The 144,179-nt window shown below is 40.1% G+C and overlaps 5 long non-coding RNA genes across 12 annotated transcripts; 4 read left to right on the top strand and 1 right to left on the bottom strand.

Moving 5' to 3' along the window:
• The first annotated feature begins 4,887 nt into the window (after positions 1–4,887).
• LOC142835057 (uncharacterized) lies at positions 4,888–14,086 on the top strand. 3 transcript variants are annotated; one of them, XR_012907723.1, is made up of 4 exons: positions 4,888–4,923; positions 7,136–7,312; positions 9,388–9,502; positions 14,013–14,078. It is a non-coding gene; the product is annotated as an uncharacterized LOC142835057 (long non-coding RNA). The 3 variants fall into 3 exon arrangements; XR_012907721.1 differs by lacking the exon at positions 9,388–9,502 and having other exon boundaries at positions 14,013–14,086; XR_012907722.1 differs by lacking the exon at positions 14,013–14,078 and having other exon boundaries at positions 9,388–9,698.
• LOC142835054 (uncharacterized) lies at positions 14,085–23,267 on the top strand. Of its 3 annotated transcripts, XR_012907717.1 has the most exons (4): positions 14,085–14,120; positions 16,317–16,493; positions 18,569–18,683; positions 23,194–23,259. It is a non-coding gene; the product is annotated as an uncharacterized LOC142835054 (long non-coding RNA). The 3 variants fall into 3 exon arrangements; XR_012907715.1 differs by lacking the exon at positions 18,569–18,683 and having other exon boundaries at positions 23,194–23,267; XR_012907716.1 differs by lacking the exon at positions 23,194–23,259 and having other exon boundaries at positions 18,569–18,879.
• LOC142835055 (uncharacterized) lies at positions 23,266–32,467 on the top strand. 3 transcript variants are annotated; one of them, XR_012907720.1, is made up of 4 exons: positions 23,266–23,301; positions 25,517–25,693; positions 27,769–27,883; positions 32,394–32,459. It is a non-coding gene; the product is annotated as an uncharacterized LOC142835055 (long non-coding RNA). The 3 variants fall into 3 exon arrangements; XR_012907719.1 differs by lacking the exon at positions 27,769–27,883 and having other exon boundaries at positions 32,394–32,467; XR_012907718.1 differs by lacking the exon at positions 32,394–32,459 and having other exon boundaries at positions 27,769–28,079.
• On the top strand, positions 32,466–51,012 carry LOC142835053 (uncharacterized). The gene is made up of 3 exons (XR_012907714.1): positions 32,466–32,501; positions 34,709–34,885; positions 50,701–51,012. It is a non-coding gene; the product is annotated as an uncharacterized LOC142835053 (long non-coding RNA).
• Positions 51,013–100,841: 49,829 nt separating this feature from the next.
• Positions 100,842–141,226, bottom strand: LOC142834885 (uncharacterized). 2 transcript variants are annotated; one of them, XR_012907692.1, is made up of 4 exons: positions 141,137–141,226; positions 109,661–109,787; positions 109,410–109,470; positions 100,842–101,715 (listed from the first exon to the last, which is right to left on the bottom strand). It is a non-coding gene; the product is annotated as an uncharacterized LOC142834885 (long non-coding RNA). The 2 variants fall into 2 exon arrangements; XR_012907691.1 differs by lacking the exons at positions 100,842–101,715; positions 141,137–141,226 and adding exons at positions 108,181–108,310; positions 110,651–110,722.
• Between the last annotated feature and the right edge of the window lie 2,953 nt (positions 141,227–144,179).

The raw sequence follows: 144,179 nt of genomic DNA, 5'->3' as shown, positions 1-144,179 counted from the left end.
TGCTGTCTTTCAAATTGTTGGAGGTATTCTTACATAAATGCATGCACATTTGTACCAATCCTGTTAGGAGAGTCTTGCCTGCTTGGTATGGTCTTTGCTGCGGCTATCTCTGTGCTTGTGGTTTTTTCTTGGTCTGTCTTCTCTTAGTTTTCTTAGCTCTGGAGTCTCTTATATCTACTCCACCCTGGAGTAGACTGTGGTGATGGACATCAACACATTCCAGATGGATAGGAGTCCTTGGTGGCAAGCTAGGATGGGATAGAATATTTTTGCATTCATGTTCAATATTGAGATTAGTTTTTTTATTCTCTTCCTCGGTTGATTCTTTTTGTTTTTGCGACAATCTTACTGCATAGTCATAAAAAGAGTTCTGGCAATGTTCCTTCTGTTTATATTATGTGCAGCACTTAGAAGAGTATGGAAGTTGTAATGGAATTCTTCATTAATACCATTTGTCCTGGGATATTTTGTTTGCTTTTTACGGGAGCTTCTTTTTCAGTATGGAAGTTGTAATGGAATTCTTCATTAATACCATTTGTCCTGGGATATTTTGTTTGCTTTTTACGGGAGCTTCTTTTTCCTTTAAGAGTATATACATATTGAAATTGTTCACCTAGGCATTATTTAATTGATGTAAATGGTACCCACCCAGAAAAGTGTCCATTTCATTTATGTTTTAAAATTCTGTGCAGTACTGGTTTTTTTGGTATGATCTAAGGATTCTGTGGATTTCTGTAGTGTCTGATGTCATGTATCCCTTTTCATTTCTGATTGTGTTATTTTGGATGTTTTATTCTCGTCTTTAATAGGTTGCATAGGGGTTTGTCTATCTTTATTATATAAAATAACCTACTTTTTGTCTCATTGATCTGGTGTATTTTTTATTTGTTTCTACTTAAATTATTTCAAGTTGTGGCCAGCGAGGTCTTGATCTGTATCATATTCATTAAATCCCTTATGAAAAGTGATTTGCTCATATTTTGTTTCTCCAATTCTTATTTTTAACTTGATATGTTTTAGTGATTATAAATTATATGTCCTTAGTATTTTATATTCTACCCAGTATTGCTTTTTGTCCCCTTTTTCCAGAAAGTAAATCTTGATGTTAGGTGTGGTGCCTCACACCTGTAATCCCAGGATCAAGATGGTTTCATATAAGATTGAGGCCAGTATGGGATACAGGGTGAGATCATATTTCAATAGTAAAACTTTTTAACAATAGAAATTCATTTGCCATTTTCTAGTGTTCTTTATTATACAATACACTATAGTTAATTCATGTGCATATGTGTTAAACATTCCTAAAATATCATAATTTTCTTTTAAACATTCACATATATTTTACATTTTGTGCACATGTTTTTATGCATGTGTGTCACAATATACACGTGGAGGTAGCGGGCAAATTTTAGGAGTCAGTTCTCCCTTTTCAGTGTACCAGGGAGGCAAACTCAGGCCATCTTGGTCCCTGCAAACATCTGTAGGCGCTGGGCCATCCTGCCAGGCCCTGTGTGTATTTTAAAGGAAAAAAAGTGGAAATAGGGAACTTGGTATTAAGATGACATTCAAGCCTTCTGATGGTCTTTATTTGCACAAAAGGATGTTGTTGTTTCTGGTATTCTTTTCCTTCAGCCTGAAGAATTTCTGATTGTTTATATTTGTGTATTTCTGCTTTTTCTCGGGACTCTTACTTTTCTTTCTTTCCTAAAATATCTATGTCACCATTCTTCAGGCATGAAGAATGTTTTCAATGGATAAGAGACTGATTTAACTTTTTCTGTCATCACCCTTTAGAGGAAGTTGCTATCTTGATAGGGAAGCTCAGCCAATCACTTTTATCTAGGGTGTGGCTGCTTGGGGCCAGGGAAGAAAACCTGGGAATCTGGGTGAGTTTGCTCTCTTTGGCTCTCTTTGCATGGTGTTCTCCAGACCTGTTTTGGACATGGGAAACTTTACCCCAGTCGTGTGAGTTTCCCCGTTTTCAATTATTAAATTATATCTGTTGTTTTCAACTGGTTTGCTTAATTCTAGCATACTGGTCGAACAGAACACCACTTCCTTCTAGTCTCCAGGTCACTGATTAGAAAGTCACAGGTTTTTGAATAAAACATGTCATGCTTGATATGCGTACACCTCAAGTGTATAGAAGGGATTGCCATCTTTTCAGTATGTGGTCTTGGGATTGCCGGCTATCCATGTATACAAATGAGGCTTTCCTCCTCTCTCACTTGACACACATGAAAAATCAATTCCATGGTTCCTTTAAAGGAAGTCATGGTAGATCAATTCACTTCATACCTGCAGCAGTATTAGAGAAAGCCCAAGAGACGGGAGGACTTCGATGGCTCTGAGAGGAGAGAATGAACATCAGAGACAGGCATTGGCATAACATGACACAGCAGAATAATGTTGGTCAGCGACCTGTATTCCTAAGAGTGGATTTACACTTTCATTTCGTGGTTATCACCACGGTTTGGGTTTTAGTTTTTGATTCAGTGTTTCGTTATGTCGCCCAGACTAGTCTGGAATGTGCCTTCCTTTGCCTGTGTCTGCCAACAGAGTGGGCCACAGTAGCAGTTTCTGGCGTTGTTCTAAAACACTCCAACACAAAATCAGCTTAGATAAGAAAGGGTTTATTTGGCACAGGCTTCCAAGTCACAGTTCATCACTGGGGAAATCGGGGCAGGAACTCAAGGCAAGAACCTGGAGGAAGGAAGCCTGGAAGGAAGAGTGGACTCCAGCGTCCAAACACCGAGGAGGAGTCGCCGCCAGAGACCACCTCTCACACCATAGCTGAAGCAAAGGCATGAGGATTTTATTAATTCTGTCATGACAGGGTCCCTCAGCATTCAGGAAGCCGAGAGACCTCGAATAGTGTGCACAGGCTACTTTTAAAGGAGAAGGCCACAGAATCAAGGGGGGTTGTGAATGGCTCATTCAGAAGGGCTATTACCAATAATTGACTAGAGAGCTGTTGCCAGATCAGATGAGGTCAGAGGTCATTTTGACCCCGTTTCCCAGGGGACTGAATCAAAACGTACGTATATGGGTAATTGTTCAGGAACTGAGTACCTGTGTGTGTAGCTATAAGGTCCTTAGTTCCCAGGGGAGGAGGGGAAGCACTATGGCACGGAGGCTGAGAGGATTTAGAATAGTCAGAAATGGCTTCAGGATTGTCTTAAAGTCTTAAATTAGCTAGTCCCTTCTCTGGCTTGCCCATAGGCTCGTGCTTCGCTGGTACTTTTATCACACACATGTGTCCAAAGACCAACCTCTTCATCTGATGTAGGCAGTTTCTCATTAGAGGCTTCCCTCTCAGTTGACACTGTGGTAGGTCGACATTAACACAAGGACAGCCACCATGTCTGTGAGGCTTCCATTTCTGGAGGGAGCTTTTATAAAATGAACAATATACAACATGAAGAACTTGATGTTCTCTGCAACCTTGATGGAGGTGATGTACTTCAGAAAAGAACTTCTCATGGAAGCCTCATCATGCTCTTCCCAAAGGTGACTCCATTGAGATAAAGACAGTAGGGAAGGATGCAACACACTAACGTTTCATTTTACCCTAGAAGTATAAATGATTCCTCAACACAAATATATGTCTTACAAAAAGCCATGGGAACCACTGCTGTATGAATTAGTGTCTTCGTGGGATATTGTAATGGACAATGGTAAAGAGTAATGGTAAAAGAATCTGAATAAACCATGGATTTAGTAATTAGGAATGCCTTGATTGGCTCAACAATTGTGACACATCCACTCAAAATCGTAACAAAAGAATCAACCAGGTTCAGGGCATTTGGGAATATTCTGTCTTATTTTTGCAACTTTTTCGTAAAATAAATCTCTAAAATTAAAAAAAAATTCTTCAAAGCAAGTGGCCTTAATGGTGGTTTGGGGCTCTTAATGCAGGGTATGTGTCACGCTGAAGATTATGGATGGCCCATATATGAGATTTAAGGGTGTCTGGTTTATCCCCCACTTGGGAATATGCTGTATTAGTTTTAAATTGTAATCACTATGGTCAAAATCAAATTGAAAGGCTTTATTTAAGTTTCCAGTTTTAGTCCATCATGTAAGGAAATCAAGGAAGGAATCTCGAAGCAGAAATCAAAGCAGAGGTGTAGCAGAATCATAAAAACCCAGAGGCAGGTATTGGGGTCCAAGCTGAAGATCAGAAATACAAAGCAGCCAACCACTAGAGAGACCTTTGACCTCTACCAAGTCTTCAGACTCAAGGTGATGATCCTGTCTCCACAAATTATCAGACTCCACACTCCTGAGTTCCTGTCTCTCCCCCTTTATATTCCTCTCTCTGCTCTTCATATTGCTCCTGTCTCCCCTTCTCCAGTACTGGGATTAAACATGTGTGATTCCCAAACACTGATATCTGTTTCTGGATCAATCTTGTATAGCCCAGAATAGCCTTGAACTCAGAGACTTGCCTGCCTCTGCCTCCTGAGCACTGGGATGAAAGTTTTGCTCCCGCCCCCCCACCGCGGTCCTGTATAGCTGAGGAGTGTGGCTGCTTTGCCCGCTTATTTTCAGGCAAGCTTTATTCATTTTAACACAAATATACCAGTATACAGAGGCCATGGCAGGAATGCTGCTTACAGGCTTGCTTTCCACGACTTACTGAGCTTCCTTGTTACACACCCTACCACCACCGGCCTGCTGATGGTTCTTTATACAAGGGCATTTAACCTGGAGTGGGAGTTATTAGACTCTCACCTGAGATTCCAGCCTCTCCTCGAAGTATTTCCTTGTCATCTGTGTGTGATTCTGACCCAGTTACTTGTGTTTCTGTAGCCTCTGGAGACACTGGAGTACTGAGAGTGTGAACGGTCGACTGACGGGCAGGCACTTCCATCTATCTGGCTACAGTCAGACTTTCTGTGGTGTCGCTGCTTTGCTCCTGTAAGTAACTCCTCATCTGTTAGCTGTAAGTTTTAAACTCTTTGGCTCACCAACTTGGGTTTTGGTGGAATAATACCTTGGTCTTTCGGAGCCCTAGCTGATTTGGAAAACACTTAGAACTCAGGATCAAAGTCAATGTTTTCAGAATACACCCCCCCACACACCACCTTTTTTTAAAAAAAAATAAATCCACTTTTTAAAAACCACATTTCTAACTGATTATTTTGTATCCCAATTAAAACTTCATCCTAGGATTTGAGGGGAAAGCTCAATTAACAAGGTGCTTGATTTGCAATCCCCAGAATCTACATAAAACTCCAGTTGTGGAATCCCAGCACAAAACTGTGGATACGTAATGTTCCTGGGGTTTAGTGGTCAGACAGCTTACCCTATTTTGTGAGCTTCAGGCCAATGAAAGACCCTGTCTCAGAAAAAAAGTGGACAAGACACGAGAAAACACACTCAAACCTGTATATAGGCATCAACCTCAAATGTGCAGAGACACGCGTGACTGTGCACAGACACACGTACACACACACATTTGATCATCTGGTGTGGAGGTTCTCCTTCCTGGACACATCAGGAAATCATACTAGGAGCTTACATACCACACACACCACTACAACCTCACAATACCCCCCCACCCACACACACAAACACACAGAGCGAGGGAGAGAGAGTGAGTGAATTTTGGATCTTATGCTCAAATGCTAATTTGATTTGCCTGAAAGGAGGTTCAGGTATCAGTGCTAAGAAATCAGGTGATACTACCCTATCTAATTCAGGTATCAGTGCTAAGAAATCAGGTGATACTACCCTATTTAATTCCTGTCTCCTGACCCTACTTCCAGTTACCTCACTGGTTTTTCTTATGAAGTAGAGAGGATCTCTGTTTTTCTCTGGTCTTGACCTTAGCAGCACTCTTTCTTCCTTTCTTCTTTTTGTCTGTCTTTCCTTCATTCATTTCTTCATTTGATCCTTCTTCTTTTCAAAAGGGAAGAATTCCAATAGGATGCAGTAGTTAGTCAAGTACTCAAGAGTGTAAGCAGAGCAATCAAAGAGGCAAGTAATATAGCCAATTCGACATGCAGCAACCTAGATCCTGGTAGGCACAGGCCCTAAATTTCTCTTCTCACTGTCCATCTCTCCTTTGTGCTCTCCCTAGAATGGATACTTTTAGGAAAAGGCTGTGCTTCCTCAGAAGCCCAGGTTACCTATAATTCAATCTGTTATAAGTAAGTAGGTGTATAAGATGCAAGAATATGTAAAGAAGTTTAAGAAACAGCTAAAGTTTGTTAGGCATGGTGGTGCATTCCTTTAATCCCAGAACTCTGGAGGCAGAGGGAGATGAATCTCTGAGTTCTTGGCCAATCTGGTTTATAGAGAAAGTTCCAGATCAGCCAGGGATACACAGAAAAACTCAGATAAACAAGAATGAAGGAAGGAAGGGATGAAGGAAAGAAGGAAGGAAGGAAGGAAGAAAGAAAGGAAGGAAGGAAGGAAGGAAGGAAGAGAGAAAGAAAGATAGAAAGAAAGAAAGGAAGGAAGGAAGAAAGAAAGAAAGAAAGAAAGAAAGAAAGAAAGAAAGAAAGAAAGAAAGAAAGAAAAAAAGAAAAGACAAAGCTAACTTGAAAGTTTACTGGGGAAAGGGTTAGAGCTCTCTACATGCCACCTTGCAGAGGAAGTCTTGAGGCTGTTTTAATCTGATCCAGCTAATATGGACCACCGTCCCCCATTGTTGGTCACTTCCTGTTTGGAAGGTCCTGAGCTGGGCCATCCAGAGTCTCCCACTGCCATCTCCTTCTCTCTTGATCTCAGGGAGGCCAACACCATTATCTTTATGCCATCTCAGGACCTTACCCTGCCTACCCATTGTTCTATGGCCTGTCTTTTGTGGTCTGTTGTTCTCTGCTAGAGCTCACCTTATGCCTAACAGCTTCACTGGCAACTGCCATCATACTCCAAATCCTAGGTCTTTTAGTCTCTTTAGTTCAGCACAATTGTGACAGGTTGGTGTCCGGACATCTGGCTCAGATCTTCATTATTCCTCAGCTCATTTGGGGCAGTGCACCAGCTCTCAGAGAAGAAAGCAGCCAGTGACAACCAGCACAGGCTACCCAGAATCATGCTGAGTGGAAAGAGATGATGAAACAAGTACACCAGTCAGTGTGAGTCTAGCCATCTGGAAGTTTCTTTCTTGCTCATGTTTCAGGCCTGACCAACAATAATGCCCTTTAAGCAAGAATGGGCAATTCAGCCTACCTGGGACCGTGGAGACAGAGCGAGTTGATTTGGTCGTGACGTGAAGGGCACTGAAGCCGACTGCAGTAGTAGATGGATGGCTTCAGCCTGGGGAGGAGGCAGAATCCTCAGACCTTAAACCTGGAAGGTAAGAATGAGGGGTTATTCAGGCTGAGAAGGGCCCCAGGGATGCTGAACAGAGGGGAGAGCAGCAGGGTGTATTGCCAGTCCCTTCTGGCCAAGGAAAGGAGATGGTCCCTACAGAGCAGGTCCTGTCAGGTTCTCTGACTCCCAGGGGTGCCCATCTCTTGCCAGGAAGCCCTCCAGAATAGGAAGCAGGAAGCACAGGGCTAAGGCCCTTCCTGTGGTTCCTATCTCCTCAAGACTATGGCTAGATGGGTGGAGACTTGGTCTCAACCCGGAACACATGAATTCATGGATCCAGCACTGGTTTTCAGGAGCTTTGTGACATCAGTTTTATGCATCATAGCGCCCACTGTGGATAACGTGACAACAATTGCCAGGAAACGTATCTGAGCAGCTCCTCACAGTGACTGGGTGTCTTGTTCTCACATTCCTGGCTCTTCTCCTTTTCTGCTCATGGTCCTTACTGTCCTCACTCCTGGGCCCCACATGCACATTCCGTGTGTCATTCACATCCTCGAGCACCTGATGAAAATAGAGATCCTGGCGAGAAGCTTTTCTGTTCTTTTCAGGCTGGGTCAAGATTTCCAAGCACAGGTAGACTGTGTACTGGTCCACTGCAGGAAATTAGGGAGGCAGACAAACAATTTTCCGTGCACTTTCCCCTCACACACTCATATAATCTCTTTCATATACCCCTTCCAGTGAATAAAGTCCGAGAACCAGTACCTGGCACACCTGGGATCCCCTGCCTCGACTTTCTGATCCTTTTCCAAATCATAGAGCTGAGAGCAAGCAGTTGTCAGAGTCTAGGACATGAGCCGTGAATGTGCCATCTTGGGTGTTTCTCAGTTTCCTGTATCTACTGCCTCCTTCATATGGTTAAACACTGAGGGCCCAGGTTGCCTCCTGACCTCACAATGATCAGGATGACTAGGAGGCATGACTTAATCATGGGTAACATCTTAGTTGCTCTATGACTTGGGAGCTACTTATTCAGTCTCTCTGGGTGTTTCGTTTCTTGTGTACAATGTGGATGGTAACAATACCTATGATATGGAATCACTATAATGGTGAAGTAAATATATAAATGTACAGACTATGTGGAGAATGTGTGTGTGTGTGTTTGTGTTTGTGCGTATATATGTCTTACTATGTAACACGGGTTGAATAGCCCAGGGTGGCCTCAGAGTGACAGATGGCTGTTAGTAGGTTCTTCAAACTGAACTCAGGTCTCTAGCTAATGGCACTATCCAGATCAACAGATATATCTTATTATTATTTCAGATTTTGTTTTTTTTTTTTAAATTTTAAGTGTGCAGATATTTTCCCTGCGTGTGTGTCTGTGAATATGCCCACTGAGGACATAATATGCTGTCATATGCCATGGAACTGGAATAACAGGCAGTTGTGAGCCACCATTTGGGGTCTTGGGACTGAAGTAAGGTCCTCTGCAAGAGCCATCTCCTCAGCACCTCGTCATCATATATATTTTACTTTTAATTTTTCCTTATTTTTAAATTTTACATTTATTTCTATCATATTTTCCCCCTTCCCCAACTCCTCCCAACTTGACATCATGCTCTTTCTCTTGCTTAAAACAAACAAAACAATCTGTTTATAAGTCAAAAACAAAATCATGAAGTCCTATTTATACTAGAAACTACTGGGCATGGGGCCTGTCCTGGGCTGTGTTTGCCATACCCAGTGTAACTCCATTGAGAAAATTGTTTTCATTCTCCAAGCAGCTATCAATCACAAATAGCCACTTGGCTAGGTGTAGGGCTTTGTGACCAGTTCCCCTCCTCCATGCTGAGATTTTATCTGGCTTGAGCTCCTGCAGATCTCTTTAGTGATGTCACAGTCTCTGTGAGGTCCTATGTGCATCAGCTCTGTTGGGTCTGGAGAACAATGTTGCTTTGGAGTCATCCACCTCCTCCGGAGATTCAGATAGATGCAGATTCCATGAGTCTTCATCCATGAGAGAGTGGGCTTTTAGTGGTGCAAGTGCTTTAGAATCACCCCTGTTCATGTAAAATCCTCACCCACAATTTGGTCTGACATGGGTTCCCTGCCCAGGAAAAGTGTCACCAATGCCATCACGGTGCTGTTAATGGGGACCACGGCACATGGTGGAGACTCCTCATGTGGCAATGGACAGGATGCAAAGCTTACAGATCAGATTCAGCGAGTGGTAAGTGTAACAGCCTTCAAAGGCCCTGCCCTCGTGCTACAGGCCTGGGATGCTCCCCACACTCCTCCAACAGTGCGACCTGCTGGGAGCTAAGTGCTCAAGCAGCAGACTTGCAAACTCCACCAACAATCTAAGTAGACTAAACTGAACTGAGGGCAGCAGCTATTCCCAGCAACTAGCAGTAAATGATTCTAAAGGCAGTGATAGATTCACCACTGTCGCCAGCATCTTTTTCTTCAACTTTAAAGAGAATTACTTATTTTTATTTTACGTGTGTTTGTGTTTGACCTGCATGATATACGCCTGTGTGAGGGTGCCAGGTCCCCTGGAATTGTAGTGACATAAAGCTGTGAGGTGCCATGTGGGTGCTGGGAATTGAACCCGGGTCCTCTGGAAGAGCAGTCAGTGATGCTAACTGCTGTGCCATCCTCCCAGCCCTCAAACACACTTCTTAAACTCTCTATCTTACTGATAAGGTATTAATGTTCAGAAAATATTCCTCCTTCATTTGCAGTGTTTGATGCATTAACAGCTAATGTATCTGTTGTGACGTTCTAATCTTTATCATTTGCACTCTTATCCCCCTCATATTTTGTTTCTCCAATTCTTATTTTTAACTTGATATGTTTTAGTGATTATAAATTATATGTCCTTAGTATTTTATATTCTACCCAGTATTGCTTTTTGTCCCCTTTTTCCAGAAAGTAAATCTTGATGTTAGGTGTGGTGCCTCACACCTGTAATCCCAGGATCAAGATGGTTTCATATAAGATTGAGGCCAGTATGGGATACAGGGTGAGATCATATTTCAATAGTAAAACTTTTTAACAATAGAAATTCATTTGCCATTTTCTAGTGTTCTTTATTATACAATACACTATAGTTAATTCATGTGCATATGTGTTAAACATTCCTAAAATATCATAATTTTCTTTTAAACATTCACATATATTTTACATTTTGTGCACATGTTTTTATGCATGTGTGTCACAATATACACGTGGAGGTAGCGGGCAAATTTTAGGAGTCAGTTCTCCCTTTTCAGTGTACCAGGGAGGCAAACTCAGGCCATCTTGGTCCCTGCAAACATCTGTAGGCGCTGGGCCATCCTGCCAGGCCCTGTGTGTATTTTAAAGGAAAAAAAGTGGAAATAGGGAACTTGGTATTAAGATGACATTCAAGCCTTCTGATGGTCTTTATTTGCACAAAAGGATGTTGTTGTTTCTGGTATTCTTTTCCTTCAGCCTGAAGAATTTCTGATTGTTTATATTTGTGTATTTCTGCTTTTTCTCGGGACTCTTACTTTTCTTTCTTTCCTAAAATATCTATGTCACCATTCTTCAGGCATGAAGAATGTTTTCAATGGATAAGAGACTGATTTAACTTTTTCTGTCATCACCCTTTAGAGGAAGTTGCTATCTTGATAGGGAAGCTCAGCCAATCACTTTTATCTAGGGTGTGGCTGCTTGGGGCCAGGGAAGAAAACCTGGGAATCTGGGTGAGTTTGCTCTCTTTGGCTCTCTTTGCATGGTGTTCTCCAGACCTGTTTTGGACATGGGAAACTTTACCCCAGTCGTGTGAGTTTCCCCGTTTTCAATTATTAAATTATATCTGTTGTTTTCAACTGGTTTGCTTAATTCTAGCATACTGGTCGAACAGAACACCACTTCCTTCTAGTCTCCAGGTCACTGATTAGAAAGTCACAGGTTTTTGAATAAAACATGTCATGCTTGATATGCGTACACCTCAAGTGTATAGAAGGGATTGCCATCTTTTCAGTATGTGGTCTTGGGATTGCCGGCTATCCATGTATACAAATGAGGCTTTCCTCCTCTCTCACTCGACACACATGAAAAATCAATTCCATGGTTCCTTTAAAGGAAGTCATGGTAGATCAATTCACTTCATACCTGCAGCAGTATTAGAGAAAGCCCAAGAGACGGGAGGACTTCGATGGCTCTGAGAGGAGAGAATGAACATCAGAGACAGGCATTGGCATAATATGACACAGCAGAATAATGTTGGTCAGCGACCTGTATTCCTAAGAGTGGATTTACACTTTCATTTCGTGGTTATCACCACGGTTTGGGTTTTAGTTTTTGATTCAGTGTTTCGTTATGTCGCCCAGACTAGTCTGGAATGTGCCTTCCTTTGCCTGTGTCTGCCAACAGAGTGGGCCACAGTAGCAGTTTCTGGCGTTGTTCTAAAACACTCCAACACAAAATCAGCTTAGATAAGAAAGGGTTTATTTGGCACAGGCTTCCAAGTCACAGTTCATCACTGGGGAAATCGGGGCAGGAACTCAAGGCAAGAACCTGGAGGAAGGAAGCCTGGAAGGAAGAGTGGACTCCAGCGTCCAAACACCGAGGAGGAGTCGCCGCCAGAGACCACCTCTCACACCATAGCTGAAGCAAAGGCATGAGGATTTTATTAATTCTGTCATGACAGGGTCCCTCAGCATTCAGGAAGCCGAGAGACCTCGAATAGTGTGCACAGGCTACTTTTAAAGGAGAAGGCCACAGAATCAAGGGGGGTTGTGAATGGCTCATTCAGAAGGGCTATTACCAATAATTGACTAGAGAGCTGTTGCCAGATCAGATGAGGTCAGAGGTCATTTTGACCCCGTTTCCCAGGGGACTGAATCAAAACGTACGTATATGGGTAATTGTTCAGGAACTGAGTACCTGTGTGTGTAGCTATAAGGTCCTTAGTTCCCAGGGGAGGAGGGGAAGCACTATGGCACGGAGGCTGAGAGGATTTAGAATAGTCAGAAATGGCTTCAGGATTGTCTTAAAGTCTTAAATTAGCTAGTCCCTTCTCTGGCTTGCCCATAGGCTCGTGCTTCGCTGGTACTTTTATCTAACCTAGAGCCTCCTCCCTAGGAATGGTATTGCCTACAGCGGACCGGGACCTCTTTTGTGAATTAATAATCAGGGAAACCACACACACATGTGTCCAAAGACCAACCTCTTCATCTGATGTAGGCAGTTTCTCATTAGAGGCTTCCCTCTCAGTTGACACTGTGGTAGGTCGACATTAACACAAGGACAGCCACCATGTCTGTGAGGCTTCCATTTCTGGAGGGAGCTTTTATAAAATGAACAATATACAACATGAAGAACTTGATGTTCTCTGCAACCTTGATGGAGGTGATGTACTTCAGAAAAGAACTTCTCATGGAAGCCTCATCATGCTCTTCCCAAAGGTGACTCCATTGAGATAAAGACAGTAGGGAAGGATGCAACACACTAACGTTTCATTTTACCCTAGAAGTATAAATGATTCCTCAACACAAATATATGTCTTACAAAAAGCCATGGGAACCACTGCTGTATGAATTAGTGTCTTCGTGGGATATTGTAATGGACAATGGTAAAGAGTAATGGTAAAAGAATCTGAATAAACCATGGATTTAGTAATTAGGAATGCCTTGATTGGCTCAACAATTGTGACACATCCACTCAAAATCGTAACAAAAGAATCAACCAGGTTCAGGGCATTTGGGAATATTCTGTCTTATTTTTGCAACTTTTTCGTAAAATAAATCTCTAAAATTAAAAAAAAATTCTTCAAAGCAAGTGGCCTTAATGGTGGTTTGGGGCTCTTAATGCAGGGTATGTGTCACGCTGAAGATTATGGATGGCCCATATATGAGATTTAAGGGTGTCTGGTTTATCCCCCACTTGGGAATATGCTGTATTAGTTTTAAATTGTAATCACTATGGTCAAAATCAAATTGAAAGGCTTTATTTAAGTTTCCAGTTTTAGTCCATCATGTAAGGAAATCAAGGAAGGAATCTCGAAGCAGAAATCAAAGCAGAGGTGTAGCAGAATCATAAAAACCCAGAGGCAGGTATTGGGGTCCAAGCTGAAGATCAGAAATACAAAGCAGCCAACCACTAGAGAGACCTTTGACCTCTACCAAGTCTTCAGACTCAAGGTGATGATCCTGTCTCCACAAATTATCAGACTCCACACTCCTGAGTTCCTGTCTCTCCCCCTTTATATTCCTCTCTCTGCTCTTCATATTGCTCCTGTCTCCCCTTCTCCAGTACTGGGATTAAACATGTGTGATTCCCAAACACTGATATCTGTTTCTGGATCAATCTTGTATAGCCCAGAATAGCCTTGAACTCAGAGACTTGCCTGCCTCTGCCTCCTGAGCACTGGGATGAAAGTTTTGCTCCCGCCCCCCCACCGCGGTCCTGTATAGCTGAGGAGTGTGGCTGCTTTGCCCGCTTATTTTCAGGCAAGCTTTATTCATTTTAACACAAATATACCAGTATACAGAGGCCATGGCAGGAATGCTGCTTACAGGCTTGCTTTCCACGACTTACTGAGCTTCCTTGTTACACACCCTACCACCACCGGCCTGCTGATGGTTCTTTATACAAGGGCATTTAACCTGGAGTGGGAGTTATTAGACTCTCACCTGAGATTCCAGCCTCTCCTCGAAGTATTTCCTTGTCATCTGTGTGTGATTCTGACCCAGTTACTTGTGTTTCTGTAGCCTCTGGAGACACTGGAGTACTGAGAGTGTGAACGGTCGACTGACGGGCAGGCACTTCCATCTATCTGGCTACAGTCAGACTTTCTGTGGTGTCGCTGCTTTGCTCCTGTAAGTAACTCCTCATCTGTTAGCTGTAAGTTTTAAACTCTTTGGCTCACCAACTTGGGTTTTGGTGGAATAATACCTTGGTCTTTCGGAGCCCTAGCTGATTTGGAAAACACTTAGAACTCAGGATCAAAGTCAATGTTTTCAGAATACACCCCCCCACACACCACCTTTTTTTAAAAAAAAATAAATCCACTTTTTAAAAACCACATTTCTAACTGATTATTTTGTATCCCAATTAAAACTTCATCCTAGGATTTGAGGGGAAAGCTCAATTAACAAGGTGCTTGATTTGCAATCCCCAGAATCTACATAAAACTCCAGTTGTGGAATCCCAGCACAAAACTGTGGATACGTAATGTTCCTGGGGTTTAGTGGTCAGACAGCTTACCCTATTTTGTGAGCTTCAGGCCAATGAAAGACCCTGTCTCAGAAAAAAAGTGGACAAGACACGAGAAAACACACTCAAACCTGTATATAGGCATCAACCTCAAATGTGCAGAGACACGCGTGACTGTGCACAGACACACGTACACACACACATTTGATCATCTGGTGTGGAGGTTCTCCTTCCTGGACACATCAGGAAATCATACTAGGAGCTTACATACCACACACACCACTACAACCTCACAATACCCCCCCACCCACACACACAAACACACAGAGCGAGGGAGAGAGAGTGAGTGAATTTTGGATCTTATGCTCAAATGCTAATTTGATTTGCCTGAAAGGAGGTTCAGGTATCAGTGCTAAGAAATCAGGTGATACTACCCTATCTAATTCAGGTATCAGTGCTAAGAAATCAGGTGATACTACCCTATTTAATTCCTGTCTCCTGACCCTACTTCCAGTTACCTCACTGGTTTTTCTTATGAAGTAGAGAGGATCTCTGTTTTTCTCTGGTCTTGACCTTAGCAGCACTCTTTCTTCCTTTCTTCTTTTTGTCTGTCTTTCCTTCATTCATTTCTTCATTTGATCCTTCTTCTTTTCAAAAGGGAAGAATTCCAATAGGATGCAGTAGTTAGTCAAGTACTCAAGAGTGTAAGCAGAGCAATCAAAGAGGCAAGTAATATAGCCAATTCGACATGCAGCAACCTAGATCCTGGTAGGCACAGGCCCTAAATTTCTCTTCTCACTGTCCATCTCTCCTTTGTGCTCTCCCTAGAATGGATACTTTTAGGAAAAGGCTGTGCTTCCTCAGAAGCCCAGGTTACCTATAATTCAATCTGTTATAAGTAAGTAGGTGTATAAGATGCAAGAATATGTAAAGAAGTTTAAGAAACAGCTAAAGTTTGTTAGGCATGGTGGTGCATTCCTTTAATCCCAGAACTCTGGAGGCAGAGGGAGATGAATCTCTGAGTTCTTGGCCAATCTGGTTTATAGAGAAAGTTCCAGATCAGCCAGGGATACACAGAAAAACTCAGATAAACAAGAATGAAGGAAGGAAGGGATGAAGGAAAGAAGGAAGGAAGGAAGGAAGAAAGAAAGGAAGGAAGGAAGGAAGGAAGAGAGAAAGAAAGATAGAAAGAAAGAAAGGAAGGAAGGAAGAAAGAAAGAAAGAAAGAAAGAAAGAAAGAAAGAAAGAAAGAAAGAAAGAAAAGACAAAGCTAACTTGAAAGTTTACTGGGGAAAGGGTTAGAGCTCTCTACATGCCACCTTGCAGAGGAAGTCTTGAGGCTGTTTTAATCTGATCCAGCTAATATGGACCACCGTCCCCCATTGTTGGTCACTTCCTGTTTGGAAGGTCCTGAGCTGGGCCATCCAGAGTCTCCCACTGCCATCTCCTTCTCTCTTGATCTCAGGGAGGCCAACACCATTATCTTTATGCCATCTCAGGACCTTACCCTGCCTACCCATTGTTCTATGGCCTGTCTTTTGTGGTCTGTTGTTCTCTGCTAGAGCTCACCTTATGCCTAACAGCTTCACTGGCAACTGCCATCATACTCCAAATCCTAGGTCTTTTAGTCTCTTTAGTTCAGCACAATTGTGACAGGTTGGTGTCCGGACATCTGGCTCAGATCTTCATTATTCCTCAGCTCATTTGGGGCAGTGCACCAGCTCTCAGAGAAGAAAGCAGCCAGTGACAACCAGCACAGGCTACCCAGAATCATGCTGAGTGGAAAGAGATGATGAAACAAGTACACCAGTCAGTGTGAGTCTAGCCATCTGGAAGTTTCTTTCTTGCTCATGTTTCAGGCCTGACCAACAATAATGCCCTTTAAGCAAGAATGGGCAATTCAGCCTACCTGGGACCGTGGAGACAGAGCGAGTTGATTTGGTCGTGACGTGAAGGGCACTGAAGCCGACTGCAGTAGTAGATGGATGGCTTCAGCCTGGGGAGGAGGCAGAATCCTCAGACCTTAAACCTGGAAGGTAAGAATGAGGGGTTATTCAGGCTGAGAAGGGCCCCAGGGATGCTGAACAGAGGGGAGAGCAGCAGGGTGTATTGCCAGTCCCTTCTGGCCAAGGAAAGGAGATGGTCCCTACAGAGCAGGTCCTGTCAGGTTCTCTGACTCCCAGGGGTGCCCATCTCTTGCCAGGAAGCCCTCCAGAATAGGAAGCAGGAAGCACAGGGCTAAGGCCCTTCCTGTGGTTCCTATCTCCTCAAGACTATGGCTAGATGGGTGGAGACTTGGTCTCAACCCGGAACACATGAATTCATGGATCCAGCACTGGTTTTCAGGAGCTTTGTGACATCAGTTTTATGCATCATAGCGCCCACTGTGGATAACGTGACAACAATTGCCAGGAAACGTATCTGAGCAGCTCCTCACAGTGACTGGGTGTCTTGTTCTCACATTCCTGGCTCTTCTCCTTTTCTGCTCATGGTCCTTACTGTCCTCACTCCTGGGCCCCACATGCACATTCCGTGTGTCATTCACATCCTCGAGCACCTGATGAAAATAGAGATCCTGGCGAGAAGCTTTTCTGTTCTTTTCAGGCTGGGTCAAGATTTCCAAGCACAGGTAGACTGTGTACTGGTCCACTGCAGGAAATTAGGGAGGCAGACAAACAATTTTCCGTGCACTTTCCCCTCACACACTCATATAATCTCTTTCATATACCCCTTCCAGTGAATAAAGTCCGAGAACCAGTACCTGGCACACCTGGGATCCCCTGCCTCGACTTTCTGATCCTTTTCCAAATCATAGAGCTGAGAGCAAGCAGTTGTCAGAGTCTAGGACATGAGCCGTGAATGTGCCATCTTGGGTGTTTCTCAGTTTCCTGTATCTACTGCCTCCTTCATATGGTTAAACACTGAGGGCCCAGGTTGCCTCCTGACCTCACAATGATCAGGATGACTAGGAGGCATGACTTAATCATGGGTAACATCTTAGTTGCTCTATGACTTGGGAGCTACTTATTCAGTCTCTCTGGGTGTTTCGTTTCTTGTGTACAATGTGGATGGTAACAATACCTATGATATGGAATCACTATAATGGTGAAGTAAATATATAAATGTACAGACTATGTGGAGAATGTGTGTGTGTGTGTTTGTGTTTGTGCGTATATATGTCTTACTATGTAACACGGGTTGAATAGCCCAGGGTGGCCTCAGAGTGACAGATGGCTGTTAGTAGGTTCTTCAAACTGAACTCAGGTCTCTAGCTAATGGCACTATCCAGATCAACAGATATATCTTATTATTATTTCAGATTTTGTTTTTTTTTTTTAAATTTTAAGTGTGCAGATATTTTCCCTGCGTGTGTGTCTGTGAATATGCCCACTGAGGACATAATATGCTGTCATATGCCATGGAACTGGAATAACAGGCAGTTGTGAGCCACCATTTGGGGTCTTGGGACTGAAGTAAGGTCCTCTGCAAGAGCCATCTCCTCAGCACCTCGTCATCATATATATTTTACTTTTAATTTTTCCTTATTTTTAAATTTTACATTTATTTCTATCATATTTTCCCCCTTCCCCAACTCCTCCCAACTTGACATCATGCTCTTTCTCTTGCTTAAAACAAACAAAACAATCTGTTTATAAGTCAAAAACAAAATCATGAAGTCCTATTTATACTAGAAACTACTGGGCATGGGGCCTGTCCTGGGCTGTGTTTGCCATACCCAGTGTAACTCCATTGAGAAAATTGTTTTCATTCTCCAAGCAGCTATCAATCACAAATAGCCACTTGGCTAGGTGTAGGGCTTTGTGACCAGTTCCCCTCCTCCATGCTGAGATTTTATCTGGCTTGAGCTCCTGCAGATCTCTTTAGTGATGTCACAGTCTCTGTGAGGTCCTATGTGCATCAGCTCTGTTGGGTCTGGAGAACAATGTTGCTTTGGAGTCATCCACCTCCTCCGGAGATTCAGATAGATGCAGATTCCATGAGTCTTCATCCATGAGAGAGTGGGCTTTTAGTGGTGCAAGTGCTTTAGAATCACCCCTGTTCATGTAAAATCCTCACCCACAATTTGGTCTGACATGGGTTCCCTGCCCAGGAAAAGTGTCACCAATGCCATCACGGTGCTGTTAATGGGGACCACGGCACATGGTGGAGACTCCTCATGTGGCAATGGACAGGATGCAAAGCTTACAGATCAGATTCAGCGAGTGGTAAGTGTAACAGCCTTCAAAGGCCCTGCCCTCGTGCTACAGGCCTGGGATGCTCCCCACACTCCTCCAACAGTGCGACCTGCTGGGAGCTAAGTGCTCAAGCAGCAGACTTGCAAACTCCACCAACAATCTAAGTAGACTAAACTGAACTGAGGGCAGCAGCTATTCCCAGCAACTAGCAGTAAATGATTCTAAAGGCAGTGATAGATTCACCACTGTCGCCAGCATCTTTTTCTTCAACTTTAAAGAGAATTACTTATTTTTATTTTACGTGTGTTTGTGTTTGACCTGCATGATATACGCCTGTGTGAGGGTGCCAGGTCCCCTGGAATTGTAGTGACATAAAGCTGTGAGGTGCCATGTGGGTGCTGGGAATTGAACCCGGGTCCTCTGGAAGAGCAGTCAGTGATGCTAACTGCTGTGCCATCCTCCCAGCCCTCAAACACACTTCTTAAACTCTCTATCTTACTGATAAGGTATTAATGTTCAGAAAATATTCCTCCTTCATTTGCAGTGTTTGATGCATTGACAGCTAATGTATCTGTTGTGACGTTCTAATCTTTATCATTTGCACTCTTATCCCCCTCATATTTTGTTTCTCCAATTCTTATTTTTAACTTGATATGTTTTAGTGATTATAAATTATATGTCCTTAGTATTTTATATTCTACCCAGTATTGCTTTTTGTCCCCTTTTTCCAGAAAGTAAATCTTGATGTTAGGTGTGGTGCCTCACACCTGTAATCCCAGGATCAAGATGGTTTCATATAAGATTGAGGCCAGTATGGGATACAGGGTGAGATCATATTTCAATAGTAAAACTTTTTAACAATAGAAATTCATTTGCCATTTTCTAGTGTTCTTTATTATACAATACACTATAGTTAATTCATGTGCATATGTGTTAAACATTCCTAAAATATCATAATTTTCTTTTAAACATTCACATATATTTTACATTTTGTGCACATGTTTTTATGCATGTGTGTCACAATATACACGTGGAGGTAGCGGGCAAATTTTAGGAGTCAGTTCTCCCTTTTCAGTGTACCAGGGAGGCAAACTCAGGCCATCTTGGTCCCTGCAAACATCTGTAGGCGCTGGGCCATCCTGCCAGGCCCTGTGTGTATTTTAAAGGAAAAAAAGTGGAAATAGGGAACTTGGTATTAAGATGACATTCAAGCCTTCTGATGGTCTTTATTTGCACAAAAGGATGTTGTTGTTTCTGGTATTCTTTTCCTTCAGCCTGAAGAATTTCTGATTGTTTATATTTGTGTATTTCTGCTTTTTCTCGGGACTCTTACTTTTCTTTCTTTCCTAAAATATCTATGTCACCATTCTTCAGGCATGAAGAATGTTTTCAATGGATAAGAGACTGATTTAACTTTTTCTGTCATCACCCTTTAGAGGAAGTTGCTATCTTGATAGGGAAGCTCAGCCAATCACTTTTATCTAGGGTGTGGCTGCTTGGGGCCAGGGAAGAAAACCTGGGAATCTGGGTGAGTTTGCTCTCTTTGGCTCTCTTTGCATGGTGTTCTCCAGACCTGTTTTGGACATGGGAAACTTTACCCCAGTCGTGTGAGTTTCCCCGTTTTCAATTATTAAATTATATCTGTTGTTTTCAACTGGTTTGCTTAATTCTAGCATACTGGTCGAACAGAACACCACTTCCTTCTAGTCTCCAGGTCACTGATTAGAAAGTCACAGGTTTTTGAATAAAACATGTCATGCTTGATATGCGTACACCTCAAGTGTATAGAAGGGATTGCCATCTTTTCAGTATGTGGTCTTGGGATTGCCGGCTATCCATGTATACAAATGAGGCTTTCCTCCTCTCTCACTCGACACACATGAAAAATCAATTCCATGGTTCCTTTAAAGGAAGTCATGGTAGATCAATTCACTTCATACCTGCAGCAGTATTAGAGAAAGCCCAAGAGACGGGAGGACTTCGATGGCTCTGAGAGGAGAGAATGAACATCAGAGACAGGCATTGGCATAACATGACACAGCAGAATAATGTTGGTCAGCGACCTGTATTCCTAAGAGTGGATTTACACTTTCATTTCGTGGTTATCACCACGGTTTGGGTTTTAGTTTTTGATTCAGTGTTTCGTTATGTCGCCCAGACTAGTCTGGAATGTGCCTTCCTTTGCCTGTGTCTGCCAACAGAGTGGGCCACAGTAGCAGTTTCTGGCATTGTTCTAAAACACTCCAACACAAAATCAGCTTAGATAAGAAAGGGTTTATTTGGCACAGGCTTCCAAGTCACAGTTCATCACTGGGGAAATCGGGGCAGGAACTCAAGGCAAGAACCTGGAGGAAGGAAGCCTGGAAGGAAGAGTGGACTCCAGCGTCCAAACACCGAGGAGGAGTCGCCGCCAGAGACCACCTCTCACACCATAGCTGAAGCAAAGGCATGAGGATTTTATTAATTCTGTCATGACAGGGTCCCTCAGCATTCAGGAAGCCGAGAGACCTCGAATAGTGTGCACAGGCTACTTTTAAAGGAGAAGGCCACAGAATCAAGGGGGGTTGTGAATGGCTCATTCAGAAGGGCTATTACCAATAATTGACTAGAGAGCTGTTGCCAGATCAGATGAGGTCAGAGGTCATTTTGACCCCGTTTCCCAGGGGACTGAATCAAAACGTACGTATATGGGTAATTGTTCAGGAACTGAGTACCTGTGTGTGTAGCTATAAGGTCCTTAGTTCCCAGGGGAGGAGGGGAAGCACTATGGCACGGAGGCTGAGAGGATTTAGAATAGTCAGAAATGGCTTCAGGATTGTCTTAAAGTCTTAAATTAGCTAGTCCCTTCTCTGGCTTGCCCATAGGCTCGTGCTTCGCTGGTACTTTTATCTAACCTAGAGCCTCCTCCCTAGGAATGGTATTGCCTACAGCGGACCGGGACCTCTTTTGTGAATTAATAATCAGGGAAACCACACACACATGTGTCCAAAGACCAACCTCTTCATCTGATGTAGGCAGTTTCTCATTAGAGGCTTCCCTCTCAGTTGACACTGTGGTAGGTCGACATTAACACAAGGACAGCCACCATGTCTGTGAGGCTTCCATTTCTGGAGGGAGCTTTTATAAAATGAACAATATACAACATGAAGAACTTGATGTTCTCTGCAACCTTGATGGAGGTGATGTACTTCAGAAAAGAACTTCTCATGGAAGCCTCATCATGCTCTTCCCAAAGGTGACTCCATTGAGATAAAGACAGTAGGGAAGGATGCAACACACTAACGTTTCATTTTACCCTAGAAGTATAAATGATTCCTCAACACAAATATATGTCTTACAAAAAGCCATGGGAACCACTGCTGTATGAATTAGTGTCTTCGTGGGATATTGTAATGGACAATGGTAAAGAGTAATGGTAAAAGAATCTGAATAAACCATGGATTTAGTAATTAGGAATGCCTTGATTGGCTCAACAATTGTGACACATCCACTCAAAATCGTAACAAAAGAATCAACCAGGTTCAGGGCATTTGGGAATATTCTGTCTTATTTTTGCAACTTTTTCGTAAAATAAATCTCTAAAATTAAAAAAAAATTCTTCAAAGCAAGTGGCCTTAATGGTGGTTTGGGGCTCTTAATGCAGGGTATGTGTCACGCTGAAGATTATGGATGGCCCATATATGAGATTTAAGGGTGTCTGGTTTATCCCCCACTTGGGAATATGCTGTATTAGTTTTAAATTGTAATCACTATGGTCAAAATCAAATTGAAAGGCTTTATTTAAGTTTCCAGTTTTAGTCCATCATGTAAGGAAATCAAGGAAGGAATCTCGAAGCAGAAATCAAAGCAGAGGTGTAGCAGAATCATAAAAACCCAGAGGCAGGTATTGGGGTCCAAGCTGAAGATCAGAAATACAAAGCAGCCAACCACTAGAGAGACCTTTGACCTCTACCAAGTCTTCAGACTCAAGGTGATGATCCTGTCTCCACAAATTATCAGACTCCACACTCCTGAGTTCCTGTCTCTCCCCCTTTATATTCCTCTCTCTGCTCTTCATATTGCTCCTGTCTCCCCTTCTCCAGTACTGGGATTAAACATGTGTGATTCCCAAACACTGATATCTGTTTCTGGATCAATCTTGTATAGCCCAGAATAGCCTTGAACTCAGAGACTTGCCTGCCTCTGCCTCCTGAGCACTGGGATGAAAGTTTTGCTCCCGCCCCCCCACCGCGGTCCTGTATAGCTGAGGAGTGTGGCTGCTTTGCCCGCTTATTTTCAGGCAAGCTTTATTCATTTTAACACAAATATACCAGTATACAGAGGCCATGGCAGGAATGCTGCTTACAGGCTTGCTTTCCACGACTTACTGAGCTTCCTTGTTACACACCCTACCACCACCGGCCTGCTGATGGTTCTTTATACAAGGGCATTTAACCTGGAGTGGGAGTTATTAGACTCTCACCTGAGATTCCAGCCTCTCCTCGAAGTATTTCCTTGTCATCTGTGTGTGATTCTGACCCAGTTACTTGTGTTTCTGTAGCCTCTGGAGACACTGGAGTACTGAGAGTGTGAACGGTCGACTGACGGGCAGGCACTTCCATCTATCTGGCTACAGTCAGACTTTCTGTGGTGTCGCTGCTTTGCTCCTGTAAGTAACTCCTCATCTGTTAGCTGTAAGTTTTAAACTCTTTGGCTCACCAACTTGGGTTTTGGTGGAATAATACCTTGGTCTTTCGGAGCCCTAGCTGATTTGGAAAACACTTAGAACTCAGGATCAAAGTCAATGTTTTCAGAATACACCCCCCCACACACCACCTTTTTTTAAAAAAAAATAAATCCACTTTTTAAAAACCACATTTCTAACTGATTATTTTGTATCCCAATTAAAACTTCATCCTAGGATTTGAGGGGAAAGCTCAATTAACAAGGTGCTTGATTTGCAATCCCCAGAATCTACATAAAACTCCAGTTGTGGAATCCCAGCACAAAACTGTGGATACGTAATGTTCCTGGGGTTTAGTGGTCAGACAGCTTACCCTATTTTGTGAGCTTCAGGCCAATGAAAGACCCTGTCTCAGAAAAAAAGTGGACAAGACACGAGAAAACACACTCAAACCTGTATATAGGCATCAACCTCAAATGTGCAGAGACACGCGTGACTGTGCACAGACACACGTACACACACACATTTGATCATCTGGTGTGGAGGTTCTCCTTCCTGGACACATCAGGAAATCATACTAGGAGCTTACATACCACACACACCACTACAACCTCACAATACCCCCCCACCCACACACACAAACACACAGAGCGAGGGAGAGAGAGTGAGTGAATTTTGGATCTTATGCTCAAATGCTAATTTGATTTGCCTGAAAGGAGGTTCAGGTATCAGTGCTAAGAAATCAGGTGATACTACCCTATCTAATTCAGGTATCAGTGCTAAGAAATCAGGTGATACTACCCTATTTAATTCCTGTCTCCTGACCCTACTTCCAGTTACCTCACTGGTTTTTCTTATGAAGTAGAGAGGATCTCTGTTTTTCTCTGGTCTTGACCTTAGCAGCACTCTTTCTTCCTTTCTTCTTTTTGTCTGTCTTTCCTTCATTCATTTCTTCATTTGATCCTTCTTCTTTTCAAAAGGGAAGAATTCCAATAGGATGCAGTAGTTAGTCAAGTACTCAAGAGTGTAAGCAGAGCAATCAAAGAGGCAAGTAATATAGCCAATTCGACATGCAGCAACCTAGATCCTGGTAGGCACAGGCCCTAAATTTCTCTTCTCACTGTCCATCTCTCCTTTGTGCTCTCCCTAGAATGGATACTTTTAGGAAAAGGCTGTGCTTCCTCAGAAGCCCAGGTTACCTATAATTCAATCTGTTATAAGTAAGTAGGTGTATAAGATGCAAGAATATGTAAAGAAGTTTAAGAAACAGCTAAAGTTTGTTAGGCATGGTGGTGCATTCCTTTAATCCCAGAACTCTGGAGGCAGAGGGAGATGAATCTCTGAGTTCTTGGCCAATCTGGTTTATAGAGAAAGTTCCAGATCAGCCAGGGATACACAGAAAAACTCAGATAAACAAGAATGAAGGAAGGAAGGGATGAAGGAAAGAAGGAAGGAAGGAAGGAAGAAAGAAAGGAAGGAAGGAAGGAAGGAAGGAAGAGAGAAAGAAAGATAGAAAGAAAGAAAGGAAGGAAGGAAGAAAGAAAGAAAGAAAGAAAGAAAGAAAGAAAGAAAGAAAGAAAAAAGGAAGAAAGAAAAAAAGAAAAGACAAAGCTAACTTGAAAGTTTACTGGGGAAAGGGTTAGAGCTCTCTACATGCCACCTTGCAGAGGAAGTCTTGAGGCTGTTTTAATCTGATCCAGCTAATATGGACCACCGTCCCCCATTGTTGGTCACTTCCTGTTTGGAAGGTCCTGAGCTGGGCCATCCAGAGTCTCCCACTGCCATCTCCTTCTCTCTTGATCTCAGGGAGGCCAACACCATTATCTTTATGCCATCTCAGGACCTTACCCTGCCTACCCATTGTTCTATGGCCTGTCTTTTGTGGTCTGTTGTTCTCTGCTAGAGCTCACCTTATGCCTAACAGCTTCACTGGCAACTGCCATCATACTCCAAATCCTAGGTCTTTTAGTCTCTTTAGTTCAGCACAATTGTGACAGGTTGGTGTCCGGACATCTGGCTCAGATCTTCATTATTCCTCAGCTCATTTGGGGCAGTGCACCAGCTCTCAGAGAAGAAAGCAGCCAGTGACAACCAGCACAGGCTACCCAGAATCATGCTGAGTGGAAAGAGATGATGAAACAAGTACACCAGTCAGTGTGAGTCTAGCCATCTGGAAGTTTCTTTCTTGCTCATGTTTCAGGCCTGACCAACAATAATGCCCTTTAAGCAAGAATGGGCAATTCAGCCTACCTGGGACCGTGGAGACAGAGCGAGTTGATTTGGTCGTGACGTGAAGGGCACTGAAGCCGACTGCAGTAGTAGATGGATGGCTTCAGCCTGGGGAGGAGGCAGAATCCTCAGACCTTAAACCTGGAAGGTAAGAATGAGGGGTTATTCAGGCTGAGAAGGGCCCCAGGGATGCTGAACAGAGGGGAGAGCAGCAGGGTGTATTGCCAGTCCCTTCTGGCCAAGGAAAGGAGATGGTCCCTACAGAGCAGGTCCTGTCAGGTTCTCTGACTCCCAGGGGTGCCCATCTCTTGCCAGGAAGCCCTCCAGAATAGGAAGCAGGAAGCACAGGGCTAAGGCCCTTCCTGTGGTTCCTATCTCCTCAAGACTATGGCTAGATGGGTGGAGACTTGGTCTCAACCCGGAACACATGAATTCATGGATCCAGCACTGGTTTTCAGGAGCTTTGTGACATCAGTTTTATGCATCATAGCGCCCACTGTGGATAACGTGACAACAATTGCCAGGAAACGTATCTGAGCAGCTCCTCACAGTGACTGGGTGTCTTGTTCTCACATTCCTGGCTCTTCTCCTTTTCTGCTCATGGTCCTTACTGTCCTCACTCCTGGGCCCCACATGCACATTCCGTGTGTCATTCACATCCTCGAGCACCTGATGAAAATAGAGATCCTGGCGAGAAGCTTTTCTGTTCTTTTCAGGCTGGGTCAAGATTTCCAAGCACAGGTAGACTGTGTACTGGTCCACTGCAGGAAATTAGGGAGGCAGACAAACAATTTTCCGTGCACTTTCCCCTCACACACTCATATAATCTCTTTCATATACCCCTTCCAGTGAATAAAGTCCGAGAACCAGTACCTGGCACACCTGGGATCCCCTGCCTCGACTTTCTGATCCTTTTCCAAATCATAGAGCTGAGAGCAAGCAGTTGTCAGAGTCTAGGACATGAGCCGTGAATGTGCCATCTTGGGTGTTTCTCAGTTTCCTGTATCTACTGCCTCCTTCATATGGTTAAACACTGAGGGCCCAGGTTGCCTCCTGACCTCACAATGATCAGGATGACTAGGAGGCATGACTTAATCATGGGTAACATCTTAGTTGCTCTATGACTTGGGAGCTACTTATTCAGTCTCTCTGGGTGTTTCGTTTCTTGTGTACAATGTGGATGGTAACAATACCTATGATATGGAATCACTATAATGGTGAAGTAAATATATAAATGTACAGACTATGTGGAGAATGTGTGTGTGTGTGTTTGTGTTTGTGCGTATATATGTCTTACTATGTAACACGGGTTGAATAGCCCAGGGTGGCCTCAGAGTGACAGATGGCTGTTAGTAGGTTCTTCAAACTGAACTCAGGTCTCTAGCTAATGGCACTATCCAGATCAACAGATATATCTTATTATTATTTCAGATTTTGTTTTTTTTTTTTAAATTTTAAGTGTGCAGATATTTTCCCTGCGTGTGTGTCTGTGAATATGCCCACTGAGGACATAATATGCTGTCATATGCCATGGAACTGGAATAACAGGCAGTTGTGAGCCACCATTTGGGGTCTTGGGACTGAAGTAAGGTCCTCTGCAAGAGCCATCTCCTCAGCACCTCGTCATCATATATATTTTACTTTTAATTTTTCCTTATTTTTAAATTTTACATTTATTTCTATCATATTTTCCCCCTTCCCCAACTCCTCCCAACTTGACATCATGCTCTTTCTCTTGCTTAAAACAAACAAAACAATCTGTTTATAAGTCAAAAACAAAATCATGAAGTCCTATTTATACTAGAAACTACTGGGCATGGGGCCTGTCCTGGGCTGTGTTTGCCATACCCAGTGTAACTCCATTGAGAAAATTGTTTTCATTCTCCAAGCAGCTATCAATCACAAATAGCCACTTGGCTAGGTGTAGGGCTTTGTGACCAGTTCCCCTCCTCCATGCTGAGATTTTATCTGGCTTGAGCTCCTGCAGATCTCTTTAGTGATGTCACAGTCTCTGTGAGGTCCTATGTGCATCAGCTCTGTTGGGTCTGGAGAACAATGTTGCTTTGGAGTCATCCACCTCCTCCGGAGATTCAGATAGATGCAGATTCCATGAGTCTTCATCCATGAGAGAGTGGGCTTTTAGTGGTGCAAGTGCTTTAGAATCACCCCTGTTCATGTAAAATCCTCACCCACAATTTGGTCTGACATGGGTTCCCTGCCCAGGAAAAGTGTCACCAATGCCATCACGGTGCTGTTAATGGGGACCACGGCACATGGTGGAGACTCCTCATGTGGCAATGGACAGGATGCAAAGCTTACAGATCAGATTCAGCGAGTGGTAAGTGTAACAGCCTTCAAAGGCCCTGCCCTCGTGCTACAGGCCTGGGATGCTCCCCACACTCCTCCAACAGTGCGACCTGCTGGGAGCTAAGTGCTCAAGCAGCAGACTTGCAAACTCCACCAACAATCTAAGTAGACTAAACTGAACTGAGGGCAGCAGCTATTCCCAGCAACTAGCAGTAAATGATTCTAAAGGCAGTGATAGATTCACCACTGTCGCCAGCATCTTTTTCTTCAACTTTAAAGAGAATTACTTATTTTTATTTTACGTGTGTTTGTGTTTGACCTGCATGATATACGCCTGTGTGAGGGTGCCAGGTCCCCTGGAATTGTAGTGACATAAAGCTGTGAGGTGCCATGTGGGTGCTGGGAATTGAACCCGGGTCCTCTGGAAGAGCAGTCAGTGATGCTAACTGCTGTGCCATCCTCCCAGCCCTCAAACACACTTCTTAAACTCTCTATCTTACTGATAAGGTATTAATGTTCAGAAAATATTCCTCCTTCATTTGCAGTGTTTGATGCATTAACAGCTAATGTATCTGTTGTGACGTTCTAATCTTTATCATTTGCACTCTTATCCCCCTCATATTTTGTTTCTCCAATTCTTATTTTTAACTTGATATGTTTTAGTGATTATAAATTATATGTCCTTAGTATTTTATATTCTACCCAGTATTGCTTTTTGTCCCCTTTTTCCAGAAAGTAAATCTTGATGTTAGGTGTGGTGCCTCACACCTGTAATCCCAGGATCAAGATGGTTTCATATAAGATTGAGGCCAGTATGGGATACAGGGTGAGATCATATTTCAATAGTAAAACTTTTTAACAATAGAAATTCATTTGCCATTTTCTAGTGTTCTTTATTATACAATACACTATAGTTAATTCATGTGCATATGTGTTAAACATTCCTAAAATATCATAATTTTCTTTTAAACATTCACATATATTTTACATTTTGTGCACATGTTTTTATGCATGTGTGTCACAATATACACGTGGAGGTAGCGGGCAAATTTTAGGAGTCAGTTCTCCCTTTTCAGTGTACCAGGGAGGCAAACTCAGGCCATCTTGGTCCCTGCAAACATCTGTAGGCGCTGGGCCATCCTGCCAGGCCCTGTGTGTATTTTAAAGGAAAAAAAGTGGAAATAGGGAACTTGGTATTAAGATGACATTCAAGCCTTCTGATGGTCTTTATTTGCACAAAAGGATGTTGTTGTTTCTGGTATTCTTTTCCTTCAGCCTGAAGAATTTCTGATTGTTTATATTTGTGTATTTCTGCTTTTTCTCGGGACTCTTACTTTTCTTTCTTTCCTAAAATATCTATGTCACCATTCTTCAGGCATGAAGAATGTTTTCAATGGATAAGAGACTGATTTAACTTTTTCTGTCATCACCCTTTAGAGGAAGTTGCTATCTTGATAGGGAAGCTCAGCCAATCACTTTTATCTAGGGTGTGGCTGCTTGGGGCCAGGGAAGAAAACCTGGGAATCTGGGTGAGTTTGCTCTCTTTGGCTCTCTTTGCATGGTGTTCTCCAGACCTGTTTTGGACATGGGAAACTTTACCCCAGTCGTGTGAGTTTCCCCGTTTTCAATTATTAAATTATATCTGTTGTTTTCAACTGGTTTGCTTAATTCTAGCATACTGGTCGAACAGAACACCACTTCCTTCTAGTCTCCAGGTCACTGATTAGAAAGTCACAGGTTTTTGAATAAAACATGTCATGCTTGATATGCGTACACCTCAAGTGTATAGAAGGGATTGCCATCTTTTCAGTATGTGGTCTTGGGATTGCCGGCTATCCATGTATACAAATGAGGCTTTCCTCCTCTCTCACTCGACACACATGAAAAATCAATTCCATGGTTCCTTTAAAGGAAGTCATGGTAGATCAATTCACTTCATACCTGCAGCAGTATTAGAGAAAGCCCAAGAGACGGGAGGACTTCGATGGCTCTGAGAGGAGAGAATGAACATCAGAGACAGGCATTGGCATAACATGACACAGCAGAATAATGTTGGTCAGCGACCTGTATTCCTAAGAGTGGATTTACACTTTCATTTCGTGGTTATCACCACGGTTTGGGTTTTAGTTTTTGATTCAGTGTTTCGTTATGTCGCCCAGACTAGTCTGGAATGTGCCTTCCTTTGCCTGTGTCTGCCAACAGAGTGGGCCACAGTAGCAGTTTCTGGCGTTGTTCTAAAACACTCCAACACAAAATCAGCTTAGATAAGAAAGGGTTTATTTGGCACAGGCTTCCAAGTCACAGTTCATCACTGGGGAAATCGGGGCAGGAACTCAAGGCAAGAACCTGGAGGAAGGAAGCCTGGAAGGAAGAGTGGACTCCAGCGTCCAAACACCGAGGAGGAGTCGCCGCCAGAGACCACCTCTCACACCATAGCTGAAGCAAAGGCATGAGGATTTTATTAATTCTGTCATGACAGGGTCCCTCAGCATTCAGGAAGCCGAGAGACCTCGAATAGTGTGCACAGGCTACTTTTAAAGGAGAAGGCCACAGAATCAAGGGGGGTTGTGAATGGCTCATTCAGAAGGGCTATTACCAATAATTGACTAGAGAGCTGTTGCCAGATCAGATGAGGTCAGAGGTCATTTTGACCCCGTTTCCCAGGGGACTGAATCAAAACGTACGTATATGGGTAATTGTTCAGGAACTGAGTACCTGTGTGTGTAGCTATAAGGTCCTTAGTTCCCAGGGGAGGAGGGGAAGCACTATGGCACGGAGGCTGAGAGGATTTAGAATAGTCAGAAATGGCTTCAGGATTGTCTTAAAGTCTTAAATTAGCTAGTCCCTTCTCTGGCTTGCCCATAGGCTCGTGCTTCGCTGGTACTTTTATCTAACCTAGAGCCTCCTCCCTAGGAATGGTATTGCCTACAGCGGACCGGGACCTCTTTTGTGAATTAATAATCAGGGAAACCACACACACATGTGTCCAAAGACCAACCTCTTCATCTGATGTAGGCAGTTTCTCATTAGAGGCTTCCCTCTCAGTTGACACTGTGGTAGGTCGACATTAACACAAGGACAGCCACCATGTCTGTGAGGCTTCCATTTCTGGAGGGAGCTTTTATAAAATGAACAATATACAACATGAAGAACTTGATGTTCTCTGCAACCTTGATGGAGGTGATGTACTTCAGAAAAGAACTTCTCATGGAAGCCTCATCATGCTCTTCCCAAAGGTGACTCCATTGAGATAAAGACAGTAGGGAAGGATGCAACACACTAACGTTTCATTTTACCCTAGAAGTATAAATGATTCCTCAACACAAATATATGTCTTACAAAAAGCCATGGGAACCACTGCTGTATGAATTAGTGTCTTCGTGGGATATTGTAATGGACAATGGTAAAGAGTAATGGTAAAAGAATCTGAATAAACCATGGATTTAGTAATTAGGAATGCCTTGATTGGCTCAACAATTGTGACACATCCACTCAAAATCGTAACAAAAGAATCAACCAGGTTCAGGGCATTTGGGAATATTCTGTCTTATTTTTGCAACTTTTTCGTAAAATAAATCTCTAAAATTAAAAAAAAATTCTTCAAAGCAAGTGGCCTTAATGGTGGTTTGGGGCTCTTAATGCAGGGTATGTGTCACGCTGAAGATTATGGATGGCCCATATATGAGATTTAAGGGTGTCTGGTTTATCCCCCACTTGGGAATATGCTGTATTAGTTTTAAATTGTAATCACTATGGTCAAAATCAAATTGAAAGGCTTTATTTAAGTTTCCAGTTTTAGTCCATCATGTAAGGAAATCAAGGAAGGAATCTCGAAGCAGAAATCAAAGCAGAGGTGTAGCAGAATCATAAAAACCCAGAGGCAGGTATTGGGGTCCAAGCTGAAGATCAGAAATACAAAGCAGCCAACCACTAGAGAGACCTTTGACCTCTACCAAGTCTTCAGACTCAAGGTGATGATCCTGTCTCCACAAATTATCAGACTCCACACTCCTGAGTTCCTGTCTCTCCCCCTTTATATTCCTCTCTCTGCTCTTCATATTGCTCCTGTCTCCCCTTCTCCAGTACTGGGATTAAACATGTGTGATTCCCAAACACTGATATCTGTTTCTGGATCAATCTTGTATAGCCCAGAATAGCCTTGAACTCAGAGACTTGCCTGCCTCTGCCTCCTGAGCACTGGGATGAAAGTTTTGCTCCCGCCCCCCCACCGCGGTCCTGTATAGCTGAGGAGTGTGGCTGCTTTGCCCGCTTATTTTCAGGCAAGCTTTATTCATTTTAACACAAATATACCAGTATACAGAGGCCATGGCAGGAATGCTGCTTACAGGCTTGCTTTCCACGACTTACTGAGCTTCCTTGTTACACACCCTACCACCACCGGCCTGCTGATGGTTCTTTATACAAGGGCATTTAACCTGGAGTGGGAGTTATTAGACTCTCACCTGAGATTCCAGCCTCTCCTCGAAGTATTTCCTTGTCATCTGTGTGTGATTCTGACCCAGTTACTTGTGTTTCTGTAGCCTCTGGAGACACTGGAGTACTGAGAGTGTGAACGGTCGACTGACGGGCAGGCACTTCCATCTATCTGGCTACAGTCAGACTTTCTGTGGTGTCGCTGCTTTGCTCCTGTAAGTAACTCCTCATCTGTTAGCTGTAAGTTTTAAACTCTTTGGCTCACCAACTTGGGTTTTGGTGGAATAATACCTTGGTCTTTCGGAGCCCTAGCTGATTTGGAAATCACTTAGAACTCAGGATCAAAGTCAATGTTTTCAGAATACACCCCCCCACACACCACCTTTTTTTAAAAAAAAATAAATCCACTTTTTAAAAACCACATTTCTAACTGATTATTTTGTATCCCAATTAAAACTTCATCCTAGGATTTGAGGGGAAAGCTCAATTAACAAGGTGCTTGATTTGCAATCCCCAGAATCTACATAAAACTCCAGTTGTGGAATCCCAGCACAAAACTGTGGATACGTAATGTTCCTGGGGTTTAGTGGTCAGACAGCTTACCCTATTTTGTGAGCTTCAGGCCAATGAAAGACCCTGTCTCAGAAAAAAAGTGGACAAGACACGAGAAAACACACTCAAACCTGTATATAGGCATCAACCTCAAATGTGCAGAGACACGCGTGACTGTGCACAGACACACGTACACACACACATTTGATCATCTGGTGTGGAGGTTCTCCTTCCTGGACACATCAGGAAATCATACTAGGAGCTTACATACCACACACACCACTACAACCTCACAATACCCCCCCACCCACACACACAAACACACAGAGCGAGGGAGAGAGAGTGAGTGAATTTTGGATCTTATGCTCAAATGCTAATTTGATTTGCCTGAAAGGAGGTTCAGGTATCAGTGCTAAGAAATCAGGTGATACTACCCTATCTAATTCAGGTATCAGTGCTAAGAAATCAGGTGATACTACCCTATTTAATTCCTGTCTCCTGACCCTACTTCCAGTTACCTCACTGGTTTTTCTTATGAAGTAGAGAGGATCTCTGTTTTTCTCTGGTCTTGACCTTAGCAGCACTCTTTCTTCCTTTCTTCTTTTTGTCTGTCTTTCCTTCATTCATTTCTTCATTTGATCCTTCTTCTTTTCAAAAGGGAAGAATTCCAATAGGATGCAGTAGTTAGTCAAGTACTCAAGAGTGTAAGCAGAGCAATCAAAGAGGCAAGTAATATAGCCAATTCGACATGCAGCAACCTAGATCCTGGTAGGCACAGGCCCTAAATTTCTCTTCTCACTGTCCATCTCTCCTTTGTGCTCTCCCTAGAATGGATACTTTTAGGAAAAGGCTGTGCTTCCTCAGAAGCCCAGGTTACCTATAATTCAATCTGTTATAAGTAAGTAGGTGTATAAGATGCAAGAATATGTAAAGAAGTTTAAGAAACAGCTAAAGTTTGTTAGGCATGGTGGTGCATTCCTTTAATCCCAGAACTCTGGAGGCAGAGGGAGATGAATCTCTGAGTTCTTGGCCAATCTGGTTTATAGAGAAAGTTCCAGATCAGCCAGGGATACACAGAAAAACTCAGATAAACAAGAATGAAGGAAGGAAGGGATGAAGGAAAGAAGGAAGGAAGGAAGGAAGAAAGAAAGGAAGGAAGGAAGGAAGGAAGAGAGAAAGAAAGATAGAAAGAAAGAAAGGAAGGAAGAAAGAAAGAAAGAAAGAAAGAAAGAAAGAAAGAAAGAAAGAAAAAAGGAAGAAAGAAAAAAAGAAAAGACAAAGCTAACTTGAAAGTTTACTGGGGAAAGGGTTAGAGCTCTCTACATGCCACCTTGCAGAGGAAGTCTTGAGGCTGTTTTAATCTGATCCAGCTAATATGGACCACCGTCCCCCATTGTTGGTCACTTCCTGTTTGGAAGGTCCTGAGCTGGGCCATCCAGAGTCTCCCACTGCCATCTCCTTCTCTCTTGATCTCAGGGAGGCCAACACCATTATCTTTATGCCATCTCAGGACCTTACCCTGCCTACCCATTGTTCTATGGCCTGTCTTTTGTGGTCTGTTGTTCTCTGCTAGAGCTCACCTTATGCCTAACAGCTTCACTGGCAACTGCCATCATACTCCAAATCCTAGGTCTTTTAGTCTCTTTAGTTCAGCACAATTGTGACAGGTTGGTGTCCGGACATCTGGCTCAGATCTTCATTATTCCTCAGCTCATTTGGGGCAGTGCACCAGCTCTCAGAGAAGAAAGCAGCCAGTGACAACCAGCACAGGCTACCCAGAATCATGCTGAGTGGAAAGAGATGATGAAACAAGTACACCAGTCAGTGTGAGTCTAGCCATCTGGAAGTTTCTTTCTTGCTCATGTTTCAGGCCTGACCAACAATAATGCCCTTTAAGCAAGAATGGGCAATTCAGCCTACCTGGGACCGTGGAGACAGAGCGAGTTGATTTGGTCGTGACGTGAAGGGCACTGAAGCCGACTGCAGTAGTAGATGGATGGCTTCAGCCTGGGGAGGAGGCAGAATCCTCAGACCTTAAACCTGGAAGGTAAGAATGAGGGGTTATTCAGGCTGAGAAGGGCCCCAGGGATGCTGAACAGAGGGGAGAGCAGCAGGGTGTATTGCCAGTCCCTTCTGGCCAAGGAAAGGAGATGGTCCCTACAGAGCAGGTCCTGTCAGGTTCTCTGACTCCCAGGGGTGCCCATCTCTTGCCAGGAAGCCCTCCAGAATAGGAAGCAGGAAGCACAGGGCTAAGGCCCTTCCTGTGGTTCCTATCTCCTCAAGACTATGGCTAGATGGGTGGAGACTTGGTCTCAACCCGGAACACATGAATTCATGGATCCAGCACTGGTTTTCAGGAGCTTTGTGACATCAGTTTTATGCATCATAGCGCCCACTGTGGATAACGTGACAACAATTGCCAGGAAACGTATCTGAGCAGCTCCTCACAGTGACTGGGTGTCTTGTTCTCACATTCCTGGCTCTTCTCCTTTTCTGCTCATGGTCCTTACTGTCCTCACTCCTGGGCCCCACATGCACATTCCGTGTGTCATTCACATCCTCGAGCACCTGATGAAAATAGAGATCCTGGCGAGAAGCTTTTCTGTTCTTTTCAGGCTGGGTCAAGATTTCCAAGCACAGGTAGACTGTGTACTGGTCCACTGCAGGAAATTAGGGAGGCAGACAAACAATTTTCCGTGCACTTTCCCCTCACACACTCATATAATCTCTTTCATATACCCCTTCCAGTGAATAAAGTCCGAGAACCAGTACCTGGCACACCTGGGATCCCCTGCCTCGACTTTCTGATCCTTTTCCAAATCATAGAGCTGAGAGCAAGCAGTTGTCAGAGTCTAGGACATGAGCCGTGAATGTGCCATCTTGGGTGTTTCTCAGTTTCCTGTATCTACTGCCTCCTTCATATGGTTAAACACTGAGGGCCCAGGTTGCCTCCTGACCTCACAATGATCAGGATGACTAGGAGGCATGACTTAATCATGGGTAACATCTTAGTTGCTCTATGACTTGGGAGCTACTTATTCAGTCTCTCTGGGTGTTTCGTTTCTTGTGTACAATGTGGATGGTAACAATACCTATGATATGGAATCACTATAATGGTGAAGTAAATATATAAATGTACAGACTATGTGGAGAATGTGTGTGTGTGTGTTTGTGTTTGTGCGTATATATGTCTTACTATGTAACACGGGTTGAATAGCCCAGGGTGGCCTCAGAGTGACAGATGGCTGTTAGTAGGTTCTTCAAACTGAACTCAGGTCTCTAGCTAATGGCACTATCCAGATCAACAGATATATCTTATTATTATTTCAGATTTTGTTTTTTTTTTAAATTTTAAGTGTGCAGATATTTTCCCTGCGTGTGTGTCTGTGAATATGCCCACTGAGGACATAATATGCTGTCATATGCCATGGAACTGGAATAACAGGCAGTTGTGAGCCACCATTTGGGGTCTTGGGACTGAAGTAAGGTCCTCTGCAAGAGCCATCTCCTCAGCACCTCGTCATCATATATATTTTACTTTTAATTTTTCCTTATTTTTAAATTTTACATTTATTTCTATCATATTTTCCCCCTTCCCCAACTCCTCCCAACTTGACATCATGCTCTTTCTCTTGCTTAAAACAAACAAAACAATCTGTTTATAAGTCAAAAACAAAATCATGAAGTCCTATTTATACTAGAAACTACTGGGCATGGGGCCTGTCCTGGGCTGTGTTTGCCATACCCAGTGTAACTCCATTGAGAAAATTGTTTTCATTCTCCAAGCAGCTATCAATCACAAATAGCCACTTGGCTAGGTGTAGGGCTTTGTGACCAGTTCCCCTCCTCCATGCTGAGATTTTATCTGGCTTGAGCTCCTGCAGATCTCTTTAGTGATGTCACAGTCTCTGTGAGGTCCTATGTGCATCAGCTCTGTTGGGTCTGGAGAACAATGTTGCTTTGGAGTCATCCACCTCCTCCGGAGATTCAGATAGATGCAGATTCCATGAGTCTTCATCCATGAGAGAGTGGGCTTTTAGTGGTGCAAGTGCTTTAGAATCACCCCTGTTCATGTAAAATCCTCACCCACAATTTGGTCTGACATGGGTTCCCTGCCCAGGAAAAGTGTCACCAATGCCATCACGGTGCTGTTAATGGGGACCACGGCACATGGTGGAGACTCCTCATGTGGCAATGGACAGGATGCAAAGCTTACAGATCAGATTCAGCGAGTGGTAAGTGTAACAGCCTTCAAAGGCCCTGCCCTCGTGCTACAGGCCTGGGATGCTCCCCACACTCCTCCAACAGTGCGACCTGCTGGGAGCTAAGTGCTCAAGCAGCAGACTTGCAAACTCCACCAACAATCTAAGTAGACTAAACTGAACTGAGGGCAGCAGCTATTCCCAGCAACTAGCAGTAAATGATTCTAAAGGCAGTGATAGATTCACCACTGTCGCCAGCATCTTTTTCTTCAACTTTAAAGAGAATTACTTATTTTTATTTTACGTGTGTTTGTGTTTGACCTGCATGATATACGCCTGTGTGAGGGTGCCAGGTCCCCTGGAATTGTAGTGACATAAAGCTGTGAGGTGCCATGTGGGTGCTGGGAATTGAACCCGGGTCCTCTGGAAGAGCAGTCAGTGATGCTAACTGCTGTGCCATCCTCCCAGCCCTCAAACACACTTCTTAAACTCTCTATCTTACTGATAAGGTATTAATGTTCAGAAAATATTCCTCCTTCATTTGCAGTGTTTGATGCATTAACAGCTAATGTATCTGTTGTGACGTTCTAATCTTTATCATTTGCACTCTTATCCCCCTCATATTTTGTTTCTCCAATTCTTATTTTTAACTTGATATGTTTTAGTGATTATAAATTATATGTCCTTAGTATTTTATATTCTACCCAGTATTGCTTTTTGTCCCCTTTTTCCAGAAAGTAAATCTTGATGTTAGGTGTGGTGCCTCACACCTGTAATCCCAGGATCAAGATGGTTTCATATAAGATTGAGGCCAGTATGGGATACAGGGTGAGATCATATTTCAATAGTAAAACTTTTTAACAATAGAAATTCATTTGCCATTTTCTAGTGTTCTTTATTATACAATACACTATAGTTAATTCATGTGCATATGTGTTAAACATTCCTAAAATATCATAATTTTCTTTTAAACATTCACATATATTTTACATTTTGTGCACATGTTTTTATGCATGTGTGTCACAATATACACGTGGAGGTAGCGGGCAAATTTTAGGAGTCAGTTCTCCCTTTTCAGTGTACCAGGGAGGCAAACTCAGGCCATCTTGGTCCCTGCAAACATCTGTAGGCGCTGGGCCATCCTGCCAGGCCCTGTGTGTATTTTAAAGGAAAAAAAGTGGAAATAGGGAACTTGGTATTAAGATGACATTCAAGCCTTCTGATGGTCTTTATTTGCACAAAAGGATGTTGTTGTTTCTGGTATTCTTTTCCTTCAGCCTGAAGAATTTCTGATTGTTTATATTTGTGTATTTCTGCTTTTTCTCGGGACTCTTACTTTTCTTTCTTTCCTAAAATATCTATGTCACCATTCTTCAGGCATGAAGAATGTTTTCAATGGATAAGAGACTGATTTAACTTTTTCTGTCATCACCCTTTAGAGGAAGTTGCTATCTTGATAGGGAAGCTCAGCCAATCACTTTTATCTAGGGTGTGGCTGCTTGGGGCCAGGGAAGAAAACCTGGGAATCTGGGTGAGTTTGCTCTCTTTGGCTCTCTTTGCATGGTGTTCTCCAGACCTGTTTTGGACATGGGAAACTTTACCCCAGTCGTGTGAGTTTCCCCGTTTTCAATTATTAAATTATATCTGTTGTTTTCAACTGGTTTGCTTAATTCTAGCATACTGGTAGAACAGAACACCACTTCCTTCTAGTCTCCAGGTCACTGATTAGAAAGTCACAGGTTTTTGAATAAAACATGTCATGCTTGATATGCGAACACCTCAAGTGTATGGAAGGGATTGCCATCTTTTCAGTATGTGGTCTTGGGATTGCCGGCTATCTATGTATACAAATGAGGCTTTCCTCCTCTCTCACTCGACACACCCTAAGACAGCAGGCCTCCCTCCCTCCCTCCCTCCCTCCCTCCCTCAGTTCCTCCCTCTCACCAAGCCATAATTGTGGCAGCCCCTTGGCCCACATAGTCCTTTCACTGATCAGTCAGACACACTCTTTTTTTATTTTCGAATTGTGGGTGAAGTCAATTAATTGAGCTCTTAGATTATTATTATTATTAGTTTATTTGTATGTGTGTGTGTGTGTGTTTTACATAGAGGTTCCCTGTGTCCCTGGAACTCACTTTGTAGACAAGGCTGGCCTCAGACTCACAGAGATCTAGCTGCCCCTGCCTCTACCTCTGCTTCCTAGTGCCGGAATTAAAGGCCTGTACTAAACACACTTTCTCCCCCTAAGACAGGGTTTCTCTGTGTCTGTCGCTTTGCCTGTCCTAAAACTCACACTGCAGAACAAGGTGGCCTCAAACTCACAGCGATTTGCCTGTTTCTGCCTCTCCTGATTTCTGAGGGCTGAGAACTGAGAATAAAGAAATGTGCTGCCCAAAATATACTGCTGCTGCTGCTGCAGCAATTAAAAAAATAAATTAAAATAAAATAACCTGAGATAAACAAAGAAAAAAAGGAAAACACCTGTTTTTTCCTTCCTTCCTTTCTTTTTCCTAACTTGTGTTTTTTCTGTTTTCTTCTTTTATTATTATTATTATTATTATTATTATTATTATTATTATTATTATTATTATTTTTGGTGCAGGGTTTCTCTGTATAATACCATTAACTCACTATATAAACCAGGCTGTCATCTTGGTAACATTATGGTTTTGTATTATGGTTTTGTTTTTTCTTATTTCTTGTCTGTAAATCAACAAATCAACATTTCTTCATTTCTTTTCTCTCTCTCTCTCTCTCTCTCTCTCTCTCTCTCTCTCTCTCACTCATTTAATTTATGTTTTATTTTATTTTTGGTTTGTGTTCTTGCTTTGATTTTCAAGGAAGGGTTTCTCTGTTGCTTTGGAGCCTGTCTTTGGAACTAGCTCTTGTCAACCACGCTGGCTGGCCTCAAACTCCCAGAGATCCACCTGCCTCTCTGCCAGATATGGAACCAGTCATCTTGGTTAGTTCAAAAGCCACCCAATAAACACACACACAACACACACACACACACACACAGAGGCACATCAAGAGAAACATAATTTTTTTTTTGGTTTTTCGAGACAGGGTTTCTCTGTGGCTTTGGAGCCTGTCCTGGAACTAGCTCTGTAGACCAGGCTGGTCTCGAACTCACAGAGATCCACCTGCCTCTGCTTCCCGAGTGCTGGGATTAAAGGCTTGCGCCACCACCACCCTGCGATGCCCCTACTATAAAAATGGGTTTCAGAAACCGGCCTTTTGCCACAGTGTCAGAAGCCCAAACTCTGCCTGTGGTCTCAGCTAGCTGATAAGCTTCTGTGACTCGCGGTGTGTTTTTATTTTTAAGTTTGTTTTTGGTTTATTAGACTTGGTGGTGTTCTCATCTTTGCATGACCCCCCCCCCCCGACCCAACATTTAAGTGTCTTTCAACCATTTTAGATCCCTCTGTTGAGAGTTCTCTGTTTAGGTCTGTACTCCATTTTTTAAAATTGGATTATTTGTTCTTTGGATGACCAATTTCTCGACTTCTTTGTGTATTTTGGAGATTAGTGAAGATCTTTTCCCATTCTGTAAGGCCGTCGTTTTGTCTTGTTGGCCATGTCCTTTGCTTTACAGAAGAAGCTTTTCAGTTTCAGGAGGTCCCATTGATTAATTTTGTTTCTCTCAGAGTCTGTGATACTGGAGTTAGATTTAGGAAGTGGTCTCCTGTGCCGATGCGTTCAAATGCTTTTTTTTTTAAAATAAATATTTATTTATTATGTATACAATATTCTTTCTGTGTGTATGTCTGAAGGCCAGAAGAGAGCACCAGACCCTATTACAGATGGTTGTGAGCCACCATGTGGTTGCTGGGAATTGAACTCAGTACCTTTGGAAGAGCAGGCAATGCTCTTAACCGCTGAGCCATCTCTCCAGCCCCCATTCAAATGCTTTTGATATTTTTATTTTTATATTTTTTTTATTGTGGATGAGGTCAATTATTTGAACTCTCAAATATTTTTATTGTTATTATCTGTTTGTTTATTTGTGGTTTTGCAACACGGGGTTTCCTTGTGTATCCTTGTATGCCCTGGGACTCACTTTGTAAACAAGACTGGCCTTAGACTCACAGAGATCCGCCTGCCTCTGCCTTCTAGTGATGGCATTAAAGGCGTACACTAAACACATTTTTTTTGAAAACAGGGTTTTTCTGTGTCACTTTGCCTGTCCTGAATCTCAATCTGCAGCACAAAGTAGCCTTAAACTCACAGTGATCTGCCTGCTTTGGTCTCGCTGATATGGAGGTGTTTTATCATCTATCTATCTATCTATCTATCTATCTATCTATCTATCTATCTATCTATCCATTCATTTATTAGTTTATTTATTTATTTATTTTGTTTTCTGAGACAGGGTTTCTCTCTAGCTTTCCTTCTTGCTTGCTTGCTTGATTTTTTTGCTTTCTTGCTCTCTTGCTTTTTTCCCCCTTCTTTTATTAGTTAGTTCTTGAGGCACGGTTTCTCTGTGTAACAGCCCTAGCTCTCTCTCTCTCTCTCTCTCTCTCTCTCTCTCTCTCTCTCTCTCTCTCTCTCTCTCTCTCAAATATGTTTGGTTTTGTGTTTTGCTTTATGAGACAGGGTTTCTCTGCTGCTTTGGAGACTGTTGTTAAAACTAGCTCCTTTCTTGTAGACCAGGCTGTCCTAAAACTCCCAATGATCCTGTTTCTGCTAAATATGGAGCCGGTGCTCTTGAATGCCTTTGTCTGGTGAGGTCAAAAGCCACCCCCCCACAACCCCCCCCCACAACACACACACAAACCAAACACAGGCACAGGCACACCCAGAGACACATAAATAAACTTTTAAATTAAGAAGAGCCTGGAGAGCTAGTTTCGCGGCTCTTCCAGAGAAATTGGGTTCAATTCCCAGCACCTGCATGGCAGCTCATAGTGATTGTAAATTCAGTTTCTGGGTGATCTGACATCTTCAGACCATTGCGCATAAAATAAAGTTAAGAAAATCATAAAAAAAATTCCTTAAGAAATTGAAATTTAACTAAGTCCTACACAATTGGAAACACTCTCAAATAAAAGTAAAATAAATGGAAAAGAATGCAGTGCTAAGTGCAGTTATGAAAATGTTTTGAAATGTGATACCTTCCCTGTCTCCCCCACATACACAAGCCACACTGAGAGATTTAAATAAAATCTGGGTAATCATTTATGTATCTGGCCTATGTCAGAGGGGCAGGGGAAGCTGAAGCCTTGTCCTTTGGGCTCCAGGTTCTCAGTACTGCATCAAAAACTCGAGTGTATAGTGAGCCCATGTCTGTCCTGCCGGCAGCACTCAGGAACTGGGAATACAAGGATCAGGAGATCATCTTCAACAACCCAGCAAGTGCAAACCATCCTGGTGGGAAAGAGACCCTAAAAAAGAAATCAATAAATTGACATTTTTATTTTTTTCTGTCGGAAGTGAAAATGTTCCAAATAATTCACTGCATCAGTATTCCTGGAAATGATATCAAAGTCAGAATTTTTCTTTTTTTTAACATTTTATTTTATTCTTATTATTTTCATTTTTATTTTTTTGGTTTTTCGAGACAGGGTTTCTCTGTGGTTTTGGAGCCTGTCCTGGAACTAGCTCTTGTAGACCAGGCTGGTCTTGAAATCACAGAGATCCGCCTGCCTCTGCCTCCCAAGTGCTGGGATTAAAGGCGTGCGCCACCACTGCCTGGCGTAAATCAGAATTTTTCATATTATTCCATGGCTGTTGTAATTTTCTCTGTGGCAGAAAGAGGCAAGCAGATCTCTGTGAGTTTGAGGCCAGGCTGGTCATCTACAGTTCCAGGACAGGTGCCAAAGCTAAGAGAATCCTTGTCTCAGAAAATTTTTTTCTCTGCGTCTCACGTGTCGTGTGTCTTTCTCTAAGCAGGCCCAGGAATCCTAAGTGCCTGTAGGTGATCTAGGAAATCTCCTGTAGCAGGGGCCCTGGCCTCCACTCCTGGCCCCTGAGGGCACCTGGTAAAAGTGAGAAGGCAGATTTCAGAGACTAGTAAAGTTCAAGGTCACCAGCCCTTCCCAACAGCTAGAACCTTTAAAGGGTGAGGCTACAACTTAATTGGCCTGCTTAGATATGGATATTTTTGTTGTGGTTCTTGTTTTACAGGGCAGGAACAGACATCCAAGTGGGAATTTTTCCACGGCTGTTTTAATTTTCTCAGACTTGGTATTTAGTATGAGAAGTGGGGTGTGGGGTTGTACAAACACAACTACTGAAAAAGAGCCCTAAGAAAGCAGGCCTCCCTTCCTCCCTCCTTCCCTCCCTTCCTCCCTCTCTCAGTTCCTCCCTCTCACCAAGCCATAATTGTGGCAGCCCCTTGGCCCACATAGTCCTTTCACTGATCATTCAGACACACTCTTTTTTTATTTTTGAATTGTGGGTGAAGTCAATTAATTGAGCTCTTAGATTATTATTATTATTAGTTTATTTGTGTGTTTTGTTTTGTTTTTTTACATAGAGGTTCCCTGTGTCCCTGGAACTCACTTTGTAGACAAGGCTGGCCTCAGACTCACAGAGATCTAGCTGCCCCTGCCTCTACCTCTGCTTCCTAGTGCCGGAATTAAAGGCCTGTACTAAACACACTTTCTCCCCCTAAGACAGGGTTTCTCTGTGTCTGTCGCTTTGCCTGTCCTAAAACTCACACTGCAGAACAAGGTGGCCTCAAACTCACAGCGATTTGCCTGTTTCTGCCTCTCCTGATTTCTGAGGGCTGAGAACTGAGAATAAAGAAATGTGCTGCCCAAAATATACTGCTGCTGCTGCTGCAGCAATTAAAAAAATAAATTAAAATAACCTGAGATAAACAAAGAAAAAAAAGAAAACACCTGTTTTTTCCTTCCTTCCTTTCTTTTTCCTTACTTGTTTTTTTTCTGTTTTCTTCTTTTATTATTATTATTATTATTATTATTATTATTATTATTGGTGCAGGGTTTCTCTGTATAATACCTTTAACTCACTATATAAACCAGGCTGTCATCTTGGTAACATTATGGTTTTGTATTATGGTTTTGTTTTTTCTTATTTCTTGTCTGTAAATCAACAAATCAACATTTCTTCATTTCTTTCTCTCTCTCTCTCTCTCTCTCTCTCTCTCTCTCTCTCTCTCTCTCTCTCACTCATTTAATTTATGTTTTATTTTATTTTTGGTTTGTGTTCTTGTTTTGATTTTCAAGGAAGGGTTTCTCTGTTGCTTTGGAGCCTGTCTTTGGAACTAGCTCTTGTCAACCACGCTGGCTGGCCTCAAACTCCCAGAGATCCACCTGCCTCTCTGCCAGATATGGAACCAGTCATCTTGCTTAGTTCAAAAGCCACCCCATAAACACACACACACACACACACACACAACACACACACACACACAGAGGCACACCCCGAGAAACATAATTTTTTTTTTGGTTTTTCGAGACAGGGTTTCTCTGTGGCTTTGGAGCCTGTCCTGGAACTAGCTCTTGTAGACCAGGCTGGTCTCGAACTCACAGAGATCTGCCTGCCTCTGCCTCCCGAGTGCTAGGATTAAAGGCGTGCGCCACCACCGCCGGGCTAGTAATGTTTCTTTTACATATGTGAGTGCTCTTTTATTAGGGGCATAAATGTTAAGGATTGAGACTTCAGTTTGATAGATTTATCTTGTTATGAGTATAAACTGTCTTTCTTCATCTCTTCTTATTTATTTCATTTTGAAATCTAATGTTAGATATTAGGCTAGCTACACCTTTTTTTTAGGTGCAATTAATCGGAAAACCTTTTCCTAAATCTTTACTCTGAGGAAATGTCTGTCTTTGAGGTTGAGGTGTGTTTCTTGTATACAGCAGAAAGCTTGCTCTTGTTTTCCTATCCATTTTCTTAGCCTGGGTCATTTTATAGGTGAGTTGGGACCATTGATATTAAGTGCTATTAATGTCTAGCGGTTGTTAATACCTGTTCTGTTTCATTGAGAGTGGTTGTGTGTTTCCCTTCCTTTGGTTTTGCTGATGTGAGGTTATCTGTTGCTTGATTATTTTGTGTGTGAAGTGAGCTTCCTTGGGTTGGGGTTTTCCTTCTAGTACTTTCTGTAATGCTGGGTTTGTGATATATATTGTGCAAGTCTGGTTTTGTCATGGATTATCTTGTTTCCTCCATCGATGGTGATGGAAAAGTTTGCTGGGTATAGATATCTGTGCTTGCATCTGTGGTCTCTTAGTGTCTGCAGCATATCTGACCAGGGCCTTCTTGCTTTCTTGGTTTCCATTGAGAAGTCAGGTGTCATTCTGATAGGTCTACCTTTATATGTTACTTTACCTTTTCCCTTTGCTGCTCATAATATTCTGTCTTTAGTCTATATGTTTTGTGTTTTAATTATTATATGGTAAGTGGACTTTATTTTTATCCAGTCTATCTTGTGTTCTGTAAGCTTCTTCGATCTTTGTAGGGCTATCTTTCCTTAAGTTTGTATCATTTTGCTTAATGTGTTTTCTTTGAGCTGGAGTTCTCCTTCTATCCCTATCATTCTTAGGTTTTAAGTTTTGATGTTTTCCCAGATTTCCTGGATGTTTTGTGTTAAGAATTTGTTAGATTTAATGTTTTCTTTGGCTGATGAATTTATTTCATATAGCTATGTTCAACCCCTGAGATTCTCTCTTCCATCTTTTCTATTCTGTTGATGCAATTCTTACAGTGGCTGTCTGAGTCTCTGGGAACTGTTCTTGGTCTGCTCTGTGTCTCATGCTCTCTTGCTCTGTTCTCCTGGGTTGCTCTCACAGCTTGTGCTTTAGAGTTCTGCTCTTCCAGAGGTCCTGAGTTCAATTCCCAGCAAACACATGGTGGCTCACAACCATCTGAAAAGAGATCTGGCGCCCTCCTCTGGCATGTTAGTATAAATGGAGGCAGAAAGTTGTATACATAATAAATTAATCTTTAAAAAAAATAAAGAGGGAAACTGACAATAAAATACTTTAAAAGAAGGTTGACCATTTAACTTCTGAACAGGTTGTTAGTGGTAGTTAAGATGACTATAGTGATTAAGAATGTTAATAGGTATTTGATAAACCGATCTAGGTTTGGGTCTGAGTGTATATATCATATAGAAAATTCTATAATTGATCATGTGACGAATAGGGCTACAGGTAAGAAAACAATTGAGAAAAGGTCAAATTTTAGGCTTAGTGAGAGTTTAACAGCTCTTGCATGCTTTCTGGGTAAATAAGGATATTTATATCCTATCTTCAGATTCACAGTCTGGTATTTTTTTAAACTATATTAATATAGTGTGGAGCCCATAATTAGCTTAGGGTTAATAGTAAGTAGGACGAGAGGTAAAATATGGATAGCTATGAGTGTCGATTCTCGTGTGTGTGAAGGTTGTAAGTTATTTATATGGTTGATTAGTTTACCCCGTTGTGTGGTGACAATTATGTAGACCGAGTAAAGGGAGGTAACAAGGATGTTTGTTCCTAGTAGAATAATGGATGGATTTGATCAAGAGAATAAGGAGATTGTAATTATTAGTTCTCCAATTCAATTGATTGTTGGTGGTAGGGCAAGATTAGCTAAGCTTGCTATGATTCATCATGTGGCCATTAGAGGGAATCCTATTTGTAGACCTCGGGCTATGATTATTGTTGGACTATGGATGCGTTCATAGTTTGTGTTTGCTAGACAGAACAATAGGGAGGATGTTAAACCGTGGGCAATTAATTATTAATGCTGTAGCTCCCATAAAACTTCATGGGGTTTGGATTATGATGGCGGCCATGACTAGGGCCATATGGCTGACTGAAGAATAAGGGATGAGCGATTTTAGGTCCATTTGTCGGAGGCAGATGGAGCTGGTTATAATTATTCCTCATAGTGACAATAGGATAAAAGGACAGGCTATATATCTAGTTACTGGGTCTAGAATTGTAGAGATTCGTATGCCATATCCCCCTAGCTTTAGTAGAATTGCTGCGAGGATCATAGATCCTGCAATGGGGGCCTCGACATGGGCTTTAGGGAGTCCTAGGTGGACTCCATATAGGGGTAGTTTAACTATAATTATATAATTATATAATAATACAAGCTAGTCATAGGATGATATTAGACCATGTTTGGTTGATTGGTGAGGAGTTTTTTAGTGTTATTAGGGTAAGGTTTAATGTTCCTGTTGAGTTTTGAATGCAGATTAAGGCAATTACTAGGGTGATGGATCCTACTAAGGTGTAAAATAAGAAGTAAATCCCTGCGTTAAGCCGTTCTGTTTGGTTCCCTCATCGTGTCATAATAATAAGGGTTGGAATGAGGGTGGCTTCAAATAGGACATAGAATATGATGAGTTCATTGGCAGAGAATGTCATGATAAGTAGAGTTTGGAGGTACACTAGTAGGGAAATGTTTAGTTTTTTGATATGATTTTAGCTGGCCAGGAGTATTCGTGGAAGTTGTTAGGACTAGAAGTGGGACAGATAAGGGGTCTGCGGAGAATATGGTAGAGAAGCTCAGGCTGTTTTCGTTGTTTTGTCATAAAAGGTTAATAGAGACAAGGTTAAGTAGAAGGCTATAGGTTTTCACCATTGATCCATACTTTTTTGTCACTTGAAAGTCAGGTTAGGGGTAATAGTATGAATGATAGGAAAATAATTTTTAGCATTGTAGAAGGTTTAGGTTATGTACGAAATCAGAGCCATAGGTGTTTGAAATTTTTGCTAATAGGGCTAGCCCTACAGCTGCCTCACAGGCAGCAAATACTAAGATAAGATAACAATGGGGATTGGGAATATAATTATGGAGTGTGTGTTTAAGGGTGTGATAAATAAGGATAATATTATACCTTCTAGGCAGGGGAGGGTAGATAGTAGGTGCAATTGGAATATAAGGGTTCCTAGGAAAGAAAAAGTAAAGGACAGGGTAATGTTAAGTACGGCAGGTGTCATTTTTGGTAATCATGATATCATCATAATCTAATGAGTCGATATCATTAATGTCAATGAAACTAATTACCAGTTATTCTGTTCATTCTAAGCCTTTTTGTGTCCACTCATAAGCTAGGCCGAGGGCTAGGATTGTGATGAGGATAAATGCGATGATTGTTGGTATGTTTCTGTTGGGGAATTGTATCGCTCAGGGTAATGGAAGGAGTTAATGCGATTTCAAGATCGAAGAGTAGGAAGGTGATCGCTACTAGAAAGAATTTCATTGAGAAGGGTAGTCGAGCTGAGCTTATAGGGTCAAATCCGCATTCCTATGGGTTGGCTTTTTCAGTATAGATGTTAAAGTGAGTAAGTCAGAAGGCTATGGGAATTAGGGTTATGGCTAGGGTGATGTTTACTAGTAAGGTAAGTATTATGTTAATTACTTTCTTTTAGGTTGCACTAGAACTAACTGATTGAAGTCAGATGTACTGATTATACTAAGAAAGTATGATCCTCATCAATAATCAGATACATATAGGAATAATCATGCTACATCTACGAAGTGTCAATATCGTGCTGCTACTTCGAAGCCAGAGTGGTGTTTAGATGTGAAGTGGTATTTTAATTGTCGTGGGAGACAAATAATTAGGAAGGTGGAACCAAAGATGATGTGGAGGCCATGGAATCCGGTTGCCGTGAAGAATGTGGATCCGTAAATTCCATCTGACATAGAGAATGGTGTTTCGAAATATTCTGAGGCTTGTAGAATGGTGACATAGACTCCCAGTATGATTGTGATAAAATAGGGCTTGGTGTGTGTTATTTCGTTTGCCTTCTATTAGGCTGTGGTGGGCTCATGTGATAGATACTCCTGATGCTCATAAGACTGATGTGTTTAGGAGTGGAACTTCTAGAGGGTTAAGGGGTGTAATTCCTGTTGGTGGCCAGCAGCCCCCGAGGTCATGGGTTGGGGCTAGGCTTGAGTGATGGAATGCTCAGAAGAAACCTGCAAAGAGAAACACTTCCGGAGATGATAAATAGGATTGTTCCGTAGCGTAGGCCTTTTTGTACAATAGGTGTGTGATGTCCTTGATAAGTGCCTCCTCGGATTACATCACGTCATCACTGATATATAGTGAGTGAATTACCTAGGAGTCCTAGTGATAGAAGGATAGCTGAACTGTAGTGGAATCATATAACTAAATCTGAGGTTAGCAGTAGGGCAGAGAAGGGCTTGGGTTTACTATATGGAAAGGACGAGTTTGGTGGGTCATTAGGTGTTATCATGTAGGTAGAGGCTTACTAGTAAGGCAAATACGTAAGCTTGAATTAGGGCTACGGCAAACTCTAGGATAGTAAGAAGGGCTAAAATGATGAATGTGATTGTAGCTGTTGGTGGGCTAATGCTGTGAGAACTACTGTAGCACCATTGATTAAGTGAATTAATAAGTGACCTGTGGTGATGTTAGCTAGGGCTATGGGTTAGATGAATAAGCTGGTGGTTTCAATAATGATTAATATAGGAATGAGGGAGATAGTGGTACCCTGGGGTAGGAAGTGGACTAACGAGGCTTTCGGTTTATGGCGGAAGCTGAGGATTACGGCTCCATCTCATATTGGGATTGCTATTCCTAAATTTGTTGATAATTGTGTTGTTGGGGTGAATGTGTGTGGTAAGAGTCCTAGAAGGTTAGTTGAGCCAATAAATATAATTAAGGATACTAGTAGGAGTGATCGTGTGCATCCTTTGGGTGAGTGGATTAGCATTATTTAATAATGAGTTTGAGTAATTGTTGAAATGAGTGGAAGCGGTTTGAGACCAGTCGTTTGGAAGAAGTTATAAAGTATTGATGGGAGTATAATAATAAGTACGACAATTATTGTAGGGGTAATGAAGAAGGCAAATAAATTTTCATTCATTTTGATTCTCAGGGGTTGTTTTTTTTTAACATTTATTTATTTATTTATTATGCACACAATATTCTGCCTGTGTGTATGTATGCCTGCAGGCCAGAAGAGGGCACCAGACCCCATTACTGATGGTTGTGAGCCACCGTGTGGGTGCCGGAACTCGAACTCAGGACCTTTGGAAGAGCAGGCAATGCTCTTAACCTCTGAGCCATCTCTCCAGCCCTTTTTTTTTATTTATTTATTTATTTATTTATTTATTTATTTATTTATTTATTTTTTGCTTGCTTTTATAAGTCTAATTGACTTGACTTGATGGAGTTTGTGGGACATTGTGAAGTGAGATTTTTAGCTGTATATGAATGAACAGTGTGATTGTCGTTGACAGGACCGTAATAAATCATGTGGATGTATCCAGTTGTGGCATTCACTATGGAGACTAACTATCTCTAACTTTAACTTAAAAGGTGAACGCTCTAAGCTTCGTAATGTAATTAGATTATTGATAAAGATCAATCTTCAATATCATTTGTGGCCCATTGTTTTTACTGTGAGGACTAGGTTGTTAATTTCGTCTATTATGTACAAGATTTGTAAGGAAGGCAGGGCAATTAGAATCAGGATTATGGCGGGTAAGAGGGTTCAGATCGTCTCTACTTCTTGGGTGTCATACTGGTAGTATGAGTTAGTTCTGTTGTCTTTATGAGATTACTGATATCTAGTACTAAAAACACCATTCTAAGTGTCTGGTCATGAAAATTTATTAATTCTTCTACAATAGGTGAAGAAGCATCTTTTTAAAATTATTTATTTATTTTATTTATTATGTATAAAGTATTCTGTCTGTGTGTATGTCTGCACCCCAGAAGCGGGCACCAGACCTCATTACAGATGGTTTGTGAGCCACCATGGGGTTGCCGGGAATTGAACTCAGGACCTTTGGAAGAGCAGGCAATGCTCTTAACCTCTGAGCCATCTCTTCAGCCCCAATGAGGAGGAAGCATCTTGTAAGCCTAGTTGGAATGGGTAAGCCATATAAGATAGATAGAGTTTAGTCTATAATTTAACTTTGACAAAGTTATGTAATTTATTTACTAATATCTCATTGAGAAAGACATAGAGGCTATGGTGCTGGCTTGAAACCAGTTTTAGGGGGTTCGAATCCTTCCTTTCTTATTTTACCTTAAGGAAGGTTGGCTCTTATTGTGGCCAATGTAAAGTAAGCTCGTGTGTCTACGTCAGGTCCTACTGTGAACAATAAATCCTAGGAATCCCATAGATATTATAGCTCAGACTATTCCTATGTATCCGAATGGTTCTTTTTTGCCTGAGTAGTAGGTTACGATATGGGAGATGATGCCAAAGCCAGGGAGAATAAGAATATGTACCTCTGGGTGCCCAAAGAATCAGAACAGGGGTTGATAGAGGATGGGGTCGCCCCCTCCATCTGGGTTGCAGAGAGTGGTATTTAGATTACGGTCTGTAAGAAGTATTGTAATTCCTGCGGCTAGAATAGGGAGGGAAAGGAGTAGAAGGACAGCAGTGATTAGGACGGATCAGATGAATAAGGATCAAACTGGTTCAAACTGGATAAAACCAGTGTAGACGGGTTAAAAACGGGATCAAACTGGATCAGACCTGTTCAAACTGTTTCAAACTGGATCAAACCAGTGTAGACCGCTTATTGTGTCATAGCTGGTGGTTTCATATTGATGATTGTATAGTAATGAAGTTAATTGCCCCAAGAATTGAGGGCATGTCAGGAGCCAATTTCCTCCTAAAATCATTACAGGAACCATCACCCTGGGGAGTCTGCAGAGAACCCCACACCCCTAATTGTGTTAGGAATCAAAGCCTACCCCACACCCAAATTGGCTGTTAATGAGCACTATCTGTTAGCGGAACCCATCCCACATTCCAAACTATCTCGAGAACTAGGTGTGTCATCTCCTAGTTGCGACTTCTTGGCCTACAGTGACCTGACCGAAGGTAACCTGGCTACGTGATCAACGAGAACCACGTGACCAACGTGAACCACGTGGCAAGAGCCCAGACCCCTGTGCCCATCCCCCAACTCTTTATATCAGTTGTCCCCCATCTCTAATAAACGGAGGCTCTGACAAACTTTGCATGGCCTTCTTCCTGTCTCCTAGCCCATATCTTCCAGGTAGTGCCTCTCCGTGACCCTGGAATAACTGAACTGCCAGGCGGGCTACTAACCCTAGACTAAGTAGCCCGCCAAGGCAATCAACAAGGGCACACCTGCTATTTGTAGTGAAAAAAATGGTTAGGTCAACTGATGCCCCAGCATGTGCTAATGGAATGTAAAAACAGTTCAGCCTGTTCCTGCCCTGGCTTCTACTATTGCTGATGCCAGTAAGAGGAGAAACGATGGGGGTAAAAGTCAGAAACTTATATCGTTTATTTGTGGGCATGCTATATCTGGGGCTCCGATTGTACGTGGGACAAGTCAGTTGCCGAAGCCACCGATTGTCATTGGCATAACTATGAAGGAAATTATTACGAATGCGTGGTCTGTGACAATTACGTTATAGATTTGGTCATCGCCTAATAGGGCGACTGGTAGAGAATAATCAGCGGTTCATGAACATAGGTAAAATGGCTGAGTAAAGCATTAGACTGTAAATCTAAGCACAGAGGAGAAAGCCTCTTTTGACCAGGCCTTAAGGTGATAATCACATCGAATTGCAAATTTCGAAGGTGTAGAGCAATGACTCTACTGAGGCTTCTCTGGCCCCCTTTCTGATAGGCGGGAGAAGTAGATTGAAGCCATATTAGGGTGTTAATTAGCTGTTAATAAAAAGTTTGTAGGTTTGAGTCCTTTCTATCTAGTAGAGGATTTAGCTTAATTAAAGCAATTGATTTGCACTCATTAGATGTAAGATGTAGTCTTGCAGTCCTTATCAGAAGTTAAACTTTGTGGGTTTGCTTAGGGCTTTGAAGGCTCTTGGACTAACTATCCTAAACTTCTGCTATAGAAGTAAGGGAGATAGGGGAAGTATTAGTGTGCTAATGACGATTATTGGTGATAACATGTTGTTGCTTTTTGTATGGTTTTGGTGAATGTATATTTTGGAGTTGTTATTGCTTGGGAAGGTGGTTAGTGAGGTTGAATAAATTAGTCGTGTATAAAAGAATAGATTGATTAGGGCGGCCATTGCTATTAATGTATCTAAAGATAGGTTGTTTTTTATGAGTTCAGTGATAATAGCTCATTTAGGTAGAAACCATGTGAGTGGTGGCAGTCCTCCTGTTGATAATAAAATTAATGAAATTATAGGTAGGGCTATTGGTGTTTTATTTCACATAAGTGAAATGGATGTGATTGACATAAATGAGTGGGCGTGGAAGATAAAAAACATGGGGATAGGTATAATGATGTAGATTAGGAGGTTTAGGGTTGTTAGTGATGGGTTGTAGGGTAAAATAGAGACTATTCAGCCTATGGGCAATGGATGAGTAGGCTAGGATTTTTCATGTTTGTGTTTGGTTAAGTCTGTTTCATGCTCCAATTAATACTGAAATAATGGCTGATAAAATCATTAGATTAGGGGCTGGAGAGATGGCTCAGAGGTTAAGAGCATTGCCTGCTCTTCCAAAGGTCCTGAGTTCGAGTCCCGGCAACCCCATGGTGGCTCACAGCCATCTGTAATGGGGTCTGGTGCCCTCTTCTGCCCTGCAGCATACACACAATGGTCAGGCTGGGATTTGGAGTCACAATGGTTCTTGTGTATAGATAAGAGATTGGATTGAGGTAGACTCATTTATTTTTTTTTATTTTTTATTTTTATTTTTATTTATTTATTTATTTTTGGTTTCTCGAGACAGGGTTTCCTTGTGGCTTTGGAGCCTGTCCTGGAACTAGCTCTGTAGACCAGGCTGGTCTTGAACTCACAGAGATCCGCCTGCCTCTGCCTCCCGAGTGCTGGGATTAGACCCATTTATTAAACGGACGGATAAGAGAATGATTGCTATTGTCACTTCATATGAAATTGTTTATGCCACTGCTCGCAGGGCCCCGAACATTGAGTATTTGGAGTTGGATGCTCAGCCTCATCCTAGGATGGAGTATACTGAAAGGCTTGATGTGGCTAAAATAAATAGGATCCCCAGTTTTAGGTTCACTAGGGGATGTGGTACGGGGAGTGGAATTCATAGGCTTAGGGCTAGTGATAGAGATAATGTTGTGGCAATAATAAGTAGGGTTGTAGAGGTAGCTATGGGGTGTAGGGGTTCTGTAATGAATAATTTTATAGTGTCTGCAAATGGTTGAAGAATTTCGTAAGGGTCCTACAATGTTTGGGCCTTTTCGTAGTTGTATGTAACCTAGGATTTTTCTTTCAATAAGGTAAGAAATGCTATATCAACTAGTACTGGTACTAAGAGTATTAGGATATTGATGAAATATTAAGGAGAGGATTTGAACCCCTGGGGACACGGTTTTATTTATTTTATTTTATTTTTTTAAATTTATTATTTTATTTTTACGCAATTTCCTGGCTCTGCCACCCTAATAAAACCCTTGTCTAGGGTGTTGTTAAACAAACTTACTAAATTAAGATAATTTCATATATTAGTTTTAAGGCGCTTAGGTTAAGGAGGCCTCATTTCTCTTTTCCATTCATACAGGGAGAAACAGTTAATAGATAGAAACCGACCTGGATTACTCCGGTCTGAACTCAGATCACGTAGGACTTTAATCGTTGAACAAACGAACCATGAATAGCTGCTGCACCATTGTGATGTCCTGATCCAACATTGAGGTCGTAAACCCTAATTGTCGATACGGGCTCTTGAATAGGATTGCACTGTTATCCCTAGGGTAACTTGGTCCGTTGATCAAATAAAATAGGCAATGAATCAATCAATTTTAGATGATCGCTAAATGTTCTTTCTCACCATTTCTTGCATCCACCAATTAATGAATCAAGAATCAGGATAAAGAACCAAATTACAATAGTTGAACTACTGTGACAAAAATAGAACTGGATAAAATGGTGTTCCCCTGCCTAAAAGAACTGTTATTTTACATATTTAAGATGCACAGTCTTAGATAAAATGTGTTACTAATCCTTGGTGTGCTCTAATATATAAATCACTAAACTTTGGAGCACATCACACCATAAACCTGTTTCACCTTTTATATTAATTTTTGTGGATTATAATTACATCATTTACATCATCACTTTCTTCTAAGACTTTCCAGAAATGAGAAAAATCATGAATTTTGCTTTATCAAGAGTTGCTGTTTGAATGTAACTTAGGTTTGGCTTCAGAACATCTGAGCTATGAGGGAAAGGGTTGATTACAGTGGTCAGTGACTCTGTAATGGAACACACATGCCATGGACACCATATTTTGGAAAGGGAACAGGAAGTGCTCTGAGAGCCTGGAAGAGTTTCTACTAAAATACCAATTTTCCAGACTGGAGCCCTGTGTTCCCCTAGGGTGGAATGGCAGAGCTGGGAAGGGCTGTGCTGGCTTTGTCATTTGATTTCTGCTCATCTAGTAGGGCAACTGCGACTGTCTTGAGGCTCAGCTGGGCAATTCTAGCTCTTGTGTCCAGATTGCAGGTATGAAAAGAATGCATTACCACATATAGCTTGAAAATAATTTTTATGGTCTACATCTCCTGCTCTTATCATGGCCAAGGAGGCCAGAAGATGGTGTCAGAAGCTCTGGTACTAGAGTTACAGATAGTAGTGAACTTCTATATGTACCAGGAATAGAATCTGGATGCTCTGACAGAATCTTCAGTGCTCTTAACTGGTAAGATATTTTCTAGACTAAGTTTTCTATTCTTGATTTTACTGTCCAAGGCAGCCCAGTCAGGCTCAAACAACCGATATTGGTTAAAAAGTAAAAAATGTCCTCTATTTGAGAAAATAAATCTCAGGAAGGGATGAGCTCCCTAACTGTTTATCCAATACAACATGATCAGCCAATTATCCATCTATACACAATCAACAAAAATGGATGCATCCGTTTGTCTTCATGTGTTTGAGCATATGGATTCACCCAAACTTAACAAGGAAGAAATTGGAAGGGATTTGGGAATGGAGGGAATGAAGAGATAAAAAGGGAAAATGATGCAATATTTTTTAATTATCATTTTATAGTGGTTTCTGGCTGTCTGGCTTGCTTAGACCCAAAATAATCACAAAAAACTGTATTGATTAAATAACTGCTTGGCCCATTAGCTCTAGCTTCTTATTGGCTAGTTCTTACATATTAATTTAACCCATTTCTATTAATCTGTGTATTGCCACATGACTGGCTTACCAGCTAGATTCCAACCATGCTATAGACCACGCCAGTTTTCTTCATCCATTAACCAATAAAATTAACACATAGACAGAAGGACCTTCCTCACCAGTATGGAAATAAGTTTTAAATAAAAAGAGGGACTAAAGAGACGGTTCAACAATTAAGAACACTGGGTGAGGGCTGGAGAGATGGCTCACAGGTTAAGAGCACTGCCTGCTCTTCCAAAGGTCCTGAGTTCAATTCCCAGCAACCACATGGTGGCTCACAGCCATCTGGAATGAGGTCTGGTGCCCTTTTCTGGCATACACACAGACAGAATATTGTATACATAATTAATAAATAAATATTTTTTTTAAAAAAAAAAGAACACTGGGTGTTGTTACAGATCCCAAGGTTCCATTCCCAGAATCTACATGGTAGCTAACCATTTGCTGTAACTTCAGTCCCAGGCATCTTCTGCCTTCTTCTGGCCTCTGTAGGTACTGTGCACAGACAGATGCTGGGAAAACACCCTTACAACTATTTAGGTGAATAGAGTTCATCATAGCCATCCATCCGAGAACAGAGTATACAGTGCCGTTAAGTGACCTTTCCTTGATTTTTTTTTAATTTATGTTCTCTATCTTTTGTATCTGTGGCATTGTGGCATTGGTACAGTTATCTTTTAGATCAAACATCAAGATGGACAGGCCACATAGGCTCCCTCTGATGTGTGTTTTACCTAATATCCACCTATAAGTGAGTAAATATCGTATTTTTCTATGTGATTCTGGGTTTCTTCACCTAGGATATTGGTGAATTCTAAATATTTATTTATTTATTATGTATACAATATTCTGTCTGTGTGCATGTCTGCAGGCCAGAAGAGGGCACCAGACCCCATTACAGATGGCTGTGAGCCACCATGTGGTTGCTGGGAATTGAACTTAGGACCTTTGGAAGAGCAGGCAGTGCTCTAACCACTGAGCCATCTCTCCAGCCGCATGGATATTTTTTTTAGCTGGGTAGAACACAGGAAACACCAACTGTCAGGTAAGGAGCCTAGTCGCCAGAACATGAACCAATTGCCTTAACCAAGATAGGGTGCCCAGGCTTTCAGCTCTTTTTTAATAGTTTTTACACCACTCCCCTTGGGCTGGAAGTGGCTATGGGACTACATTTCCCATGGTGCCCTGTGTCAGCGGCAGGAAGTGGCCAACCAAGACTCCATTTCCCAGCACTCCTGGCGCCCGTGACAGGAAGTGGTGACAGAGAGGACACTGGGGCCCTCGTGGGTGAGGGGCGGGGACACAGAGGTGATTGACAGGAGGGAGGGTGGGGACACAGATTTTACAAAACTGTCAATTCTGTGTATCCATTTCCGGATCCTGTGTGTTTTGTCAGTGACTGAGGTATGGGCAGTTTGTTTCCCATAGGCTGGTTTTGTCAATAAGAAGACAAGATCAAACTGGATCAGACCTGATCAAAGTGGATCAAACTGGATCAGACCAGTATAGACTGCTTCAAAACCGGATCAAACTGGATCAGATTGGATCAAACAGGTTCAATCTGGGTCAAACCAGTGTAGACTAGTTCAAAAGTGGATCAAAATGGATCAGACCGGATCAAACTGGATCGAACCAGTGTAGACTGGTTCAAAACCGGATCAAACTAGATCAGACCGAATCAAAAAGGTTCAAACTGGTTCGAATGATTGTGTCTTACTACCACAGAACTCTAGAAATAAATTGAATGGCATTTTCTACAGCTCTTCAAAGAGCTTGAAGACTATTTATACAAAATATAAACTATGTATCTAAAGAACCTCATTCGTCTAACTATAAATATGACCGACATGGATGACTGTTGATCTATAACTCTTAATCCCTATCTAAGAATGAATAAATAAATAAATAGTAAATATATATATTACAGTATTATATTAAAGAATATACAACTGTGCCATCAATGCGAACAATTACCTCCAAATGTAACCAATGGATATCAATACATAAACAATATATAAGTATCTTAGTCATAGGTAGAAATGTACACTGTAATATGATATCCATATATCAACACAATATATATCAGTGCACAAAGATGTTTTAAACATAGGTATTAGCATGCATGCATACAATATTCAACATAATTTAACTTTGTATCCATATTCAAAAATCTATACCAATGTAATTATCTATAAACAATAACTCACCAATACCGTTATTACCTATCCAAATTTCCATCTTTTTTTTTCAAAAAGATCCCTGAGCTTATAAAATTCCTCTCGCAACCCTCAACTGTATATTAATTATAAGCAACCCCTAAGGATCCCGTGATAGTAAAAAAATCATGGTTAAATTTCAGCATCAATGTCCTTTAAAATTGCAAATGGTCTCTGAGTATTGTGTTGAGGTCTGCCAAAATATAGGCTTCTTATTTCCTAATTCAATTTCTGACTTATCCTCCCAATTTTACACCTGAATGCTGAGGTTTCCGATTTCTGCCATTCACAGATGAAGTGTTATTTCTAGAAATACCTTGGCTTTGATTCCTTTTTAGGTGTCCAAATTTACCACGATTAAAACATTTGGTAGGTTTATGTCCCCTCATCGCTTTAGAAATTGCTAATCCTATCCAAGATTCATCATCGTAATTCGAGGTCCTAAAAATTAAAAATAATTTCCTCAATCATTTCAAAGTTTTGTATCATTGCCTTTCTTAAATCCTGAATCTCCTTACCTGCAATGTGTCTCTAGGGATTCCAGTAAGGTATCAATTTTTTGTTCCCCATTCTGCACCTGTGAGTCCAAGGTCTCCATGTTTCCTTTGAAAGAGAATATATCGGGGCTGGAGAGATGGCTCAGAAGTTAAGAGCATTGCCTGCTCTTCCAAAGGTCCTGAGTTTGAGTCCCGGCCACCCCATTCACAACCATCTGTAGTGAGGTCTGGTGCCCTCTTCTGGCCTGCAGGCATACACACAGAATATTGTATACATAATAAATAAATATAAAAATTAGAATATTGCATACATAATAAATGAATATAAAAATTAGAATAGTGTATACATAATAAATAAATAAACATAAAAAGTAGAATATTGTATACTTAATAAATAAATAAATATTAACAAAATAAAGATAATACAGCCTCCTTGAATTGCCCCTGGATACCATGTAAGTTACCATCCTGGAAGTCTATCCTGTCCGTTTCCTTGTCAAAACTCGGCAATAACTTCTCAAAGTCATATTCAACAGCGTGCGACCTTTCAGGTAAATTCCTAGTACCATTATCTTAAAAAGTCAATTTGGGCTATCATGGAATCTGTGCTATCTATTGATGCCACATACTTCCACAATGAAAAAGAAACCTGCCGTTTCCCTGTCAGCCAGCAGAGGGCGCTGTTTCTGAGTTGCCACTGGAACCCTGACAAATCCTGTTTTAAAATAAATATGCTCTGTTATTTGATGGAATACTGGTTAAAAAACGAGTCAATTGAGAGGTCACAGAGAGAAAATCCATAGGCCGGGCACTGAGCACAGGAAGTCAGAGAGTTTCTAGTGGCCAATAGACAAGGCAGCCTGGCCTCCCTCCCTCCCTCCCTCAGTCGTGGCCTGTGCCTTGTGCGAGGAGCCAGCAGTTTGTTTGAAATTATCATGCCGCAGCTTTTCTTGCCAGGAATTTCTAGGAATAATATCTCCTCTGGGAATCACAAAGATAGGAGACTTCGGCCTTCAAGGGTCAGAGGTAGGTCTGTGATTTCAAGGTTTGGCAGCGCACGCCTTTAATCCCCATGCCTGGGACGCATAGCCTGGCAGATCTCTGAGTTCTAGGGATGGTGGCACACAATTTTATTTATTTATTTATTTATTTAAAATATTTATTTTATTTTATTTCTTTATTTTAACTATTTATTGAGTTATTTATTTCCAGTATTTATTTTAAATATTTATTTATTATGTATACACTATTCTGTCTGTGTGTACGCCTGCAGGCCAGCAGAGGGTGCCAGACCCCATGACAGATGGCTGTGAGCCACCATGGGGTGGCCGGGACTCGAACTCAGGACCCCAGGAAGAGCAGGCAACGCTCTAACCACTAAGCCATCTCTCCAGCACCAAGAAAAATTTTTAAAATGATTTACAGTGTGTAAAAAATAGGGGCAGGCTAAAATGGGCAGTTCTTAAAGTGAAAAATCAAAAAAAAGAGGAAGGGAGTTGCTGGGTGTGGTAGTACACACCTTTAATCCCAGTGCCTAGAGGGCAGAGACAGAAGGATCTCCGTGAGTTAATTAAAATTAAATTAAAATCAAGATACACAGAGAATCTGGATACTCTATGCTATCATGCTATGTTTTCATTGTTTGAGTAGTGATAAGTAGCAACCGCGGCAAAAGGATATTTGTGCTAAATTAATTCAAGATAAATATTTTTAAAAGACCTTGAATGAAATTCAAAAGGAATGTTGCTCTGGAGAAGAGATTTTGCTTCTGAAAACGAGAGGCTGTGGGTTCATCCTGAGTTTCAAAGAAATAACTCTGAATTTTCTTTGGGTCCTTAAAAGATTCTCAGTGCCCCCAACCAGTGGGATTAATCCAGGAATACTACGCACATATTCCCAAAAAAATGCAGTATGGGTATTTTCCCTTGTTTATCAAAAAAAAAAGAAAGAAAAGATTTTTTTTGGTTTTTTTATATAAAGTTAAATATTGTTTTCTCAAGGTCTGTAAAAAAAATTCTCTTTCGTTTTAATGGGTGATGTATCGAATTTATAGATTGATGTTTCTATCGCTCCCATATTTACTTTGTGGATCCAATTCATCCAAGAGCATGGGAGATCTTTCAATATTTTTGGGTCCTTTTCAGTTTTTCTTCAAAGCCTTAAAGTATTGGCACATGGACCTTTCATTATTGGTTATTCTAAAATCAAGATACTTTATGCTATTTGTCACTGTTGTGAAATATGAGGTTTCTCTTATTTCCCCCTCTGCTTCTCTATGCTTTGTGTATAGAAGAGGTATTTATTTTTTATTTTTATTTATTTTTTTAAAAAAATTAATTTATTATGTATACAATATTCTAATTTTTATATTTATTTATTCATCATGTATACAACATTCTAATTCTTATATTTATCTATTTATTCATTATGTATACAATATTTTGCTTCTCTTTCTATTTTTATATTTATTTATTATGTATACAATATTCTAATTTTTATATTTATTTATTATGTATACAATATTCTGCCTGTGTGTATGCCTGCAGGCCAGCAGAGGACACCAGACCTCATGACAGACGGTTGTGAGCCACCATGGGGTTGCCGGGACTCGAACTCAGGACCTTTGGAAGAGCAGGCCGTGCTCTAACCACTGAGCAACCTCTCCAGCCTCTCCCCCCTTTTTATTTATTTTTTCATTTTTCGAGACAGGGTTTCTCTGTAGCTTTGGGTTCCTGTCCTGAAGCTCGCTCTTGTAGACCAGGCTGGCCTCGAACTCACAGAGATCCACCTGCCTCTGCAAAATTTTTTTTGTGGCATATTAAATGCACTTTGTTGCCAGGTATGTGGTCAATTTTGGAGAATTTTCTCGAGATGCTGAGCGGGTATATTCTTTACTATTTGGGTTGAATGTTCTACAGATGTCTGTTAAGTCCATTTATTTCATTATCTCCATTATTCCTCTTATTTCTCTGTTTGGTTTGAGGCATACATTGATTTCTAGTGATGTGGGTGCTTTTATATTACTGAAATTTATATTTGGAATTCATACTTCATCCTGATGAAATATTCCTGCCATGAGTACAAAGTTTCCATCTTATTCTCTTTTGATTGCTTTAAACAAATTAAGTTTGAAGTCATTTTTGTTATATATTACTAATTAGTATTAAACCTTTTTTCTTAGCTGCTCTTATTATTTTTTCTTAATACTGTATCTTTTTTGTTTTGATTATTATGTGGTGAGGCTTTTTTTCAGTCTATTTGGTGTTCTGTATTTTTCTTTTACCTTAATAGTAATATTATTTTTTCTGTTGGGAAACATTTATTCTATAATTTTGTTTAATCCATTTCCTCCATTTCATTTTTCAAGTCTTCAACTCTTTCCATTACTGGTTTGATTGCTATTTCTTGGCTTACTTTCCCAGGGTATCTTTGATGGATTTCTCATCTCTTCAGAGTTGTTGTTATTCTTCTCATGCATTTATTTAAAGTTGTTTTTCACATTGTGTCTTTTGGTCCCTGTCTCCTTTATAATTTTACGTTTAAAGTCTATTTCTTCTACTTCCTCCGGATTAGGGTGTTCAAATTCTCCTGTTGTATATTCCCTGGGTTCTCATGCTATCACGCTGTCTTTCACATTTTTGGAGGTGTTTGTGGATTTTTTTCTTTTTCTGCCTTCTTTTATTTCTCTTAGCTCTGGAGTCTCCTTTATCCACTCCACCCTGGAGTAGGCTGTGGTGGTGGTAAAATTTTAAAATTAAAAAAAAAAAACGAATTTTACCTCAACATCCGCAGAGGGATAGGAGCCCTCAGTGTGTTGTCATAGGAGCGGCGGGGCTGCCTCCTGCCCACCCGGCTAGCTTTCCACCCGAAATAATTACACAGAAACTGCATTCTTTTAAAAAACACTGCCTGGCCCGTTAGTTTCAGCCTCTTAACCCATTTCTTCCTTTTTTTTAAAAAAAATATTTATTTATTATGTATATAATATTCTAATTCTTTTTATATTTATTATGTGTGCAATATTCTAATTTTTATATTTATTTATTATGTATACAATATTCTAATTTTTACATTTATTTATTATGTATACAATATTCTGCCTGTGTGTATGCCTGCAGGCCAGCAGAGGGCACCAGACCTCATTGCAGATGGTTGTGAGCCACCATGAGGTGGCCGGGACTCGAACTCAGGACCTCTTAGAAGAGCAGGCCGTGCTCTAACCACTGAGCCATCTCTCCAGCCCCCTCCCCTTTCATTTTGTATTAATGGAGTTTTTATTTCCTCACTTTGAGGCAGACTTGTTGGCAATCCCAAATCATAAGAATGAGAATATAAAAATGTAAGTTCCAGAAATGGAAACGTAGAATTAAAGAAAAATATGATTTTAACCATAGGAGAATGAGAGCGGACTGTTAGACAGATGCTGGAACTTTACAAGGGAAGACAATATTCAGATTAATGGAGATGCGTTAATATATGATTTAGCCATAAATACGCTTAAGCTGTTGTCCAATGAGTATTCCAGGTAATGTGGTTTCTGATTTATTATTTAATTATTTAGATCTGAGCATCCGGGAATATTCCAAGTAATGTGGTTTCTGTTTTATTATTTAATTATTTAGGTCTGAGCATCTGGGAATATTCCAAGTAATGTGGTTTCTGATTTATTATTTAATTATTTAGGTCTGAGAATCCGGGAATATTTCAAGTAATGTGGTTTCTGTTTTATATTTATTTATTTAATATGTATACAGTATTCTAATTTTGATATTGATTTAGAATGTACACAAGATTCTAATTTTCATATTTATTTATTATGCATAAAATATTCTACTTTTTATATTTATTATGCACACAATATTCTAATTTATATATTTGTTATGCACACAATATTCTAATTTTTATATTTAATATGTATACAATATTCTAATTTTATGTTTATTAATTATGTATAAAATATTCTAATTTTTACATTTATTTATTATGTATACGATATTCTAATTTTTACATTTATTTATTATGTATACAATATTCTATTTTATATTTACTTATTATGTATACAGTATTCTGTCTGCGTGTATGCCCTCACGCCAGCAGAGGGCGCCAGACCCCATCACAGATGGTTGTGAGCCACCATGGGGTGGCAGGGACTCGAACCCAGGACCTCTGGGAGAGCAGGCCGTGCTCTTAACCTCTGAGCCATCTCTTCAGCACCTAGAAAAATTTTTAAATGATTTACAATGTGTTAAAAATATGGGCAGGCTAAAAGTTGGAGTTCTTAAAGTAAAAATCGAAAAATAAGGAATAAAGAGAGTTGCTGGGTGTGGTAGCACACGCCTTTAATCCCAGTGCCTGGAGGGCAGAGACAGACAGATCTCCGTGAGTCAATTAAAATTAAATTAAAATCAAGTACAAAAATACAGATACACGGAGAATCGTGACACTCTATGCTATCATGTTATCTTTTCATGGTTTGAGTCGTGAGGAGTGGCAACGGCGGCGAGAAAGGATATTTGTTTATTAATGAATTACTTAATTCAAGATAAATATTTTTGAAATACCTCGAATGAAATTCAAAAGCAATGTTACTCTGGAGAAGAGAATTTGCTTCTGAAAACGAGAGGCTGAGGGTTCATCCTGTTTTTCAAAGGAAATAATCCTAAATTTTCTTCGGGTCCCTATAAGATGATCCGTGCCCCAAACCAGTAGGAATTATCCAGGAATACCAGGCACACATTTCCCCCCAAAAAATTCACTGTGCGTATTTTCCCCTGTTTTTCAAAAAAAAAAAGACATTTTTTGGTTTTTTTTTTATAAAGTTGAATATTGTTGTTTCCTCAAGGTCTGTAAAAATTTATTTTACGTTTTCACGGGTAATGTATCAAATTTATAGATCGCCATTGCTGTAGCTCCCATATTTGTTGATCCTACTCCTACAAGACCTTGGGAGATTTTTCAATATTTTTGGGTCCTTTTCAGGTTTTCTTCAAAGCCTTAAAGTCTTATCAAATGGATTTTTCATTATCAGTTATGGTGACCCCAAGTTACTTTATGCTGTTTGTCGCTGTTGTGAAATACAAAGTTTCTCTTGTTTCTCCCTCTGCTTCTCTATCCTTTGTGTATAGAAGAGGTGTTTATTTTTTATTTTTATTTATTTTTAAAAAATATTTATTTATTTATGATGTACACAATATCCTAATTTTTATATTTATTTATTTATTAAGTGTACAATATTCTAATTTTCCTGGTGGGAAGCAGATGCGGCACCGCGGGGACACAGAGCTCAGCCCTCTCCCCCTCCTCCCCCCCGCCTGCACTGATTGAATACAAACGATCTATTTATTATTCAACATAATTAATCGTCCATGATATTAACTAGTATTAAATATGAATCTAATTAACATCGATGAAATAGGCGGATGATTGAATATAGATGCAGAGCAGTTGGGGGGGCTGTAAGGGGGGGAAATTGGCAGGCACAGGGAATCATGGGAGATGTAGTCCCGCGGAGCACCGGGCAGGCAGGAAGGAAGGAGCCCGGCCTTTGAGGCCAGAGACATCCTGCTGGACCGAGTCCATCCCTGACTACAGTCAAAATAGACGCCCCAGGGAATCATGGGAAATAGCAGCGGGCAGGCAGGAAGGAAGGAGCCCAGCCTTTGAGGCCAGGGACATCCTGTTGGACCGAGTCCATCGCTGACTACAGGCAACATGGTCGTCACGGGGAATCATGCGAGACGTAGTCCCGCACAGCAGCGGGCAGGCAGGACCCCGGCCTTTGAGGCCAGGGACATCCTGCTGGACCGAGTCCATCGCTGACTACAGGCAACATGGTCGTCACGGGGAATCATGGGAGATGTAGTCCTGCGGAGTAGTAGAGTTGCTCCCCACACCCCGCCCCACCCCTAGCCACGCCCTAACCTTAGGACTAACCCAAACCCTAACCAAGCCCCAATCACAGCACCGCCCACCCCTTAGCAATGCCGCACCCCTGGCCCCGCTTCAGCCCTAGCCATGCCACACACCCGGCTCCGCCCCAACGCCTAGCCACGCCCACTTTTAGCACCGCCCACCCCATAGCTCTACCGCACCCCTGGCCCTGCCCCAAACCCTGGCCATGTCCACCCCTAGCAATGCTGCACCCCTGGCCTGCCCCAAACCCAAGCCAGGCCAACTCCTAGCACTGCGCACCCCTGGCCAGCTCCCAACCCCAGCCACGCCCACTCCTAGCCCCGACCACCCCTAGCCCCGCCCACTCCTAGCAGTCTTTTATTTCATCGATATTGAAATAGAAATATAATAATCCCTGCTGGGCCTCTACCTGCCCAGCAGGAACATCCTGCCTGACCGAGTTCATCCCTGACTACAGTCAAAATAGACGCCCTGGGGAATCATGGGAGACAGCAGCGGGCAGGCAGGAAGGAAGGAGCCCAGCCTTTGAGGCCAGGGACATCCTGCTGGACCGAGTCCATCGCTGACTACAGGCAACATGGTCGTCACGGGGAATCATGGGAGACGTAGTCCCGCACAGCAGCGGGCAGGCAGGAAGGGAGGAGCCCAGCCTTTGAGGCCAGGGACATCCTGCTGGACCAAGTCCATCGCTGACTACAGGCAACATGGTCGTCACGGGGAATCATGGGAGATGTAGTCCCGAGGAGCAGTGGAGTTGCTCCCCACACCCCGCCCCACCCCTAGCCACGCCCTAACCTTAGGCCTAACCCAAACCCTAACCAAGCCCCAATCACAGCACCGCCCACCCCTTAGCAATGCCGCACCCATGGCCCTGCCCCCAACCCTAGCCACGCCCACTCCTAGCACCGCCCACACCTAGCAATGCCTCACACATGGCCCGCCCCAAAACCAAGCCAGGCCAACTCCTAGCACTGCGCACCCCTGGCCAGCTCCCAACCCCAGTCACGCCCACTCCTAGCACCGCCCACCCCTGGCCATACCACCACCCCTAGCCCCGCCAACTCCTAGCAGTCTTTTATTTCATCGATATTGAAATAGAAATATAATAATCCCTGCTGGGCCTATACCTGCTCGTTGACAACGTCTCCGTTTACCTTTCATAATTAATCCAGAGATCTTTTCTCCATGAGTTTTCATTTCTTTGATCCAGTTTGAACCAGTTTGATCAGGTCTGATCAGGCTTGATCCGGTTTTGAACCTGTCTACACTGGTTTGATCCAGTTTGATCCAGGTGGATCCGGTCTGATCCAGTTTTTTTTTACTTGGTTTTTGTCTTAAGAAGAGTCATTCTAAAATAGCATCTTCCCTCTGGATTAAATTAAATTTAAAATTAAAAATGAAAATTATTAAAATTAAAATTCCTGTAGGAGAAATTCAGGAAAGCAATACGAATAGAAGACCACGAAGATTTGGATCCACCCTATTTACATGTTTTTCCTGTAATTTTTTCCTAAACCGTCTTCATTTCCCTTTCCGCTTCTGCTGTTAACTCTCTGGGACTCTGCAAATCTTTGTCCCTATTTGAATTTTTGATTAAATGAATATTTTTGGAAATCGTTAAGCGTCCCTACCCTGTCTCTCTTAATTTTTTCCCTTCTGTGCCCCTAATTTCTTTAAACCCATTCTGTCACCCGGGTAGTGAATGGATTAATTAATTTCATTAATTAATTTTAGGAGCCTTTTGGGATCCCCATCTAGGCAAAAAATATCTTTGCTGACTCAAACAATCTTTCTAAAGTAAAATCTACAAACTCTAGCACTCGGGTTCACGTGGCAATAAAGTTTTGTGAGAAATAAAGAAAACCTGTTTGGCGTATTTTTTTTCCGTCATCATTATTATTTTTTTTATTATGAAATAAATATTAAAACTTTTTTTTGAGTCAAATAGCAAAATGCAATCCGTAGAATGGTATTTTATAGATTTATGGAATCGCTTGCGTGTGATTTCCAAGGCTTCATTTACAACGTATCGACTCATGCTCGTGCGGTTGAGCGTTCCCAGTGGGAGTGCAGTCGACTTTTATCTCCCAGTTTGCTGAGCGTTAATATATGTAGGCAATGGGAAGGCAAATTTTTCTCCATCCTTTTCTTTTTTTAAATATTTATCTATTTGTACACAATATTCTAATTTTGTATTTATTTATTATGGGGACAATATTCTAATTTTATATTTATTTATTATGCACACAATATTCTAATTGTATATTTATTTATTATCTATACAATATTGTAATTTTTACATTTATTTATTATGCATACAATATTCTACTATTTATATGTATCTATTATGTATACAATATTCTAATTTTCATATTTATTTATTATGCATACAATATTCTACTTTTTATATTTATTATGCACACAATATTCTAATTTATATATTTGTTATGCACACAATATTCTAATTTTTATATTTATTATGTATACAATATTGTAATCTTTATATTTATTTAAAATGTATACAATATTCTAATTTTATGTTTATTAATTATGTATAAAATATTCTAATTTTTACATTTATTTATTATGTATACAATATTCTAATTTTTACATTTATTTATTATGTATACAATATTCTAATTTTATATTTACTTATTATGTATATAGTATTCTGTCTGCGTGTATGCCCTCACGCCAGCAGAGTGCGCCAGACCCCATCACAGATGGTTGTGAGCCACCATGGGGTGGCAGGGACTCGAACCCAGGACCTCTGGGAGAGCAGGCCGTGCTCTTAACCTCTGAGCCAATTCTTCAGCACCAAGAAAAGTTTTAAAATGATTTACAATGTGTTAAAAATATGGGCAGGCTAAAAGTTGGAGTTCTTAAAGTAAAAATCGAAAAATAAGGAATAAAGAGAGTTGCTGGGTGTGGTAGCACACGCCTTTAATCCCAGTGCCTGGAGGGCAGAGACAGACAGATCTCCGTGAGTCAATTAAAATTAAATTAAAATCAAGTACAAAAATACAGATACACAGAGAATCGTGACACTCTATGCTATCATGTTATCTTTTCATGGTTTGAGTCGTGAGGAGTGGCAACCGTGGCGAGAAAGGATATTTGTTTATTAATGAATTACTTAATTCAAGATAAATATTTTTGAAATACCTCGAATGAAATTCAAAAGCAATGTTACTCTGGAGAAGAGAATTTGCTTCTGAAAACGAGAGGCTGAGGGTTCATCCTGTTTTTCAAAGGAAATAATCCTAAATTTTCTTCGGGTCCCTATAAGATGATCCGTGCCCCAAACCAGTAGGAATTATCCAGGAATACCAGGCACACATTTCCCCCCAAAAAATTCACTGTGCGTATTTTCCCCTGTTTTTCAAAAAAAAAAAGACATTTTTTGGTTTTTTTTTTTATAAAGTTGAATATTGTTGTTTCCTCAAGGTCTGTAAAAATTTATTTTACGTTTTCACGGGTAATGTATCAAATTTATAGATCGCCATTGCTGTAGCTCCCATATTTGTTGATCCTACTCCTACAAGACCTTGGGAGATTTTTCAATATTTTTGGGTCCTTTTCAGGTTTTCTTCAAAGCCTTAAAGTCTTATCAAATGGATTTTTCATTATCAGTTATGGTGACCCCAAGTTACTTTATGCTGTTTGTCGCTGTTGTGAAATACAAAGTTTCTCTTGTTTCTCCCTCTGCTTCTCTATCCTTTGTGTATAGAAGAGGTGTTTATTTTTTATTTTTATTTATTTTTAAAAAATATTTATTTATTTATGATGTACACAATATCCTAATTTTTATATTTATTTATTTATTATGTGTACAATATTCTAATTTTCCTGGTGGGAAGCAGATGCGGCACCGCGGGGACACAGAGCTCAGCCCTCTCCCCCTCCTCCCCCCCCGCCTGCACTGATTGAATACAAACGATCTATTTATTATTCAACATAATTAATCGTCCATGATATTAACTAGTATTAAATATGAATCTAATTAACATCGATGAAATAGGCGGATGATTGAATATAGATGCAGAGCAGTTGGGGGGGCTGTAAGGGGGGGAAATTGGCAGGCACAGGGAATCATGGGAGATGTAGTCCCGCGGAGCACCGGGCAGGCAGGCAGGAAGGAGCCCGGCCTTTGAGGCCAGGGACATCCTGCTGGACCGAGTCCATCGCTGACTACAGGCAACATGGTCGTTACGGGGAATCATGGGAGACGTAGTCCCGCACAGCAGCAGGCAGGCAGGAAGGAAGGAGCCCGGCCTTTGAGGCCAGGGACATCCTGTTGGACCAAGTCCTGCGCTGACTACAGGCAACATGGTCGTCACGGGGAATCATGGGAGATGTAGTCCCGAGGAGCAGTGGAGTTGCTCCCCACACCCCGCCCCACCCCTAGCCACGCCCTAACCCTAGGACTAACCCAAACCCTAACCAAGCCCCAATCACAGCACCGCCAACCCCATAGAAATGCCGCACCCCTGGCCCCGCTCCCAACCCTAGCCACGCCCACTCCTAGTACCGCCCACCCCTAGCAATGCCTCCCCTCTGGCCCCGCTTCAGCCCTAGCCACGCCCCACTCCTAGTATCGCCCACCCCATGGCCATGCCACACCCCAGCTCCGCCCCAACTCCTAGCCACGCCCACTCCTAGCACCGCCCATCCCTGGCCCACTCCCAACCCTAGCCACGCCCGTTCCTAGGACCGCCCACCCCTGGCCCCACCCGAACCAAGCCACGCCCTCTTGTGGTCCGGACCACAAACCCCAGCCACGCCCACTCCTAGCCCCGTCCACCCTAGCCCCGCCCACTCCTAGCAGTCTTTTATTTCATCAATATTGAAATAGAAATATAATAATCCCTGCTGGGCCTCTATTTGCTCGTTGACAAAGTCTCTGTTTACCTTTCATAATTAATCCAGAGATCTTTTCTCCATGAGTTTTCATTCTTTGATCCAGTTTGAACCAGTTTGATCAGGTCTGATCAGGCTTGATCCGGTTTTGAACCTGTCTACACTGGTTTGATCCAGTTTGATCCGGTCTGATCCAGTTTTTTTTTTACTTGATTTGTGTCTTAAGAAGAGTCATTCTAGCCGGACAGTGGTGGTGCACGCCTTTAATCCCAGCACTTGGGAGGCAGAGACAGGCGGATCTCTGTGAGTTCGAGACCAGCCTGGTCTACAAGAGCTAGTTCCAGGACAGGCTCCAAAACCACAGAGAAACCCTGTCTCGAAAAACCAAAAAAAAAAAAAAAGAAGAGTCATTCTAAAATAGCATCTTCCCTCTGGATTAAATTAAATTTAAAATTAAAAATGAAAACTATTAATATTAAAATTCCTGTAGGAGAAATTCAGGAAAGCAATATGAATAGAAGACCACGAAGATTTGGATCCACCCTATTTACATGTTTTTCCTGTAATTTTTTCCTAAACCGTCTTCATTTCCCTTTCCGCTTCTGCTGTTAACTCTCTGGGACTCTGCAAATCTTTGTCACTATTTCAATTTTTGTTTAAATGAATATTTTTGGAAATGGTTAAGCGTCCCTACCTTGTCTCTCTTAATTTTTTCCCTTCTGTGCCCCTAATTTCTTTAAACCCATTCTGTCACCCGGGTAGTGAATGGATTAATTAATTTCATTAATTAATTTCAGGAGCCGTTTGGGATCCCCATCTAGGCAAAAAATATCTTTGCTGACTCAAACAATCTTTCTAAAGTAAAATCTACAAACTCTAGCACTTGGGTTCACGTGGCAATAAAGTTTTGTGAGAAATAAAGAAAACCTGTTTGGCGTATATTTTTCCGTCATCATTATTATTTTTTTATTATGAAATAAATATTAAAACATTTTTTTTGAGTCAAATAGCAAAATGCAATCCGTGGAATGGTATTTTATAGATTTATGGAATCGCTTGCGTGTGATTTCCAAGGGTTCATTTACAACGTATCGACCCATGCTCGTGCGGTTGAGCATTCCCAGTGGGAGTGCAGTCGACTTTTATCTCCCAGTTTGCTGAGCGTTAATATATGTAGGCAATGGGAAGGCAAATTTTTCTCCATCCTTTTCTTTTTTTTAAATATTTATTTATTTTTATTTATTTATTTTTTTTAAATTTTATTTATTTATTATGTATACAATACTCTGTGTGTGTGTGTGTGTGTGTGTATGTGTGCAGGCCAGAAGAGGGCACCAAACCTCATTACAGATGGTTGTGAGCCACCATGTGGTTGCTGGGAATTGAACTCATGACCTTTGGAAGAGCAGGCAATGCTCTTAACCACTGAGCCATCTCTCCAGCCCTCTAATTTTTATATTTATTTATTTAATATGTATACAATATTCTAATTTTGATATTGATTTAGAATGTACACAAGATTCTAATTTTTATATTTTTTTATTATGCATACAATATTCTACTTTTTATATTTATTATGCATACAATATTCTAATTTATATATTTGTTATGCACACAATATTCTAATTTTTATATTTATTATCTATACTATATTCTAATCTTTATATTTATTTATTTAATACATATACAATATTCCAAATTTTATATTTATTTATTTAATATGTATACAATATTCTAATTTTATGTTTATTTATTATGTATAAAATATTCTAATTTTTACATTTATTTATTATGTATACAATATTCTAATTTTATATTTACTTATTATGTATACAGTATTCTGTCTGCATGTATGCCCTCACGCCAGCAGAGGGCACCAGACCCCATCACAGATGGTTGTGAGCCACCATGGGGTGGCCGGGACTCGAACCCGGGACCTCGGGGAGAGCAGGCCGTGCTCTTAACCTCTGAGCCATCTCTCCAGCACCAAGAAAAATTTTAAAATGATTTACAGTGTGTTAAAAATATGGGCAGGCTAAAAGGTGAAGTTATTATAACCCCTTTTTATTCTCTTTCAAACCCGTTTAGACCTTATCAAACCAGATTAAACCAGATTAGACCGGTTAAAACCGGTGCAAGTAGATCATACCAGATCAAACCAGTTTAGACCAGTGCAAAATCGGATCAAACTGGTTCAATCTAGACAATACTGGTTTAGACCGTCTCAAAGAGGATCAAACCTGGTTCAAAGCGGTTTATAACGGTTCCGGACAAGATCATCCTGGTTTGAACCAAAACAAACAGATTTAGACCGACTCAAACTGGATCAAACCAGATTAGTTCAGTTAAAACAAAACCAAACTGGATGAGACTGGATCAAACTAGATCACACCCATGTCGACTGGTTCAAAACTGTATCAATTTGGATCACACCAGACCAAACTGGATCAAACCAGTGCAGACTGGTTCAGAACTGGTTCAAACTAGTTCAAAGCAGATTGAGCCTGCATAATCTGGATTAGATTGTTACAGGTCCGCCAAACCGAATCAACCCAGTTTAGACCAGTTTAAACCGGTTTTGGTCAGCTCAAAACACATCAAACCAGCTTAGCCAGAATCAAACCGCATGAAATTCGATAAGACCAGATCAAATTGGATCAAACTGGATCAGACCGGATCAAACAGCTTCATACCTAATTAAACCGGTTTAGACCATTGTAAAATAGGATGAAACTGGTTCAATCCGGATAAAACATTTTCAGTCCATTTCAAACCCGTTTAGACCATCTCAAACCAGATTAAACCAGTTTAGACCGGTTCATACCAGATCAAGTAGATCATACTGGACCAAACTGATTCATACCGGATCAAACCGGTTTAGACCATTCCAAAATCGGATCAAACTGGTTCAATCTAGACAATACTCGTTTAGACCATCTCAAACCGGATCAAACCTGGTTCAAACTGGATCAAACCAGTTCAGTATAGTTAAAACAGGATCAAACTGGATCAGACCGGATCAAATTGGATCACACCAGCGTCAACTGGTTCAAAACTGTATCAATTTGGATCACAGCAGATCAAACTGGATCAAACCAGTGTAGACTGGTTCAGAACTGGATCAAATTGGTTCAAAGCGGATTGAACCTGCATAATCTGGTTTAGATTTTTGCAGGTCTGCCAAACCGAATCAAGCCAGTTTAAATGGGTTTTAACCGGTTTTGGACAGCGCAAAAGGGATCAAACCCGCTTAGCCAGGATCAAACAGCATCAAACTGGATAAAACCAGATCAAACTGGTTCAAACTTGATCATACCAGTGTAGACTGGTTCTAACTGGATCCAACTGGATCAGATCGGATCATAGGGGTTCATAACGGATTAAACCGGTTTAGACCAGTCCAAAATAGGATGAAACTGGTTCAATCCACATAAAACCGGTTTAGACCGGTTCCAACCGGATCAAGGAGATCATACCGGATCAAACTGATTCATACCGCATCAAACCAGGTAAGACCAGTCCAAACCCAGATCAAAGTGGTTTAATCTAGACAATACTGGTTTAGACCGTCTCAAACTAGATCAAACATGGTTCAAAGCAGTTTACAACCGTTCCAAGCAAGATCAACCTGGTTTGAACCAAATCAAACTGATTTAGGCTGGCTCAAACTGGATCATCCAACTTAGTTCAGTTAAAACAGGATCAAGCTATATCAGATCAGATCAATTTGGATCACACCAGACCAAACTGGATCAAACCAGTGAGACTGGTTCAGAACTGGATCAAACTGGTTCAAAGCGGATTGAACCTGTATAATCTGGATTAGATTGTTACAGGTCCGCCATACCGAATCAAACCAGTTTAGACCAGTTTAATCCGGTTTTGGGGAGCTCAAAACACATCAAACCAGCTTAGCCAGGATCAAACCGGATCAAACTGGATAAGACCAGATCAAACTGGTTCAAACTGGATCATATCAGTGTAGACTGGTTCAAAACTGGATCCAACTGGATCAGACCGGATCAAACAGGTTCATACCATATTAAACTGTTTTAGACCAGTGTAAGCTAGGATGAAACTGGTTCAATTCAGATAAAACCGGTTTTGACCGGTTCAAACCGATGTAGACAGACTCAAACCAGATCAAACAAGTTTAGAGCAGTTAAAACCGTATCAAATAGATCATACCGGATCAAACTGTTTCATATCCGATCAAAGAGGTTCACATCAGTCCAAAATCGGATCAAACTGGTTCATTCTAGACAATACTGGTTTAGACCATCTCAAACCGGATCAAACCTGGTTCAAAGCGGTTTACAACGATTCCAGACAAGATGAAGCTGGTTTGAACCAAATCAAACCGATTTAGGCCGGCTCAAACTGGATCAAACCAGCTCAGTTCAGTTAAAACAGGAACAAACTGAATCAGACCAGATCAAAATGGATCACACCAGTGTCGACCGGTTCAAAACTGTTTCAATTTGGATCACAGCAGATCAAACTGGATGAAACCAGTGTAGACTGGTTCAGAACTGGATCAAACTGGTTCAAAGCAGATTGAGCCTGCATAATCTGGATTAGATTGTTACAGGTCCGCCAAACCAGATCAAACCAGTTTAGACCCGTTTAAACCGGTTTTGGCCAGCTCAAAACGCATCAAATCAGCTTAGCCAGGATCAAACCGAATCAAATTTGATAAGACCAGATCAAACTGGTTCAAACTGGATCATACCAGTGTAGACTGTTTTAAAACTGGATCAAACTGGTTCAGAACGGATCAAACTGGTCCATACCGGATTAAACCGGTTTAGACCAGTGCAAAATAGGATGAACCTGGTTCAATCCAGATAAAACTGGTTTATACCGGTTCAAACTGGTTGAGACTGTCTCAAACCAGATCAAACCAGTTTAGACAGGCTTAAATTGGATCAAGTAGATCATACCAGATCAAACTGATTCATACTGGATCAAACTGGTTAAGACCAGTCTAAAATCGGATCAAACTGGTTCAATCTAGACAATACTGTTTTAGACCATCTCAAACCAGATCAAACCTGGTTCAAAGCGGTTTACAACGGTTCCAAACTAGATCAACCTGGTTTGAACCAAATCAAACCGATTTAGGCCGGCTCAAACTGGATCAAACCAGCTCAGTTCAGTTAAAACAGGATCAAACTGTATCAGACCGGATCAAACTGGATCACACCATTGTCAACTGGTTCAAAACTGTATGAAATTGGATCACACCAGATCAAACTGGATCAAACCAGTGTAGACTGGTTCAGAACTGGATCAAACTGGTTCAATGTGGATTGAACCTGCATAATCTGGATTAGATTGTTACTGGTCCGCCAATCCTAATCAAACCAGTTTAGACCGGTTTAAACCGGTTTTGGCCAGCTCAAAACACATCAAACCAGCTTAGCCAGGATCAAACTGGATCAAATTCGATGAGACCAGATCAAACTGGTTCAAACTGGATCATACCAGTGTAGCAGTGGATTTGCTCCCCACAACCTCTCCCACCCCTAGCCACGCCCTAACCCTAGGCCTAACCCAAACCCTAGCCACGCCCCAATCATAGCACCGCCCACCCCATAGCCATGCCAACCCTAGCCACGCCCACTCCTAGCAATGCTGCACCCGTGGCCCCACCCTAACTCAAGCCTCGCCTACGGCTAACATTGCCCACCCCCTAGAAACGCCGCTCCCTGGTCCCTCCCCAAACCCCATCCACGCCCACCCTTAGTACCGCCCACACCTGGCTTGCTCTCAAACCTAGCCACGCCCATTCCTAGGACCGCCCACCCCTGCCCTCGCCCTAATCCAGCCACGCCCTCTTGTGGCCCCGCCCACAAACTCTAGCCAAGCACACTCCTAGCACCGCCATTCCCTGGCCCCGCCCCCAACCCTAGCCCCGCCCACTCCTAGCAGTCTTTTATTTCATCGATATTGAAATATAAATATAATAATCCCTCCTGGGTCCCTACCTGCTCGTTGACGACGTCTCCGTTTACCTTTCATAATTAATCCAGAGATCTTTTCAACATGAGTTTTCATTCCTTTGATCCAGTTTGATCCGGTCTGATCAGGTTTGATCCAGTTTTGAACCTATCTACATTTGTTTGATCCAGTTTGACCCAGTTTTATCCGGTCTGATCTTTTTTGAAGCCGGTTTTGAACCTGTCTACATTTGTTTGATCCGGTTTGATCCAGATGCATCTGGTCTGATCCAGTTTTTTTTACTTGGTTTGTGTGTTAAGAAGATTCATTCTAAAATAGCATCTTCCCTCTGGATTAAATTAAATTTAAATTTAAAATTAAAAAAAATAAAATCCCCCTCTGTATCAAATTAAATTTAAATTTAAAAATTAAAATTATTAAAATTAAAATTCCCGTAGGAGAATTTCAGGAAAGCAAAATGAATAGAAGACCACGAAGATTTGGATCCACCCTATTTACATGTTTTTCCTGTAATTTTTTCCTGAACCATCGTCATTTCCCTTTCTGCTTCTGCTGTTAACTCTCTGGGACTCTGCAAATCTTTGTCGCTATTTAAATTTTTGTTTAAATGAATTTTTTTGGAAATCGTTAAGTGTCCCTACCCTGTCTCTCCTAATTTTTTCCCTTCTGTGCCCCTAATTTTCTTTAAATCCATTCTGTCACCCGGGTAATGAATGGATTAATTAATTTCAGGAGCCGTTTGGGATCCCCATCTAGGCAAAAAATATCTTTGCTGACTCAAACAATTTTTCTAAAGTAAAATCTACAAACTCTAGCTCTCGGGTTCACGCGGTAATAAAGTTTTGTGAGAAATAAAGAAAACCTGTTTGGCATATTTTTTCCGTCATCATTATTATTTTTTTATTATGAAATAAATATTAAAACATTAGATTTATGGAATCGCTTGCGTGTGATTTCCAAGGCTTCATTTACAATGTATCGACCCTTGCTAGTGCGGCTGAGCATTCCCAGTGGGAGTGCAGTCAACTTTTATCTCCCAGTTTGCTGAGCATGAATATGTGTAGGCACTGGGAAGGCAAATTTTTCTCCATCCTTTTCTCTTTTTTAAAATATTTATTTATTTATTCATTTGTTTGTTTGTTTATTTATTTATTATGTACACAATATTATAATTGTTTATTTATTTATTATGTACACAATATTCTAATTTTATATTTATTATGCATACAATATTCTAATCTTATATTTATTTATTATGTATACAATATTCTAATTTTATTTTTATTTAATATGTATACAATATTCTAATTTTGCATTTACTTTTATGTATACAATAGGATAGGGAACCTGAAATGACCGTATCCTATAGCAATACTGACGAATATGAATATCTTGCATATCATCATAGAACCTTCATCTGGTGATGGTTGGAGATAGAGACAGAGACCCACACTGGAGCACTGGACTGAGCTCCCAAAGTCCCAATGATCAGCAGAAGGAGGGAGAAGATGAGCAAGGAAGTCAGGCCCACGAGGGGTGCACCCACCCACTGAGACAGTGGAGCTGATCTACTGGGAGCTCACCAAGGCCAGCTGGACTGGGACTGAAAAAGCATGGGATAAGACCAGACTCTCTGAGCATGGCGAACAATGAGGGCTGATGAGAAACCAAGGACAATGGCACGGGGTTTTGAACCTACGTAATGTGCTGGCTTTGTGGGAGCCTAGCCAGTTTGGATGTTCACCTTCCTAGGAATGGATGGAGAGGGGAGGACCTACGACTTACCACAGGGCAGGGAACCCTGACTGCTCTTTGGACTGGAGAGGGAGGGGGAGAGGAGTGGGGGGAGGAGGAGAAGGGTGGGAGGAGGGGGAGGTAAATGGGAGGCTGGGAGGAGGTGGAAACTTGTGTTTTTTCTCCTTTTCTCAATAAAAAAATGGAAAAAAAATATTCTAATTTTATATTTATTTATTATGTATACAATATTCTAATTTTTACATTTGTTTATTATGTATACAATATTATAATTTTATATTTACTTATTATGTATACAATATTCTGTTTGCGTGTATGCCCTCATGCCAGCAGAGGGCACCAGACCCCATCACAGATGGTTGTGAGCCACCATGGGGTGGCCGGGACTCGAACCCGGGACCTCGGGGAGAGCAGGCCGTGCTCTTAACCTCTGAGCCATCTCTCCAGCACCAAGAAAAATTTTAAAATGATTTACAGTGTATTAAAAATATGGGCAGGCTAAAAGTTGACGTTCTTAAAGTAAAAATCGAAAAATAAGGAATAAAGAGAGTTGCTGGGTGTGGTAGCACATGCCTTTAATCCCAGTGCCTGGAGGGCAGAGACAGACAGATCTCCATGAGTCAATTAAAATTAAATTAAAATCAAGTACAAAAATCCAGATACACGGAGAATCGTGACACTCTATGCTATCATGTTATCTTTTCATGGTTTGAGTCGTGAGGAGTGGCAACGGCGGCGAGAAAGGATATTTGTTTATTAATGAATGATTTAATTCAAGATAAATATTTTTGAAATACCTCGAATGAAATTCAAAAGCAATGTTACTCTGGAGAAGAGAATTTGCTTCTGAAAACGAGAGGCTGAGGGTTCATCCTGAGTTTCAAAGGAAATAATCCTAAATTTTCTTCGGGTCCCTATAAGATGATCCGTGCCCCAAACCAGTAGGAATTATCCAGGAATACCACGCACACATTCCCCCCCAAAAAAATTCACTGTGCGTATTTTCCCCTGTTTATCAAAAAAAAAAAAGAAATTTTTTGGGTGTTTTTTTATAAAGTTGAATATTGTTTTCTCAAGGTCTGTAAAAAATTATTTTACGTTTTCATGGGTAATGTATCAAATTTACAGCTCCCATATTTGTTGATCCTATTCCTCCAAGATCTTGGGAGATTTTTCAATATTTTTGGGTCCTTTTCAGGTTTTCTTCAAAGCCTTCAAGTCTTATCTAATGGATTTTTCATTATTGGTTATGGTGAACCCAAGATACTTTATGCTGTTTGTTGCTGTTGTGAAATACGAAGTTTCTCAAATAAGAGAAACGTCTCTATCCTTTGTGTATAGAAGAAGTGTTTATTTTTTATTTTTATTTATTTTATAAACATTTATTTATTTATGATGTATACAATATTCTGATTTTTATTTATTTATTTATATATTTATTTATTTTGTATACAGCAGTCTATTTTTTATATTTATTTATGATGCATACAATATTCTAATTTTATATTTCTTTATTATGCATACAATATTCTAATTTTATATTTATTATGTATGCAATATTCTAATTTTATATTTATTATGTATGCAATATTCTAATTTTATATTTATTTATTATGTATACAATATTCTAATTATTACATTTTATTTATTTATTATGCATACAATATTATAATTTTTTATTTATGAATTATACAATATTTTAATTTTTAAACTTATTCAATTATTGTGTATACAATATTCTAATTTTATTTTTATTTATGATGTCCACAATATTCTGATTTTATATTTATTTATTATGTATGTAATATTCTAATTTTGTTTTTATTTATTTGTTTATTAGGTATACAATTTTCTAATTTTCCTGACGGGAAGCAGACGCGGCGCCTTGGGGACACAGAGCTCCGCCTTCTCCCCCCTGCCCTGCACTGGTTTAATGGAAACGATACATTCATTATTCAACATAATTAATCGTCCATGATATTAACTAGTAATAAATATGAATCTAATTAACATCGATGATTGAATATGGATGCAGAGCAGTGGGGGGGTAAGGGGAGCAAATTGGCAACCACGGGGAATCATGGGAGCCGTAGTCCTGCACAGCAGCAGGTAGGCAGGAAAGAAGGAGCCTGGTCTTTGATGCAAGGGACATCCTGCTGGACCGAGTCCATCGCTGACTACAGGCAACATGGTCATCACGGGGAATCATGGGAGCCGTAGTCCCGCACAGCAGCGGGCAGGCAGGGAGGGAGGAGCCTGGCCTTTGATGCCAGGGACATCCTGCTGGACCGAGTCCATCGCTGACTACAGGCAAAATGGTCGTCATGGGGAATCATGGGAGATGTAGTCCCGAGGAGCAGTGGAGTTGCTCCCCACACTCCGCCCCACCCCTAGCCACGCCCTAACCCTAGGCCTAACCCAAACCCTAGCAATGCCCCAATCATAGCACCACCCAGCCCATAGCAATGCCGCACCACTGGCCCCGCCCAAAACCCAGCCACGCCCACTGCTAGCACCACCCACCCCTGGCCCGCTCCCAACCATAGGCACGCCCATTCCTAGCACCGCCCACCTCTGGTCTCGCCATATCCCAGCCACGCCCTCTTGTGACCCCGCCCACCCCAGCCCCGCCCACAAACCCTAGCCAAGCACACTGCTAGCACCGCCAACCCCTGGCCTCGCCCCCAACCCTAACCTCGCCCACTCCTAGCAGTCTTTTATTTCATCGATATTGAAATATAAATATAATAATTCCTGCTGGGTCTCTACCTGCTCGTTGACAACGTCTCCGTTTACCTTTCATAATTAATCCAGAGATCTTTTTTCCATAAGTTTTCATTTCTTTGATCCAGTTTGAACCAGTTTGATCCGGTCTAATCAGCTTTGATCCGGTTTTGAACCTGTCTACACTAGTTTGATCTGGTTTGATCCAGTTGGATCCGGTCTGATCCAGTTTTTTTTACTTGGTTTGTGTTAAGAACATTCATTCTAAAATAGCATCTTCCCTCTGGATTAAATTAAATTTAAATTTAAAATTAAAAAAAATAAAATTAAAATCCCCCTCTGTATTAAATTAAATATAAATTTAAAAATTAAAATTATTAAAATTAAAATTCCTGTAGGAGAAATTCAGGAAAGCAATACGAATAGAAGACCAGGAAGATTTGAATCCACCCTATTTATATGTTTTTCCTGTAATTTTTTCCTAAACCGTCTTCCTTTCCTTTTCCGCTTTGGCTGTTAACTCTCTGGGACTCTGCAAATCTTTGTCGCTATTTCAATTTTTGTTTAAATGAATATTTTTGGAAATCGTTAAGCGTCCCTACCCTGTCTCTCTTAATTTTTTCCCTTCTGTGCCCCTAATTTTCTTTAAACCCATTCTGTCACCCGGGTAATGAATGGATTAATTAATTCAATTAATTAATTTCAGGAGCTGTTTAGGATCCCCATCTAGGCAAAAAATATCTTTGCTGACTCAAACAATCTTTCACAAGTAAACTCTACAAACTCTAGCACTCAGGTTCATGCAGCAATAAAGTTTCATGAGAAATAAAGAAAACCTGTTTGGCAATTTTTTTCCGTCATCATTATTATTTTTTTATTATGAAATAAATATTAAAACGTTTTTTTTTTAGTCAGATAGCAAAATGCCATCCGTGGAATAGTATTTTATAGATTTATGGAATCGCTTGCATGTGATTTCCAAGGGTTCATTTACAACGTTTCGACCCGTGCTCGTGCGGTTGAGCGTGGGAGTGCAGTCGACTTTTATCTCCCAGTTTGCTGAGCGTTAATATGTGTAGGCCATGGGAAGGCAATTTTTTCTCCATCTTTTTCTTTTTTTTAATTTATTTATTTATTTATTTATTATGTACACAATATTTTAATTTTATATTTATTTATTATGTATGTAATATTCTAATTTTATATTTATTTATTATGCATACAATATTATAATTTTATATTTATTTATTATGCATACAATATTCTACTTTTTATATTTATCTATTATGTATTCAATATTCTAATTTTATATTTATTTAGAATGCACACAATATTCTAATTTTCATATTTATTTAATATGTATACAATATTCTAATTTTTATATTTATTTATTAAGTATACAATATTCTAATTTTTGTATTTATTTAATACATGTACAACATTCTATTTTTTACATTTATTTATTATGTATACAATATTCTAATTTTATATTTATTTATTATGTATACAATATTCTGTCTGCGTGTATGCCCTCACGCCAGCAGAGGGCATCAGACCCCATCATAGATGGTTGTGACCCACCATGGGGTGCCTGGGACTCGAACCCGGGCCCTCGGGGAGAGCAGGCCGTGCTCTTAAGATCTGAGCCATCTCTCCAGCACCAAGAAAAATTTTAAAATGATTTACCGTGTGTTAAAGTTGAAGTTCTTTAAGTAAAAATCGGGTCGCGGGGGAGAGGCGGGTGGAGTGTCCACGCCACTCCCCGGGCCTCCCTGGGGCTCCTGGAGCAGGTTTCCAGTTCTGGACTACGTCTCCCATGATTCCCTGCGGCCGCCATTTTGCCTGTAGTCCGTGAATGGGCCTAATGCACAGGGAACTCGGTTTCCCATGATCCCCGGTCCCCTGCCTTCCCTGCAATTTTGAACTTACTTAAAAGAGGTGGCTGAAGCAGGCCGGTTATCTCACTTCTCACAATGGCTCTGGCACCAGGCCTCCGTGGAAAGAGAGATCCTCCTAGCCTGCCTCCCAAAAAGCAGCAATATTGAATGCCTTGCCTAAACATTTAATGCTCTGTCTCCCTAGCACAGAGCTTTGTCTCCCTAAAACAGACATTTAACGCCTTGCATCCTGAATGCAAATCCTCATTCCCTGAGAGTGGACATTGAAGGTCTGTCTCCCGAGAACAGACTAGATACTCTGCCTTTCAGAAGGCTTTGCCATCCCGAAAGCAAAGCCTCGTCTTCTGAGCAGACAGAACGCTTTGCTATCCCGAGAGCAAAGCCTCGTCTTCGAGAGTAGAGAACTAAAAGCTTTGTCTCCCGAGACTCGGTCACCTGAAAGCTGAGTCCAAGGCCCATCAGGACCTTATCTCCCGAGCGCAGACTATGGGGTCAAGAGTCGATCTTTGCTACCCAGCCCCCAGTGCGGACAAGAGCCCAGCCTGAAGAAATTCAAAAAGCCCTTTTTAAGCCAGGGAATATCAGGTCGTATGATGCTATTTCATGTATGTATTAGAGGTTAAGAGAAGAGCATAGATGTGTTAATACATATGTTTAGGGTGTGACATGTTAAGAGACCTCAACATGCCATTTACAGGAACCCGAAAAACCTGCAGAAATAACAACAGAAGGGCACGCAAATAACGCGTGGATCTCACAAGGTAAAGGTGACCTAAAATTGGTAAGGTCAGAAAATCTTGCATGAGGAATGGGATGCAAATGGCCCTCGTGGCAAACACAGGGCAGGACACTTTACATGTGCCTGGCACTGTGCTTAATCAGCATATACCTGGTGATGCCAATAATCGATGTAACTCTAAAGGGAACATGTTTGAATATATACAGTCATTCAATAGAAATAAAGGGAGCAAGACAGTACCATGCAAAAGATTTAATTGTAAACATTACCTTTTGTTGGTGGCATTTTGTTGGCAAATAATTATAGCCAGCACCAACACTATAACCAAAACAAGATTACAAGAAGTAAGAAGGATAGCAAATAGGCCAAAATATAATGAATCCACAACATTTCCAGAATATTGGACATCCTTTAGAGATTGGGTCAGAATGACCAATACTTTTCACAGCTTTGGGCAAAAATATGCATACTGTGTACAATATGCATGGCAACCGGGCTCTGAACAACATAGAAAGGTGGTAGGATCAAATGCACACACACTAGCCTACACGAAGGACACGGACAGAAAATGCTTCCAATTGGATACGGAAATGAATCCACACAAATGCCATTGGATTGAAATCTGGGTTAATAAAACAGACACAATGCCACATTATGCGGTGCACTGGCGAGAAATACAGCCAGATGCATTCGTTGTTAGAGTCAATAATAAGTATCAAACAATTATAGTTAGAGCAACAAGATATACTGACACAGATGCACAATCCACATTTACTTGTGGAGGAGCAATGAATGCCTCTTGTGTAAGGAGACATTTTGCAGTACCACTAGATAAAGCAATGGATGAGGGAATGGTAGGTTATTGGCACAACAAAACAAATCAGAAGGATTTGATGAACAAAATTATGAATATCCTAATTATGATAATAATTATGAAGATAGGATAACAGCACCACAACAAAACCTACAACACCCTCCCCAGTACAGATATGGAAGGACATGTTTGCAGAACCAAATCTAGTAAAATATGGAACCATGACAATACCAAAACCATATGGAAATAAATGCCCAAACAGCCTATGGTCAAAAATTAGTAACACACAGGTTAACAATAAAACAGCAAATTTCCTGTGTCTAACAGATCTTCCTAATCTACCATGGTTTGGTAATATTACACCAGTAGGCTACAGTTTGGAGAAATTACCTAGAACATACAATATAACAATTAATGGTAAAACAGTAGTTTTGCAAAATATGTATCCATATATTGAAAGCAATGAAAAATGGCAATGGGAAACATGGAAAAAGTTCTTAAAGACAGCTGTGGAACACTGGAGGTTCCCACTAGTATTAACATCTGTAATTCCACAACCATGGCATATGAATAGATACAAAGAATCTATAGGATTTATTTGTAAAATTGCAACCCATAGATGCTATTTGGCCATAACAATGGATAAGCATAATGAGACATCACATCATGATTTGGTATGGGCTTGTATCGAAAAACATCACAATATGACAACAGGTGTAGCTAATATACAAGATATTAAGATGAATATAACTGAGGCCTTTGTATATATTAATGATACACAGTAATAGCGAAAAGTACATCAATAGCCAGCACAATATACTTAACAAGTTATATAAGAAATTCTCCAGAGGAAAGCTAGCCATATGTAACAGTGAAAGCAGAGAAGTTACTATAACTTCACATAATCGAGGGCTCAACAGGAGAAAGCACACATAATGAAACACACATAAGCATTGATTTAACAAAGTGGACAAAAACGATAGTGTAAGACAGAATAATTATATTATATAAAATACACACACACACACACACACACACATACATTAAAAGACACACTCCCATATCTTAGATCTGGATTGTGGGATAGAGGAAAAAGCATGACCACAAGAGATAAACTAGTGATCATAAGAGCAAACATACAATTATGCCATTGGGAATCTATAACAGATGTGTATCCCATACCATGGGATATCAAAGCAGAAATTAAGAATGTAACAGTTAAGATGAAATATGGAACCACACAAGAAATTACTCATGAGGTTACCTATTATGGGTATTCAAATATATCATATGTGCCAGCTAAAATTGTTATAGAAAACCCAATACAAATTTATAGAAATAATAATCACTCCAAAGTAGCAATAGGATTATCATTAGATTAAAAGTTTAAATATACCAGGGCTACAGCACATTAGAGGACAGGTATTACTAAGAAAATAAATTGGTTTCGATGGATAAATAAAACAGAAGAAAATACCATAATCTATAATCATTATGGGGTACCATATTTTCACTCATCATTAACTATAAATCCAGAATATAGTGAATGGTATATCACAGACTGGGTAACCCATATGCCAAAAGGAACAAACACTTCATTTTCACAGGACTGGGAATTCGTAATATATGTACCATTAAAATTGGCCAGATTATAAAATAACAGACCCCAGAATAGTATATAGAGGAGCAATCCATAATAACAACAAGACGTACCCTCTGTATACAGTCCATTACCATAAAGGATATTTAAATCCACCTCCCGGGAAGGCAGGCATAATTACAGCTCCACTATTGGTCCCAGATTTAACAATAATTTCTAGAGTTATATTATACCCAAGAAAAAGAAAAATAACGTTAGATATAGATTTAACAATATTACAGCCTCCTGAATATTATTGTAATAAATTCAATATAGATACATTAGCATTACAATATAATAGCCCCATAAGACTTGGAAGGAAACCTCTACAAGTAGGATTTTTGGTAGGAGGATTAATATCCTCAACACACAACATGACATGATTCCTTTACCGAGCTGTACTATATCCTGCAGCTTGCAAGTAATTGCCACATAATCATCAAAGGCATTTGTGAGAGAAGGGACCCATCCAAGGTCACTGAGTTCGGACTGGCAACACCAGGAACCCCATCTGATACACAGATCACACTCTCTGCAAAAACTTTCATTCCATTTCAAATCAGAGGAGAAGAAAGCATATGTGTCCGCTCCTCTCTCCTGGCCTCCCCTCCACCCTCCCAGCCTCTCCGCCCCAGCCCCGCACCCTCCCTAGGCACTGGGCGCCCCAGTTCGCCCCCATATCCCGTCCCGGGAACCTGATGGAGACCAGCTGGGAAGCTCGGGGAAAGCATGGGAGCCGAGGCTCCACCCCCTCCGCGCCCCGTACCAGCTCCAACGGAGGCTGCCGGTCACAGGCAGCGGTTTCTAAGCTGTTTACCCACTGTTCTGTTAATAATTTCGGCTCTTTTTGCCACAGACAGCCTCTGTGACCTTATCCCCGGGCCAGCAGGAAGGAAGCAGGGAAGGCAGGGGCCTGGGCATCATGGGAAATTGAGTTCCCTGTGCATTCGGCCCATTGACAGAATACAGGCAAAATGGCTGCTGCAGGAAATCATGGGAGACCTAGTCCAGAACCGGGACCGGGCTCCATGAGCCCCGGGGAGTGGCGTGGCTGCCCCTCTTCGACGCGGGGGTGGGGAGGGTAGGGTGGGGGGTGGGGGGGAGGTGGGTGGACTTTAATAATTTCTTTCATATGTTTGATTTCTTTTTCTTGTTTTCCCTGAGGGATTTGCTGATGTCTTCCAAATTTTGTTTGTCTTTTCCTCCATTTCTTTGAGGGAATTTCTCATTTCCTCTTTAAGAGTTTTAAACATTCTCTTGAAGTTATTTTTTAGGTCGTTTTCTTCTGATTCATCTATATTTGGTTGTTCAAGTCTTGTTGTTGTAGGGTCTTTAGGTTTACTGGTATTGTGCTGTTATTTGTGGTGTAGCATGTGACCTTACCTTTTCTACTCATCTTTTTCTCTAATAGATGTGGTTGGGGCTGTCTGAGATTTTGTTGATTAATCTTTTAGGTGCTAAAGAATCCAAAGCTCAGATGGTTGTTCCTTGTGGTACAGTCAGTGACACAGTTCTAGTTTACCCATTGGTTACTCTGTGTTCCTGGAGATAGCTCAGTGCTCCTGTGTTTTTCTCTGCTCCCTTGGAGTTCGTTGTCTCAGGCCTACTAGGTTGCTGGCTTTTACCTGTTTCTGTAAATCCTGGTCTGGATCCCCTCCTGTAGATGTCTCTTACCTGGAGTTGCTCCTGCTAAGGTTTCTGGTCTACTGCCTCAGCGTTCCCAGGCTTGGGTGCACCCAGAACAGCAGAGGGCCTAGCTCAGGCTTACTCCCTCAGAGGTCCCAGACTCATGCTTGGACCCGCAGGTGTTCCAGGTCTCTGCCTATTGCCTTTGATGTCCCAGACCCTCTGACATCCCAGACTCATGCCTGGCCCCAAGAGATCTCTGGTTCCTGCCTACTCCCTCGGAGGTCCCATATGCACGCCTAGACTGGCAGAGGTCCTGGCTCAGGCCTAGTTCCTGGGAGGTCCTAGGAACTCATGCTGAGACCCACAGGGATCCTGGCTTAGGTCTACTCCCTTGAAGGTCCCAGGTTCACGTTGGGACTCTCAGCAGTCTCTGGCTCTGGCTCGCTTGCTCAGCGGTTACTCCCCAGTACCTGTTTCAGTGGAGATCGCTTACTCTGGATCTTAGACATAATTTTTATGGCATACATATTACCTTTGTGGACAGACACCCTATCCATCAATCTATCCTAACTGTTTAACAGATTTTGCTTAATACATTCAACAGCATGAATTCTCTCAGACAGTGTCTCTTCACCCTCCATCATTGACTGGGTCTGGGCCATCCTACATCCCTATATTTCATTCCAGGATGGAAATCACATAAGCCTTGCATAATACCATACATGGTATAAGTTAAAAAGCTGTTGTCTTGTATTGATAAATTACTTGTTATGTTTACATTATAAATCTCACCTGTCATAAGGTATATCGAATTTAAGTATGTGCAATAACTGTTACCGGCCAGCAGGTGTCGCAGTTGTATTTGCCTAGTAGGAAAATCCTAGCCAAGGACTTTTCAAATTGGTTTTAACCCATTATTTACTGAAAGATATGCTTAATTTAGGATCAGTTATTAAAGTGATCAAAGTGATTTTGAGAGTTGGTGACGAGGATAAAGAGAAAATCCAGAGCCTTCCATCAGTACAAATCACAAACCCTGCACTCCACAAAGATCCCTCTGTGGCCGCAGCATGGGTCAGGAAGGCAGCAATGCCAACAGAGACATCCAGGGAACCCCACACCCCACCTGTGCCTTTGCAACGTGCCCGGGAAGCCAGACCCAGAGCAGCTCTGGGATGCCACTGAGGCCAGAGATTGCTATAGAGCCATGCACAAGGAGGATCAGTGCCCAAATACCTACGTGTGATCCAGTGGTGGCTGGGTGGAGTTGCGTGGGTCCTAAAAAGTGGATGTAATGGTCCCCAAGCCAATTGTTGAAGGACATGGGTCAAAGAATCCCAGGCTAACTCCAAGATATACCAATTATATTTTTCTTTATTATAAGGGGCAAACTCACAAAACAGGAACGAGAAGTCCAGCATCAGCTGTGTAACATGGGAACCACAGAGAGAACCCTGGGCAGGCCAGTGGTTTTCTCCAGGTACCCAAAAGGTCACTCCCTATCCTGGTCCACCCTCTTAAAGATCATTGGCTAACAGAGATTCCCCATCAAAACAACATTATTCTTACCCTTGGCATGCAATCTATTCTTATAGGTAACTGGTTTTTCGTTTAAACTTTTTGTGGTTGGTGTATCTATTTTTGCCTAATTTAATGGACTGATTTTGTATTTTCTATGTTTTTGGTAGTCTTTATATTTTATTTTTAATCTTTGAGTTTAAAAAATGTGCATGATTTTAGGAACACTATGTGAAATTGATGCTCTAGATCATTTAGACACAGAGAACAGAGAGAAAATTCTTTGTACTCTTACTTTGGCCACTAAAATTTGAGCATTGTTATAGACCTAACTCAGGGCCTCCAGTCTGTTACTGAGCTACATCTCTAGTACTTGTTATTTAAGTTGGGTCTTAGTATATAGCCTGGGATGGCCTTGAACACTCATTTCTTCTGTCTGTACCTTCCTAGTTCTGGACCACCACACTAATCAGGAATCTGTCTAATCTAGACCTTTCTTGATGTTTTTCCCTTCTTCCCCCCACTCCCAAGATAGAGCTCCAGGCTAGCCAAAGCTATATATAGTTAAACCCTGTTTTGGGGTGGGGGAGAAAGAGGGAGAGAGATGAGGGTAAAGAAATATAAGTTAATATACAGAAAAGAGTTCTGTAACACAGTTGTTTCTAATTTAGTCTATTTTTCATTTTGCTGGACTTTTGTACCTTTATTATTATTACAAAAATAATATAGCATCTATTCTAAGATTAATACAGTCAGGTTCAAGGGCATATGCCTGTTATCCCAGTTTCGGAGATAGGTGAGAGATAGAAGGATTGCAATTTTAAGGGCAGCTTAGGCAACATAGAAAAGACCCTAGGGTTGTAGGAGGAGATGGATATAGATGTACATAGATAGTAATCAGAGAACAAAACTGCCCTCATTGTCAATGTGGCAATTTCTCAGAAAATTAGGAAACATCCTTCCTCAAGACCCAGTAATACCACTTTTGGGTATCTATTCAAAGGATGCTCAATCATGCCACAAGGACATGTGCTCAACTATGTTCATAGCAGCATTGTTTGTCATAACCAGAACCTGGAAACAACTGAAATGCCCCTTGACCAAAGAATGGATAAGGAAAATGTGGTACATTGACACAATGGAGTACTATAAAACAGAGAAAAATAATGATATCTTGAATTTTGCAGGCAAATGAATGGAGCTAGAAAACATCATTTTGAGTGAGGTAACCCAGATACAGAAAGACAATTATCACATATACACACTCATAGGTGGTTTGTAAACATAAAGTAAAGAAAACCAGCTCACAAATCAATCTCAGAGAACCTAGACAACAATGAGGACCCTAAGAGTGACATACATAGATCTAATCTACATGGGAAGTAGAAAAAGACAAGATCTCCTGAGTAAATTGGGAGCATGGGGACCTTGGGAGAGGGTTGAAGGGGAGTGGAGAGGTATGAAGGGGAGCAGGTATGAAGGGAAAAATGTAGAACTCAATGAAAATAATAATAAAAAAACATAATCTCAGTCTTTTCTTGGATTTTATTAACCAAATAGTTTTTGATATTTAATATTCCAACAAATTTAATCATTGAAAATGTGCTTTGATATGTTGTCTTCCCCTTTAGGAAGTATTTAAAGAAAGAATTGGCTATATGCACGCTTGAGGTATTAAAATCTTTGGGTCCCATCACTAGAACTGCTTAAAGAACTTAAGAATATAGTAAGTTTTTAACCATTATGATGTGAAGTTCCTTTGTTTCAACTTTAAGAATAGTAACTAACCTTTTACTTCTGTGTCACTTTTCAGGCTGTAGAAGGTGATCATACTTCAGTTAGTATTTTGGGCATTAGTAATGTCCATCCTCTCTTGGTTCTTATCCAATGAATTCCAGAGCTAGAATCACATGACCTACAAATATTCATCTCTGATTGGCTGAAAAAAATTGTTGTATTAATAAACAGAGCCGAACTATGTGTGTGAATGCAAACATGGGAATAAGAATCATTGAAACCCTTGAATCCCATTCTTCCCTACATCGAACTTGTGCTGAATCCGTCAACTACTACGATTGCTGAGAGTAGATGAATCTGAGTTTATTCACCCATATGCCATTCCTGTGACTCATGCAATTCTGACAATGGCACGGAAACTCAATCTTGAGAGTGCACTGCAGTATTTTAATTTGGAATTTCTGTGCCTGCCATTGAGAAATGGCCTGGGTCTGCATTTTTCTTCTCTGCTTGGTTTTGCTTAGATCAGGATCAATTACCCCTTGACACTGCTAACAAAGGAGGAAAAAGAAAACAATTATATAGGTAATGGTACAAATTGTGGAATATAAATGAAGATTGTCACATTCTTAAGTAGGATAAAGTATCTATAACAGTTTATATGAAATTTTTATTTTGTGCCTGTATATAGTTTAGAAGTGCTTTATTACTTTTAAAATAGTTCTGTATCTTATATATTTTCCTGGCTAAATGCTGAGTAACTTTAGGAAACAAAAATGAAAGTAATATAAAAGTGGAGAAGAAATAGTAAACTGTTCCACTGCAGGAGTTGTGTTCTCATGTAAAACATTCAGGCCTCAGGTAGCTAATAATTTTTAATATGCCTTATTATTAAAACTTTTATGTGTGCTTTCTGGATATTTGGAAGACTTTAAAAGATTTGAAATTTGTGGTTTTGTTCTAGCTCAGAGGTTCTCAACCTGTGAGTCCTTTGGGGGCCATCGAAGGACCCTTTCACAAGGGTTACCTAAAACCATTAGAAAACGCAGATAATTATATTTGCTTTGTAACAGTAGCAAAATTACAGTTATGAAGTATCACTGAAATAATTTTATAGCTAGGGGTCACTACAACAGGAACTGTATATTAAAGGCACACAGCATCAGGAAGGTAGAAAACCACTGTTCTAGCTTGATAATGAAATCCCACTTCCAGTGTTACCTTTTATAATTTTTTTTAACTTTTATGCCAAAATGGATTTAAAAAATGACTGAAACCAAGTCTGTTGTATAGCAATAAAATTAAGATTGCAGCATTGTTGATAAAGATATTTGTAATCAGATTATATGTTCACGATGGTGAACTTCAATGATGAAGAGACTTGTCTACTTTATTTCAGAGGTTCTGATAACATATATTTTTGTTAGTTTTTTTTTACAGGAAATGGAATGGGTTTTGAAGCTTTTATTACTCACTTAGGTATGTTGGTTGTGGCAGTGTGCACAAAAAGAGAATAAGCAACAGTTATGTTCCTGACCACAGTTTCTGTGATTCTCTCTGGGTAAGACTTCAGGATGCCACCTCAAACTCTTCATTCTATCTTTCCTTTAAGATGTATAACAGTTCTCGCCTTTAATCTCAGCACTCAGGAGGCAGAGGTAGGTGACTCTGTGAGTTTCAAGGACAGCCTGGCCCATAAAAGCTATTTTCAAGGCAGATTCCAAAGCTACAAAGAAACCCTGTCTCAAAAAAGAAGTATAACAGTTTGATGCATTTATAGGAGACGGTTTTGTCTGCCAATATTCATTTCTAATGAATTAATGTTAAATCAATGTATTTTTGTTGCTTACTTCAAAAACATAAAATGGTTCTCCTTGAAGAAAATAATTTTAAGAATATTTAGAACCTTAGAAAATGCAGAAGAAACAATTTTTGTAAGTCTCTGATAAAGACTTAATTGTTTTACAGTACATGAAAATTGTTACTTGTTTTGAGAACATCATTGAGTCAGCATTTTAGCTTTCCTTAATATTTTCTTCACACAAATTATGAAGTAATAATCTGTAAGCATATGTCATTGCAAAGACATGATGTAATTTTAGTCATTTTAATGTGTGCTTTACTTCATTAGCACAACATAACCATTGTTCACATGCCTGGGCAAAGGCCCTTTTGTCAGAGCACCATCTATATCTATGACAATGGACAACAAAAGGTTTCTGCTCCTCTCAGATTCCCTGCCATGAATGAGGTCAGTATATGTAGCTTCTTTGTTTTTTAGGACCCTAATTGATTGCAAAATCCTAAGAATATTTAGAAAATACATTGTAAATATTTTCCTAAAATGCTATGATATACTTTTCTATCTCTGTGAAATATGAACTAGTGATGAAGTAGCTTCAAGCTTTATTCTCCACACAGGTTAGAAAAGCTTTTTGAGATTGGCTAATTTAAGAAAGTCATCTAGATGAAGTAGAATATTTGTCAGAATGATTTTCCTAGTAAGTTTCTTATTTCTCATCATGACTATTGAAGGTAGCTATTATACTGTTACATAATACTCAATAAATTTTGTAGGGGAAAAGTAATTATCTCTATTTTAGATAATAGTAAAGCTCTTTTAACTTTTAAAAATAATGCCCATTGCCGCACAGTAGTAAATCCAACACTCAGGAGGCAGAGGCAGGTGGATCTTTGTGAGTTCAAGGCCAGCCTAGTCTACAAGAGCTAGTTCCAGGACATGCTCCAAAACAAAAGCAAAAAAAAATTCAACTTGAAAAAACAAAACCAAAAACCAGACAAACAAAAATACCCAATCAAAAAGACTTATTGATTCATAAAAGTAATGTCTGGTTTATCTGTTAAAAATAAATTTGATGTTGATGCCTTAGGTATATACTTCTCTATTTATGTTGTGATCCTGTTGAAAAATTGACTTTTACTTCTATTTTCAAAGTATTTGCTTACTTTTATATAAATGATTTCCTCTTATTTTTACTTAATTTTTAAATTTAGTTATTTATCTTTCCATCGGTTGGTATCAAACCCAAGCTTCATACATGCTAGACAAGTACTCTACCATGGAGCTACATGTTCAGCTCCATAGTATCTCAGTTCATCGTTTAGTTTTGTGTTTTTTAGGATAGGGTCTTATTATCAGCTCATGATCCCTTTGCTTTGGCCTTCACCAATGCCAGGACTTAAGTATGTGCTACCAGCTTTACACTGTTTAAATGTGAAGAGAGAGATATATTTCAAATTGTATGATTTTAAATAATTTTTGTCATTTGTTGTTTAATTTTTAGAAATTTACTTCCTGTTGTATTGGTTCAGCTGAGCAGAGAACCACTACTCCTCTGCCATCATTAATAAGAAAATGTATGACTTTGTCTCATGTAAAATGTTAGCTGCTGGGTGCTGTGAGCTGACACATGGAGTTACAGCCAATGGCTGTGTCTCAATCATCTGAGCTGATTAACTGTGTCAAGCAGGACTGAACATATCTGCATGGGAGAGTTCACTAATGGAAACTAAATGCTTAGTAGTTCAAGCTCTCCTCCCTAAACTGTACACCCACCGGTGTCTGTCTTCATTCACACCGAAGGAATTAATATATGATGGAAAATCACACACTGTGACCCATCAGATCCTTCTTTGTAATGGACACCCCTGCCTCCCATGACCTTAAACTTCAGTCTGTGATCTATTGTCCAGTGTGTCCCCTGCAGTGCACACTGTACACTGTTCCTACTCTTCTGGTCTGAAGCTCATGACCTTAAACTTCAGTCTGTGATCTAGGTATTGTCCAGTGTGTCCCCTGCAGTGCACACTGTACACTGTTCCTACTCTTCTGGTCTGAAGCTCATGGCCTTAAACTTCAGTCTGTGATCTAGGTATTGTCCAGTGTGTCCCCTGCAGTGCACACAGTACACTGTTCCTACTCTTCTGGTCTGAAGCTCATGACCTTCGACTTCAGCCTGTGATCTAGCTACTGTCCAGTGCATCCCCTGCAGTGCACACAGTACACTCTTCCTACTCTTCTGGTCTGAAGGGAGGAGCCATGCTCTATATGACTCAAACTGATAATTTTAGAACTCACAATAAAATCCAGAGAAGCTGGAGGATACTCATTTACTCATCTATTATCCTTCTCACTGAGCAGTTAAGGCCCAGTCTTGAAGCAATTGCAGAACTTGCTTTCTGGGCAGCAGGAGTAGGATTAGGTGTTCAAAGCAATTCTCAAATATGTAGTGTGAGATAAGCCTAAGCTACAGGAGACAGAAATAAATAATCAACAGAATTTGAGAAAAAATGGAAAGAAATTCTTAATGACCTGGAAATAATAGGGAATAGAAACAAATAGATTAGAGCAGAAATTAGAGCATTTAAAGTAAATAAAATTTAAAAAGTGAAAATAGCAATTATCTTTTAAAAAACATAAATATAATTTTTTAAAAACACAGTTATACTGACTTTGGACAAGAGAAAAACATTCCCTGGTAAAGAGACTGACATTAAAAAGGCATTACTTCACCATGCCCCATGTGCAATGTCAGCTGCTGAGACCTGTGACCTGAAACACACAGCTGCAGCTAATGGATAGAATCATGACAGGCAGGATTGGACATATAAGCATAGGAGAGTTCCCTTGTTAGAAAGTCAATATTTATTGACTCAAGCTAACCTTCCCGAATTATACAGCCCAAATCTAGCCTGCCTTCATTCTAATGACAGATTAACATATGCTGGGAAATTACAAAATCACTGATCCTGTCACAATCAGGTCCTATTTCATAATGGTGACTCCAGCAGCTGTTTGCCTACCTACAGTGTGTGCAATAAACTATTCCTCCTATTCTGGTCTGAAAGTGGAAGCCATGCTCCGCATACAAATCCTTTTCCTGTTACTGTAATGGACAGTTGACTACATGTCTTAAATTTTCAATTTTAGAGCTCAGTGATCATTGTGTTTTCATCCAAGAATTTAGTTTAATTACAAGGACAACAAGGTCATTGCTCTGGGGAGCAATGGTGTGGGATCAAGGCTACCTAATCCAACAAAGAAATGTTTTTCTCAGAAACATTTTTCTACAATGCTTGACGTACTGCTATTCTAGAATTAATATGTCTTCCCAGTGATAAATCATTCACACACTTAAAGTTTAATAGACATAAATTTCGTTAGTAACAGTATGCATTCATGGTGGTTAATGCTAAAAGAGGAGACCACCTGGTCCAGATTTTGCATTCCACATATGCTGTCATCCTTAAGTCTTTTTTTAGGTTCAGGCCTGAGGTTATACATTGAACAGTGTAAATAGGGACAGGAGAATGCAAGTCTAGCCACTTAGGCAGATGGAGATTTACAGAACAAAACTATCTTTGAGATTATGCATTATGATAAAAATAAAATATATCACAATGTATGACTTAAAAGAGAAATAGATCTTAATATATGATCTAAAAGATATATTTAAGATGTATTGATGCTACAATCCTCACATATACAAAGGACATAGAATACAAATTAAAACAATGTTATGGGAAAGTCACCTATCCACACTGTGATTGTTCTTAAGTCAACAGCTGTTCTGAGCCATTCTAACCTCAAAATAATCCTTCTTTTGCCTCCAAGCTAGCTGTCTCAGAGAAAGGCCACAGATGCTTTTTTGATGAACAGCCCTGATTGGTGTTTATTTCAAGTCTGTGACATTACTGTACAGAATCTCATTTTTTAAGTTTTATTTTATGTATATGGGTGTTTACCCATAGGTGTCTCTGTGCAGTACCTGCAGGATCCAGATAAGTGAATCAGATCCCTTGGAACTGGAGTTGCAGGAGATGGTTAGCAACCATGATTTTTGGCAATGTAACCTGTGCCAACTGCAACAACACCCAGTGTTCTTAATTGCTAAGCTATCTTGCAAGCTGCATTTTTATTTAAAATTTATTCCCAAAATTTTCTTTTCTAATTCCTTCCTTAAGTCTGTATGAATAAGGATGTGCAACTATATTAATAAAACCTGCTGGGTCCATTTCTGTTGGATTTGTGTTATTGTTTCAGAACTGAACATGTTGTTTCAGATACATAAATAGGGATCTCATCCCTGCCTGAGGCTAATTCACCCAATTGTAGGAGAATTGCAATCTTTATTGAGCAACATAATTCTGACCCTTAAGTGACCTAGGCTGACTTGGACAGAAAACATTATCAAGAATAAAAACTTAGATTGGCAAATACCTCATCTAACATTTGCTGGTGCCACAGCCCTGAAGTTGTAGGGCTGCAGGAAAGACTATGGACACTGTCCTGAGCAAACCACTGGCTCCCTGGGTTCAATGGGCCTTCCACCATACCCTACTGACCATTCTCATTTTAGATGACTTTGAAATCCTGAAATTCCTGCCTCCACTTTCTAAGTACCATGGTTATACATCTGTAACCATGCTTGACTTAGTTGGCTTTAACTCCATTTAATCATTCGTTAGAAAGTTGGGGTGAGTAAGATGAGCAGTTACACTTAATTATATTAAAACTCCACCAATCTCCATGAGCCTGGGTTTCAACCATCTGTAGAATAAAGACAGTACTGTGCTCTAGTCCCTTGATGAATTATAATACAAAGATAAAGAAAAACAATTTTGCTCATAGTTGGAAGACAGTGGACCTTAAGACAGGAAGGCTGCATTTGATGGGAGTCAACTGTTACTTAGATCAACCAGTCACACCTTATTGCTATTAATGACATGTTCATGGGACTGAATAGAAGGCTCAGCACTTAAAACACTGGCTGCTCACCCACAGGGCCTGACTTTTGATTTCCAGCACCCAAAAGACAGCTTACAATTGTCAGTAACTCTAGTCACAGGGGATCAGACAACATCTTCTAGTCACTACTGGTTCCTGGCATGCCATTGGTATACTCACTGGCAAAACTTATACACTTAAATTAAATTTTATTCTTTTCTAAGGTAATAGACACATGAAGAAAACCCTTTTAACAATATGTGATCATATATATAGATGTCTTTCCACCATTTGCATATCTGGTTCCCTAGGAGGCCAGATGAATGCACCAGATCACCAAGACTGGGAAATACAAGTCATTCTGAAGAATCAGATATAGGTGCCAGGAATTAAACTTCAGTATCCAAGAGGAGCAGCACTACTGAGCCAACTCTCCAGGTCATAATAATGCTAAAGATGAAGATGAGCTACTATTCCTTCTGTCTCCTATCACTTGAAGGTGAGGAAAGTCCCCTCTTGATGGTTGTCAAAGAATTTAATGGATTTCTTTACCTCTCCATATTGTTTCTGAGTTTTATTGTTAACACAGTTCTCTTGATGTAAGACTATAAAAGCTTCTGTTAAAACCATTCAGAGTCCAGCCAGATTATATTAGGAAAAGTTCCAAAATTTGAGATAAGATTTTATTTTTGGAATTTTTGACCCAGGGTATGTCCACAGAGCCATAGCTGCAATGGAATTCACTATGGGCGCCAAGATGGCCACAGACTCAGAGACTGGCCAAACACAATCCTTCAAGTGCTAGGATTATAGTCATACACCTCTAAATCCAGTTGAGGCATATGTTTTTAAATGACCTATCATTGAATCAGAGAATGAAAAATAAAGTATGATTTAAAAGGGACCATCATTGTTCAGATGAAGAGTAAATTTCTTGAAATTCTGTAATTGAAATGTGCAATCATTTAATATGTGCTCAATAATTGGGTCATTTATTAACTTTATCCATGTAAAAATGTTTGAACAGTGTTTGTGTGTATACACCCGGGCAACTCACAGGTGTCTATTATTTTCTTCCCCTATGTGAGTTTTAGTGATGAAACCTAGGGATTTCTTTGACTGCAATTGGTCTCAATTGCACTTATTCAGGATTAAAAATTATTTATGTATGTAGGAGTGTGCATATGCCACTTCCCAAGTTTAGAAATAAAAGAAAAAACTTGTAGGAGCAATATGGATCACCCAGAGATAGAACACAGGTCATCAGGCTTATCAGCAACCAATTTTAATGAATGAGACAATTAATTGGAATTCAATTGTGGTTTTTGAGAAAGTGTTATAAACAAATGTTTAGTCCCCAGAATAAGCAAGTTAAAAAAATGTTTGTGCCATGGACCGGCTTAGGGGAGCCACTCAGACCATGGGAGAAGCAGGGTCCTGGTAACAGGAAGGCACAAGTTCGGAGAATGACAGACAGACACAACACACAAGAGAGTGGTTGGAATCTGCTGTGATTTTACTGAATTCATGTTTTCATTATATAGTATTCAAACAAAGAACAAATCAGAAGGTCATGTGTCATTGGTTGACACAGTATGAAAGCTTCTTTTAGTCACATCAGCAATATCTAAGAAAAGTACTTTATCAGGAACAGGTGTTAGACATAAAGCATCCTTAGAAGAGGAAATCTTGTCCTTGGGACTGTAAACCTCAGACAAGTGGTTTCATCTTAAGAATAGAAAGTTTCTGTCTCATTATCGCTATCATGGCCCTTCCTCTTCCTAACCCTTTATTTCATCTAGTGACCAAATATACCTAATCAGTTCTCTGCACCTGTTGAACTATACTTTTTAATACCTTCTTATGCAGCAGACATCATGGGGGTTGGGATCTAGCAAGCATATCCATAAAGTTCAAAGTATTATATAACAGTTTTTGTCCATCAACATTAACCCATCTATTCCCTTGCTCATCATACACCCTGTGTATAACAAAGGTTCTGCTGTAGTCTTATACATTCCCATACTGTGCTTCCTTATCCCAGAGCTGTTTCTGAAGAGAATGATCCTTGTCTTGAATATATATAAAAACTATCATTATTATGAAAGAATTTGTGCAAAGTTCATATCCCGCATAGCCATCTAATCGAGAAACCCGTCTATGCCTCAGCAGTGGCTAATACCAGGCTGTCTTCCATTGAACTCCAGGAAGGCTAGTCCCATAGGATACGTAGCTCCCATCCGGTATAATGACATATGTCATGTCACACAGACGACACTGGAGTTGGTGTGGCAGTTTAATCATACAAATATTTTCCTATGCAAAGAGGATTTTGCATTCAAATTATACAGTGTTCATCTGTCTTGTTTACAATCTGAAAAGAGGACAATAGTTTACTATTATAATATTCCTCATAATCTTATTTGAGGACCAGGGAAATGGCTCCATGGGAAAGGTCTGTGGTGTGCAAGGATGGAAAACTGACCTTGATTATCATATTAAGAGGACCAAAAGTAGAAACTGCAAAGTGGTCTTCTGGTCTCCAAATATCTGCATTGGTCCTAAAAACCCATAATCACATTGCACACACACCGTAAATCTTTGTTACAAAATAAATCTTAGTGCCCTTACATTACCTGACATCTTTGGATAATTTCCTTAGAAGGCAATTCTTCAAGATAAAATGGTTAACTAATTGGCAGCAGGGAAGCATGGAACATCAGTATTATGTATATTTATTCTAATATATATTTACAACACACATATAAAACATATGGTATGAGATACACAGTTGAATGTTCATTATCCTACTTTATTACATCTCTACCAGATAAATGAAAATACTGTTCTGAGTACACACACGAGATCATTAATGTTTCTTATATTCTCTTCTATTAAGCATTTTTAACATTAACATTGTTAAATTGTGTTGACCAAAGAGCAAATGTTATGAGTACTTCATCTACCCTTAGACTTGTACTAAGGAGGTAGACTCATGAGGATCAAGAGTTCAAATGTATCCCTGAATCATTACTAGCATCTAGGCAAAACTGAATAACAAACAAGAAAATCTCAAGGGAATTTGTGGAAATATGAAAAACAAAACCAGGAGCAACAACCCACCACCATTTCATAGATACTCTTACTTAAAAAGTATGATCACACACTGCCTGATATTTAGATAAAAAAATGAATCAATTAGATGATGGGGTTACCATTCTACACATTATAGTAGAAAAATACAGATTAACAAAAGTCACGGAAGAAAAATAAGGACCACAAAATAAACTTTACTAAATGGATTTGTCACACATGGAGCACACTTTAGTATCTACCTCAAATGTTTCAAAGTAGAAACCACAAGGCAGTGATCTCTACCATCAGTCTTCAGTGAGCATGGTAAATAATTTACTTCCTTCAAGGCTATAATGAAAAATAAATGGATCATTATTTTTTTCTTGAAGCTGAAGACAACTGTAATGTCTAAAGCCTTTACAAAATCATTTTCAGAAAGCGTTTTCTTTTATGTGAGTTTATTCATATTTCTGTCTTTTAATTGATACACATAGGCTTTAAAATATTTAGAGCACTAGAAACATGGCTGGGCAGTTAAGAAATGTTTGCTACGTGGACCAAGGTCTGATTTTTTGACAACCTCCTGTAATTTCTGCAATAAAATCCTAGGATCTAATATATCAGAAACCAGCATGCACATTCACATACCCACACAAAGCACACTGATATCACATAATCACAATTAAAACAACTCTTTAAACATATTTTCAGTCATGAAAGTTTTTCTCATGTAAGAATTCATTCCTATAATATAGGTGTTAAGGCACCTAATGGCTTACAGAGTTTTTCTTCACCATGAAGCAATCAGGCAGGCTTGAAGTCTGAGAAATCAATCCTTCTAAGTTGATGGAATCATTTGGGAAGACTTATGAAATGCTGTCCTGCTGGAGGAAATAAGTCACTGTGGGTAGGCTTTTCTAGTTTACACCCTCTGCTTCATGCTGTAAGTTAAGGATTTGAGTTCTTAACCTGTTTTAGCTGTCATGTTAGACAGTTGTAGCAATAACACTTTCTTTCTTTCTTTTTTGAGAAAGTGTTTCTCTGTAGCTTTGAAGTCTGTCCTAGAACTAGCTTTGTAGACCAGACTGGCCTCAAACTCACAGAGACCCACCTGTCTCTGCCTCCTGAGTATGGGATCAAAGTATGCACCACCACTGTCCAGCTGTCATGTCACTTTCATGGTGATCCTGTATCCCGCTGGAGCCAAAGGCCAAATTAATTTTTATAAGTTGACCTAGACATTATATCACAACAGAAAATGAACAAATATAAATCAATAAAGTTTTACACTTGAATCAGTGATTCCATTCAATTGAGGAGAAATATAAAATCTAAAAGGGTTACATTACTGTTTAAATTCATAGTGCAAGTGTTACAGCTCGGGGGGGGGGGGGGGAGTTATGCTGACTGCCAGAAGTCAGACTATACCTACAGCTATGAAAGGAAGGTAGTCTGGATATTTATAGCTGTGTAGAGAAAGATACCCTGATCTGATGTGGGATTCCCCTCTGTGTGATGTGATTACCATTAATGAATAACGAAACTGCCTTGGCTTGTTGATAGGGCAGAACTTAGGTCGGTAGGGATAACTGAACTGAATGCTGGGAGAAAGAAGGGAAGAGTAAGTGAGATGCCATGGAGATGCTGAAGACAGATGCTGGGAATTTTACCCAGTAAGTCACAGCCACAAGACCATACATAGATTAATAGAAATGGGTTAAATTTATATGTAAGACTTAGCCAATAAGAAGCCAGAGCTAATGGGCCAAGCAGTTGTTTAATTTATACAGTGTTTGTGTGATTATTTCAGATCTAAGCTAGCCAGGTGCCTGGGAACCAAACAAGCAACCTCCCTACAACACTGACTGTCAGAAGTCAGCTATACCTACAGTTGTGAAGAGAAGGTATCTTGGGATGTGGGATTCTCCTCTGTATGCTGTGAACATGATTTATTACCATTGGTAAAAAAAAATGTTGCTTTGGCCTACAGCAGGGCAGAATATAGTCAGGCTGGAAGAGAGAGAGAGAGAGAGAGAGAGAGAGAGAGAGAGAGAGAGAGAGAGCGAATAGGTGGAGTAAAAGAGATGTAGTTGTTCAAGCAGAAAGATGCCAGAACAGAACATTATTGATAAGCCACAGCCTGTGGTGAGATTAATAGAAATGGGTTAATTTAAGATGTAAGAATTAGTCAATAAGAATCTTGAGCTAACAGACCAAACAGTGTTGTAACTAATATATTTTCTGTGTGATTATTTGGGTCTAGATGGCGCCAGAAACTTCCTGAACAGTCTCAAATTACAATCCTGGATATCTACAGCTGATAGGAAAGCTACCCTGACTGTTATTAAGTCAGGCTATGCCTGAAACTGTGGAGAAAAGGTATTCTGAATAGTTATAGCTCTAAAGAGAAAGGTACCCTCACTGTCCTGTCAGGACATACCTACAGCTGTGAAGGGAAAGTATACTGGATACCTACACCTATAAGGAGAAAGGAATCCTGACTGTTGAGAAGTCTGGCTATCTCCTTCTGCTCCTGATTTGGACCTTGAGATTTCTGTCCGGTGCTCCCATGTGGGTCTCTGTCTCTGTCTCCTTTCAGCGTCTGATGAAGGTTAATATTCATGAGGATGCCTATGTGTTTGTCTTTGGATTCACCTTCTTATTTAGCTTCTCTAGGAACATGAATTATAAGCTCAATGTCCTTTATTTATGGCTAGAAACCAAATATGAGTGAGTACATCCCATGTTCCTCTTGGAACTCAGGACCACGAGGGGTGCACCCACACACTGAGAAAATGGGGATGTTCTATCGGGAACTCACCAAGGCCAGCTGGCCTAGGTCTGAAAAAGCATGGGATAAATCCGGACTAGCTGAACAAAGCGGACAATGAGGAATACTGAGAACTCAAGAACAATCGCAGTGGGTTTTTGATCCTACTGCATGTACTGGCTTTGTGGGAGCCTAGGCAGTTTGGATGCTCACCTTACGAGACCTGGATAGAGGTGGGCAGTCCTTGGGCTTCCCACAGGTCAGGGAACCCTGATTGCTCTTCGAGCAGATGAGGGAGGGAGACTTGATCGGGGGAGGGGGAGGGAAATGGGAAGCAGTTGCGGGGAGGAGGCAGAAATCCTTAATAAATAAATAAATTAAAAAATAAATAAATAAATAAAAACCCTGGTTCGATTCCCGGAAGTCTGGCTATAACTGAAGCTGTGGAGGGAAGGTAGCCTGATACCTAGGGCTCTGAAGAAAATGGTAGCCTGATTGTTAGAAGTCAGGCCATACCTACAGTTGTGAAAGGAAAGTGTACTGGATACCTACAGCTATGACAAGAAAAGGTATCCTTGTAGAGGCCCCAAACCATGAGCCTATTTCCACCTTGTCTGAAGGTCAGAGTTTCCTAAGGTGTGGTTGTTTTGTGTTTTGGACTTTAAGAGGGCCCAGGCAGATAAATCCACTCCCCCTTGAGCAAAGGTGAGAGAATTCAAACATACTTCTGCTCCTTCTTTTGAATTAAGATGTTTGGCCTAAGGAATGACTGCCTTTAGGATCCTTGGTCTAGGGTCGGTTCACTGCCTGAATAACAGAATGTTTTTCTCAATAATCAAGGACTTGATGGATCAAAGTATTGAAGCAAGTAACTGTTCTAGTTGTCCTTGGCATTGTGTTAAAGCAGTCTTCTGTCTCCCCCCCCCATTGTATTGGGGTATAAACATAATGGGAAATTAAATGCAGGCAGATTTACAGTATTCACTGGAACTCCCTGCCAGTACTATCCTATGCTTCTGCTTTATTATTTTCACTTGTGTCTTCATTCTCTTTGCTTATTTTTCTAATCCCCAGGCCCCTACCCTGGTAACTGGTATACTTGTCAAAGATGGTCCCTGACAAATACTGGCTATTGGGAAGTCCGGCTATATGTGAGGCTGTGTTCCAGTGGGAGATGTTCTCCATGCAGGATGTAGCAATACTGCTCCTCTCCAAAAGAGCCATCACAGCTGGGCCCTGCTTCATTCTGCTAAGAGAGCTTCAGAACAGAGATGTCTATGGCTGTTATACTCCACTTCCCTAAGGGAGTTTCCTAGCAGAGATGCCAATTTTTTTCTCAGCTTCAGCCCAAATTGTTACTTCTCTGCTTCACTGGAGTTAATGGGAAACTTGCAGAAATGTTGAAGTCGCTGGTGAAGAGTTGCTACTTCTGCTCTGCTCCTTTAAGGGAGTTTGCCAGCAGAGGTGACCAAAGCTTCTCTGTTCCAATCCACTACAAAGTTTCTTACCACTACAGTGAAGGTTTTCACCCAAAACTCATTCAAGAAACTTAATTGGAAGGGAAGAATCCAGGAGAGGGGCTCTCTCTGCCAGGGCAGAAGCCAGCTGAACATGTACAGAACTTATATAGGACTTCTTAGTCACAGAGTATTCCCAGGGAGAAGGTTCTCATGGTGGGAATTGGTTAGATGTCAATCTCTGATCTTGAACAATGCAGAGATTGGCTGGATTTCATGTTCAGGGGTTGGTAGATCTTGAGCTTAGGGATTAGCTGGTTTTGTGCTCAGTTGGTCAAGGGTAGAGTGTGTTTCTTTGGCTTTTGTTTTAGGGTCAAAGTGTGTTCTATCACTTGCCTTTTATAGTCTTTTAAGTCTGATTTCAGGGTCAGGTGTTTCTTTCATTGGCTCTGGATTCAGAAACAAAGTGTATTTCCTTGTCTTGGTTGTGTCAGGATGTATTTCTTTGTCTCCAGTTTCAGAATCAAAATTATGTATTTCACTGGCTCTGATTTCAGAGTCAGGATGTGTTTTTTTTTGGCTGGCCCATTTACCCTACACATAGGACTTCATAAATTCATTTTACCATGAGTTTGTAAGTACAAACAGTATAAAAATGACATCATAATGCTTGAAAAGATTGTTAACACTGTCAAATTTATTTCTACAGAAGAAATAGCTCTGTGTTGTAGGCAGAAGATCCTTGTTCATTCCTGGCTGCCTAGACCCAAAATAATGACACAGAAACAATATTAATTAAAACACTGCTTAGCCTATTAGCTTAAAATTCTTTTTTTTTTTTTGAGACAGGGTTTCTCTGTGGCTTTGGAGCCTGTCCTGGAACTAGCTCTTATAGACCAGGCTGACCTCACACTCACAGAGATCCGCCTGTCTCTGCCTACCTAGTGCTGGGATTAAAGGCATGCACCACCACCGCCCAGCTAGCTTAGAATTCTTATTAACTAACTCTGACATCTTTTTTTTTTTTTTGGTTTTTCGAGACAGGGTTTCTCTGTGGTTTTGGAGCCTGTCCTGGAACTAGCTCTTGTAGACCAGGCTGGTCTCGAACTCACAGAGATCTGCCTGCCTCTGCCTCCCGAGTGCTGGGATTAAAGGCGTGCACCACCATCACCTGGCTAACTCTGACATCTTAAATTAACCCATTCCTATTATTTTGTATTTTACCACAAGACTTGTGATTTACCAGTAAGATTCCAGGGCATCTGTCTCCAGACTCCAGATACATGGAGTCTGACTCCACTTTCTTTTCTCCTCTATCTCTGCTTGGAATTCCTGCCTTGCTCTATTCTGCCCTGCTATAGACCCAAAGCAGCTTTTTTTTTATTAAACAAAGGCAACAAAATATATTCACAGCATACAGAGGGGAATACCAAATCACTTTGTAGCTGATTATAAATGTTTTGGCTAAAGATCTGACCAAATACTGTATAATAAGAAGTCCTCTTTTTTATTTCAGGTGAATGTCTACTGTAATATGCAAATATTTTAAAAGATTGCTGCAAATAAAAATTTTACTCCTATATAAAGCACAAATTTTACCACACTGAATACATTTATAGGGTTTCTCTGCAGTATGATTTTTTTCTCATGATTTAGATTATTCATACATGCAAATGCTTTATCACACTGATTACATTCATAGAGTTTATCCCCAGTGTGTGATCTTTTATGCATTTGAAGAGTACTGTGACGTACAAAGGCTTTACCACACTCATTACATTCATAGGGTTTGTCTCCAGTATGTGTTAGTATGTCTTTGAAAATGACTATAATAAACAAAGCCTTTACCACACTAATTACAAACACAATGTTTCTCTCCAATATAGGTTCTTTTATGCTTTCGGAGGTTACTGTGACATGCAAAGGCTTTACCACACTGATTACATTCTGTAGTAATAAGGGCGGTGGGGCTGCATTCCCAGTACCCCGGCCGCCTGCACTGCTAGCTTATGCCCCGAAATAATTACACGGACACTGTATTCTTTTAAACACTGCTTGGCCCTTTAGCTCTAGCACTTACAGGCTAATTCTCACATCCTGATCAACCCATCTCTAATAATCTGTGAGAACCGGTCTTACCGGGAAGATTCTAGCCTAGTCCATCCTGGGTCTGAGCTTCATGGCGTGTGTCTGCCCAGGAGCGGGGCATGGCATCTCTCTGAGGTGTCTGCCCCGAGAGGAGAGCTGTCGAGTCTGAGCTCACTTCCTCTTCCTCCCAGCGTTCTGTTCTGTTTACTCCACCCACCTATCTTCTAACCAATAAAATGGGCCAAGGCAGTTCCTTTATTAGCCAATGACCTTCCTCCATCAACATTCATAGGGTTTCTCTCCAGTATGGGTTCTTTCATGCCTTTGTAGATTACTGTGACGTGCAAAAGCTTTACCACACTGGTTACATTCATAGGGTTTCTCTCCAGTATGGGTTCTTTTATGCTTTCTGAGGTAACTATGACATGCAAAGGCTTTACCACACTGATTACATTCATAGGGTTTCTCTCCAGTATGGGTTCTCTCATGCCTTTGTAGATTACTGTGACGTGCAAAAGCTTTACCACACTGGTTACATTCATAGGGTTTCTCTCCAGTATGGGTTCTTTTATGCTTTCTGAGGTAACTATGACATGCAAAGGCTTTACCACACTGATTACATTCATAGGGTTTCTCTCCAGTATGGCTTCTTTCATGCCTTTTTAGATCACTGTGACATGCAAAGCCCTTACCACACTGGTTACATTCATAGGGCCTCTCTCCAGTATGGGTTCTTTCATGCCTTTGTAGATTACTGTGACATGCAAAGGCTTTACCACACTGGTTACATTCATAAGGTTTCTCTCCAGTATGCCTTTTTTCATGTGTTTGAAGAGTACTGTTATGTGCAAAGGTTTTAAAACATTGATTACATTCATAGGGTTTCTCTCCAGTATGAGTTCTTTTATGCTTTCGAGGTAACTGTGACATGCAAAGGCTTTACCACACTGGTTACATTCATAGTGTTTCTTTTCAGTGTATGTCTTTTTATGCATTTGAAGATGACTGTGATGTGAAAAGGCTTGACCACACTCATTTCCTTTATAGGGTTTTAATCTAGTAGGTGTTTTTTCAGGCATGTGAAGATGACTGTCACATGTAATGGCTTTAATACATTGAGTATATGCAGAAGTTTTCTCTCTAGTTTGACTTTTTTCATGCCTACAATGATAATGGTACATGTGAAAGCATTACTACATTTAATACATTGTTAAATTTTTTATCCGTATGAATTAATTTTACAATTTAGTCCTTTTTTAAAGAGGAATTAAATGTTAATGTTTTATTACCATGTTTACAATTTTGTTTTTCCCCATTATTAAGGCTTGCTTTTCATCTTTGAAGATACATGATTCACATTTACAGAATCTTTTTTCTACATGAGAATTTTCGTGTATTTGAAGAGAACTGAAAAAACTCAGAGCTTTACCACTCTTATTGCATTCATGTGTCCTCTACTGTGAGTGATACTACATTTGCTAAGTAAACTAGGACAAAGAGAAATATTTGTACAGTCCTAGTACTCATGGTGCTTTTCTGAAATGTGAGATTGTTGATATATTAACAATGAGGCTATAAAACTAATTACTTGTATACTTTTATATCAAATTCAACAAGTATACTCAACATGGAGACTGCTACACATCTTCTGTTTGTTCTGAGAGAGAGGTATGCTATATCTTTTCACATCCCTATGCTCATGTGGCTTGTATCCAGAGTAACATATGATATACCTAGTAAAGGAAGAATAACAAATACAAGATTTCCACACTGAGATCACACTTTATGTCCTCATAGACTTGTGGCATCTGGATTAAGGCCTCTCCACAACAGCTGCCCCTTGATTCATGACTCTAACTGCCCCCTCACTGAACTTAACACAGTCACAAGTATATGGGTTAAACTACCTTTTCTATGGACTATTAGTGTAATAGAGAGTTTTAGAGATATACTTATCATCTTTTCAACATGTATATCTTTTATAATATGAATAATATGAAATAAACAATTTTACAGTATAGTTCTCATTGTATTATGATTCAAATGGTAATATAAGTTAAGACATTGTTTCCTTGACTTCTTTCTTAAAAGAATGACTTGCAAATGCAGTTCACCTATCTGAAATTAAGGTATATGATTTTGTGAGAATTTAATAATTATCAATGCATGTTATTATATACACTGCTGCTTTTGTTTAAAACATATAGGATGTATTACAATTCTTCAGAGGTATATTTGTATATTTATAAATGAAAATTACCTTTCATGTCTTCTAGAACTTTGACAATGTTCTTCAACATTATGGTCTTCCCAACTGTATCCTAAAATATAGTGCCAGACATTATATATTAAAAATTGTAAAAAAAATTTAGCCACCATTTGTAGTAAACCTTACAACCATGCCTGATTTATTTACCCCATTCTACTTTCTCAATCATATTACAAAAGAGCACCATTAACCAATGAACAGTTGTCCCCTTATTTGAAACATGAAAGATAATTCAGCCCTACCTATAGTAGTGAGGTTTCTGTAGGTCTTCACCATCACATCTTTGTAGAGATTCTTCTGGGAAGGATCCAGCAAAGTCCATTCTTCCCAATTGAAGTCGACATGCACATCATCATGGGTCACTGTATTCTAAAATATGCCATACATGTGTACAACCAAAAGCATGATTCTGACAACACTGTAAATGTATACTTCTTTGACAGTATAGTCATATAATTCTGGTGCTCCCCATACTTACTCCATGACACAGACATCATAATTTAATCACCAAGTCACTTTAGAAGCAAAATGAATAGGAGGCTCACCTCTGTCATTTCTGACCCTTTGAATGGGATATCACCTTGCAAGAGAAATGCCTACTGACCAACAATGAAAGATATGTAAACAGATCAAGAGTACAGAGTACAGATAAGAGAAACTGTATGAAAGGTTAATACCTACCTACAAAAAGAAAAATAAGATGAAAAAGCCAGATGTATTGAATCATACCTCTAATCCTTATACTCAAAAGGCAGAGGCATGTATATCTATCTTCATCTGAGTTGAATACCAGCCTAGTCTATGCAATCACTTCTAGGACAGCAAGAAATACATATTAAATATCTCTTTCACATGAAAAATATCAAACAAATATAAAAGAAATAACTCATAGGTTTTTACTGGTTTCTACAAAGAGTTATGCATTCACTTGAACTCTTTATTCATCTACCAGAAACCTGAAGTGTCCCAATTTTAACTGCAATGTAAATAAGATTTTACTAAAAGCACTGTGTGTTTAAAGTTACAAATTGACAAATGAAAACAATAGCAATGAATATGCTGATTATAAATAATCAACACAGAGCAAAAAAGATAGATCAACAGTAAATAGTCCTCCTGGTCTTGCATACAGGTGGGCTCAAGGACTTACATGGGGGATCATAACTATCCATTGTTCCCAGCTTAGGGTTTCTAATACCATCTTTTGATCAGTGTAAAGACCAGGTACTCACATGGTGCATATCCATGCATACAGGTAAAATACGTAGAGGTAGGCAGAGTAGACAGGATTGAATTCTGGAAGGAAGAAGGCAGAGTCATAGAGAACCACCATGGAGGTGCCAATATCAGACATGCTGCATCTTTCCCGGTAAGCCACAACCTTGTGGTGATATCCACATTACTAGAAATGGGTTAAATCAATATATGAGAGTTAGCCAATAAGAGGCTACAGATAATGAACCAGGTAGTATTTAAATTAATACAGCTTCTGTGTGATTATTTTGGGTGTAAGCTAGCCAGGACGACAAGCAATCCCATCTTTGTCGCCAAGAAGGGAACAAAGGGCCACCCTCCTCCTACTACAAAAATATTCTTTTTAAAATAAAAATTCAAAACAAACAAAACAGGCAGGAAGAAGTTTATGCACCTGCAATCCAATGACTCAGAAGGCACAGGCAGTATTAATGTCATGAATACATGCCATTCTGGGAAACATAATGAAACCTTCTGACAAATTTTAAAATTCAAGATATGGGTGAAGCTCAGTACAATAGCATATGCTTGATAGGAACCATCATACAACAATATTAAAACAAAAGCCAGGAATGCTGGCCCACTTTTAATCCCAGCACTTGGGAGTCAGAGTCAAAAGATCTGTGAGTTTGAAACCAGCCTGGTATATAGAGCTAGTTTCAGGACAGCTAGGGCTACAAAGACAATCCTTGTCTCCAAAAATAAACAAACAAAAATGAAAACAGTGGGCTATTAAACCACCTAGGCACCAAATAGCAGCTAATTCTACTGAATCTTGTGTGATTTAGTGTTAGAATTTATGATGGTGGGGAAGTTATGACAGCAAAAGAAGAAAGCTGACTGATTAGTTTCAACCACAACATGGTAGGCACAAAAAACAGGAAATGGGTTGAGGCTACAGAAACTCATATTGTGGGATTCCCTTCTGTATGCTGTGATTATCATTAGTTAATACAGGAACTGCTTTGGGCTTAAGCAGAGCTATGGGAAAGAACTTAGCTAGGTGGGGAAAACTAAACTGAATGCTAGGAGAAAGAAAGTGGAGTCAGGGAGAAGTCATGGAGCCCCACCAGAGACAGATGCTGAGAACTTTACTAGGCCACAGTCACATAGCAATACACAGATTAATAAAAAATTGGTTAAATTAATATGTAACTGTTAGCCAGTAAGAAGCTAGAGCTAATGGGCAAAGCAGTGATTTATTAATACAGTTTCTGTGTGATTATTTCAGGGCTGAGCAGCTGGGAACTAACAAGTGGCTTCCCACAACAAACTGGTGCTTGTGTGGCCAACTAAAATCCACTTAAAATGTTAGAGAGCTTGGAAAAGGATTCTAGACACTAAAAAAAATAAAGTTTAGCCACATTTATTTCCCCAAATGGGGTTTTCTTACTGGTGACATGCTGCGGTTCCTTTAAGAGAGTTTTTCTGATTTAGAGATAGCAGGAAAAAAACCTGCACCATTTTGAAATGCCGGCTTTCTGGACTGTGCTGCCACCGTGAACTCTTGACTTTCTGGAGGACCAGCTATGGGATCTGTGAGCAGATTGCTACTGGCAACTTAGATCCCCTATATGCCTGAAAATGGGGCAATGTACATGGCTCTCAGAGGCAGCAAGCATACCTCTGCCATGTTGGAATGGATGGAGCAAGCAGGCAGGCCGTATTTGCTCTACCAATGGCACAGCTTAAGTTCCACAGTGCTTAGCATTTTAAGAAGTGCTCCTAAACAGTAAAGAATTACAGACACACAATAGGACAGATTCATACCTAAAAGATCTCTAAATGAGACATGGTGTGTTTAAAAAATGTACATAGGCTTGGGAGAGAGAAGAAAACTATAGAAAGTTATAAAAAGAAGTAAATGGTTTATAAAATGAAACAAAGTCTTTAAAGAAACAGAGTATAGAAAATCATAAATTAAAGGAGTAAAGATAATAAAATAAATATTAAAAAGTAATAGAATAAAAAAATAAGCCACATAAACATGGACTATATACAGAGTCTCTGGATTATGTATATTATTGTGTTTTCTTTAATTTTTTTTGGCTGTAAAGGAGCTAAGTAACCAACATATATATTTTAAAGGTATCATGTCTTCAGGATTTGGGTCTAAGGATTTGTTGCTTTGCAAAAGAGGTTCTCTTTTTTTTTCCACAAAGGATGAGAACCTGTGGAATCCCTCCAGACTAATGTGGTTTGATGAAGCAAGACCGCCCAAAAGGTCACTATGAACACACCCAAAAAATTACTTCACCAAATAAAGAGCAGGAAGCAGTTTGAAGAGAACTATGCCCATATTCCCAAATACTGTTCATAAATGTTTGTTTACATTTAAAAGGGAATATGCTATAGAGATTTGCATTGGTATGGATCTTGGTTCATTGATAATATTTTAAGGTCAATTTTATTTATGCATTTCTGCTCTTGATTAAGTCATTGTATGTGTTTAGCTCATTTAAAAATGTAATATATAATTAAAATATAGGTAAATAGAGAGTCATCTATAATAGTAATAGTTAGTAGCATATTAGATTTTCTCAATGTATAGAAATGTATTTCAGATAGATAGGGATTCTTCAAATCTTTCATAGACTTTCAGAATATGACCTTTAAAATGTTTTAAGAGCTTAAGACTTTTCATGACAATGAGACACATCTGCTCCTGGCAGCAGCAATCTACTTCAAGAGGATAATCAGCATCGAAGAGGCTCCTTATGGAGTTGGTTAGCCATTTGGGCAAGAAACTGCTCTAGGCTGGACTGCTTGATGAACTAGACATGCAGGACTCACAGGGTTCCTGATTCATGAAAGCATCTGCTAGACATTCTGCAGGACACAGAAGAAGGCAACTGATGGACTTTTCCATTGCAAGGCAGAACAGGTCTTCAAATTTCCTACTTTATGGAAAAGTCTGCTTGATAGTATGGACCTGTGAGCTGAAGATTGAATGCCCCCAACAACACAGAAGAACTTTGGGTGACTATCCAGGCAACAAGATGTCTTTGTCATTTCTAGAGTTTGGAAGTTGCTTACAATATACTTCCTGTTTACCTCGGTAATATTATATCCTTCTGGAGTCTCTGTTGTAGTTGAAGAATTGGGAGGTGATATGGAATTCCTCTCTCTATGCTGTGATTATCATTGTTTAATAAGGGAACTGTTTTGGACCTATAGCAGAGCTATAGGGCAGAACTTAGGTGGGGTGGGGGTAACTAAACTGAATGCTGGGAGGAAGAATGCGGAGTCAGAAAGAAGTTATGTAGCCTTGCCAGAGACAGATTCTGGGAACATTAGCTGGTAAGCCACAGCCACATAGTGTTATACAGATTAATAGAAATGGGTTAAATTAAAATGTAAGAGTTAGCCTTAAATAAGAAGCTAAAGCTAAAAGGCCAAGCAGTGATTTAATTAATACAGTTTCTGTATGATTATTTCAGGGCTGAGCAGCTTGGAACAAACAAGTAGCCCTCTTTACTACATCATATCACAGCCCCAATGAGAGATTTTATCCAGAGAGGCTCCTCCTACTAATGATTTCACAAGCAATCAAATGAAAGTTACCAAGAAGAGGCACATGTTAAAATACATCTTCTTATCTGGGAGGTTTTCATTCAATCAATTAAATTCTAACCTGGGTCACTAGAGGCTTATGTTCATCCAAGAAGAAAATTAATTTGGTCATTTCAATGATACTCATAGTCTGCAATAGCCCCTACACTTTTCAAATGTTAAAAGTCTCTTCTGATGCTCAAAACAATCACTTGACAGTGACTTGTGGACAGAGGTTTCTGTCCTACCTGGTCTCAGTCATTCAATCCCAGAGAAACACACAGAGGTCTACATTAATTATAAACTGGTTGGCCTATTAGCTCAGGCTTTTTATTAACTAATTCTCACATCTTGCATTAGTACATAATTTTTGTCTGTGTTAGCCACAGGGTTTGGTACCTTTTATCAGTGAGGCATTCTCATCTTGTTTCCTCTATGTCTGGGTGATGACTGCAGACTTAGCCTTTCCTCTTCCCAGAATTCTCCTGTTCTGGTCACCCCACATATCCTTCCTGCCTGGTTACTGGTAATCAGCATTTTATTAAACTAATACAAGTGACAAATCTTTGCAAGGTACAAGACCAGTGTCCCACAGCAAATAACATCTTGTAAAAATCAGAAAACAGGGATGGAACCCGGTCGCAGAGGCGGACGGAACATGGTCGCAGAGGCGGACCAGCGGCAGCAGAAGACGCAGGCCGCAGGAAACGGGAACCATTGTGGCAGCAGATACAGGCTGCAAGGACCGCACACCGAGACCAGATCGCCCCACATCAATTAAATCAAAGAGGTAGGCCTTTGGTTGGTGAAGTCCCTGGCAAAGGAGGAGCCAGGCCCTATTCCTGAAGACCCTTCTGAGGGGTGAGAGGGACCTTGGCCCCCTGGCAGGAACCAGGAAAAAGAGTGAGGGCATTTTGTAAGAGGAGCCCCTGGCCAGCAGGGAAACCTGAACCAGTTTTAAAAGACCCATTAGATAGCATCCATAGGAGGAGATGGGCAGGCGCCAAGGCAAGAATTCACCCAATAATCTGAAAAACAGCATGAAAACACCAGAACCCAACGATCTTACAACAGAAGGTCTTCAACACCCTAACACAGAAGAAGTGGAAAAAATTGACTTTATGAAAGCAATAGAGTCCCTTAAACAACATGTAAAAAATGCCCTTATAGAAATGGATAAGAAGTATAACCAAAAGTTTGAAGAAATGAGTAAATACGTACATAATACCCTGGGAAACCAAGAAAGAACAATCAAACAGGTAATGGAAACAGTTCAAGATTTGAAAACTGAAATGGAAGCAAGGAAGAAAACACAAACTGAAGACCAGCTGGATATGGAAAATCTAGGTCAACGAGCAGAGCCTACAGAAACAAGCATAATCAATAGAATACAAGAAATAGAAGAAAGAATCTCAGATTCTGAGGACACCATAGAGAAAATAAATGCAATGATCAAAGAAAACTGCAAAGCCAACAAATTCTCATCACAAAACATTCAGGAATTATGGGACACAATAAAAAGACCAAACCCAAGAATAATAGGAATAGAAGAAGGAGAAGAGTCACAGCTCAAAGGGCCAGAAAATATTTTTAACAAAATATTGGAAGAAAAGTTTCCCAACATAAAGAAAGATATTCCTTTGAATATTCAAGAAGCATACAGAACACCAAACAGACTGGATCAAAGAAAAACATCCCCTCGCCATATAATAATCAAAACACAAAATATACAGGTTAAAGAAAGAATACTAAGAGCTGCAAAGGAAAAAGGCCAAGTAACTTATAAAGGTAAACCGATCAGACTTACACCTGATTTCTCTATGGAAACAATGAAAGCCAGAAGGTCCTGGATAGAAGTACTGCAGAAGCTAAGAAACCGTGGATGCAAGCCCAGACTACTATACCCAGCCAAGCTTTCGTTCACTATAAATGGAGAAAACAAGACATTCCAAAATAAGAACAAATTTAAACAATACGTAGCCACGAATCCAGCCCTACAGAAAATAATAGAAGGAAAATTGCAACCAAGGAATCCAACATTGCCAACACTGCCTACAATAACTGAGGCATCTAGCGACCCTTCACTAGCACAACTCAAAGAAGGGAGACACACAAATTCTACTTCCAAAAACAATAAGAATATCCAGAGTTAACAACCACTGGTCATTAATATCACTTAATATTAATGGTCTCAATTCACCTATAAAAAGGCACAGGCTAAGAGATTGGATATGAAAACAGGATCCAACATTCTGCTGTTTGCAAGAAACACATCTCAACCACAAAGACAGGCATCTACTCAGAGTAAAGGGTTGGGAAAAGGTCTTTCAAGCAAATGGTCCTAAGAAAAAAGCAGGTGTGGCCATATTAATTTCTAACAAAACTGACTTCAAACTAAAATCAATCAGAAGAGATTGAGATGGACACTTTATACTCATAACAGGAACAATTCTTCAGGATGACGTCTCAATCCTGAATATCTATGCCCCTAATATAAAAGCACCCACTTATGTAAAAGAAATATTACTAAAACTCAAGGCAGACATTAAACCACACACACTAGTAGGAGGAAACTTCAATAAACCTCTTTCAGCAATGGACAGGTCAATCAGACAGAAACCTAAGAGAATTAAGAGAACTACTGGAGGTAATGAAGCAAATAGACTTAACAGACATCTATAGAACATTCCACCCAAATAGGAAAGAATATGCCTTCTTCTCTGCAGCTCATGGAACCTTCTCAAAAATTGACCACATACTTGGAAACAAAGGAAACCTCCACAGATACAAAAAAATATCAGTGTCCACCTGTGTCTTATCAGATCACCATGGATTACAGTTAGAAGGCAAAAGCCACGCTACCTCCAGAAAACCAACAAACTCATGGAAACTGAACAGTCAATTACTGAACCACACCTGGGTCAAGGAAGAAATCAATAAAGAAATTAAAGTCTTCCTTGAATTTAATGAAAATAAAGGGACAACATAATCAAACCAATGGGACACTATCAAAGCAATGCTAAGAGGAAAGTTCATAGCACTAAGTGCCCACTTAAAGAAAACGGAGAAAGCATACATTGGAGACTTAACAGCACACCTGAAAGCTTTAGAAAATAAAGAAGCAGACGTGCCCAGGAGGAGTAGAAGATTGGAAATAATTAAACTGAGGGCTGAAATCAACAAAATAGAAACACAAAAAACAGTCCAAAGAATGAATGAAACAAAAAGTTGGTTCCTGGAGAAAATCAACAAGATCGACAAACCCCTATCCAAACTAATTAAACAACAGAGAGAGAACACGCAAATAAATAAGATCAGAAATGAAAAGGGGGACATAACCACAGACACAGAGGAAATTCAGAGACTCATTATATCTTACTACAAAAGCCAATATGCCACAAAACTAGAAAATGCAAAAGAAATGGATATTTTTTTTAGATAAGTACCATATACCAAAGCTGAACCAAGACCAGGTGAACAATCTAAATAGACCTGTTAGTCACAAAGAACTAGAAACTGTTATCAAAAATCTCCCCTCCAAAAAGAGCCCAGGACCATATTGTTTCATTGCAGAATTCTATCAGAACTTCCAAGAAGAGCTAATACCTATAGTCCTTAATGTATTTCACAATATAGAAACAGAAGAGGCATTGCCAAATTCCTTTTATGAAGCTACAGTAACCCTGATACCAAAACCACACAAAGACCCAACCAAGAAAGAGAATTACAGGCCTATCTCACTCATGAATATCGACACAAAAATTCTCAATAAAATACTGGCAAACCGAATTCAAGAACACATTAGAAAAATTATCCATCATGATCAAGTAGGCTTCATCCCAGAGATGCAGGGCTGGTTCAACATACGAAAATCTATCAATGTAATCCATCATATAAATAAACTGAAAGAAAAAACCATATGATCATTTCATTAGATGCTGAAAAAGCATTCGACAAAATTCAATATCCCTTTATGATAAAAGTCTTGGAGAGATTAGGGATACAAGGGTCATACCTAAAAATAATAAAAGCTATTTACAGCAAGGCAACAGCTGACATCAAATTAAATGGAGAAAAACTCAAAGCCATCCCACTAAAATCAGGACACGACAAGGATGTCCACTCTCTCCATACCTCTTCAATATAATGCTTGAAATTCTAGCAATTACAATAAGACAACATAAGGGGATCAAGGGGATTCATATCAGAAAAGCAGAAGTTAAGCTCTCGTTATTTGCAGATGATATGATAGTATACATAAGCAACCCCAAAAACTCTACCAAAGAACTCCTACAGCTGATAAACACCTTTAGTATTGTGGCAGGATACAAGATCAACTCCAAAAAATCAGTGGCCTTTCTATACAATAAGGATAAGGAAACAGAGAAGGAAGTTAGAGAAGCATCACCTTTCACGATAGCCACAAATAGCATAAAATATCTTGGGGTAACTCTGACCAAGGATGTGAAAGATCTATTTGACAAGAACTTTAAGTCTTTGAAGAAAGAAATTGAAGAGGACACCAGAAAATGGAAGGATCTCCATTGCTCCTGGATTGGGAGGATCAACATAGTAAAAATGGCAATTTTACCAAAAGCAATCTATAGATTCAATGCAATCCCCATCAAAATCCCATCAAAATTCTTCTCAGATCTGGAGAAGACAAAAATCAACTTTATATGGAAAAACAAAAAACCCAGGGTAGCCAAAACAATCTTATACAACAAAGGAGCGTCTGGAGGCATTACCATCCCTGACTTCAAACACTGCTACAGAGCTACAGTATTGAAAACAGCTTGGTATTGACATAAAAACAGAGAAGTCGACCAATGGAATCGAATAGAAGACCCTGACATTAACCCACAAACCTATAAACACCTGATTTTCGATAAAGGAGCTAAAAGTATACAATGGAAAAAAAGAGAGCATCTTCAACAAATTGTGCTGGCAAAACTGGATGTCAACCTGTAGAAGAATGAAAATAGATCCATATCTATCACCATGCACAAAACTCAAGTCCAAATGGATTAAAGACCTCAATATCAGTCCAAACACACTGAACCTGATAGAAGAGAAAGTGGGAAGTACTCTACAACATATGGGCACAGGAGACCACTTCCTACGTATAACCCCAGCAGCACAGACATTAAGGACCTCATTGAATAAATGGGACCTCCTGAGACTGAGAAGCTTCTGTAAAGCAAAGGACGCTGTCGCTAAGACACACAGGCAACCCACTGACTGGGAGAAGATCTTCACCAACCCCGCAACTGACAAAGGTCTGATCTCCAAAATATATAAAGAACTCAAGAAACTAGACCGTAAAAGGCTAATCAACCCAATTATAAAATGGGGTACTGAGCTGAACAGAGAATTCTCAACAGAAGTTCAAATGGCCAAAAGGCACTTAAGGTCATACTCAACTTCTTTAGCGATCAGGGAAATGCAAATCAAGACAACTTTAAGATACCATCTTACACCTGTCAGAATGGCTAAAATAAAAAACACCAAGGATAGCCTTTGCTGGAGAGGCTGTGGAGAAAGGGGTACACTCATCCATTGCTTGTGTGAATGCAAACTTGTGCAACCACTTTGGAAAGCAGTATGGCGGTTTATCAGGAAATTCAGGATCAACTTACCCCTGGACCCAGCAATACCACTCTTGGGAATATACCCAAGAGAGGCCTTATCATACAACAAAAATATATGCTCTACTATGTTCATAGCAGCATTGTTTGTGATAGCCAGAACCTGGAAACAACCTAGATGCCCTTCAATTGAAGAATGGATGAAGAAAGTATGGAATATATACATATCAGGGTACTACTCAGCAGTAAAAAACAAGGGCTTCTTGAATTTTGCATGCAAGTGGATGGAAATAGAAAACACTATCCTGAGTGAGGTAAGCCAGACCAAAAAAGAGGAGCATGGGATGTACTCACTCATATTTGGTTTCTAGCCATAAACAAAGGACATTGAGCCTATAGTTAGTGATCCTAGAGAAGCTAAATATGGAGAACCCAAAGAAAAACATATATAGGCATCCTCCTGAATATTAACCTTCATCAGGCGATGAAAGGAGACAGAGACAAAGACCCACATTGGAGCATCGGACAGAAATCTCAAGGTCCAAATCAGGAGCAGAAGGGGAGAGAGCACGAGCAAGGAACTCAGGACCGCAAGGGGTGCACCCACACACTGAGACAATGGGGATGTTCTATCGGGAACTCACCAAGGCCAGCTGGCCTGGGCCTGAAAAAGCCTGGGATAAAACTGGACTCGCTGAACATAGCGGACAATGAGGACTACTGAGAACTCAAGAACAATGGCAATGCGTTTCTGATCCTACTGCACGTACTGGCTTTGTGGGAGCCTAGGCAGTTTGGATGCTCGCCTTACTAGAACTGGATGGAGGTGGGGGTTCCTTGGACTTTCCACAGGGCAGGGAACCCTGATTGCTCTTCGGGCTGAGGAGGGAGGGGGACTTGATTGGGGGAGGGGGAGGGAAATGGGAGGCGGTGGCGGGGAAGAGACAGAAATCTTTAATAAATAAATAAATTTAAAAAAATCAGAAAACAAGTTACATCTTTCCAACATACAATGGTATAGAATATGAAACACCATTTACACTGCAAAATAGAGAAATGGAGACATAGTGAGAGAAGATTGAACCAAGAGAAGATTGAAGCATAGCAGGACAAATATTAAATCCTGTAGCTCTGTCTCTGATACACAAGGCTTCAATTTCAAAGGGCTTAGATGGCCCTATCCCTGCATCTAGTTTTCGTTGTGTTTTTTTTTTTTTTGAGACAGGGTTTTCCTGTAGCTTTGGAGTCTGTCCTGGAACTAGCTCTTGTAGACCAGGCTGGCCTCGAACTCATAGACATCTACCTGCTCTGCCTCCCGAGTGCTGGGATTAAAGGCATGCACCATACCACCCTGCCCTGCATCTTTTCATATATCTCTGTGGTTAATTTCACTCCCTATATTCAGCTAGTTCTCCACAGAAGATGTTCTCAATATCTTATGTTATCAAAATGCAACCTGGCTGTATCAAAATACAACCCTGGCTGTTGTGGAATATTATTGTAAGATGTGTTATATTTGTTTATGTTGTGAAACAACTGTTTCAATGATACAAATATGTGTTGCATTCTTTTATGTTGCATGTGTATAATTCTGTGAAGCTATGATACTGGGCTGGTCTAAAATACCTATTTGGCCTAATGAACAGTCAGTAGCTTGGTAGAAAAGTATAAGAAGGGCTGGCAAGCAGACACAATAAACAGGAGGAGAAATCTTGGAGGAAAAAAAGGAAGGATGACCAAGAAAAGGAGAGAAAAGTATGGGCCAGTGACTCAGATACACAGCAAGCCACAGAATAAGAAGTAAATAAAAATTTATACAGAATAGAGAAAGATAAAAGCCCAGAAGCAAAAGGTAGATGGGACAATTAGTTTAGAAACGCTGGCTAGAAACAAGACAACCTAAGACCAGAAATTAATAATAATAATAATAATAATAATAATAATAATAAGCCTCAGTGTATGTCACTTTTTGAGAGCTGGGTGGCAGACCTCCAAAAGAGTAAAAACAACAACAACAACAGGTTTTGTCCTCATAGCTTCATGGTATGAACTCTCACAATCTCTTCACTGGGTTTCTGTCTCTGCCAAACATGGATGCCAGTAACAATGCTGAATTGTAACCACAAACTAAAAACCCAGTACCCTAAATTTTGATTCTTTCTTGTTTACAGGACCAGCACATGATGAGTGGTCCTGAAAAGCTTAACTTCTTAATTGACAGACACTAACACACTTGGACCACAGGTGTAGCAGATTTTGTATGAAATTGCTTCCTAGGATTAGGAATCACTTTGCTTACTCCTTACATAAATTGAAGATTTATGTGGATGGAGTCTTACTCCTGGAGCACCTTGCTAGACTTCCATTCCATGGCAAGGGCCTGTCTATAATAGTAATAAACTCCTTGAAAATCCCTGCTTCTTTCAGTAATGGTGGCCACCTGAAACTACCTTTTCATTTTCATTTATTACAGCCCCACGTGTTTTCTTTTTACTGTAGACCTGAATGAATCATCAGTAATAACCATCCAACAGATCCAATATTTCATTTAAGGAATCAGCCCATTTTTTTTTAATTATGCTTTACTAAATATCCAGGTAATAGAAAGATTTTGGAGCCAAAATATCAAACAATGACCTCTAACTTAATCTGTTATGGAGTCTATAATTTCCAACTGAAATCCTATGATCTCAGTCTCTACTTTCTGGCATTCTTCTTAACATTTCTGTCTTCCTGGTCCTATAAGAACAGCCAATTTAGTTCTGTGTAAAACTTTCTATATTTTTTTCACCACCTAAAGTCTAGATATCTTCTACACTCTTTCAAGAGGCATCATTCCCAGGTTCTGCCTAGCAACAATATTACTTTTGGTTTTCCATTTCTTTGTCCTAACTTGCATTTATGTTGCTCTGATTAAATCCTCTAACCAAAATCAGCTCAGACAATGAGTGGGGTAATTTGACTTCATCATTTTTAGAGCTTAGGATAGAAAATCATGTTAATAGTTGAATGCAAAAATCCATGGACAAAGATTGTTTCCTGGCTTTCTCTCTTGCCCAGTCACTCCTTCATTCATGCTAAGATAGCTCCCTTTTGTAGCCCAAGCCCACTTTCTTAGGGATATTGCCACCCTCATTGGAGGAGCCTTCCCACGTGAATCATCAACACAATCTCTCCCAGATACAGCAGTCATGGCTTTTATGAACCACGCCACTCTGAACACAGTTGAGCAAATGTTCTTGTGGTAGGATCTTTTGGATATATGTCCAAGAGTGGTATAGCTGGGTCTTGAGGTGAATTGACTCACAACTTCCTGAGGACTGCATGTTGATTTCCACATTGGCTGTACAAGTTTGCACTTGTAAAATGAATCCCCTTGCTACATGTCCTTGCCAGTATTAGCTGCCCCTTGATTTATGGAGCTTAACAAATCTAACAGGTGTAAGATAAAATCTCAAAGTAGTTTTGATATTCATTTTCCTGATGGCTAAAGATGTTGAATATGTCTTCAAGTGTTTCTCAGTCACTTTAGATTCTTTTACTGAGAATTCTCTTTAGAGGTGTTCCCCATTATAGTTGGATTATTTGCTTTGTTCTTGTCTAGTTTCTTGAATTCTTTAATATCCTAGGTGAGGAAGCCCATAATCACATGGAAAAATATGATATTTACTCACTTATAGGTGGATATTAGCAGTTAAGTAAAGTATAATCACAGTAATCACAGTTAATCACAGTACAATCCATAGACACAGACAGGCTAAGTAACAACAGCTCTAGGGGAGATGCATGGATCTCCCTGGTAAGCAGAAATAGAAGAGATCTTGTGGGTATACTGGAGGCAGGGGGGATGGGAAGAGGAAGGATCAGGTGAGCGAAGAAGAGACAGATGGGGAGAAGACAGGGAAAGATGATGGGAATAGAGAAGCTTTTAACAGGGGATGTGGAAACTGTAGTGAAAACATTCTGGAAACTATAAAGGTGACCCTAGTGACTGTTCCTAGTAATCAAGAATATGGAGGTTGAACTAGCCGTTTTCTGTAACCACATAAAGCTCCCAGTGGGACTGGGACACCAAGCCAGCCACAAAATATTCAACCCACTTGTACCACCTGCAAGATATGCTGGGACACTGGTGACTCTGAGATTTCTTAATGGCCAATAAATGACTGGTCTAACTTGAAGCTCATACTATGAGAGGAAACCCATAACTGAAAACTGCCTAGATGGCCAGGAACCAGAACTTGAATGGCTCAGAGAACAGGGGTAGAACCAAATAACAGCTGACCAAGAAAAGATATCAATAAAATGATTCTTAACTATTTCTTGCTATAATCATAGGTTGACACCTGGCCTACTTGTTATTAAAGAGGCTTCTTCCAGGGGCTGATGGAAGCCCATCAGAGATCCTTACCCAAACATAAGCTTGAGCTCTATTGATCTTGTAGAAGGAGGGTGTGAGGATTGTAGCATTCAGTGGTTGAGGAAATCAGGAGAACATGGCCCACACAATCAACTAAGTAGGGCATATAGTGGCTCAAAGAAAACTGATGTAGCAATCACAGAGTCTTCATGGCTCTGTGCCAGGTCCTCTGCATACATGCTATAGTTCAGCTTGGGGTGTTTGTGAAACTCCTAACTGTAGGAGTCATGGCATCTCTGACTCTTTTGTCTGTTCTTAGGACCCTTTTCCTTCTATTGCATTGGCCTTGTCTAGCCTTGAAATAAGAGTCTGTGCCTAGTCTTATTGCACCTTGGTATGATTTATTTTGTTGATTTCCCTGGGAGGTCTGCTCTTTTTTTTTTAAGGGAAAAGGAAGCAGTGGGGCTGGGACAATGGGATTTGGTGGGGGAGGAACTGGAATGAGTAGAGGAGGGTGAGAATTGAATCAGGATATATAGAATATGAGAAGAATAAATACAAATAAAAATAAAATGCATTTAGTGTAAGTTCAATGATCCTTATAATCTGTAGCAGCCCAAACATCACAAATGTCCAAAGTCTCTTCTGACATTTTAGACAATCTTTTGACTGTCACATGTTGTAAAATAAAAAAAAAATAAAGATTTACAACATATAATGGCACAGGGCATAGTCCCATTCATAAAAACAGGAATATGACTGTGTTACACCTCCCATCTTAGGCAGACTCATGTGTATGTCACACCAGTGAGAACAGATAGGCAGACCACAAACCCATGAAATTTCCACACTCCCTACATTCCCACAGACATGATCTTTCAGCAACCCTACAGCTGCTACCCTCAAAACCATGTACCCACCCCTATATCAGATGCATAGCCTCTGCTCAAGTGCAGGCCACATGAGCCAAAATAAAAAAAACAGGTAGGAAAAAAGAGGTAAAGACTCTCTGCTGGACCAGAACCTATGGAAGTCACCAGAAATTCACATGGGTTTATCTGTGCACCTCCATTCTTTTAATAATTCCACAACACTATCCCCAATCCCACTTCCCTCCTCTTCTCTGTGTTGTAGCCTTCAACTTCAACTATCTGCAAGAAGTCTATGTAGGCCACCTTCCAAATGACCTTCCTCAGTCTCTCAGTCCCCATCAACACTATCTCCAAATTCCCTATGGTCTCCTCTCCTTTCATGCCCAAACATTGGGTGAACACCATTTGTAAGATTTCCAGCTCTAACTTGGGATGAGAGCACCTGCTCAACCATAGGCCACATAAAGCAGAAAATTAGAAAGCAAATAGAAACCAAGCAAAATAACACCCATGCAACAAAGACAAACTGAGAGATGAGTACATAGATCCACAAATTCCTAAAACCCAGATACTTGGACACCAACATAAAAACACAATCAACAACAGCCAGAGCAATAAGTCACTACCAGATTCCAGGTATCCTACTGCTGCAAGCTCTGAATATTCCAATAGAGTTGAAGCACAATTAAGACAACTTTACGAAGATGACAGAAGTCCTTAAAGAAGTAAATGAATCCCTTTTTTAAAAAAGTAGAGAAAAGATAAATGCAGTATTGGAGAAAATTAATATATCCCTTAAATAAAACCAAAAACAAACAAAGAAACAGTTGGCAGAAATGAAGCTGTTCAAGACCTTAAAATAGAAATAGGAGCAATTAAAAAATATGAACTGAAATAATTATGAAAATGAAAATCTAAATAATCAAATAAGATATTGAACAGAGAATTTCAGACTTTAATGGCATGATCAAAGAAATGGACATATTGATCAAAGAAAATGTTAAACCAAAAATTTCCTGAAACATAACATCCAGGAAATCTGAAACACTAGAAAAATACCAACCCTAATAATAACAGGAAATGGAGAACTATCTCACCCCAAAAACACAGAAAAAAATTTCAAAAAAAAATCATAGTCAAAATCTTTTCTAACTAAAATAATACAGGAGAACGCAGGCCACAGAATCAACTAAGCAGGGCTCTTAGGAGCTCACAGAGGCTGAAATAGCAATCATGGAGCCTGTAGGAGTTTGCCCCAATTCCTCTCTATATGTGTTATCATTTGTAGCATGCTATTTTTGTGCAACTCCTAACAGTGGGAGTGGGGAATGTCTCTGACTCTTTTGCCTGTTCTTGGAACCCTTTTTCTCCTACTAGCTTGACCCATGCAGTCTTTGATATGTGCCTAGTCTAATTTCAATTTGCTATATATGGCTTTATTGATATCTCTTGTGTGTCTGCTCTATTCTGAAGGGAAATGAAGATTGAGTGGATCTGGTGGAGAAGGGAGTTGTGGAGAGGACTGAGAGAAATGGAGAACAGAAAAACTGCAGTTGGGATATATTATAAGAAAAGTGATGTGTGATGTCCTTCTGTATAAGTGTTGCTTTTATTGGTTAATGAATAAAGCTGCTTTGGCAAGGCAGAATATAGCCAGGTTGGAAGAGATATATATAGAGAGTAGGCAGAATGTAAGAGAGGCCATGTAGCTGCCAAAGCAGAAAGACACCCCAGAACCTTATCAGTAGGCCACAGCCTCGTGGTGACACAGAGATTAATAGACGTGGGTTAAGATGAAAGAGCAAGTTACTAAGAAGCCTGAGCTAGTAGGCCAAACAGTGCTGTAATTAATATAGTTTCTCTGTGATTCTTCAGGTCTGGGTGCCTGGGAAATGAATAAGCAGCCTGTGTTTACAAGAAGAATAAATTTTGAAAAGAGAGAGAGAGAAATGTGGACACAGTGAGGGAAGATTGGTTCATGGTAACACAAAAACTCAGTAGGGCAAACAACAAATCCTTTAGCTGTGCCTCAGACAGGTAGGGATTCATTTTCAAAGAGCTTAGATAGCACTATTCATGAAAAATTATATATATATATATATATATATATATATATATATATATATATATATATATATCCTTATATATTTATTATATATATGTATATATCTACCTCCTATATGTAGTTCTCCATGGCAGATATCTCATAGCTTGGGTATTACAACATCCTATCATCTAAAAATACAACTCTGTCTTCATCTTCACAGCTTCATGCAATAAAGTTTCACAGTCTCCTCAGTGGGTTTCTGACTCTGCCAAACACAGATGGACAAAACCATGTTCAGCTGAAACTAAAGAGGAAGAATTTATGACCTATAAATTTTGCTTCTTTCTTTTTTCCAGAAACAATACAACATGGGTCCCTCCACAACACACACAATTTGGCTTCTAAGTTGTTATGGATGCTACTATGCTTGGTTCAGAGTTCCAGCAGCTTCTGCATGAAGTTGCTTTCTCAGATTAGGAATCAGGTTGCCTATTCCTTTGAGGAATTGAAGACTTGGATAGATGAAATCTTTCCCTAAGTTACCTTCCTAGGCTTCAAACAATAAGAAGGGCCTTCTCTTTAATGGTTCTAAACTTCTTGAAATTTTGTCCTCTTTTTCATGACAGGACTGCCCTTTGAATCTTCCTAGTGTTGTTTTTCTCCACAAAACTGACTTTTTGTTTCTATCCACATCACTCATTTTTTTCCACTGTAGACCTAAATAAATCATCAGGAATAAATACCCAACCGAATCAATGCTTTGTCTAAGAAATCTCCCAACTACTTTTTAAGTTGGCCTTACTCAACTTCTCAGGGAATGGAGAAAATTGGAATGATTTGGGAAGAAAATATTATACAAATGACCCATAGATAAATTTTTCATGAAATCTATTTCCCACTGAAATCCAATGAGCTCCACTGTGTGCATTACTTTCAACACCCCCATATTCCTAGTCCTACAGGAATAGTTAATTAAGCTCTGTACAGTTTTCTATGCCTTTTGCCACCTAAAGTTCTAATATCCTCCACAATCCTCCAAAAGACAACGTTCCCACATTCTACCCAGCAACAAAATCACTTTTGGTGTACCACATTTTGACCTAATTTATTCATTTCTTGCTGTGATTAAATTCCCTAAATAAAAGCATGTGAGGTAATAAACAGGTTTCTTTGACTGATATTTCCAGATCACAATCCACAACTGTGGAAGCTTAGGATAGAAATTCAAGTTACAAAATGAAGGCAAGAGACACTAAGGAAAAATATTTACTGGTTTTCGCTCTTGCTTAGTCACTCTCTTGTTCAGCTAGCCTACTTATCCCTCTCAGTCCCACTTTCTTAGGGTATTGAAACCATGAGTGGAAGAGAAGAGCCTTCCCACATGAATCATCAATCAACACAATTTTCCCATAGTTAGTAGCAATTTTGATCTGGGCAAAGCCTCAACTGATGTTCTCTCAAGATGACTCTAATCTACATCATGTTGACAGCTGAAGCTAATTAAGGTAGAGATGATAATATAGGAGAAGAAGATTTTTTAACACAAAATCAATATATTAACCATATCAAACATGAAGAACTGAAAAACACAGATAGGTCAAGAAATGAGAAAAAGTAAGCCTCTAAGATCAAGAGGAGAAAACTAAAACTGTTTCTCCACAGAAACTTACTAAACCAAGAAATGCTGACGGACCTATGAACACCTGATATTCAATAAAGGAGCTAAAAGTATACAATGGAAGAAAGAAATCATCTTCAACAAATGGTGCTGGCATAACTGGATGTCAACCTGTAGAAGAATGAAAATAGATCCATATCTATCACCATGCACAAAACTCAAGTCCAAATGGATTAAAGACCTCAATATCAGTCCAAACACACTGAACCTGATAGAAGAGAAAGTGGGAAGTACTCTACAACATATGGGCACAGGAGACCACTTCCTACGTATAACCCCAGGAGCACAGACATTAAGGACCTCATTGAATAAATGGGACCTCCTGAAACTGAGAATCTTCTGTAAAGCAAAGGACACTGTCAACCCACTGACTGTGAGAAGATCTTCACCAACCCTGCAACAGACAAAGGTCTGATCTCCAAAATATATAAAGAACTCAAGAAACCAGATGTTAAAATGCTACTTAACCCAATTAAAAAATAGGGTACTGAACTGAACAGAGAATTCTCAACAGAAGAAGTTCAAATGGCCAAAAGACAATTAAGGTCATACTCAACTTCCTTAGTGATCAGAAAACTGCAAATCAAAACAATTTTGAGATACCATCTTACACCTGTCAGAATGGCTAAAATCAAAAACACCGATAGCCTTTGCTGGAGAGGATATGCAGTAAAGGGTACACTCATCCATTGCTGGTGGGAATGCAAACTTGTGCAACCACTATGGAAAGCAGTGTGGTGTCTCAGGAAATTTGGGATCAACCTACCCAGCAATAACACTCTTGTAAATGGACAAATGAAAACATCAAATATTTATGTTGATCACAAATAATCAACACTGAGAAGGAAACATGTTTCAACAGTAAAGAGTACTCCTGGTCTGACTCAAGGAATTACATGGGGGGATCACAACTATTCATTATTCCAAGTTCAGCGTTTCTAGTTCCATCTTTTAATCAATATAAGGATCAGGCACTTACATGGTACATATCCATGTACAAGTAAATACTCATATTAAAATAAAAATTCAAACCAAACAGAATAGGCAGGAAGAAGGTGATGCACCTGCAATCCAATGGCTCAGAAGCACAACCAGTATCAATGTCATGAATACATGCCATCCTGGGAAACATAATGATACCCTCTGTCAAATTTTAAAATTCAAGATATGGGTGAAGCTCAGTACAACAGCATATGCTTGATAGGAACAAAAATCATCATAGAACAATATAAAAACAAAAAATCCAGGCCCACTTTTAATCCCAGTACTTGGGAATCAGGTTCAGGGGATCTCTGAGTTTGAAGCCAGCCTGGTATATAGAGCAACTTTCAGGACATCTAGGGCTACACAGACAAATCTTGTATTCAGAAATAAACAAACAAAAATGAAAACTGTAGGCTACCAAACTGTCTTAGCATCAAATAGCAGGTAATTCTACTGAATCTAATGTGATTTAGTGATAGAGTTTATAATGGTAGGGAAGTCATGACAGCAAAAGAAGAAAGCTGACCAATTAGTTTCAACCACAACATAGCAGGCACAAAGAACAGGGAATGGGTTGAGGCTATAGAAACTCATATCACGTGTCCAATGAGGAATTTCATCCAGAAAGGCTCATCCTCCTACTGGATTCACACGCAATCAAATGAAAGTTGCCAAGAAAAGAGACATGTTCAAATACATCTTCCTATATGGGAGGTTTTTATTCAATCAATTACATCCTGACCTGGGTCACTATAGGCTCATGGTCACCAATGAAGAAAAATGCATTTAGGGTTACAGTTGGGAATCACTTTGCTTACGCCTTCCATAAGTTGAATGCTTATGTGAATGGAGTCTTACCCTTAGAGCACCTTGCTAGGCTTCCATTCCATAGCAAGGTCCTTCTCTATAATGGTGATAAAATCCTTGAAAATCCCAGCCTGTTCCAGTAATTGACTGCCATAAGAAACTGCCTTTTCATTTTCATTTATTTCTGCCCCACTTGTTTTTTTTCCACTGTAGTCTTGAATGAATCATCAGTAATGACCATCCACCACATTCAATATTCCATTTAAGAAATTAGCTCATATTTTTAAATTCTGCTTTACTAAATTTCCAGGTCACAGACAGAAAAAGACATATTTTGGAGCCAAAATATCACACAAATGACCTCTACCTTAATCAATTTCAACTGAAATTCTATGATTTCAATCTCCACTTTCTATCATTTCTCTTAACATTTCCATCTTTCTGATCCTACAAGAAAAGCTAATTAATTCTGTGTACTACTTTCTATTTTTTTGCCACCTAAAGTTTTGATATCTTCTATACTCTTCCAAGGGACATCATTCCCAGGTTCTGCCTAGCAACAATATTACTTTTGGTTTTCCATTTTTTGTTCTAACTTGCATTTATGTTGCTCTGATTAAATCTTTTAATGAAAAGCAGCTCAGGCAATGAGTGGGGGTATTTTGGCTTCATCATTTTGGGAGCCTAGGATAGAAAAGCAAGCTAATAGTTGAAGGCAAAAATACATGGACAAAGATTGTTTCCTGGCTTTCTCTCTTGCCTAGTCAGATTGGTGCCTTTTGTATCCCAAGCCCACTTTCTTAGAGATATTGCAACCCACAGTGGAGGAGCCATCACACATCAATCATCAATCAACACAATCTCTCCCAGATATAGTAGTTTATGGCTTTTATGAACAAAGCCACCATGAACACAGTTGAGCAAATGTCCTTGTGGTAGGATCTTTTGGGTATATGTTCAAGAGTGGTATACATTGGTCTTGAGGTAGATTGACTCCCAATTTCCTGAGGACTGCATATTAATTTCCACATTGGCTGTACAAGTTTGCACTTGCAACAGCAATGAATCCCCTTGCCAGCATTAGCTGTCACTTGTGTTATGGATCTTAACAGTTCTAAGACTTGTAAGATGAAATCTCAAAGTAGTTTTGATATTCTTTTCCCTAATGGCTAAGGATGTTGAACATGTCTTCAAGTGTTTCTCAGTCACTTTAGATTCCTTTACTGAGAATTCTGTTTAGAGGTGTTCCCCATTATAATTGGATTATTTGGTTTGTTGTTGTCTAGTTTCTTGAGTTCTTTAATATCCTAGGTGAGGAAACACAGAATCACATAGATAAACATGGTATGTATTTACTTATGGGTGGATATTACCAGTTAAAGTATAATCACAGTAATCACAGTTAATCACAGTACACTCCATAGACACAGAAAGGCTAAGTAACAAGAACAGCTCTACGGGAGATGAATGCATCTCGTTGGTAAGAAGAAATAAAACAGATTTTATGGGTGCACTGGAGGCAGGTGGGGATGGGAACAGGAAGGATCAGGTGAGTGAAGAAAAGACAGGTGGGGAGAAGACAGGGAGAGATAACTGGAATAGGGGAACTTTTAACAGGGGATGTGGAAACAGTGTAGCAAAAACTTTCTGGAACCTATAAAGGTAACCCTAGTGAGGACTCCTAGTATGCAAGAGGAGGTTGAACTAGCCATCTTCTGTAACCACATAAGGCTACCAGTGGAACTGCGACACCAAGCCAACCACAAAACATTCAACCCACACTTGTACTACCTGCAAGATACGCTGGGGCACTGGTGACTCAGAACTTGCTTAGTGGCCAATAGATGACTGGTCTAACTTGAAGCTCATACTGTGAGAGGAAGTCCATAACTGACACTGCCTACATGGCCAGGAGCTGGAACTTGAATGGCTCAGAGAACAAGGGTAGAACAAGGGTCAAATACAGTTGACCAAGAAAAAATATCAATGAAATGATTCATAACTATTTTCTGCTATTATCATAGATTGCTGTTTAGCTTAATTGTTATTAAAGAGGCTTCTTCCAGGGACTGATGCAAGCCCATGCAGAGATCCCTACAAACAAAAAGTAGGAAGGAGTATGGAGAGAACTACAACCAAATTCCCAAATATTATTCATAAACATTTGTTTACATTTAAAGGAGCCATGAAATAGAGATAATACTTTGCATTTGTATAGATTTTGACCTATTGATAAAAATTTAAGGTCAATTTTGTTATATATACATACATACATATATATATATATATATGTTCTTGTTTAAGGTATTATATTTGTGCAGCTCATTTAAAGATGCAATGTATAGTTAAGAAATACAAATTAGACCCCCCCCAAGCCTGCCCTGTTGTCTGCAAGGTCCTTGGCTCAGGAATAGTTTCCTGCTCCTGCACCAAGGCTACCCACCCAGAGGGGTGAGTGCCTGCCTATTAGGCAGGCCTGAAGGTCCTCTGCAAGGGAGCGAGGGCACTTTCATCTTGTGCTGCAGGGTCTCCTGTGTTCTACTCGACCCCGCCCTGTTTTCCACGTTAGCCCTTCTGTCCGTGGGTCTTTAGGCTACCAGGCTTCCTTGTTTCAGTGCTGAGGAGTTCCATCTGGATGGTGCTGAGGACTTTCATACAGACAGGAACAGTTTCTGCTTCTACACTGAGGAGATCCACCCAGAGATTCAGTCACAGCAAAGACTGAACCAAGACACCAGGCCTCTCCTGGCTCCATTTGAAGGACGTGATGGGCAGGCACCAATGCAAGAATTCTTCCAACAACCTGAAAGGCAACATGACATCACCAGAATCCAGGGATCGCAAAACAAGAAGAACTGAACACCCTACTCCAGAAGAAATAGAAGAAATCGACTTTAAATGGAACTATATGAAAATAATAGAGGACCTTAAACAGGAGGTGAAAAACTGCCCTAAAGAAATAAAGATGACAAACAAAAAGGTAGAGGAAATGAATAAATCTCTCCAAGATACCCAAGAAAAACAAGAGAAACAAGAAAAAGCAACCAAACAGGTAAGGGAAACGGTTCAAGACTTGAAGAATGAAATGGAGGTAATGAAGAAAACCAAACCAAGGAAGGCAGGAGATGGAAAATCTGGGTAAACGAACAGGAACTACTGAGACAAGTATTACCAACAGAATACAAGAGATAGAAGAAAGAATCTCAGACACTGATGATACCACAGAGAAAATAAATGCACTGATCAAAGAAAACAGCAAATCCAACAAATTCTCATCACAAAACATTCAGGAAATCTGGGTCACAATAAAATGACCAAATCAAATAATAATAGGGGTAGAAGAAGGAGAAGTACAGATTAACGGTCCAGAAAATATATTTAATAAAATTATAGAAGAAAACTTTCCCAACCTAAAGAAAGTTATTCCTATGAAGGTTCAAGAAGCATAGAGAAATAGACTGGATAAAAAAAATCTCCATATAAGAATTAAAACTCAAAACATACAGAATAAAGAAATAAAATAAAATAAAGAAATAAAATAAAATAAAATAAAGGTTCAAGAAGTATAGAGAAATAGACTGGATAAAAAAATCTCCATATAAGAATTAAAACTCAAAACATACAGAATAAAGAAAGAATATTAAGAGCTGCAAAGGAAAAAGGTCAAGTTACTTATAAAGGTAAACCTATTAGACTTACTCCTGACTTCTCTATGGAAACCATGAAAGCCAGAAGGTCCTAGATAGATGTACTGCAGACACTAAGAGACCATGGATACAAGCCTAGACTATGTTCCTGTGACAAAAGTTCTTCCCAGACACACAGCTCATTGACATAAAAGCCTAGCCCAGGAACAGCTGCAGGCAGTTGAAGTAGTTTTGGGAAGACAGGCTCATCCTGTATTGGATATAGTGGCATTTCATTTATGTTGTAATATATAAAGCTTGCCTGAAGTTCAAAGAGTAAAACAGCCCCACTGGTCAGTCTTACTGACCAGGCAGTGGTAACACACACCTTTAATCCCAGTAGCCATACTTGCTGCTATAGAAACCAGTCCTAGAAAGGAATATAATATAATATAATATAATATAATATAATATAATATCCCCAATTTCTCCAAGATTTTATTACTCATGTTCCACTTGGACAGTCACAGCTTGGAAAGCTTAGAGAAAGCACTGCCATCATAAGGGGATGAAGAGGAGGGAGGGGTTCAGGCTCCGGTGGCAGCTGCTGGGGAACAGGAGGTGAGGTGGCAACACTCTGAGAAGCCCTTTCCTCATCATGGACTTAGAGAAGACGATCAGTCTAAGCCTCTACTGATTTAAGGCTTATTCCAGGAAACCCCAAACCTGCCTCTACCTATGCAGCCCACAGGCAGTGATGCATACACACAACAGAAAGGCCAGATGATGCCCGAGTAGGCAAGGGAGGCCAGGCAAGCATAGTGTTTTAATAAATGTGTCTTCTAGAGGCTTTCAACATACTCAAACCTATGGGACACTATGAAAGCAGTGCTAAGAGGAAAGTTCATAGCACTAAATACCCACTTAAAGAAAATGGAGAAAGCAAACATTGGAGACTTAACAGCCCACCTGAAAGCTCTAGAAAAAATAAAACAGACTTACCTAGGAGGAGTAGAAGACTGGAAATAATTAAACTGAGGGCTGAAATCAACAAAATAGAAACACAGAAAACAATCCAAAGAATCAATGAAACAAAAAGCTGGTTCTTGGAGAAAAAATCAACAAGATTGATAAATCCCTATCCAAACTAGTTAAACGACAGAGAGAGAACATGCAAATTAAGATCAGAATGAAAAGAGGGACATAAACACAGACACAGAGGAAATTCAGAGAATCATTAGATCTTACTACAAAAGCCTGTATGCCACAAAATTGGAAAATGTAAAAGAAATGGACATTTTTTTAGATAAGTACCATATACCAAAGTTGAACCAGGACCAGGTGAACAATGTAAATAGACCAATAGTTGTGCAGAATTAGAAGCTGTTATCAAAAACCTCCCTACCAAAAAAAGCCCAGGTTCAGAGGGTTTCAATGCAGAATTCTACCAGAACTTCCAAGAAGACCTAATACCTATACTCCTTAATGTATTTCACAACGTAGAAACAGAAGAGTCATTGCCAAATTCCCTTTATGAAGCTACAGTTACCCTGATACCAAAACGACACAAAGACTCAACCAAGAAAGAGAATTACAGGCTAATCTCATTCATGAACATCGATGCAAAAATTCTCAATAAAATGCTGGCAAGCCGAATCCAAGAACACATTAGAAAAATTATCCATTATGATCAAATAGGCTTCATCCCAGGTATGCAGGACTGGTTTGACATATGAAAATCTATCACTGTAATCCGGCATATAAATAAACTGAAAGAAAAAGCCATATGATCATTTCATTAGATGGTGAAAAAGCATTTGACAAAATTCAACATCCGTTTATGATAAAGGTCTTGGAGAGATTAGGGATACAGTGGTCATACCAGTTAATTCCTTGGGCAACTGAGGAGAGTGAACCTGAAATGGCCCTATCCTATAGCCATACTGATGAATATCTTGCATATAATCATAGAACCTTCATCTGGTGATGGTTGGAGATAGAGACAGAGACCCACATTGGAGCACTGGACTGAGATTCCAAGGTCAAAATGAGGAGGAGAAGGAGGAAGAACATGAGCAAGGAGTCAGGACTGCAAGGGGTGCACCCACACACTGTGTCAGTGGGGCTGATTTGTTGGGAGCTCACCAAGGCCAGCTGGACTGGGACTGAATAAGCATGGAATAAAACCGGACTCTCTGAACATGGCGGACAATGAGAGCTGATGAGAAGCCAAGGAAAATGGCACTGGGTTTTGATCCTACTGCATGAACTGGCTTTGTGGGAGCCTAGCCTGTGTGGATGCTCACCTTCCTAGACCTGGATTGAGGGGGGGGACCTTGGACTTCCCACAGGGCAGGGAACCCTGACTGCTCTTTGGACTGGAGAGGGGGAGGGGAGTGGGGGTAGGGAGAGAGGAGGGGAAGAAGGGGGAAGAGGGGGAGGGAAATGGGAGGTGGGGAGAAGGCAGAATTTTTTTCAATAAAATAAATAAAAAGAAATACAAATTAATAGATTGTCTTTTATAACAGTTAAACTTTTAGTCATGTTAGGCTTTCTAGAAGTACAGAGATATATTTCAGATGGGATAAGTATTCTTTAAATCTTTCAAAGACATACATAATATGGCATTTAAAATGTTTTAAAAACTTAGGACTTTTCATGACAGTGAGCCACATCTGCCTCTGGCAGCACATATTATTTCAGAGAGGTTGATGGGCATTAAAAAAACTCATTATGGAATTTGCCTTCAATGTGACTAGCCATTTGGGCAAGAAACTTCTGCTGGAATTGCTTCATGGTATGTTTTATAAACTGGACATTCAGGACCCACAGAAAAATGACTGCTAAAGTTGCCTAAAGAAGGTGAGAAAGTCATTCAAAGTTCCTGCTCCATGCAAGAGTCTGCCAGACATTCTGCAGGATCCACAAAAAAAGGTGACTAACAAACTGCCAATATAGGCAGAACTGTCTTTGAAATTTCCTGCTTCATGGAAAAGTCTGCCAGACACTATGGGCCTATAGGCTGGAGATGGATGTCCCACTGTTACAGAAGAACTTTGGGTGACTGTCCAGGCAGCAAGATGTCTTTGTCAATTCTAGAGTTTTAGAAGTTGCTTACAACGTACTTCCTGTTTACTTAGGTAGTAGTATATCCTTCTGGATTCTTTGATGGAGTTGAAGAAAGAGACAGTTTTATAATTATAAAAAAATAGATTAGACATAAAACCTTAGACTCAAAAAGATGGAATAGATGATATAGTATTTTTCTTAACTTGCCAAGTGTAAAGGGACTAAATATTGTAACTCTAATTCTTGCTGGATAATGGTTTCCTTATATGTAATCTTGCTATGTCAAAATCGAAACCTTCCTTTTTATTTAGACAGAAAATAGGAGGTGATGTGTGATTCCTCCTGTATGCTATGAAGATGTTTTATTACCATTGGTTAATAAAGAAGCTACTTTGGGCTTATAGCTTCACAGAATAGAACAAGTGGAAATTCCAAGCAGAGATAAAGGAGAAAAGAAGACAGAGTCAGGGAGATGCCACATAGCTGCCAAAGGAGAAAGATGCTGGATGGAACCTTACTGGTAGGCCACAGTCATGTGATGACACAAAGATTAATAGAAATAGGTTAATTTTAGATGTAAGAGTTACTTAATAAAAAGCCTAAGCTATTGGCTAAGCAGTCTTGTAATTAAAATATTTTTTATAACTATTGCAAGCCTAGGCATCTGTATACACCAGGATATAATAAAATTTGCAAGCTATACAGTGTACACAAGATTAATGTTTAAATTGAATTGTCATGTTAAACTTTCATGATTCCTTGACTACTAAGGGATCATACAAAGAAACACAAATCAGCCTGAACGTTTTACTATCTGAGGGAATTCAACTGGAACTGGGAGGTATATTGTGACCCAGGAACCATGGGCTTACTTTAACCTGAAAAACCTATGACACAGGTCTCTCAAGGAAGTTAGGTCAGGCCAACTCCATGGTTCCCTGCAGAGCTTACAACCCACAAAAATTTTATGACTTTGACCTCCACTCTCTGCCATTACTCTCAACATTTCCATCTTCTAGGTCCCAAAAGAACAGCTGATTAGGCTTTTTGTTCAGTTTTATGATATCTGTAGCATTCTTATAACAGTCAATATTCCAAAGTCTTTTGCAGCACTTGAGTCCCATTTTTGTTCCAACTTTCTTCTCTGTTGCTGCTATTACATTATCTAATCAAAAGCAACTCAGGTAATGAGTAAGTTTATTTGGTTGTTAACCCTATTTCACAATTCTTAATTATGGGAGCTTAAAGCGGATACTCAAGCTAAAAATAATAGCTAAAGGCAAAACATGTGGAACCATTATTTTCTGGCTTTCTCTCTTGTTTTGTCACTGTCTTGTGCTTAGCTAGTCTTCTATCTATCCCAGAGCTGCTTGCTCAGGGATATTGCCAACACAGTGGAAAAACCTTCCCATATCAATCAAAACCAACACAATCTCTCTCAGACAATTTAATCAGACATTCTGATCTAGGAATACCCTAATTGGTGTTTTCTCAGATCACTCTAAGCTATGTCATGCTGATAGCTGAGGCTAATTAAGAGAAAAAGACAATATTATACAAAAATATTTTAAAGATCTAAAGGCAATGTACTAATAGCATCAGTCACTTGACCAGCAAAAACACAAACATGAAGATAGATATGCCAGAAAATGGAAAATGGCAAACATATAAGATAAAGAAGAAAAAACTAGTACTGTCTCTCCACAGAAACTTCCCAAACCAATAAAAACTCAAGGAACTAATAACATGAGAAATTTTTTGAATACAAAGTTAGTGAGACCATTATTTTCCAGAAATGAAGAATATTCTTAAATAACAATTAATAAAATCAATAACATAGATGACAAAGACACAAAGACATATTGTGCTCCTTTAAATAAAAACTACAAGATTTTAACCAAAATCAAACTCTAAGAAATCACTGACCAGCACTCATCCTATAGACTTCAGTTCTCTCTCCTTTAACAATAACAAAAAATGGCTTGGGTGAGGAGGGATGTTCCACCAAAATTGGAGAGATTCCCTTGAAACCTTCTCATGTCTTAACTTCGTAGAAAACAGTTTTGATTACTAAGAGGATCTCATTATCTTATAGTAAGGAATAGGATGTCTCCTAGGGTCACTTAGACACCATTTGTATCCCATGATTGATAATTGCCTGTAAGTCTGCAATCAGAGTGAGGAAATGAAAACATTTTTAAACAAAATGCAAGATAACAGATTTTTTAAAGAATCAGTGTACACCTAAAGCAACTTGTTTTACTTTAATTGCTTTATAAGTCAAAAGTACTTTTGAAAACAAGTTTATTGTTATTTTTTGCATATATTTTACATGAGTTAGAATATCTTCCATATGTATGCAGGTGACATACAAAAAAGAAGGGTTCAGATGCTTTGGATCTGAAATGGAAGAGTTATGAGCCTAACAACTTGAGTTAGGTATCTGAACATAGGTCATCTCCAAAATGAGTATGTGATGAGCCATCTGCCAACATCCATAATGGCTTTTATCAAATAAACAAAAGTCTCTCAGATTAACAATAATAGCAACAAAACCAAAATAAATAAAGAAGTAAATAAATGACCCTTGGAAACATGATGCATCAAAATTAAGATGATGTGTGTGGTAAATTTGCATGATAAATACATTAAAATGACAATGCAAAACAATTTATAACAGGAAAACTGATTACAAAGTTATATTCATAGTGGAAACACCCAGAGTAATCAGTGGGATTATGAAAAAATAGTACACAAATTGACATAATATGAATTCTTGCTGGGTTGTGGTGATGCACACTTTAATCTCAGCACACGGGAGGCAGAGACACGTGGATCTTTGTGAGTTCAAAGTCAGATGGTCTACAGAGCAAGTTCCAGGACAGGCTCCAAAGCTACAAAGAAACCCTGTCTTGGGGGGGAAAAGCAACAACAATCAAGAATGTGTACAATATTTGAGAAAGAATAAAGGAGATGGAGAGAAAAAGAAGAGAGAATAGGCAGAAAAATATCATTAACTATTAATAAAAAGACCAAAGAAAACTTAGAAGACATGTGATCTTAAAAAATGTTACTCACCTACCTATGATTCTATGTGTAGAGAAATTAAATAAATAAATAAAGACTTCACAATTTTCACAAAACTACCTCAAAATGACCCATAAACTCTTCTTTCTGACCCTACAGCTACTGGTATTTGTTCCAAACAGTGAGGCCCCATGCTCTAGAGACCTCTCCTTCGGTCTTGTTATGTTTTCAGGTAAACCCAGTCTCACTGATGCCCAATACCAAAGCAATATAGTATAATTTCTGCTTCCTGTCACATGGATTATGGCACAAGATATAGATTCTGCCCTATCTACCTGCCCAACACCATACACACCTAAGAAACCTCTGCAGCTCAGAAACTCTTTTTGTCACCTGGAACTAAATATCACTGAATGACATCATTGTGGCTAGTAGTATCAGACAAATTAGAAGCATTTTAATCATGTATTGCTAAAAGACAGTCAACATCACCATAGTTCCACCAGCTTTTAAATTATTTGAAACATTTATAAGACAAACTTGAAAGTAGAATGTAATATTCAGAACTTCTAGAAATAAAACTATAAGTTTTCAAATCTGTCTTCCCACTGCACACCAAAAGCATGACTCTGTGTGTACACTGGACAGTGATATTACAAGTATAATATTCTACCTTGCCGGGGCTGCAGAGTGTCCCTCTTCCCAGGAAATCCATATACAGGGAGGCACAGAGGACAACGACCACTGCCCAGGTCATTACATAGGGCAACAGAACCACAGCCTGGCTCATGGTCCATCCAAATCCCAGCAGAAATGACAGTTCAACAGACCTTCTCTGAACACCCTATACTCACCATGGCATAGCTTGTGGTATTCCTAGGGCTGGAGAGATGGCTCAGTGGTTAAGAGCACTGACTGCTTTTCCAGAGGTCCTGAGTTCAATTCCCAGCAACCACATGGTGGCTCACAACCATCTGTAATGAGATCTGGTGCCCTCTTCTGACATGTGGGCATACATGGAGGCAGATTTTTGTATGCAAAATAAAAATAAATAAATCTTTAAAAAACAAAATAGTATAGTTAAAAAAACTCACTTCAATAAAAGTAGAAAAGAATCCTGAAAAGAACCTGCAAGAAACCTGCCACTATTATACCTGATTGCTAAGACTTTCAAGAATCTCTCCTTGGCTAGGGCCATTCATCTTGGCCTCAGAATATTGTCAGCTCCCCTACTGGGTGATCAAAGATCAAATGACTCAGATAGCACAGTACTTCCTGTTCTGTCCTTCCAGCCCAGTGGTCAGGGCCCTAGATAGAAAGTTAGTAATTTAGTAGATAATCCTCCACTTTCAAAGAGCATATCCTGTTCCTTATCCAAAGCACAGGGTCTTTTGTGTGCACATCCTATTACACACTCAATGTGCACTGCAGCCAACCCATTGCCTCATACCTGGGAAATCTTGCAGCCAAACACAGGTCACATTTACAACTGCTATTAAAGACAAGTGGGCCATGAATTAGAAGACACTGAGGGATTGTGGTAAGTCTTGGGAACAGGCAAGAGAATGTGGATACAATACTGGAAAGAACCTGTAAACTATCTCCTGCTGGTGCTCCTAATTGCCAACCAGAGTCCCTCATTAGCTAGGACCACCCAGCTGGGCTTCCAGACATTGGCAGTTACCCTACTGGGAGAGCAGAAATCAAATGTCTTAGAAAGCAAAAATCCTCCAGGTTTGTCCTTCCACACTATGGTCAGACAAGATACTAATCTGGAAATTTTGTAGTTTAGTAAAATCTTCCATTTTCCCAGAGCACTTCCTGTTCCTCCTCCAAGGCACATGGTCCTATATGTACACTTTCCATTACACACTCAAGGTCCAGAGTAGCCAACCCCTTACTTCATAGCTGGGAGGTCTTGCAAACAAACACAGGTCACAAACAGTAATTGTTATTAAACAAAAAGAAGCCATGAGAATTAGAACACAACAAAGGGTCTATGGGAGGGCTTAGAGGCAGGAAAGAGATAGTGGAAATAATGTATTTATAATCCTGAAAAATTCTGTTAAAAAGTTGAAACAGATTTTATGGTCATGTGCCCCAGAGACCAGGGATTTGTATCAGAGCACACGAAGTGCTACTCACATCATTTCTCTCACAGTATACATCTTAAACCTAGAAAATAAATCATGGTAGGCAGGGCCACACCATTTTATCCAGCTCTTCTATTTTACTTGAACTACTGTAACTACAGTAATTTGGTTTAATGATAAGTTAATTTCTTTATATAGATTCTTGTATGCATGGTCTGTGGACCCATGAAATGGCCAGTCAGCACATTTATGGAACATTTAAAATTGATTACCTCACTACTCACTGCTAATGCCAACTATTGTCACAGTAGGAAAGCTTTTACCTTCCTTCTTTCCCATCCCTTTTTCTGATGTGACGATACTGGCTTTAGAATTGGTCCGTGAACTCAGTTATTACACAGGTCCTACTTCACTTGTAAATTCACAATAAAATCTAAAGAAGTTGGAGTATACTCATTCACTGATCTATTTCTCCTTCACACAGACCAGTCAATGTCCAGCATGATAGGAGTTGCTGGACTGTTTTTGCAGCACTAGGTAGCAGAGGCAGGATTAGGAGTTCATAGCAATTCTCAGTTACATAGTATGATGCAAGCCCGAGCTACAGGAGACACTGATCTAAACCAGTTTTTCGCAATCTTCCTAGTGCTATGACTCTTTAATACAGTTACTCATGATGTAGTATTCTCCCCACCTATAAAACAATTTTCACTACTACTTCATAACTATATTTTTGCTGTTATGAATCATAATATAAATATCTGTACTTTTTGATGGTCTTAGGCCTGTCCTGTGATAGGTTCATTTGATCCACCAAAATGAGTCATAACCCACCAGGTTGAGAATCACTGCTCTAATCTGATATAAATAAAAAGATGAATAAATAAACAGCTCTTAAAAATGAAATTCAAAACCTGGGAAACATTAGAAAATACAAGATTATAGCAGTTATGCCTTTGAAGAAAATGAAATCTAAAATATGACAACCATTAATTGATTTCTTAAAATAATAAAAAATAATTGAACACTTAGTTATACTGACTTTGTTTTTCTTTTTTTTTTTTTTTTGTTTTTTGGATTTTCGATAAGTTATAATGACTTTGAAACAGAGTAGGCACTTCCCTGGTAGGGAGAATGCCATTAGTAAGAGAAAGCATGACTTTGTCCCATGTAAAATGTTAGCTTCTGAGTGCTGACACATGGAGTTACAGCCAATGGCCTGTGTCTCAAACATCTGAGCTGAATTCACTGTGTCAACCAGGATTAAATATACCTGCATGGGAGAGTTCACTAATTGGAAACTAAATATGTAGTTGTTCAAGCTATCCTCCTTAAACTGCACACCCACTGGTGTCTGTCTTCATTCACATGCAAGAAATTAATGTATGATGGGAAATCACACCAAAAGTCACACACTGTGTCAATCAGGTCCTTCTTTGTAATGGATACCCCTGAAGCTCACTCCCTTAAACTTCATTCTGTGATCTAGTTATTGTCCAGTTTTTCCCCCTTCCAGTGTACACAGTATACTGTTCCTGCACTTCGGGTCTGAAGGGAGAAGCCATGATCCACACACAAATCCTTTTATTGTTATTGCAATGGACACCACCACGATAAGACTCAAAGTGGTAATTTTAGAACTCTGTGGTGCAGCATACTTTTAATCCAAAAATTTATGGCGGTTAACCAAGAGGATAGCAAGGGTAATGCTCTGTGGGGCTACAGACAGGATTCAAGTCCACCTCAAACAGTATAGGGGACATTGACTATAAACTGCTTTTTTAAAAACTGAAAACTGCAGCTG

This window comes from Microtus pennsylvanicus, chromosome 14 (genome assembly GCF_037038515.1).
Source record: "Microtus pennsylvanicus isolate mMicPen1 chromosome 14, mMicPen1.hap1, whole genome shotgun sequence".
NCBI classification, from domain to species: Eukaryota; Metazoa; Chordata; class Mammalia; order Rodentia; family Cricetidae; genus Microtus; species Microtus pennsylvanicus.
Note: the sequence above shows the minus strand (reverse complement) of the source record. Positions and strands in the feature narration are given on the sequence as shown.